At 37.2% G+C, this 106,356-nt stretch overlaps 5 protein-coding genes across 14 annotated transcripts; all 5 read left to right on the top strand.

Annotated features, from left to right (window-relative positions):
* Window positions 1-406: 406 nt before the first annotated feature.
* eeig1b (estrogen-induced osteoclastogenesis regulator 1b) lies at window positions 407-38,834 on the top strand. Of its 4 annotated transcripts, none has more exons than XM_051893305.1 (13): window positions 407-868; window positions 1,106-1,152; window positions 1,241-1,534; window positions 27,549-27,669; window positions 29,067-29,096; window positions 31,823-31,939; window positions 32,488-32,534; window positions 33,514-33,668; window positions 33,843-33,980; window positions 34,860-35,061; window positions 35,203-35,324; window positions 35,496-35,565; window positions 35,817-38,834. In XM_051893305.1, the coding sequence occupies exons 3-13, from the start codon at window positions 1,389-1,391 to the stop codon at window positions 35,860-35,862; spliced, it is 1,194 nt and encodes a 397-aa protein (XP_051749265.1). In that variant the 5' UTR covers window positions 407-868; window positions 1,106-1,152; window positions 1,241-1,388; the 3' UTR covers window positions 35,863-38,834. The 4 variants fall into 4 exon arrangements, with proteins under 4 accessions (XP_051749265.1, XP_051749264.1, XP_051749267.1 ...); XM_051893304.1 differs by having other exon boundaries at window positions 411-868; window positions 33,840-33,980; XM_051893307.1 differs by having other exon boundaries at window positions 414-868; window positions 33,843-33,947.
* Window positions 38,835-39,315: 481 nt separating this feature from the next.
* dpm2 (dolichyl-phosphate mannosyltransferase subunit 2, regulatory) lies at window positions 39,316-41,619 on the top strand. Its single transcript, XM_051893327.1, has 4 exons — window positions 39,316-39,390; window positions 40,318-40,407; window positions 40,535-40,637; window positions 40,967-41,619. Exons 1-4 carry the CDS (start codon window positions 39,388-39,390, stop codon window positions 41,020-41,022), a joined length of 252 nt encoding a protein of 83 aa, XP_051749287.1. The 5' UTR covers window positions 39,316-39,387; the 3' UTR covers window positions 41,023-41,619.
* Window positions 41,620-42,003: 384 nt separating this feature from the next.
* On the top strand, window positions 42,004-53,169 carry pip5kl1 (phosphatidylinositol-4-phosphate 5-kinase-like 1). Of its 2 annotated transcripts, XM_051893292.1 has the most exons (11): window positions 42,004-42,238; window positions 43,159-43,353; window positions 46,504-46,554; window positions 46,696-46,850; window positions 47,772-47,896; window positions 48,073-48,107; window positions 48,212-48,267; window positions 48,565-48,677; window positions 48,770-48,932; window positions 51,309-51,347; window positions 52,071-53,169. In XM_051893292.1, the coding sequence occupies exons 1-11, from the start codon at window positions 42,224-42,226 to the stop codon at window positions 52,534-52,536; spliced, it is 1,413 nt and encodes a 470-aa protein (XP_051749252.1). In that variant the 5' UTR covers window positions 42,004-42,223; the 3' UTR covers window positions 52,537-53,169. The 2 variants fall into 2 exon arrangements, with proteins under 2 accessions (XP_051749252.1, XP_051749253.1); XM_051893293.1 differs by lacking the exon at window positions 51,309-51,347 and having other exon boundaries at window positions 42,007-42,238.
* Window positions 53,170-54,030: 861 nt separating this feature from the next.
* sh3glb2b (SH3-domain GRB2-like endophilin B2b) lies at window positions 54,031-96,035 on the top strand. Of its 6 annotated transcripts, XM_051893297.1 has the most exons (12): window positions 54,034-54,212; window positions 57,724-57,865; window positions 59,569-59,697; window positions 62,018-62,151; window positions 67,392-67,484; window positions 84,367-84,429; window positions 87,525-87,548; window positions 90,404-90,493; window positions 91,066-91,166; window positions 91,407-91,421; window positions 91,616-91,862; window positions 95,176-96,035. In XM_051893297.1, exons 1-12 carry the CDS (start codon window positions 54,150-54,152, stop codon window positions 95,281-95,283), a joined length of 1,209 nt encoding a protein of 402 aa, XP_051749257.1. In that variant the 5' UTR covers window positions 54,034-54,149; the 3' UTR covers window positions 95,284-96,035. The 6 variants fall into 6 exon arrangements, with proteins under 6 accessions (XP_051749258.1, XP_051749263.1, XP_051749257.1 ...); XM_051893298.1 differs by lacking the exon at window positions 91,407-91,421 and having other exon boundaries at window positions 54,031-54,212; XM_051893300.1 differs by lacking the exon at window positions 84,367-84,429.
* A 149-nt stretch (window positions 96,036-96,184) lies between these two features.
* LOC127512421 (uncharacterized) lies at window positions 96,185-101,338 on the top strand. Its single transcript, XM_051893310.1, has one exon. It carries the CDS (start codon window positions 98,041-98,043, stop codon window positions 99,010-99,012), a length of 972 nt encoding a protein of 323 aa, XP_051749270.1. The 5' UTR covers window positions 96,185-98,040; the 3' UTR covers window positions 99,013-101,338.
* Window positions 101,339-106,356: the final 5,018 nt, after the last annotated feature.

Below are 106,356 nucleotides of genomic sequence, written 5' to 3'. Positions count from 1 at the left end.
GATGTATTAAAGAATTTTTTTTTTTTTTTATTTAAGTTTAACGAAAAGTTAAAAATACAAAAACAATACAAAAAAAAAAAAAAAAGAAATACAAAAACACATACATAGAAAACTGATTGTAAATTAGCTAACTATAAAGCTAAATAATTAATGTATACATTAGTTGTCGTTCACATTGGCCTAAATGTAACATCTAATGATTTACATGTATGTTGTATCATGTATCTCTGACATTGATATTGTATGTATCGGTCATCAAAATGACAATAGCGTTACCAAGTATGTGGCCACGAGATGGCGCTACATTCATTTTAGAACAAAACCAAAGCAAATCCTTTCTGCTTTAACGCAACAGAAGCGCAAAAAATCCTCATTATTCACTAGGATAGTGATTCTCCTTGACAACACGAACGTTTGTTTTCGTCCTCCCTACAAACTGCTGAGGGTTTTATTGATGAATTATGGTATTATTGATGAATCTACAAAGCCAGCATCATAACCTACATAATGGCAAAGCTTAACAACGCGTCTGAAATCAACATGTCATGCGTTTTGTTGGGGTTATAGTGAAGTACTGTTGCGCTCTTGTGGATGTAACGTGAGTTTCAAACGCTCTCTGTGAACTGCTGAGAAACTGGCTGTATTTAGGGAACTCCACGCGTCCATGGAGGCGGCGCTTATCGGAGTTCACTAACCAGAGCCAGAGACAGTTTCAGCCCGGAGCAGTCATTCTGCTTTTGACTCAACGCTAAACAGTTGATTTCGATACGATTTACAACTGGTTAGTAATTATATTATGGGTCGTTTTTTAAAATCGTTTCGTCCAGTGATTTTTGTCCTGGCTTCCATATGAAAACTGCTCATCGACGTAAGTATTTAACTGTCTCTATTCAAATTTTCACTTACGGCATTGAAAACAACAGGCGACTACTTTCGATTAAAGAGAAAAGATGATAGTCATTTCGCTAAATATTGTCAGTAGCTTTTAAAGAGCATTTTCCTTGATTATGTGAATGGTGCCAGTGGGGTCCCAGGGACCTTACACCTGGATATAATGGATCTCTTCAAGGTAACTAACTCTCCAGGGAATGTGTTTGCTTTTCAGCAAAGACTGTAGCCTTCCCACAGTGCTGCCCCTGTATTGGTTTTAAGGTAAGTTATGATGTAGTTTCTAATGTTTACTTGGTCTAGTGTTTGTCTGAGCAGTCTAGGTGTAATTTCCCCCTGTTTTATACCCCAGGTTCCTCTGGACAGCTTCAGTCCCCTCAGAGATGCTGAGCCAAAGCACATACATTGAGAAGGACTTCCAAGCACCAGATTAAAAGAAACACATCTCCCTGTATTCATCTACCTCTGTCTTCAAACATCCAAAGTTCAGTCTTAAAAGAATGGCTTTTTTAATAAAAAAGAAGAAGTTTAAGTTTCAGATACACTTCACCCTGGAGGAGCTCACGGCTGTGCCGTTCGTGAACGGAATGCTCTTCTGCAAAATCAGACTGTTGGATGGTGGAGACTTTTCCATTTCTTCATCTAGGTAAGATTTGGGATTGTACTGGGCCTAACACAAAAGTTGCCAGGGTCACCGTGGTTTCTGTCAAATAAAATAGTTGCTAGGGCAGTAAAACTGTGGTAACTTTTTATTAGACTCCACTGTTATAAATATATATATATTTTGGGGTAAACTGTGCTTATGATTGTTAATGAATGGTTATCTGTTGAAAAATTATCTATAGCCTTAAGATGGTTGGAAGGACATTATTGTTGTATATCATTCTAGATTCTGCTGTTGTCTTTGGTGTAAGTTTCATGAGGAACACTTGTTCAGACCTTGGGTTTTTACTCAGCCCGCGCTGCAGCTCTGAACAATTTTTGAGTCCATTTAAAATGCTCTTAGAAGACCACACAGGTTGCTTTGGGGGTCTCTTGAACAGGTCTCACATCAAAAGACATTTTTAAGGGTCAGGGTCAAAACACTATCCCATTCTTTACATTGTTTACCCAGGTAAAAGGATTTGCTCTTTTAATCATTGCACACAGACAGCCTGAATTGTGCAATCACGCCCATTTTCATGATTTCGTTTGCTCGTGACTAATTCTAAACACATTCCTGCACTTTGACTGTGGTTTAAGATGATAGCACACAGATGTCAGTGGTATGGTTTATAAATAGAGGCTTAAGCCCTTAGTAGGGTAAACTCACAGTTGAGCAGGTCTGATCAGACACAGCCTAATTAGAACAATAAAGGTGCATTAGTAAATCTGTAAACTAGTAGTAAATTAGTGAGTGAATCAGCAGTCTTATGTGTTGACCAATGGGTTATAATTCCAATATGTGAATGCCATAAAGACTCATGCATTAATCTTGCACCAGATGTGTTTAATGCATCATTTCATCACTTTAAAATGTTTTACCTTATTCTGGATTCAAAACAGTTTTGCAGCCATCTGATATAGATATGTCACAATTTGAGATAATTGATAACTATATATACACACACACATAGAGATAGATAGAAAGATATAATAATTTTTATTCAGCAAAGATGCATTAAAGAGTTAGTTCACCCAAAAATTCTGTCATTTATTACTCACCCTCATGGCGTTCCACACCCGTAAGACCTTCATTAATCTTCGGAACACAAATTAAGATATGTTTGTTGAAATCCGATGGCTCAGTGAGGCCTCCATAGCCAGCAATGACATTTCCTCTCTCAAGATCCATTAATGTACTAAAAACATATTTAAATCAGTTCATGTGAGTACAGTGGTTCAATATTAATATTATAAAGCTACAAGAATATTTTTGGTGCGCCAAAAAAACCCAAAATAACGACTTATATAGTGATGGCCGATTTCAAAACACTGCTTCAGGAAGATTTGGAGCGTTATGAATCAGTGTGTCGAATCAGCGGTTCAGAGCGCCAAAGTCACGTGATTTCAGCAGTTTGGCGGTTTGACACGCGATTCGAATCATGATTCGATACGCTGATTCATTACGCTCCGAAGCAAAAATATCTTAATTTGTGTTCCGAAGATTAATGAAGGTCTTATGGGTGTAAAACGGCACGAGGGTGAGTAATTAATGACAGAATTTTCATTTTTGGGTGAACTAACCCTTTAAGTTGATGAAAAGTGACTGTAAAGACTTTACTTTTACATTTTTATGAAATATCTTTATTTGAAAAATGCTGTTCTTGTGAACATTATATTCAAATAAATAAATAATCCTCAAAAATGTATTGCGGACCACCTTCCGCCCCCCTAGCGACGGCCCACAGAGCACGAGAAACAGTAACTCTAGAGGCCAAAAATGTGTTAGTCTGTTTGAAGTTCTCTTGTGTTGTGAAGTTGTTTTTAGTGGCATATGACTGGGGGTGGTATATTGTGTGGGCGCATTGACTTGCTAGCGGTGCCAGGCACAGTGAGTGCTCTCGTTCTAGTGCACTGAGATGCCCTCCGCATTCATTCTGCACAATGCCTTGTGTATCTGATGTAAGGAGGCAGAAGAGGGTTATGTCATGAATGTCCCAACACCATCATTCCTCAGATGGACTGATATAGAGATTAGATTGGCTAAATAGTATGAACAGAGTGTGTGGTAATCTCTAGAGAGAGAAATTGAAAAGAAAAAAAACCAAGACGGGGACAATGATAGGAAGTGGAATGCAAGATGGATAGAGGAGTAATGCACGAAGGAGAAAAAGAGGGTGAGAGAGAAAGCGAAAAACAGGACAGAGACTTCAGTGATAGTCCCAACAGAGAGCCGTTTGTCTGAGTAAGCCACGGTCCTGTTTCCCTCTGCCCTCCTCCCCTCGCTCATTCTTTTCTTTCACTCTCTCACGTTTCTTCATCCTTCTGTCCTCTTTATCAGTGTGGATTGAGTTCATAGAGAGCTTGATTGACAGGAGTAAGCTCTCAGAGTGATGACAGACCAATAGCAGTAATATCAATGTGGAAAATCTTGCCGGTTTAATCTGATCTCAGACTCGTTCATCAGCTTTTCCACTGTTCAGGTTTGCATTTGAAATGGAAGAAATCAGATCAACGTGATGATAAAAAATCCTGGGGTGGATGATGAGGATGTAGACACAGAAATCATTAGTTTCCAGAGGTGTCCTGGCTTGCTGAGCGGACAGAGGGCGGTGAAGCTTGAAGGAAGAGAGGGTGCTGATAGGGGTGCTTTTAATGGTTGGTCTGCATAGAGCCGGGCACATGCAGTTAAAGGTCTCATTTAGACATTCACAGTCATGATACGTGAACTACATCAATTTATGCAAACCATTATCACTGCCTTTGGCTGGCCATCTTTTTTTTTTTCATGCTTCCTGTTTGTGATTAGCACCTGAACCTTAAAAGAGCTTGTTGAAAGATTCTAGTCTGATTTATATCGTTCTTGTTGCTGATTTTCTTTAGGTGTATCATTATTGTGGTAGAGGTTATACAGCAGCAGTGGTTGCTAAGGAAACTGTTGTGCGAGTCTGTGTGTGTTTATGTGTGTGTGCTCTAGTCTCTCCATTGATGTGAGTTTTTGATGAAATTGCTCTGTAATTGTAATCATTACAGGGATGCTCATCTCTCTTCCTTCCTGTTCTGTTCCTCTGTCTTCCATAGACGATAAATACTCAAGCAGCCATGCACATTTGATTACTTAAAGGTTTATTTCTGCACAAGAATTAAAGGGTTAGTTCACCCAAAAATGAAAATTGTCCCATCCTTTACTCACCCCCAAGCCATCCTAGGTGTATATGTCTTTCTTCTTTCAGTCAAACACAATCGGGGTTTTATTAAAAAATATTTGGGCTCTTCCAAGCTTCATAATGGAAGTGAATAGTAACTGAGGATTTGAAGCCCAAAAAAATCATAAAAGTAATCCATACATGGGGTTAATAAAGGCCTTCTGAAGTGAAACAATGCATTTTTGCAGTATAATATATATATATATATATATATATATATATATATATATATAAACTATATAGACTATAATCACTAGCTTCTGGTAATGTCTGCCCGTGCATTCATGAGAGAGTCGAGTTTCAGCGTATGACGGAGGATGTTGGAGTAGCATAAGCTTAGGTGAAAGTAGACACCTCTCCTGATTCAAACAATTAGGGCTGGGCAACAAACTCAAGCTCCGACATTTCTCTTTAAAAAATCTAATTTTAGACATCTAATTAGAGCTTCCGCATTCGTCAATACGTCATGCATCAGGTCAAAGTTCACTCTTCTGCCAGAATCGACTCACATACGGAAGTCAGTGATTCTAGTTTAAAAAGTTATAAATATGGATATTTTCTTACAAAAACACATCACTTCAGAAGGCCGTTATTAACCCCCTGGAGCCGTATGGATTACTTTTATGATGGATCAGTGTGCTTTTTTGGGCTTCAAAATCTCGGTTACTATTCACTCCCATTATAAAGCTTGGAAGAGCCAGAATATTTTTTAATATAACTCAGATTGTGAAATTCATATACACCTAGGATGGCTTGAGGGTGAGTAAATTATGGGATGATTTTTGGATGAACTAACCCGTTAAGGCCCATTCCCACCAAAGACAATAACTATAAAGTTTTAATAATTATTTTAATTCTGTGCATCCTATAGGTCATTCAGTCAGAGCATTTTGGGATTTTTGGGCTTATTGGCAATGACCAATAGGGCTGGGTATTGACACAAATTTCACGGTTTGATTTGATTTCGATTCAAGTCCGATTTCAATAAATGCTGTTCTTTTGAACTTTCTCTTCATCGAAGAATCACGGTTTCTGCAAAAATTAGTAATGAATAAATGTTTCTTGAGCATCAAATCAGCTTTGCCGTCACAGGAATAACTTGCATTTTAAAAAGTATTAAAACAGAAAACACTGATTTTAAATTGTAATAAATGCAGCCTTGGTGAGCGCAAGAGACTTCTATAAAAAACATGTAAAAAATCTTACAGACTCTAAAACTTTTTTGTATAGCTACCTGTATATGACCTTATTGTGTTCTTACCTGACTTAAGCTCAATTTTTACATTAAATGTGAGTATTATATAATATCCAGTTTTAATGTGCCATTTGAAGTAATGCATGTTTATGCAGTTTTGTTGTTTTAGTGCATAGTGGTGGGATTTTTTTACTTATCAAAACTGTGCCATGGCAAGAAAAAGGTTGGGGAAACACTGGTCTAGATATCAGCTTTGGCCACTGTAAAATTATCATTGACCACTACTTTATAAAGATGTTTTTGTTTTATATTTAATCTTTTGGTGCTGATTGACGTTCTTAAATGAACAAAGCGAAAGCTGCAGAAAGAAAGAGGATCCAGTTTCTCTGCTCACTGTGTTATTGGGACCATGTCGGCTTTGACAAATCGAGCAGAACCTCATTCTTTAGATTCCACTGGTAGAGTTACACCCCGAAACACACACACAGAGCATGCTAATGAACAATGTGAGATTATGAAAACAAATCATTCTCTTTTTCATTATTTAGAACTCATTCATGTGCATTCGTGGCAGTTTGTGTTTTAGTATCTTAGCAACAGGGTATCAAATGAAACCTTTGAGAATGTGGCACTTTAGGTATACAGCATGCACACAAACAACACACATCCACAATGACTGCAATGCCCATGCACCTTTAAGGAGCATGTAAATTAAGATGAAAGGTAGTGAATGGTTTCCACACCTTTTTGTAAATAATCTTTTCTGGTTAAATCAAAACTAGAGCCCCAATAGTCAGAGGATTTTAGGCTGTAATTCGTTAATGGTGCTTTTATTAGTGTTTGTAACTTACAGATAAGTCTTTCTCTGGCTGTTTTTCTGGCTTTCTCATTACATTCTCAGACACATTAATGTCAGTATTATATTACTACCTTATATTATACGTCTTATCTGAGACTCCAGACGCAGTTGATTCTTACACATACAGCATAATGATAATGAGGTGCTTATCTCTATCCCACTCTATCCCAACAACAACACATTATGTCTGCAGTCTAAAGGTTCATGCTCAATTTTTTGTTGTGTCTGTTTTGAATTACAATCATGAATGGTGATTTTTTTTTTTTTTTTTTTTTTTTTTCCCCCACCTGCTTGTCCTATTTTGTCTTTTCATGGACATAAAGTGGTCCTGTATCGGGGTGTCTCAGAGTTCAGAAGTTCTTTTGGTCACTATACACACCATAAGGTTGCTAGTTCAGTTCCTGGCATGCGCCGCCAACAAGCGGGCAGAGGAACAAGGGTCTTATCCCGGACAGGCCGCCGTGTTATTGGGCTACAATGGCTCAATGAGATTAACAGCTGAGACTCAGCGGTGCACCTGCTCTCAGCGGGGACAGACTGAGGCTTCTAAACTGCCTCCTGTAAACACTTCATGAAACAGATTGCTGTGAACCAAACAGATGTAGATAAACTGTTGGGTTGTCTTAAAACTGGACTTCGCACTGTCTTCCCTCCTTTAGACATCAGCTACTGTTTTACAGAGATCCTTTAGTCAATTATTAGTGGTGATTGCTGTTATACTTCTAAACTTTGGCACGTAACTCATTCCTTATCTGCTATTAAATTATATTTGAAATTGTGTATTTTGTTTCTGTGCTATTTTCAAAGCAATTGGTCTTATAATTTTCCCTTTCAGATGATAAAGCTGGTAAAAAAGAAACTTCAACTAGCATTGAGTATGTTTACAGTACAGCAATATGCTGATAACTATCAAAAACCTGCTTATTCTAAAAATGAAAGAATACCGGCGTGATATTAAATGTACTGTACTGTAAAAGCAAAATACAATGGCAGAGATCTGCCAATCTCTAACAGAAACATCCCCACTTCTCTTTTCATGATGATAAGACGATTGCATTAGTACCACAGGGATATTTTTTGTTACAGTAGCAACACTAAACGTTTCCTGTAGCTCAAACAGTAGAGCATGAAGTTAGCAATGGCAAGACCACGAGTTTGATTTACAGCGATTGCATGTACCTGATAAAATGTATATATGCAATGCAAGTCACATTGGATAAAAATGTCAGCCAAAAGCATTAATGTAAATGTAAAAGTGCAAAAATGTATACACTACCGTTGAATGGTTTGGGGTCTGTTACACATTACAATTTAAAAGAACTGTTTTCTATTTTGAAATTCACCCAAAAATAAAAAAATCTGTCATTAATTACTCACCCTCATGTCGTTCCAAACCCATAAGACTTTCATACATCTTTGGAACACAAATGAAGATGTTTTTGATGAAATCTGAGAGATTTCTGTCCCTCCGTTGATAGATACACCACTGACACTTTGACGCTTCAAAAAGTTCATAAAGAGATCATAAAACTAATCCATATGAATGAGTGGTTTAGTCCCAATTTTTTTTAAAGAGACACGATCGCTTTGTATGATGAACAGATATAATTTAGGGTATTATCCACATATAAACATTGATCAGCGAACATAAACAGAAGCTTAAACGTACATGATTGAAGCATAAGAACAAACCTCATTGGTTCTTGCGGAAGCTCAATTGTGCTGCGTAACACACGAGAATGAACCTCATTGGTTCTCGCATGTCAGAGCTTCTGTTTCTGTTTACCACAACTGATGTGTGAGTTGATGTTGTTTATATGTGAATAAAAGCCTAAATTCAATCCGTTCATTATATAAAGTGATCGTATCTCTTCAGAAAATTTGGACTAAACTGCTTAATTCATATGGATTATTTTTACGATCGCTTTAGTAACTTTTTGAAGCGTCAAAGTGGTAGTTGGGTCAAGAACACTCTTGTGGGAAAATATGGAATAAAGGGGAAGACGGATAAAAAGTGAGCGCCATCTGGAAGTGAGTTTCACACAGAAGTAGGTTAAATGTAGTCCTGGGGGAACAGAAGGGTGGAGGGACAGAGGGAATGAGGACAAGCTTTACTTCACAAAACATGACTGGCCCTTTTGCGTCTGTTACAAGAAATAGTTTTAGATGTAGTTTGCTTGTTTTGCCACAAACCTTATTTCTCATATTGTATATATTGTTGCAGTATTATACAGATCTGTTTAAATATATGTATTTGTGTTACGCTCTCACAGCTTTTTCACAGCTGTGTCACATGCTCCCTGGTTTTGCATAGTCACAGGTTTCCAGGGTCAAAGCTCAGTTGCCGGATGTGTAGTAGGGTTTCACGGACAACAGAGCTAGGAATGTCCACTTGATTTACCTCTCTCCCCTTTACACGTTCCTCCTTTTCTCACAACACTATATGCAAACACTCCAGTGCAGACGACAGTGTTTCTTGACAGTTTTAATAAACACATCTCCTCCACCTCAAATCTTCAGTCAGCCTCTTTAAAATGTTTCTCAAAATGGTGTAGACTAAGCTGTATTATCAGCACAAGTAACAGACATTATCTCTGGCGTACGTCCACACCTGTTACAGTTACCATATTTAAATTACAAGCCTTGATATTGTGTAGCCTACTATTATGAAAATATAGCCACACCAACCTTTTTTTTTTTTTTTGTAAGCTTAGGGCAAAACATGTACAATACATACAGTCCTGAACAGGGCGAAATATGATATTGTTACCTTTCTGGTGATTCTAGTACATTCTTTGTTCATTTTCAGCGTCAGACTCTTTATATCAGTGTACTTTCATGGCCATTTTGTTGCAGTACAGTCTGGGACTAATACTGTCTGATAGATTTGGGTTATATTAAATGAACATGTGCTTTGTTATGCTTGCACCATCAAAACACAGCACTGGCATCTGGATACTTCATTACATACACCAAACCTAAGTCAAAGCTTTTGTTCAGGGAGAACCTACCACAGAAAAAAGAAAACTCCTCAGATGAATAATGACTGACATTAAGCTGGCTGTAATGTTCCACCAGTACTTTATTATTTCGGTTTCTGTTGGCATAAATTACACATTCAAACATTCAAGAGAAGGAATTACTTTGCGCCCTGCTGCCCTTACATTTTGTTCTTCATTCAAATTGTAGTCTGTTTAGACTTGTCTTTTCTCTCCCTCCAACCATGTTTTTTGTGGTTTGCCTCTGCATGTTAAGAGGCTAATCACTGTGCTTTATCTTCTGCTCACTTTTCAATCCCATTCCTGTCCACTTCAGATGTATTTGCTGTCATACACACCATCTGCACTCTGATTGCAATCTCAGAGCAGTAAATCTGTTGTGCCTCTCAGAATTTGGGCTCTCATTTAAAGACAAGCTTGGAGAGCTTGTGAGATCAAAGGTCAAATTCTTTTTAAGGCATAAAATTGGCTACTGCTCTTTAGTGGTGAATTTATCCCAGCCCCCTTCCTCAAGTTCTGCATCGGATAAAAGATATATGTGTATATATATAATATTATTTCCCCCCCATTATGACATATATCTGAGTGAAACAGTTAACAGGAGTTGAATTTGTCCTTTGGAAATTTATTGGATCATTGGGATGATGCCTTTTGCACGGGGGAGGGAAGGTTAATGTAGCACATAAATGAAAAATAAATAATCATGTGCACAAATAAATTGTTTATAATAAACTGTCAATTTTTATTTCATTGTGACTTTAATCAATTAGTGCATTAGTAGAGTATACATGGAGTATATTACAATGGCAGTATGTGGAAATGTAATTGGTCATCAACACCTTGGTTAGATATTATATATGTAATGTTACAAATCTTTAATTTCCCTAGCCTTTTTTACGTAAATGTTAAGCATATCCTTGCACATATAAGCCTAACCATGTTAGGCTGTTTAGCATTCCTCAAAACACACACAGATTTGTACATTTCTGTAATTATTGAAGCATTTAGCCCATTGGCTACATGGAGAATTTTATTTTTAGTTTAGTCTTGCCTGTTTTATGAAGAATGCCTGACATAGAAAAGACGAGCAGCTGAATAAGGAAAACACAACTGGCACTCCTCAATTCCTAGAGTTAAAACCACTTAGATCTATATTTAATGCTATACTATACATTATATGTACAGCGTATTATAATTAAATCTCTCTACAATTTAATATAATTTACAAATCATCTCTCTGAGGTCATTTTATACCACTTGACATGAGTTTACACTCTAAACAGGCTCGCATTAACAACCGGCAGAAGAATTCTTTGCTTGATCAGTAACAACAACAATGCCTTCTGACTTACAAAAAGCTCCACAATTTCCCAGAACTATGAAGGGTAGCTGGGAATAATCAACCAATGACTTAAAGTACAAATGGTTTGTATCTGTCGATCCCACAGCAGTGTTCTTCTGGAAGCTGTGTCAGACTGTCGACAGTACTGCTTCTCCAACCACAAACATGTGACAGAGAGAAGGAAAGAAGGGAAAATTGGCCTATATATGTTGATGGCAATAAAATGTGACTAACATCAGGAGACACTGTACATGCTGGTCTGCCTGGGTGCTATAAAAATCAGGAGTTGATTTCAAAGAGTTTTTTTGTCTTAAGCATTTTTTTTCCATCAGTCTTGATGACTTTGTTTTCAGTGGATCTTATATTTGTTTGTTTTTATGTGACCAGAGCTCCCACAGCAGGAGCATTTCATATTGTTTGGCTGTTCGCACAACAGTTTTTGGCAATATATCATCCTCATAAAGAGTGAGCTGGGTTTTCTCATCTGCATTGGTCTGTGTTTCTGGCTCTTCGCTGAGGGTCTGGCCCGTCCCATGTGTCCTGATCCATTCCAGTGGAATGAGAGATGATTAAATTCGGAGAGAGCCTGGAGCCTATGAGAGCAATTCTCCATGTTTGACCTCCAGACATTAGCTCACAGCTGAAAGAGCAATGCTTAATTGTTTACTTATTGATAAGTGTTTAATCATGCTTTTTAAAGCCAATTGGTGTCTCTATCTATGTCACCAAACCTCCTCCACACCAACCATTCCAATAACTGACCTTCTGAACGCTTTTAATCAGTGGTCAATTAAAATGAGGTTTTGTTGGCAAATGTAGTCCACAGGGTCCACTTACAGCATTGAAGAGGCTCTGATTTCAAAACCCAATGATTAGGGTATCTGTTCCAGAGAGATTTGAACAGTGAATCACACTGCACACGGGTGGTTACGTGTGTAAAGTGCATGTAGGACTGGTCTCCAGCCATTCCTGTGCCTTTTATGCAACAGCTAACAATGATAATGTCAAGAGGCCCCCGGCTGTTATTTGCATACCTTATCAGAGAGGAAAAGAGCCAGGTTATGATCCAGTGTTCAGTGTGTGAGTGTCTTTTTGGCTATTTCTGTGGTTGCGTGTCTATGGATTTCTGCCCCTGACTAAAGATTTTCCTAGTCGACTGTTAGTCATTCATTTAAGCCATTAGTCGATTATTTGGTGGAAAAAGTGTTTGTCCACATTGTCGGGGAGAAGTGAGCTCTGTGTCTTGCTCACAATGAAGCTGGCCTTTGAGAAGATGGACTCCGATGGCGTGGATGCGGAAGTTAAGTTAAACATGTCGAGCGGTACTAATTTAGCTTCCACACTCCGCATGAACACTTGGATATGTGTCTAATATTAGCGCACATTTATCTAGGTTTACGTTAGAGTGACGACCAAGTAAATTGGCTAACGTTAGACTACTACTTACATGTTTTAAATAATAAGCCATGTTTGAGGTTGCACGTCACCTTTTCCCACAGTTCCCACAGTACTTTAGATTTTCTGACCGACATATTGCCCGCATGGACCAGCCATGACTTCGTGAATTAATTAAAATTTAGCCAACCAAGCCTTTTCTCATCGACCAATGTTTAGTCGACTATTAGGGGGCAGCTCTAGTAGTCTGTTGATGTAGTGAAATCACTGACAGACAGCAGTGGCAACAGGCACTTCGTCACCTTTTGTCGGCTCAGTGTTACCCCTGTTGCCCTTGGTCGGTGCTTTTGCTTGTTTGTCAGGTCGTGGTACTGTATGTCTGAGAAGTGACGTACTGTAATCTGGTGATTGTCCGTGTTGGTTGGCGTCTGTCATTATAGTGTGAATTGGTTCCAAAATATGCATGCAGATATTGGTTGTTCTAAAACTTAATGCGAATATAAATCATTTTAGTCAGGTTCTAAGGAGGCATCACATCTCTCTGTCCCAGAATGCTATCCAGGATCAGATTATCCATCTTTTGTGCTGGTTTTTCAAAGCAAAATTGGATTGGATCACCCTGATCCAGATACACACTTTTTCAGATGACCAAATCTGGATTACTTGTGCTCTACGGAGCCCCTAAAAGGACATGGTGATAGAAAGAATATGAGATGGGAAAAAGAAAAAAAAAACATTTCAATGCTGTTGCATTCTCTCAGAAAAATTCCACATATAGCTTCACCCGAGAAACTTTGCATTTGCTCGCAAAGAACTTTTGACTGGTTCATCTCTTATGATTGTGGCAATGTAGTTTACAAACAATGATTAAAAAACACTTTGAATTAAATATAATAATTTTGTTAGATATTTACAGCTGTTTGAGGATTATTTTATTGCACCAAAATCTCTTTTTTACTTTACAGTAGGTTACCGAAAGGCTAAATATGTAGCCTAATGTCTACTTCTAATTTATTACTTTAAAAGTTAACTAATCAAGAGCAAAATAAAGAATATGTGTGTATTACATGATACAAATGTTGTGTTTTTTGACCAGTTTTAAAGTTTTATTACATTTTTGTTCTTGAAATCCACCCTTCTGATGGGATCAGTATAATCCAGATTTTTTGGATCAAAGGTATCCCAATCTTACTAAAAAATTTTGAACAACACAAGCTGATGATTTTATCCAGATCAAAACCAAGACTGGATTTTGTGATCTAATCTGATTTCAGAATTCTTTTTTCATTTTGAACAACCCATTTTCAAGATTTGATCCAATCTGATAGCCGAAATCCGATCAGATTACTTGTGAACAACTGGCGCATGAGGTGGTGCATGAGGTGAGAGAAATGTTGACTTAAAAAAACTTGAATCTTCAAATAAAAGTATCAATAAAAATAGTTCCATGTAACTACAAATTAATTAATTTAACCCAATATTTGTGCATCATGTTCTTTTATGTTTAATAAAGTATTGTGCTGTTAGCTTAGCAACATGCTCATTAAAGTCACCATGAAATGTAAATTGAGGGTTCTTATTTTTTATAAAATATAGCAGTGTTTTATTATAAATTAGTCATCCATGCACTTTTTTTTTATTATTATTATTATTATTTTTTATTAATGTGCCCTTGTAATCTTTAATTGTGTTGCTTTGTTTGTAGATTGTCACAAATCATTGAATTGGAAGGCAGTAGGCAGCTCACTAAGGTTTTGGACCAGAGCTTCTGTCTCCATCATCTTCTCCAAGGTTAATTTTAATGAGAGCTGTCAACAGCTTTTCAGCACGCATCCGTATTTGGAGATTTTTATTTTTTTTTTATTCACCATAATTATAGAAATCTGCATTTGAATTGGTAGTTTTTACTCTTTGTTCAGGTAAAGGGTTTAGCCACTGATTAAGTCCTATTAGTTTTGCCTTTCACATGGTTAATTAAATTCCTGAGACCCTTGATTCAGTTGAGCAGCCCTGGTAACAGTAATCCGTTAATAAATCAACGAACACACTTGTGTGTGTTTTTGAATTAGTTCTGTTATGACAGAAGGTTGATAAAGTTCAATGCAAAAGTAAGTTCAGCTGTTTGCATTAATGTATTCACATTTGCTCTCCATAAACGTCCATGAACTGCTTTCTTTTTCACCTCAATGTGAATGGATTGTTTATCAAATTCAAGATGGATTTGAGTTCCACCTACGCAGCCCCAATAAATTCTCCATTTGGCAGATCAATCTGTCAATATGATAAAATCTTTGCACCCTCAGGCAGGACGATTAATCCTTTTTTGTATGACTGAAGGCTTAGACATTAGTTAGAACTTGTTTAAGATCACTGGGCTTCTAGAAAGAGTAGATATGTTTTAGGTTGTCGCTCCTAAACCTCAAATGGTATTGAATGGCAGCATTGAGAGAGAAGTTTCTGGTAGCTGTGTGTCACTGCCTGGACCTGTGAGATGTCAACATCACAGGAATCTCTGAGAGCTGGATTGCATTACAAAACCACCATTCTCTACTTGGCCCCCATCCCCTACCGCAGTTACACCCCAATCTCAGCAATGAGAGCTTATTACATAATGCAATAAAAAAGCAGATCCCTCTGTTTGACTAAATCGGTAGATTTATTTAATCTTGTTTGTGTGTGTGGGGTCCAGGTGAACCTTACATTTTGGGTACCTAGAGCCCAAAGCTTGTGAACAGTAGTGTGCACGGAAGCCCTGTTCAGATCCAGAGATAGAACTATAGTTTTCCTGAAGGAGATTAGGTTTCAAAAACATAGTTTGTGATTTTAATCCCATCCTAATCAAAAAAAGTTTAAAATTATGGAGAAAATTACCTACTATTTTCAGTTCAACTCAAAGTGCTTCTGAGAAATCTGATCCTGTTGGGTATACAGTTTTTATTTTTCCTAAACAGTAGTGCTCCTCATTTATTTTGACCTTTGTCAAAATAAAAGCAAAAGCTTCTGAGTAAAATAACATTTGGCAGTTCAAGCACGGTTGCCATCCCATCTGACAGAGAAATCAAAATCAGTAAGATAGTCAGTACAGCAGCAGAAGCATCAGATCCTCTCTTTAATCAGTTCCTTACCTCAATTTTATACATAGTATTATAATAAATATAAAATGTTTTTTTGTTGTTTCACCGAGTTTCATGATGCATCCTACAATCACATGACCTTCCGTAACGCCCACATCCAGACAATAGACACTTCACCTAGTACAACAATTTTCTGATCCAGATGTTTGTGTGGATCTACAGGAGAATGGGGTTCAACACCAGTCCTGGAACTGTCTGTCTAAACAGATGGGCTCAGATTAATTCTTGGGTTGGAATTTAGGCTACAGTTGAGTCTGCTGAAAGGGCACAACCAATAATACACGTTATTCAGATGAATTTGAAAAGCTGTCCTTGTATTGACTTCAAAGGGAAAAGATGTAAAGACATCAGGGAGATTTCAGAACAAACTATTGGTTTAGAAAGCTAATTCTACTGCTGTCACCAAATTGGATGAGGCTAACATTGGAATGTGATCACACTCAATCAAGTGTGTTTTATTTCTTCTGCGCTAGTCTTTGTTTAAAACAAATGCAACAACATAGACAATCTTCTGGCTCAGCAGAGTGTTTGTAGAGGGAGGTGAAAAGTCACAGTGTTTGCAAGGAATGATCTTAGCATTGCAGAAGATTGATGCTCTTGCTGGAACATCTGGAATGCTGTTATTGTGTTTATGCCAAGACAATGTCATACCTCACCCTTACACACAGTTAGAGGTTTATAGTCCATAAGGGTATGAAGAAAAATGTAAAAAATAAAATAAAGATGAATAACCTGCAAAAGTCCCCTTATGAAAGACATGGTATGATATTTACATACAGTTCAAAAGTTTTTGGTCAGTAAAGTAATAGTTTTATTCAGCAAGTCTGCATTACATTGATCAAAAGGGACAGTAAAGAAATTAATAATGTTACAAAAATACTACGTCAAATAAATGGTGTTCTTCTGAACTTTCTGAAAAAATGTATCATGTTTCCAGAAATATTTATAAGCAGCTCGACTATTTTCAACATTGATAATAAGAAATGTTTCTTGAGCACCAAATCAGCATGGTAGAATGATTTCTGAAGACTATAGTAATGGCTGCTGAAAATTCAGCTTTGCCATCACAGGAATAAATTTTAAAATCTATTAGAATAGAAAGCTGTTATTTTAAAGGGGTCATGAAATGGAAATTCAATAAATACCTACTCCAAGTTTCATACCTCAAAGCTAACTCCCCAGTTTAAAATACAAATGTTTGTTTTCCACTCTTTTAAAATGCCAGGATTTAGTAGAAGTAGCTTTCTTTCACTTAAGAAGAGTTGTGCACTTTTAAGCACTTTTTATTTTAATATATCTCTTTACATAAATATTTTTTTCTTCTTAAAAACTATAATTTTGTCATCCGGGCTTTCCAATAGGTTGCACGTGAGGGTAAAAAAAGTAGCGTCCTTCCACTTAAAGAGTTAATACAATGGCGTTGGTATTGGTTGCTAAAAAGGGTACTACTTCGCCTATATGGCAATTTTTACATTAGTTATATTCTCAATTTAATTTACAGAGCAATTCCTGCAAAGATTTTAGGTTAACTATAGTCTATAGAAGAGACTAGGATTAGTGTGTGTATTTTTTTACAGTCTATGGTGTCAACTCGCAAGCGGGGCGGGGGCGGGAGCGGGGTTATCACGATGGTGTCTCTCCATCGTGATGTCGGTCAGCCATCACGATGGACGAATCATAAAATCATAAGCTAACCTCCAGAAACATAATATAAAGATCTGAAAATGCATTTCATGACCCCTTTGATTGTAATATTATTTCACAATATTACTGTTTTTATTGTATTTTTGATCAAATAAATAGTCTTGTTGAGAATAAGACTTTTTTTAAATTCTTACAGACTCCTCACATTTGATCAGTAGTGTTTAATAAAAAAAGATCTTTTTATCCAGCATTCCATTTTTTTTTTTTTTTTTTTTTCAAGGAAGAGCCTATGGTCTGTCAAAAATTAAACGACATTCCAGTAAACACAATTTTTGCTTGTTTTTTTCTGTGGTATTTTAATTTTTCAAGATTTGACTCCCTCTACGATCCATATTTGGCCCACAGGCCGTGTGTTTGACACAGCTGAACTAGATGCTCCACTAAGCTAATGAGCTCTGCAGGGTGATGAAATATAGATATCAGCCACTCCAGTGCCTCACATCGCTTTCTCTCTGAGTTTTTCAACATGATGGAGAGAACCATGAATAATTCATTAGGGTTGATAATCTTGAGTCGGTCACGTTTTAAGATACAGCACGTGTCTGTATCCCACATGCTGCTACAAAACAGACAGTTTTTGGAATGTTGCACTCAATTTTCAGCGGCAATGAACCCCAGCCACTGCTAATAAAGCAAGTAGTGGGGTCTCATCGACCTGCGGACAGACAACTTTACATAAAAACAAAAACTGACATGTCATGGGCCTGTAAAATGTTTTTCACCTCTTTAAATCTCAAGTTAGGTCCTAACCAAGTGCGTCTCGATAAAAAGACAAGTGAGAAAAGTGAAATGTTTTCCTTGTGAAATCTCATTGGTCCATATTCCAGCTCCACCACATTAAAGTCAGCATGAAACGGAGGTTATGATAGTCTTTTCTTCCCTTGTGTGACCGTATCAGGTTGTCACATTGCTCTTAGAAATAGTCTCAGTCTCATTAGAGCTCCCCCAGAGCTCTGCGCTTCCATATATGGAGAGTGTGTGAGTATATCTTCTCAATACATCTGTCTTTTGTGCTCAATATAGACCCTAGTGGTGAGCTCACCTTGCAAATTATCCCCACACATCCACGTCACATCCATTGTTCTTTTCAGGAGCCAACATTACCTCAGTTCAACTTAATAACGTGTATATTATCTTGTTTATTTTTCCTTTGCATTGTCCTCATCCCATATGCTCTGTTATTTTCTCTCCCACTCTACTATAGGTGTGTGTCTGTATTTTGTGGATGCATGTGAGCGTACATGTGCATGTGACTATTGTGTATGACTCATATTTTCATTTCTCTCTCCATCTTGATTCCCTCCTTCGTCATTCCTGTTCTCCTCGGTCCAGATGAGGAATGCATCTGCTACCTCTCTGATCTCTGTTACAGATTTTACACAGATGTGCTTAAGTATGAACGTCCTTTTACATGTAGTTAAAGGGGACATATCATGGAAAGCAGGATTCTTTTTGCTCTTTTTGTATAAAAGTGTTCAATGTATGCAAGTTTTGTGAGTGAACACAAAAGCATTGTGAAAAATATAATTTTTCCTCCCAGCTCGTTTTTTCCCCATCACCATGTCTTTCAGGGGCTTTGTAGATCGCCCATGTCGACATTTCAACATAAATATAAAGAGATTATCCAGTCTTAACAGAGTTCACTTACATATTAACATTTATGACTTAAAGTTGCAGTAGCAAAAACAGCCTGTTTAATTCTAGGGGTCAGAGAGAGGGTGGGAAGACATGATGACGGTAATAATGACGGTTTTGCTGCCAAAAACTTTCACTAACATTATAATTGGACTTCAGGGAAACACAAAATGAAGAAACTGTAGATGGATCTTTTAACCTCTCTATTATAAGAGCACAAAATCCCAGTGTTTACTGAATAATGATGCGCAAAAGTACATGGTTTCAAAACCATCTTGCCAGAATGACTAATCGACCAATCCTCCTTAAAGGAGCCTTGTATAATTTTTGGGTTTCAGGTTCACCTAACACACATCAGATGTGTGTCTTGGAGGGAGCTTTGTGTTCAAAAACAGTTAAACTAACAATGTTGCGTGTTAAAAAATGCAAAACTTGTGGCATGACACACTGTTATAGCTGTAAGCTATTATTTACGTTATGTTTACATTTATGTGCTCTTCACATGCAGATGTCTATGACTTCCTCTGTCATGTCTCGTCATGTCAACAGTCAGCCTGTTTGCACCTGTCTGCATTTGAAGTGTTTACTGAAGTTTTTACAAGTTTGAAATCCAAGAGAGGCTAAAATAAGCAGAGAGAGAGAGAGAGAGGTGTGTGTGTTTGCTCTGTTTCTGTTTGCTTTAAGTTGAATGTCTCTCATTGACATTCACACGAGTGAGCTTTAGTGTAATCAGCTATCCCTCATGAGTGGCAGATGAGTGGTTTGACAGAGGAACCAGAAGTCCAGGTTATGTAAGAATGACTCTTCCTGTAGTGACACAGCACACCTGTGGGAAGGGCCTTACATAACAGTGGAGACTAACTGTACGTTTACTGTGTGTGTGTGTGTGTGTGTGTGTGTGTGTGTGTAAGAGAGGGAGCAAATAAAGATCAATCTGAAGAGAGATACAGGGGATTTTATTAAAATGACTTTCTCTTGAAGACTTGGTTTCATTACTTTACAGCCGCATAACTCACAATTCATAGTTTTTTTTTTTTTATATTTGTGCAGAAATTTACACACCACCATTTAAAAATTTGGGCTTGGTAAGATTTTGTAATGTTTTTAAAGAGGTCTCTTAATACTCACCAAGGCTACATTTATTGGATAAAAAATACAGTAAAGTAGTAGTATTGTGAAATATTATTACAGTTTAAAATAACTTTTCTATTTTAATATATTTTAATTTAAAATGTAATTTATTCTTATGGCAAAGCTATATTTTCAGCAGTCATTACTCCAGTCTTCAGTGTCATGTGATCCTTCATAAATCATTCTAATATTTAGCTCAAAAAAAAAAAAAAAAAAAAAAAAATATATATATATATATATAAATGTTGAAAACAGGTGTGTTGCTTAATGTTTTTGTGGAAGCTGTGATACATTTTTAAGGATTCTTTGAATAATAGAAAGTTCAAAAGAACAGCATTAATTTGAAATGGAAATCATTCGTAACAACTTAAACATTTTTCATTTTTCAATTTAATGTGTCCTTGCTAAATAAAAGTATTGAATCTTACTGACCCCAAGCTCTTGAATGGTAGTGTGCACTTACTTTTGAAATGCACTAAGACAAATAAATTAGCTGTGTTCTCATTGTTTACTTTCACACATGTACATACCAAGCAATGCAATGTTATTTCCTCTCTAAAGTTCATTACACATGTCCACATGTGGGACAAAGAATATTTTGCCTGGGCATGTTCCAGATATTGCAGTTGTATTAAGTGGTTTATGAATTTTATGATGTGTTATGATCCAAAGTAGCACCCTAAAGCTAAAGGGATCAAGACTACTGATCAACAGTGTCTTCGTATTGTCTTTGCTTTCTCTTTCTTTCTGTTTACTGTCAAGGTCAGTTTAAAATTGCACAGCCCTGCTTTTTTAATACATCATCATAAACTAGGCAAGTTATGTGTTTGTCATCTGCTTAACACTTTCCCAGCCAGTTAGCTGCAGTTTGCACCTTTAGTTACACAAGCAAAAGTGGTTTAAAATAGCAAAAAGTATTACTAAAGCAGCAATCCTTTTGTATAATATGTATTTGAGGTTAACATTTTTTTTAATTTAACTCTTTTTTTTAATTTTTTGAAGAACTTGTGAGTGCTTCTTGCCTGTGCATTAGCACACATGCACATATACATTCTCAGTTACTGTTAATGTGATGCTGTGCAGTTGCTAAGATGTTCTGTGTGATTGTTCCAATTCAAAATAGCCCACACCAAATCTGTATGATATTGAAGTCTTCATAGCTTGGGGCCCTCCTTCAGTGTATATCTATGTAGCTGCATCCCAATTCAGAGGCTTCATCCTTCAAAGGCCGCATTTGAAGGCTGTCCCAATTCGAAGGCTCCTTCAAATGCGGCCTCGAAATGCAACCTTCATTTTCCGGGCAATGAAGGATACAACAAATTGATCCTTCACAACCTTTTCATTACACACTGACAGGATTTTTTTTTTTGATAGAAATTTTGTGTGTATTTATCATACATACACCTTTGGAAATTGTTAGTCTAGTTGCTTAGAAATGCAAACCTCTCCTCATCTGAACAATTAGGTATCATTCAAGCTAGGTTAGCTGGTTAGGGTTTGTTAAAATCCCTAACCCCAAGTATGAGCAATAGTAATGTTATGAATATGATTATCTGTAGTGTGCTTTAAAGTCCTCAATGTCTCTAGAAAGCCCATTAAAAAAAGAGGAGGTTGTAGAGGAACTGCAAGTGTGTGACCTAAAAGAGCATCGTCTAAAATAAAAGCCATGAAACCAGACCCTTAACACCCGATACTGATGACACTGATGATTTCACATCTTTATAACAAGAGCAACCTAATCATTGTTTTGGCATTGAGGTGTGAGTCCAGAGAGTACCCATCCTTGTTTATTAAACTCTAATGAGGTCTATGAGGGTTTACACATTAATGAGCTTGCTATCATTTGATTACAATTACGACCAAGGAGGGTCACATAATTAGATCCTATGATATTTTGGCATTTATCAATCTTGAAATAAAGTCAGTTGTTAATCATTATACCACAGTCTCACATGTCTCAGATATTGTTTATAGCAGACCTTTTATCAGCATTGATGTGTGTGTGTTTGTAATTTATGAGGACACAAATCCGTATAATGACATGGGTATTACACTGGTATTACGACGTAAACATGAAATATGAGGACATTTCATGAGTCCTCATATTTAAAATAGCTTTAAAAACATACAAAACAATGTTTTATTAAAAATGTAAAAATGCAGAATGTTTTCTGTGATGGGTAGGTTTAGGAGTAGGAGTAGTGTAGGGGGACAGAATATACAGTTTGTACAGTATAAAAACTATTACGCCTATGGAATGTCCTCACTAAGATTGCAAAACAAACCTGTGTGTGTATATATTTGGACAGTCACACTGGAGCATCCAAGGGTTTACTGCCGACCTCAAGGGCACAGCAGTAATAGCTCACAAATCTTTCTTCATGTGGTTCATACCTACCAGTTGTGATGCTTAGCCACTTTGTCACACCATCCATCCCATTATGTTTTAATACAGCAATAGTGTATCAGTAGAGTAAATTATTGAGTTACCCAGCAAGCTGAGTTGGCTGGCTAATTTCTTTCTTTTTTCAAATTTGTAAAAAGTAGTGATAAAAAGACATTGCTTCATAATGAAAAAGTACCTACTTTGTCACCTATTTGTGAAAGAATGGAAGTTTAATCAGCTTTGCTCACGTCACAGATGTCATTAAGGTAGTTGTTACAGTAAATTTAAATTTCTTCATTGTGGCACAAGTGACTTGGCAGACATTTATTGCTTGCCAGGTTACTCATACAACAGATTATGTTTCCCATCTGATATGTTGTTAGTGACAACAGCTTTGTAGTAGCTCTTTTGAGCAGGACTGTGTGTGTGTGTGTGTGTGTGTGTGTGTGTAGTTTAATGGGTCCATGTGGAACCTAAGCTCCAATCTGCATTTGTTCTGTGAATCAGGGCCGTTCTGAGTCACCCTGAGTAAATATCATCTGAGAATATCTTGGACACTTAACAGTCCTTATCTGTTTTTGTTGGTTCTTGTATGTGACAGTGAGTGAGTACTGTCATTTAATCATTTGACTCAGTGGCTGATTGTTATGTGTTTTGCCCTATGTAGATTGACGCCATGCAGAGACACATTGTTTTTTATCCATCTTCTGTTAGATGTTCACCGGGGTTATGTGCCTTTCAGAACTGAATTAAGAATGCCTTTTAAATTCTAGGCGTTAGGCTATATAAAAAGAACAAAGAAGCAAATTACAAATAGTAAATTTAAAAAAAAAATTTTAGAAAAAAAATTTTTTTTCAGATACAGTAGGTTTATTTAACATGTATAAAATGATTTAACATCTTTTGTTTTTTGATTAACATTAATGACAGACAGGTATTTAATTTGGGCTGCTGAATGCATGGACGTAATATACTGACACACATCCAGTTTTTACCCACCTGTTTACGTCCACTTAAGCCATAACCGGCTGTATTCACGCAAGATACTCCACACGATGGGCATTTTGCCATCTGTGTGTGTGTATTTGACCATTCAGGCGCAAGGAGAACTGATCGCGCTTCTGTTGTGTGTCATTCAGCATGATTCCGCCTATCCCGCCTTCACTAACAGCAAGTTAATCGATAAAGAATTGTGATTGAATTGTAATTTTATGATACGACGAGCTTGGCTACCTTTCATTTGGCTGAAGGCTGAAATTATATTCAACCCGCCAAAGTGGCTAGTGGGAGTGGCTGTCTTACCCGCCACAGCAGGTGTTAATGTCAAGCCCTGAGAGATATATATATATATATATATTATATAATATAATATGTGTATGTGTATATACTTATATTTATTTGTTTATATATATTAATTTATGTGCTTAATGAATAGGACAACCATTATAGTCCTTTCGTTTAGTAATAACCTTTATTTTATATTGTTTTCAAAGAACAGCAGTTTCAAGGTCTGACTATGTGTAATTTATGTTGTAGAACAAAATTTCAAAGTCTTTTCAGGTAATAACAACCACAGACATTCTTAGTCATACATTTTAAACTGCTTTTCTATAAACCCATTAGGAATTCCAGAGGAAGCCCATGGCCTTCCGAATTGTCCTACAACTTAATGTCATGACTGAATAATGCTAAAGTTTTGTCCAGTCATGCTTTGCCACAGTGTTTTCGTGAACTGCCAGTTGTGTGTATGACAATAGACCGAACTTGAAGGTACAGGATGTAAAATGTCAAGAAGATTGTAACATTCAGCTAATCTGTGAACTCTTCGTGATTTCATCATACCTCATTATATTGCAAAGTTAATTTTTAATCGTCCATGCTTTGTTCTTTAAATAAAATGTAATATTCTGCTGTCCTCTGATCTTCAGACCACCAGTAAAGTCTTGATGTGATCTTTGCGTCATCCTCCAGCTGTGAGCTGACAGGTGTTTGGGTGTTTCAGAGGAACTTGTGAATGTCTGATGTTGCTCAGAGAACAGGAAGGAAACACTTTCTCACTCAGCTGAACAAAGCCATAGGATGTTACTCAGACTCTGAAAGAACTTCGAGCCAGGGGCTGTAGCTCCGAACATGTGTGTCTGTCATGTGTTGTGAGTTTGGAAGTCTTGCTCAGCTTCACTGTGCAATATGAGCTAAAGAGCCTGATTAGTTTGGGTTCACAATTTGCTTTGAAATGGGACAAATTTTTTAGTCTTTTTAGTCTGGGATGCAAGTCTATCATTCTTATCAGACATATCTAGCTGAGTCAAACGTGACCTGTAGCCCATCAGCAGTTGGTGTGTGTGTGGTACTGGTGGAGGGCCGACCTGTTCAGGGTCACACTCGGGTAATGGATGTGCCGTTATCCGCTCTCATTTTCCCTTGCACGCTGGCGGATATCAGGGACAGATGCCTTGGCAACAAGCCCAGGATAAATAAAGGACTGGAGGAGGCCATCAAATCTGCCTCCAGGCACTGTACAATATGAAGGATAACAGTGTGGAAACCTTAGTCAGAGAACTTAAGACTTAATCTAAGACAGACACAACAGTGCTTGGTTTTGTGATTGCAGTCTCCATATTAGAGGCTAAATAATGTTCCTACAGAATTTAGTTGGAATAGCAGAAAATTGAAAATCATGAAAAAAGACTTCTCAGGTAAACCTACAGAAGATCTACTTTTCTCATTTTTGCAGAGTATATAAAATATAGATGAGATAAAATATATTTGATATAGTTTATACACTTTAAAATAAGGTCTCATATGTTAACTTAAATTATAGTTAATGCATTAAGTAAGATGAACTAACAATAAGCAACATGTTTTTTTTCAGTTTTTTTGTTTTTACAGAATATAACCTTTGTTAATGTTACTTAATAAAAATATTCATGTTCATGTTAGTTTACATTGTATTAACTCATGTTAATAAATACAACTTTTGATCTTAAAGATGTATTAGTAAATGTTGAGATTATCATAGTTAAGAATAATAAATGCTGTGGAAGTATTGTTCATATTAGTTCAACTAATGTAGTTAACTAATGTTAACAAATTAAACCTTACTATAAAGTGTTACTGTTTACTTGTTATGTCTGTTACATCTTTTATCTATTTGTAGTGTCTTTGTGCATGCATATTCATGTTTACCAACAAAATTCAATCCGAAAAGTGAGTTTGAGATATGGAGAACGTGATTAATATTTTTTACAAAAGTATTTTTGAGACAAATCTAACTCATGAAAAAGGCCTGCATAACATCATGTGTAAATATTTTTTGTTTAAAGGGTTAGTTCACCCAAAAATGAAAATTCTGTCATTAATTACTCACCCTCGTGCCGTTTTACACCCGTAAGACCTTCGTTGATCTTCGGAACACAAATTAAGATATTTTTGTTTAAATCCGATGGCTCCGTGAGGCCTACATAGAGAGCAATGACATTTCCTCTCTCAAGATCCATAAAGGTACTAAAAACATATTTAAATCAGTTCTTGTGAGTACAGTGGTTCAATATTAATATTATAAAGCGACGAGAATATTTTTGGTGCGCCAAAAAAAACAAAATAACGACTTATTTAGTGATGGCCGATTTCAAAACACTGCTTCAGGAAGATTCGGAGCGTAATGAATCAGCGTGTCGAACCATGATTCGGATCGCGTGTCAAACCATGATTCGGATCGCGTGTCAAACCGCCAAACTGCTGAAATCACGTGACTTTGGTGCTCCAAACTGCGGATTCAACACGCTGATTCATAATGCTCCGAAACTTCCTGAAGCAGTGTTTTGAAATCATCACTAAATAATTCGTTATTTTGGTTTTTTTGGCGCACCAAAAATATTCTCGTCGCTTTATAATATTAATATTGAACCACTGTACTCACATGAACTGATTTAAATATGTTTTTAGTACCTTTATGGATCTTGAGAGAGGAAATGTCATTGCTCCCTATGTAGGCCTCACGGAGCCATCGGATTTGAACAAAAATATCTCAATTAGCGTTCCGAAGATTAACGAAGGTCTTACCGGTCTGGAACGGCATGAGCGTGAGTAATAAATGACAGAATTTTCATTTTTGGGTGAACTAACCCTTTAATTTTTATGGATCCAAATGCAATAGGAATGCAATGCAAATACTCAGTCATGTATGCATTTTGACATTATATGTTTTGATATAATAATGGAATTTTTGATTTGTACATTTAATTCATGGGATTATTAAATAATAACTCTATGCATTATTATATTTGTTCATAAATAAGCACCAGCAACAACATACTACTTGCATCTAACTTTAACTTTTCACTTCAGAATTAACACAATATTTTGTAAAGTACAAATTTAAAAGAATATTTCCTGTTAACGAATATGGAAAACAAAACAAAAAAACTTTTTGATATGCAGCCTTTGGGGAGAGTTTATGAAAGTGGTGGGGATGTAAAAAAGTGGTGCAATGCAAACAAGCTGCAGGAATGGAGGATGATAAGGAACATAACAGAAAGTGAAGGGAGAACATACTGACCCACTTTCATCAAAGAGGTCTACAGAGATGAAAGGATGAGAATAACGTTTCCTTTGGCATTTCATACTGTACAGTCTCTTTTACAGCATCTACTGCCACAGTCTAGCTTTATTTGTGACTGAAAGCTCAGCTGGGTTCTAATCTGAATCTTTAACATTCTCGTTTCCTGTACAAAGTCCTGTTATTTCACACAGATGGGCCATTGTGGTTAAGAGTGATGAGTTCCAGTGAACAGATGTACAAAACTTTTCGCCATCAATGACCAGACTTTCACAATGATCTCTGACCCTGTGAACTTTCTGAAAAGCTCATCAAAACTGACTGTGTTGTTCATTTGTTAATCATCATAGAGTTCATTGGGTTATTTGTTTTATCTGTGGTCTTCTCCGTAATATTCCACTGGCTGGCTTATAAAGATGGACTAAGATTTATAATGATGTTGAAAACTCATTCTCTGTCTGTGTCTCTCTACAGGCAAGAGGTTCAGGAGAACTGTGTTCGCTGGCGAAAGAAGTACTCCTTTGTGTGTAAGATGAGTGCCAGTCCTGCCACGGGGGTCCTGGACCCCTGCATTTGCCGAGTGTCTGTGCGTAAGGTTAGTCTCATTCACACACACAGATCTCATCTTAGACCAGTAACACTCTCAACAATAACTCTGCAAAAATAATAATAATGGCTCATTTTAATCTGAAGTGATGGTTATTTTCAAAGCGTTTTTAAAAGTGTAGCTATAGACACTTTTGGCCCGGTGGACTATGGTGGATTTTTTTTTTTTTTTTGTAAATAAAATGGCCGACTTGTTTGTCGTGCTTAGGTTAATTTCATAGACAGCATTTTATGTATCCTAAATTCACACAGTTAAATAACATTGTCATACTTTTTGCACAATTAAAATATTCTGCTGCCTTTATTTATCAATTAATCACAACACATCACATATATGCCCTTCACTGACACTTTTGTCTTCTTGGTAACCAATTACACTAAGTTTGGATGATACTTTATTTGGGGCAAAATTGTTGATTGTTGCACATTTGAGGGACACAGGTAATTTGTGTAAAAATTGATATTAATACTTTTCCTCACAATAGATATTAAATTGGTTTGTTTATTTCAGTCTTTGGTTAGATTATCATCATTATCATAGTTTTTAAATACAATAAATATTTTTTTTATAATACACTTTTATATTTTAAGTAAAAAAATCTGTGTCTAGGACAAGGTTATAACATTACAGTTTATACATAAAAGGCATTTGAAGCAAAAATTAAAGATGAATGATTGGATAAAATGTCCAAAACAAATTCATATGAACCTTAAGTTGAAAGCGGTGATCTCGTCATTGCAACTCAATTTCTGAACACTAACGAATGCTTTCATCATAACTACCAGTGCAAACACGATGTAACTAAGAGATTCGTTGAATAAAACAGGAGTTTTGGTGCAAGTCCAGATAAACTTGCGCTGTTTGATTGACAGCTCCAGCGCTCGCTGTTTGATTGACAGCTCCAGTGATTGTAAAGGGAGCGTTCTTTGATGGCTTTGATTTCTTCTGCGGAGGCGGCGTTTCACCTGTCTACATAGATAGGGACATTCCGGGACAAGTTGTTCACTGGGCCTGGTGTCAATAAAAGCTTTTATCGGACTAACAAGGACGTTTTCAGTTCTGAAACTTACAGGATATTCTTATAGTACGATGTTCTCTTATATATCAAAAGCTCAATTAAAAGTTGATTTCTCAATTCATGACCCCTTTAATAAAAATATGTGCCCGTGACTGCAGAAACACCCTTATCTTGATTAAAGATCAGATTGTGGAGGTATTCAGTGAATTCTGATGTTTGGTTTACTCCATACAGGGTATCTGCTGTCTCATGGTTTCCTTTGCTCTCATTACCCTTCACTCCCTTTGCCTCATAGCGTCACCGCGCCAATGGCAAACATATTACACAACAAATAATCTCTTTCTCTCTTTACCTTTTTTCCTTGCAGGAACTTAAAGGTGGAAAGGCTTTTTCAAAGGTAAGAGCTTTCTTCTCATTCCTTTCTCTCTTTTTTTCTTTCTCTCCATATGATTGATTCTTCCTCATGTACTGTCTCTAAGGGAACATCACAGATTTCTTTCTCACGCTCTGTTAAACAAAAGGTCTTTTTTTTTTTTTTTTTCTTGGGATTTTATGTTTATAAACACAAAGCTCTTGTCAGTCACATGCATATACACACAAGTATGCATACTGTACTCAGAGACACTCAGGACACCACCTATACAGGAAATAGTGCATAAGCAAATATAAATGGTGTAATGCAGTGGGAGGTTAGTTTTAGGGATTCAGTGATCTGGTCTGAACCTGTCATAGACAATTGTTTCCACACCTTGAGAATCTCTAAAGCTCACAGTTATCAGGCATTGCTTGTACCACCCTACATTAATTGTACAATAAATTCAAGCAATCAGTGATAATAAACAAAAAGCTTAACACATATTTTAGTAATTACATGAAAGTCTGACACAGGCCATTTCTCTTGTGTCAGCAAACAAGGGATTTGAGACGTTCCCTAAACAAAGGCCCTTAGTGTGATTGCATATAAAAAGGTACTTAAAAAATCTTCTTAAAAAATACTGACCCCAAACTTTTGAAGAAAAAAAAAAATAATAAAAAAAGAAATGCTTCTTGAGCACCAAATCAGCATATTAGAATGATTTCTGAAGGATCATGTGACACTGAAGACTGGAGTAATGACTGTTAAAAATTCAGCTTCGCCATCACAGAAATAAATTATATTTATATTGTGAACTTTGTGTTAGCATTTTGTGTTAGTGCGAAGAAGTGTGACACTCATAGCAGTGCTGCTGGTTGTCTGGGCATGTGACATATTGTGATTGCTGGTTAAGGTCATCATGGCCAAATTACTACAGAGAAAGACGTGAATGGCACATTTGTGTTTGTAAAGAGTTACAGGAGGATGTTTTGTTTAGGAGTATGCGTCCATGTCCTTTTCTCTTCAATTACTGATCCCTTACATCCTGAACAGGAGCAGTTTGTCAAAACAGTATGCTGATGCAGCAAAAGCTAGGAATGAGGGAGGTCAAATCTATGGACTGTAACCAGGAATGAGGGAGAAACACAGGAAGGAGGGGGTGGATATGACCTTTAGGATGAAATAAATAGAACCTTTGCTATGACAGATATTTAAATGCTACAGTACATTGACAGTAATCTTTATTATTACAGCACATCATTGAACTGAAATGAATTGACATGAATTTGATCAATGAAAATGTTTGTGAATCCTGGAATCACTTGGTAATTGTCAGTCAGAAATAACACAGAAAACCAGCATTGTCTGGAATAAACCACATAAACCTTTTAAGGACAGCAATCATTTCTAGAAAGAAGAAGTGTGCCTGTCACAGAGGAAATGGTTTGTGCTAAAGGCAGCAGTGGAACAGCAAATATAGATAAGGAATGGCGCAAACACGCATGCACAGGTCTGTGAGAAGATGAGAAAATACCCTAATATCTCAGTCTCTCCTGCTTTTTAAACAGGTGTACAGTTTGCATTTATTTAAAACTGTTACATAATAGCAAGAACAATAGTCTGATCCTCTCTTTTTTGATTCAAAGGGATAGTTCACGCAAAAATGAAAATTCTTTCATCATTTACTAACCATCAAGTTGTTCCAAACCTGTATGAATTTCTTTCATATGTTTAACACAAAAGAAGATATTTTAAGAATGCTGGTAAACCGTTATTTTTATCCATACAATGTAAGTCATTGGCTATCATCAACAGTTTGGTTAAAATATCTTCTTTTGTGTTCAATGATGACAGAATTTTCATTTTTGGGTGAAATATCCTTTGAAGTAATTCAAATATACAAGCATTTTATCTTATAGAACTTCATGTGATGTATGTTATTATTTTGATTAAGCCGTTAAAACTAGTGAATTTTTTTCAGCATTTCACATAAAGGTAAATATATATTAATATTCTGTTCTTATAGGAACAGAACATATGTATTACAATCAATGCAAAATACAGTTCCATGGCCAGTAAAAAATATATTTAGAAACAAATTATGGTGGATAAATGTTCTTCTTTCACTCACTTTTGTATGTGTGATAATAAAACATATCAACCCATGTGTGTCCTTGCATTAATCCCTTTATCCCTTGCTGTGATATCACACATCAATGATTTTTAAAGGCCAGCTGTTCAAGTGCATCAGTGCTGACTGTGTAGGGTATTCATCCAATAAAGGAAATGGAAAGAATTATATCAGCTGCCGTTATATCATTAACCAAGGTTAATAGAATTTTTTGAGCAAGAACATTTTGTTGAGAACAAACGAGTGAGAGATTGAGATTCCAGAGAAATGTATGAGGCAAGTAACAAGAATGCTTCCCAGTAGTGTTGGAGAAACCTTTATCGAGTTAGAATCAGAGAGGGATTTCATGCATGACTGACTCTGCCAACTTCACAAGCCTGTAGTTATATAAGAACGCTCTTAAGAGTTAACCCTTTCCTTTCTTTCTTCCCTAAGCTAGCCTACAGCTTGACAAACTTTTATTTTCTTCTTTTTTTACTCTGAATAAACAATGAAAATAAAGAATGTCCTGACTTATTCTTACTGTCATGTTCATAAAGTTAATGATATAACTGTGGGGGGGAAACTGAAGAGTTTAGAGCTTGCTTTTTTGTTTGGTCGAAGTACTGATGATAAAATCTTTATTTTGTCTCTCCAGCTGGGCTTTGCTGACCTCAACTTGGCGGAGTTTGCTGGTTCAGGCTCCACTGTTCGCTGCTGTATACTGGAGGGCTATGACACCAAGAACACTCGGCAGGACAACTCCATACTCAAGGTGAGTGTGTCCCTGTTTGTGTAAATGCTTGTGCATATAGGCGTGGGTGCTGGTCGTCCGTTATCTCATTTCAGGCATGACAGTCAGTCAGACCAAAAGCACTACCATATACATCTTGAAAGGCCAGGAACCTCTTTCTCTGCATTATTCTTAGCACCTTCGAAGTCTATTTTAAAAGGAGACAGAACAGCAGAAGCACTGTGCTCACCACAAACACCGTCATCTAGAGCAGCTACACTGTGTGGGCGACGTGACTGGTCAAACCCTCCCATGAGTCCCTGTAATGACAGACTGACTGACTGACTCACTGTCTCTTAGACATGTCAGGAGGAAAAATGTGAAGGAAAAAACAACAGATAATGATGATTTAATCATAGATATTTTTGTAATTTTGGTATAGATTTCCATATATGTGCCATTTTCATATAGATTTCATGTGTAGGTTCCCGCAAGCAGTCTGTTTTACTATCAAAATCTGTTATGTTATGAAACAGATATGATTTTATGTTTAACTCTTTTATATTTTAATATGTTCATCTTTCTTTCAGGTTACCATTGGCATGACTCTTCTCTCTGGAGATCCCTGCTTCAAAACGTGAGTGTGTTGTATAGTGTAGTGGATTAACTTTGTGTTACTAAATACTGCATCTGTCTAGTTCAGTAGTTTTCTCTTGGTGGCCCTCAGAAAATTTCCAAGGTGGCTTAAAATGATTTCAGATAAGGGAAACCAAGATTTAAAATACACTAAAACAATTAAAAATCAAGATATTTCTTAGTTTGATAAGGTCTCATTTGTTAACATTAGTTACATGAATTAATAACAATACATTTGTTACAATATCTGTTAATCTTGAATGTTTGTTAATAAAAATCCAGCTGTTTGTTTGTTCATGTTATTTCAGTGCATTAACTAATGTTAACAAATACTTTTTATTTTGATGTATTAGTAAATATTGAAATTAACTAACTAAGAAATATAAATACTGTAGAAGTATTGTTCATTCATAGTTGATGTTAACTAAAGTAGTTAACTAATGTTAACTAATATAACCTTATTGTATAGTGTTAACCGTAGTTTAATGCACCCCATTCAACAACTGTTTTTTTCTTTTCGTTGAAGAACAAGGGTTTCCATGGTCTTTATAAGTCCTGCATGAATTTTTAAAGTGTGATTTCTAGACCTGGAAAAGTCATGTAAATGCCGCAGCATTTTTATTAAGAATATCCATTTTTCTAGTTATATCAAGCTCAAGAAATTGTGAGTAAAAAATACTGTCCTTATATTATATTATCCCTATAATATCCTTAATCCTTATATCCATAAATCATGAATGACTAAAAATGTCATGGAAGTGTGATTCCTGAAGAACATTTAGCTTTTAAAATTTTTGGAGTTCTAGAGTTTCTGTAAAGTTGAGAGACTGGTCTAGTTGAAAGTGCATTGTGCTGAGAAACTGTTGTTTTGTTACTCCATGCTCAGTATAGCACCCCTCCAATATTTTAGGCAATTTAGAGGACACATGCACTTATTGCTCCCTGATGACATCTAAAGTTGTCTTTCTCCTCTTCCTCAGGCCTGTGAGCACAGCTAAGACCATTGCCATGGCTGGGCAGGACCCCTCTCTGCAGCTGGACCGCAAGGGAGAGGGTACCGCCGACCACTCTCCAGCACCCCTCGGCGGCAGCACTCGCCGATCAGTCAAAACCAGACCCTGTGTGAACAACTCGGGTATGACCAACACATCTCTTCTGAAATTGTGGAGAACGTTAACAAGTGGATAAATGCTTTACCTTTGTAACTTAAAAATGCACAGTTTTAATATTTTATTAGGACTATCTTGAAAATGGTATATTGTTGGTGTTCTATATTTTGGACTGACCTGAAGCTGTTTGTTCTCAGTAGGCCTTCAGGAGGGGTTGGAGGAGAACCTGTCCAGTCCAGATGAAGTGTTCCACACGGGACACTCTCGCAACTCCAGCTTTGCCAGCCAACAGAGCAAAATCTCAGGTGGGACTCAGGGCACGATCAAAAGAGCATCAGGTACAGATCATAGCTGATTATAGTATAAAAAATAACTTTAAACTACACTTCTATAATTAACATTTAAATATTTAAACTTCTAATTGAATACACTTTGGAGCAATTTATAATACCCGACACAAGAGCAGTAAAAATAAACTTCTTTGAGAGAAATTTTCACTTAAGGAAAGTGAGTGTCCTTTATTATTTTTTAACGCATACACTACCATTCAAACGTTTGGAGTCTGTAAGATTTTGTTAAATGTTTTTGACAGGAGCCTCTTACTGCAAAAATACAGTAAAAACAGCAATATTGTGAAAAAGTATTACAATTTAAAATAACTGTTTTCTATTTTAATATAATTTATTTCTTTGATGGCAAAGCTGAATTTTCAGCCTCATTACTCCAGTCTTCAGTGTCACATGATTCTTTAGAAATCATTCTAATATGCAGATTTGGTGTTTAAGAATTTTTTTAAAATTATTATTATTGTTAATATCAAAGTGCTGCCATGATACATTTTTTTTCCCCTAAAGTTTCTTTGTCTGAGTGAATGAAAAAATTAAAAGAACAGTATTTATTTGAAATGGAAATCTTTTGTAGCATTATAAATGTCTTTAATGTCACTTTTGATCAATTTTAATGCATCCTTGTTGAATAAAAGTATTAATTTCTTTCAAAAAGTTTTTTGAACTATACTAGTGTACTTATTGATCAAAACTTGAGAGGCTGATACGTGAAAGTGAAAATGAAATTCTTCAGTTTATTTTCATCAGTACATTCAATTGAACCATAAAAAGATTTAGATGCATTACATTGTCTTTCACAATACTGCTATGGTCAAGAGACCTGCTTAGTTACTCATGCACTGATTTGTGGGATGTTTGTCCTCCACTCAGGCTACAGCACAGAGCACTCTCACTCCTCCAGCCTGACAGATCTGTCCCAGCACCGGCGGAACACTTCCACCAGCAGCAGCAACACATCAGGAGGCACGTCTACAACTATCGAAAGCCCTGTAGAGCCGGAGAAAGAGGTGGCAAAACCAGAGAGGCCCCCACGTCCCCCTCGCCCTGCTCTGCCCCCAAACAGACCCTCAAGGTGGGGAGTCAATGGCAACATGCACTTAACTTCAAGTTACTTTGTCTTATGTTTAACTGCACAAGCAGATATAGCTTAAACACAAAGTATAAAGTGACTGAGTTGACTTGACTGAAAAGAAGTATTTATATATCTACACAGGAGAAAGAAGGACTCTGTGGAGAGCCATCCCACGTGGGTGGACGACACACGAATCGATGCAGATGATATTGTGGAGAAGATTGTGCAGAGTCAGAACTTTGCGGATGTCAGCAACAATGAAGGTGTGTTCGAAGTAATTTGGTAGTGTTAAATGTTTAGCAGCATTAACTCATCTTTAGCCCATTTATTAAACTGATTCAATGCTGATACATACAGTATGTGTAAGGGTATTACTCACTTGTGAAGCCTTCACATCTCTGAAGCTGATCATTCTGTCACTCTTTCTCTCACAGACAGCAATTTAACACTGTTTATCAGTAGAGATGGGACCACAGCATTAAGTGGCATCCAGCTTGTCAACAGGTAAATTGGTGCTCTTTTATATGCCTTTTAATTCAGTGATATGAATGTAGAAAAGTCTAGTAAGAATTAAATTATTTGTTTATTACTTATACTACCATTCATTTTTTTAAATGTCTTTGAAAGAAGTCTCTTAGGCTCACCATGGCTGCCTTTATTTGTTCAAAAATACAGTAAAAACAGTAATATTGTGGACTATTATTACAATTTAAAATAACTGTATAACTCAATATCGTTCTTTTATTCTTTGGCAGGGTGTCTGCAGGTGTTTTTGAACCGGTGGTGATTGAGAGCCATTAGATCGCGGAGATCACTCTCTCACACAACCACATGTTTTTTTGTTTTTGTTTTTTTTTTTTAAATGATGGAGAGAGCAAGACAGGGACTGTATGTCAGAGTGGGCAACTGCCTTCACAACTTGCTCCTCTTATGGGTCTGACATATTACTTGCATATTACAGCCGTAACACCCTAATCGTGCATTACATTTGCTAAAAAAAAAAAATGGTGGTGGGTACGTTTTTGTAACATTCATGGTTCTATGATTAAGAATTAATAATCATAAATATTTTACATCAGATTCTGAGAATACAAACTACTTGAAATACCTTAAGAAGTAAGGCACGATGGGAACTTCAGTCTAACACTGTGAAATATGAGGGCAGTCCAAAGGATTTAGACAGAAATTCAGTTCTTTGTTATATTACATTTTTAATCAATTATTTAATGTTTTAAAGAGGGGTGATTTAATATCCTTTATTTTTTTGTGATGCATTTCACACCTATATTATATACAAACCACTCAAATCTGCCCTCGCATACATTGTAACAATGCAGTTTAGTCAGTAACCAACCAATTGGCCTGTGGTAAACATTGATTTATGTGCCTGAAATCATGTATGGCTGGCCATACAAATATGTCTTAGGCAGAGAAAATGGTTAGGCCAATTCCCCCATAATAACCATTTTCAGTATCTTAACACTTGTGCTTATTTGTCCGAGGTGGGCAATAGTTTGCTTGCATATGTTCCAGCTGGACTGGTAAACATGAAATACAGAAATATACTGTACTTGTCCCCCTCTCTTTCCCTTTCCGTTAAATTCCCCATTTCTAACTCAGTCTGTCAGTATTTCTCTTTCACTATTTTAATTTTTCACTTTGTTGCATGTTTCAAATATTCGTGTGACTCTGAGTTTTGGCTCTGACAGCACTGCGGTGCACCCAACACAACAGTTCAGCCAAGCCATTTGTGGCATTCTCTCACTAGGGTCTTGTCAGTGTCAAAATGTTCAAATGACTCGTATCCTAGTGAGATCCTGTATTCAGATGCAAGAGCAAATGATTTGGAGAGTCCTTGTTATAAGACACAGCTGAATAATTGCATTGTTTGTAGAGCTAGATCAGAGACAGTGACTCATAATCACACGTCTGTCTTTGGCAACAGCGTCTGTGTTTCTGACCGGCACCTGGTGTGCCCTAAGAAACAGTATACAATGGGCATGACAGTGACACAGAGAGAATGGGAAGCCCAGTTTTCTGTGTCTCTCTGTCATGTACTGCTCGTTTGTCATCTAATTAGCTATTCGTGATCTTAATCATGGACGTGAATCTTTCTCAGTTGATCTGAGAGCATTCACCACATTAAAAACTGACATTGTGAGTTTTTTTTATACTCATTTCGCACACTATTTTTGTCAGTTGAGAGAAAAGTGCAATGTGGGCCTGTTTTGTGTGAGCCCATTTTTGAGTTCGTTCAGGGAATTGGCCATTAAATATTTCACCTGTCCAGTGGCTTAAAATTACGTGCTTAAACAGAATCACTGTTCACTAGTATAAAATAGAGGTGAGGTTAAGTTACATTTGAAAGTTTTAAATTTATATTAACTTTATTATTAATGCTCATGCCATTTTAAACTAACAAATGAGTGTGTGGCATGATCCAGCTGCTTCTCTGCAGGGTTAGCAGAAATGTAAAATAACACTAACTTTGAAAGGGCAAAATATGTGGTAGTTATGTGGCCTGATAAAGCTTAGTGTTCTGGATGTTTCTGATTAGCTAGTATAAAGGGATTCTCTAAAGACACTGAAAAACATATCTTAATGTTTGTTGTTTACTCTTTGTACCTGTTGTCTACTCTTACACAAAAAAGCTATTAGCAACCAAGAACAATAACTCTATCCTGCCATTTCCGTATTTTCGAACCAGCAGGCTGGTTCATTTGAATCTTTTTTTTTTTTTTTTTTTTTCTTTTGAGGGGATTTTTTTCCCTCTCAACCTTGATGTCAAATATTTCTGTGTCTAACATTTGTGATGGCATGAAATAATGACCTGTGATTATTGTTCTTTTTCTTTCTTCTCTCTTTCTCTAACAAAGACTTATAATGTTGATGCTTTTAGTCAGAATTGACTGTAATCTGTGATCTTTCAAATGTAGAAGAGTATGTATATATATATATATATATATATATATATATATGCACACCTACTTGGTCTATTTATGATGCTGTTGCAAGGAGCTGACTGGGGTCTATATGCAAAAGTTCATGTTGGAAGCAAGACGGATAATGTCATTTATTGTTATTTGTATACATTTCAATAATCTGTATTCCTTGTTTTCTTTAAAAATGAGGTTGTTCAGTTAACATGTTCATTCATTTAAATCATTAAGTTGTATTTTTTCAGTTTAAAGAAAATAATTAAGAATAAAGACGATATATATATTACTGAGTGGCACAGGCTCCAGGATACTGAAAACCTTAGATGGTATATATATATATAATATATGTAACGTTCACTACAACAGCACTTAAATACTGAGGACTAACTAATGTCACTCACACCTTCTCCAGAATGTTGATCAGCATATTTTCCTTTGCTAATGTAAAAGATGAAAGCTATGCACTTACAGAAAGCTTTTCATGATAACATCCATATTAATAACAGGAACATTCATAAGAAAATAAATTATATTCTGGAGATTTCTTTAAAAATATATAACATATAAATTAATTTACCACTAAAGTACTATGGAAATGAATTTATTTTTCTGATTGTGACAAATATTTATATTTTAAGATCACACATAAGCAATATGGTGTTGCTCCAAAGTTTTCTTGGTCTTATGTTTGGTTTCATTCATGGAGAGGTTACTTTCTAACGATGGACCAGAATTTCTACTCTCAAATGTGAATGTTTCTTGTAACTGTCAGGTGAGGTTGTCTATATGTATTATTTTGGGGAAATAAAGATAATGTTGGATATCATAATACAGCATCTTTGTTTGTGTGACTTATTTAATAACATCCAGCTAATTATTATTTTACTTTTGAATTATTATAAAATGAATTATTTTAGAATTAGTTTACTAAACTTACTTCCTCTGACATAATTATAACAACCCGCTGACGCAGAAAATACCAATTCTGTCATTAAACATCTTTTATATATAGTCTTGAAACTTGATCCGACAGGAGGATGATGCTCTTTTATATGATTCTACTGTAGCTCATTTATAACGGCTTAACTCAGCCTGTGTTACAACAATCCCCCTCTCTGTTACAAAATATCATATTTAAAAATATATATTTCCAAAAATCTGAAATAAACACCGCCTGATAATTTGCAGGCAGCTTGAGAGACGCCCGCTTAGCACGGCTTCTAAACAGTAACTATTTGCCTTTGAGCGCCCTTTTGTGGTGAACGATAAGAAATACCACGGTGAGATTAAAAAAAAAAAAAAAACTACATTTCCTAGTAAGATTTCCGTTGTTAGCCGGAAGTAGATTTCATAAATTTTGGTTGCATGCGGAAGTGGCACGTTCATAATGGTAAGATGAACTGAAATAGGTCTAAAAGTGTTATGTCTTTGTCGTTTTCATTTATATATCCATATCACATATACAGATCCATATTACACTTTATAGGTCGCCGCATTGTTTCTAGATGTTGACTGTCTAGCTTTCTAGCAACTGGGATGAATAAAGCTACACAAGAGTTTCGCACTGTATAGTCCGTAGTATGATCACATAATTCACTAATACAAAAATAGTTCTTATTTGTTCGTTTACATTTATTTGTTCATTGCTTTATGACAGCTGCTGAATGTATAATTTGCCCTGCCATAGAGATCCAGGCATATAGTAGATACCCTTCATAAACACGACACCATAAGTGTGTGCAGGGATGACGTCAAACCCCGGAAGACTAATTCGCCACTGGTTCCCTCGAGATTTTCCTATGGGTTTTTATAATGGTGTTTTTTTTTTTTGATTATTATTATTTTTAATCTATGAGTGAAATACGGTCTGTGGTAAACATAACTTGACGTTTCTTGAGCGTTTTGCTCTACAACGTAAATTACACGTCCATATCGAAAACGCGAATTTTGAAGCTGATATGAACGTTTATTTATTTGTTTGTTTTTTATTTATTTATTTAAAATGTATTTTTCTAATAAGTAACTAAATAAGAACATTTGGTGTGTGCAGTTTACATTGTAGAGCCAAACGTTGACGTTAAAGTATCGGGTTTTGACGTCATCCCTGCACCACTTTTTTGCAAGATGAACTTGAACTTATTTCTCGCAGTGTAGAGTACTGAAAACATTTATAAAAAAAAGTCAAAATGTTAATTCCTCAAAAAAATAAATATTTTTTTTAGTTTCTTTTTATATATTAACATTTTAGATTAAATGAGACTTATTAAATGTCATTTGCACTTATATGAGACAAGCCCTAAAAACGATTTCTTTTCAGGCAACTGGAGCAGATCAAGCTGTTGGCTTTGGACTTGTTGGCTTTAGTCTGTTACTGTTCACGTATTACACTATTTGGGTCATAGTCTTGGTAAGGTTTTTTTTTTTTTTTTTTTTTTTTTGTAATAGGACACCCATAACATGCTTTGTTCATTATGCTAATGAAAAAATATAGAAGTAATCAAACATTAATGCAAACTCTTCTGCCCTTGTTCCAGCCTTTCGTAGACAGTGACCATGTGATCCACAGCTATTTTCTTCCACGAGAATATTCAGTCATACTTCCTGGAGTTGCAGCATTAATCCTCTTACTTTTTGTTGGTAAGTATAGCAAGACATATGTCATCGTAAAAAAGAGGAAAAAAAGAAGAAGAAGCATAAAAATGTTAATAATTAAATTCAACAATACAGCCATCATAATTATTCAATCCCCAATTCCATGGAAAAGGGAGCGAATGAGACTGAACCACAAAATCTTTACTAGAATGCAAGATTATGGGATGAATTTTTAAATTGTGTTGCATTTTCATGAAATCTGCATATAGATTTTATAAAAATGATGGATGTGATCATCTTGCACAGCTTCAAATTGAAATTCTTTTCCCTTCCACTGTTTACTCTAGTGATCAAATTTACCCTCATTTTTTCAGGCACCTTCATAGGGGTCATAACATGGAAGAATCGGAAGCCTAAGAAAGTTGATTAAGACTCTTCAGGCTGTTGTGATTTATCTGGTCACAAGAACGAACTGTGTTGATTTCACTCATGCACCGCTTCCTGTACACAGCCACATGAAGCTGCTTTCCTGGATTCCAGTCATGTTCAGGTGGTTGTTAAAATAAACAACAAAATAGAGTTTATTAAGTAGCCAAATCAGTACTGAACATGTAGTTACACAGTTGTATGTTTGAGCTTTGTACATCCAGTGTCCACAACCTTGACTTAAGAGTACACTTGTGAAATGTTTAGCTTTGGAGTATTCTTTCCATAGTCAGGAAGATAAAGGCAAATGAGATCATAATTTCGGCACCTAAAGCATAGGGAAGATATGTGTGTACTTTGTATCTGGATGGCATCTATATGGAATATGGGATTTTTTTTTTAAAAAAATCATGCTTTAATTTGAGGATTGTTTAAAATGTTCTCTTATGTTGTAAATAAACATTTATAAGGTAGAGTGCTTGCTTCATATAGCAGCAAAATAATCTAGGACAATAATCTAAAAAGAATGAGAAACAGAATTTTCTGCAAAACCATACACAATCCCATATTAAGATAATAAAAATATTCAAAACTTAGTAAATGTCATGTTTATTTTTCTCTTACTCATTTTATAATGTTTTATGTTTTATATGTATTATCTATCTATCTATCTATCTATCTATCATCATCATCATCACCTGTGTAACTCATTAAATGCGTGTCATGTCATACATCATAAACTAAAAGAATTGTATGAGATGGAGATAGTTACTTAGTATTTATAATATGAAAAATATTGTATAGATTATGTATATATGCACATTCAAACATATAGAACAATGTATGTTATACTTTATATATTCATATTCTATGATGTATATATATATATATATATATATATATATATATATATATATATATATATGTGTGTGTGTGTGTGTGTGTGTGTGTATGTATGTGTGTATACTGCTGGTCTGCGCGCCTTTGGCTGTTAGTAGTCCTGGTCCATGTATTCAGTAAGAGAGCAGCAGTGTGTCTGTGCTGTGGGATGGGCCGCTGCAGTCGCGCTCACTGATGAGAGACTGATCGAGCGCGAGCGGCTCATCCACACACTGGCCATGTCATGTCACGCGAGGACAGAAAGAATGCGCTGATCTCCCCATCCACGACCCACACGGACGAGGACATGTATTAGAGGCCCCATAATGAATCGCACTGAGGTATGTACACATCTTTTTTTTTAGACGGAAAGCCCTCGTTTTTTCATTTTTTATCGAAGTGAAGATAAACTCAAGTTCCTCTAACAGTTAAGAAACGATAAGCTTAGGTTCTTCCTGTTTTAAAATGGGCTGGTTTGTTAAAATGTACATCAAATAGGCTACTGGCCTTGTCCGATTCTCAATTATAAAAATATACATTATTTCTGGCTTGGCTTTCTCTTAATTCTGTCCTTCATATGACGGTCTGATGACAGAGTTCTTTTTAAGCCACAGGCAAAGGGGGGAAAACTGAAACGAGATTGGAAAATTGAATTTCTTCAGACAGAGCAGCTGATTACCATCACTGGAAACAAATAACTTCTGATTCAATATTTCTCTGGCACTCAGTGGACAGTGGTGAAAACCTCATTTACTGTAGGCACATGACAGTTGGGAGAACAAACCAAACAGGCTGAAAAGTGTGAGCCAAAATTGTCTACAGTGGTTAGCAACTATGATTTCCTTGTGTGCAAACAAAATACAGGTGTCTTAAAGGAGCAGTGCATTTATTGCAACTGATGGCATGTCAGATTTGCGCTGTGACCTGCCGCAGGGGCTCTTTTGTTCTCTCGTGATGGTGCCACATTCACTACTAATAAAGGATTTCAAATAACTTATCATTTTCCTGTCTGAGAGACCCCACATAAAGACCTTAAGACACTTGAATCGAAACAGATTTTGATTTGTTGATCTGTTGTCAGGGAGACAGACCTTTACCAGTTGATGACAAATCCCAGTCATTATAACATGAGTATAGAGTACCAAAAAAAAAAAATACTGATAAAACGTAAGGGATCTGTCAGTAAACAAATCATCTGTCTGTGTGCGGTTTCTACTGTTTGTAGGTGTACTATAATCAACTACATGTCTGTATGTTGTAGATGGAGATGTCAGGGCCAAGTGTGAGCCGACACAGTCGCTCAGTGAAGAGGAGACGGTGGGGAGGACTGAGGCAGCAATGGAAACTTCTGGGTCTGTTTGAGATCGACCAGCAGCATGAGTTCTACAGTCTCACCTGTATGATGAAGGAAGGGCTGTTTGCTGCTGTGCAGAACACCATTGACAACCCTTTACCTGTGAGTATTCCCATGTTTATGAACCTACACCTCATCCTGTCCCTATTGAATATCACTTTTTCCATCTTTAGGGAAAGATAACAGGGGAAAATGCAGTCAGATTTAGAGTTTTGACCAGTTTGTGGACTCCTCGGGGTCCATGGAGAAGATATATAAAACATATACAATTTTCTTAAAAAAAAAAAAAAAACTTTTATTTCTGCCTATTTACAAAGCTATTTTAAAGCTTTTTTTATTGGGAGAGGAAAGCCTTTTATTTAGAGGTTTTTTAGATTTTTATTTTTTTGATGTCTATTTAATAATTATTCAGAATTAACTAGTGTTAGCATATCCAGCACTCAAACTGTTATGAACTAATTTATATGAACAGAGGTCACAGATGATCATAATCAAACAGGTTTCGAATCATGACATCAAAATACAGTCACATGGCAATAAACAATTCAGGTCACATTACATTTTCAGCGCTGAAGTGCATATTGAAATAAAAGGTGAGAGAGACAAAAGCTTGGCATGATCAAACACCTCCAAGGAGACAGACATGTTCCATTTGACATTAATTAGTAAGAGGGAAACCTCCGTAGAGAGGGCCATATTTAGTCTGATCTTTCCATGGAGACTGTGTGTTTGTGGTGCTGAAGTGGCACCATATTACAACATTTTAGCTTGATTAGAGCTGTTTTTATCTTGGTAATTTGCTCAAGAGTAACAGAGCAGGGGGTGTGGAAGAGTAACCAAGTGTTTCAGTAACAAACACCATTGTACTGCATGCGTCAGGGAGGAGGGACAGAATTCAAACAATGCAATGTTTCTCACAGTGCATGGTGCTACAACAAGAGACAATGCAGATGGTTAAATGGCATAAGTAAATAATAATCATAAGTATAATATCTAAGTGTATTCAGTGTATTTTAGAGGATGTCTGAACTTGCATGGCTTTTTTCCCCAAGGCTTGACACATTTGTGATATTTCATAGATTAGTATGTTTTCTATAACGATTTTCTTATTTAGATGATATAACAGCTTGAAAGAATTACAGAGCCTCCAGAAAACCTTGTATTATTTTTGATGCGTGACTTTTCTCAGTTCAAGGGTCTGTTCAAGACAATGTTTCTGTTCTACTCTCCCAGTTGGCATCCCTGACTACATTTTCAATATTTTAAAACCTAAATAGAAAATGAAATTAGATAAGTTTTAGTCCTGGATGCTGTCAGTAAGATGTCAGTAAAATACAAAATACACATTACAAAATATAAAATACAAATTAAAGCTGCAAGCAGCGATGAAAGGGCCCTCGCACCCGTGCCACTGCCACCCGGTGGCTTTAGGAAAACAGAGCACGGTGGGCAATCTGCATTTAAGTACATACATATAGGAGTATAAAGTCAGTCATTTGTATTTGCCACAGTTCCTGCTACCATCTGGTGCCGATATGACTATAACTTCATTTTGGCATGTAGATGTCTTCAGGCCAGGACTGTTATCAAACAGTTAATCGCATACATTAGCACTCAGCCAAGTGTTGCATGATTTGACGTATTTCTAGCATGTTTGGTACTTCGTGGCATATTTAAATGTTTCAGGGAATAAATTACAGTGTAAAGCATGTTATTTCCTGTTGCCAGCAAGTGGATATTGGCAAGTAGATGTCTTTAGACCAGGACTCTTATCACACATGTGAAGTTTGCGGCAGATCGGACACTTTATGCCTGAGTTACAACAGCTTCCTCTTTCATAACATCAGATTTTGTCAGGGCGTCACGGACACACAGCGAAAACTCAAGATCTTCACAATTTAACATCACTAAGGCCTTAAGATTAGACTGACCAAATATGATGTTGATCTGGTTAAATCTCTATGAGGAATTTGTTAAAGTACAACATCTGGAAATGGCAAAAACTGCAAAAATTTTGCAGAGAAAACTCAAAATATCTGACTTCCTGTTGGGTTTTCCGATTTTGCACCCAGGGACTTTTTTGTAGGTATTGGGCTGTTACACGTGTCTACCAAATTTCATACCTGTATGTGAAATGTAGCACGAAGGGCGCTTAATTGAAATTTTGTAGGTGGCGCTATCGAGCCATTTTGCCACACCTAAATCTGAAACCCATATCAGATGTAAATTTTCACCACTTCTGATGCATGTGCAAAGTTTCATGAGTTTTCGAGCATGTTTAGGCCCTCAAAAATGCGATTCATTTCAGAGAAGAAGAATAATTGACCGAGCAATTACAATAGGGTCCTCACACCATTGGTGCTCTGGCCCTAAATATTACATGTCAGGGAACATCAATAATTAATGACATTTGTAAAATAAAATTACGCCTTTTTATGTTGTAAACTATTTTATAGAAGGAATAAGACACTCAATCCCTTGCTATATTGTAAATATAGCCATGGTTAAAGTGTTTTTAAAACCCATTAAACACATTAAAATGGTAATGTACTCAGATATAATAAACTGGATTTCATCAGAATGTGACTGAATTGTGGGAAAACTTAATGGATTGACCATTTTCTCCATTTGGAACTTGGCTTGAACTTATCGATGAGACAACCACATTACAAACTAGATTACGAACTACTCAACATGTTTTGGGTAACACTTTACAATAAGGCTTCAATTGTTAACATAAGTTAACTACATTAGTTAACATGAACTAACAATGAAAAATACTTAAAACAAAGCATTTATTTATCATAGTTAATGTTAATCTATATTTACTAATATATTTTTAAGGTCAAAGGTTGTATCTGTTAACATAAATTAATGCACTGTGAACTAACATGAATATGAACATTTGTATTAACTAAAATTATGAAAGGTTAATAAATGCAGTAAAAACATATTGTTAATTGTACCTTATGGTAAAGTGTTACCTTGTTTTGTAGTGTGGTGGCACTCATGGTCATGTGCTCGTTCGCTAACAAACACACACACATAGATGATGTTGCAGACCCCTGATTCAATTGAATCCAGTCTGCTTATGCAGCAGTATGACTCATGAATGTGCCGTTTGTTGTCCAGCAGTCAAAGCATCTCTCTCACACACTTAAACAACAAAAAGAAAAACATTGCCTGCAAAAGCATGTACAATAATATGAATACTTATCATTATTGATCATATATTTTATGTTATTTTTTTAGGATGAGCTGTGTGAGGATGACTACAATCTTGAGGTTACTCAAATCCAAAAGGTACGTTAAAGGAAAAAGCAGACACTGCTGTTTTTCCTGGACAAAATGTGACATTGGAGCTGTTGAGCATTGGCTTGTTTTGCTTGAATTATACATAAGATATTATGTGTTATAATCTGTTGTGTTTGTGACTGTGTGAAGGACTTCAGGATGGAGACGTATGCTGGGCCGGTGTTTGCCAGTCTGCGGCGCTCCCTGGGGATGACAGAGAAGGAATACCAGCAGTCCCTCTCCTCCGAAGGCAGCTACCTGCAATTCATCAGCAATTCCAAGAGCAAGGCAGACTTCTTCCTAACGTGAGTCAGCACAAATGTTTCGCTTGCAGGAGCATATGCACCAGAGAGGAGGAGACACTTTGATAGATGCATTGCCTGTTTTTTTGTACTCTATATCATGCATGCACATTAATTGAACCAGTTGTTTTAGCTTGATTTTAGCTACATTTATGATTGTTGTCTGATTTTTTTATTTATTTTTTTGTTATTTGAAATATCTTATTGAAACACAATCTTAACAAACAGTCTTTCTCCATTCATTTAGATAGGAGCTGTACTTACACTACTGTTTAAAGGTTTGGGGGTCAGTAAGATTTTTTTTTTTTTTAAAGAAATAAATACTTTTATTAAGGAAGGATGAATTAAATTGATCAAATGTGGCAGTAAAGACATTTATAATGTTACAAAAGGTTTATATTTCAAATAAATGCTGTTCTTTTGAGCTTTCTGTTCATCAAAGAATGCTGAGAAAAATGTATCATGGTTTCCACAAATACTGTGTTAAGCAGCTGTTTTAACATTGATAATAATAAGAAATGTTTTTTGAGCAGAAAACCAGCATATTAGAATGATTTCTGAAGGATCATGTGACACCGAAGACTGGAGTAACAGCTGCTGAAAATTCAGCTTTGCCATCAAAGGATTAAATTACATTTTAAAATATATTAGAATAGAAAACAGCTATTTTAAATTGTAATAAAATTTGACAAAATTACAGTTTGCACTGTATTTTTGATAAAATAAATGCAGCTTTGGTGGAACATAAGAGACTTAAAATTAAAAAACTTTCTGACCCCAAACTTTTGAACAGTAGTGTATTTTAGATATGTATCTGTAAGTAAACTTTGTAATATAATAATCAGATATCAAACAAATAATAATATATTTGTTTGATGTCAAACCAAATGTCCTTCAACTCACACTTCTTTCTCCTCTGTTCAGTAATGACAAGCGGTTCTTCTTAAAGACACAGAGTAAAAGAGAAGTGCGATTTCTCTTGTCTAACTTGAGAATCTACATAGAACATTTGGAGAAGTACCCACACTCTCTACTCGTCAAATTTTTGGGTGAGAACCTGGAAGCTGGTAAATTAACTTTAACAAAAGTTACTGGACTAATATTTGATGTATTTCATATGCATTATAAATTTAAATGTGTTATACATGATGAGACAACTTAAAACCCTAAATGCTTATCTTTATTGCATCCATTTAAGAAACTGTCATGCTTTATTCATGGACAGGTGTTCACAGAATCAAAATTGCACATCAGAGGATGGTAATTTCATTTATTTAATATCTTTAATTTCCTGTCAATATTATTAATTATTTTATGCCCTCAAAGGTACATGTTATAAAACTCTATTGGTTTTCTGTGTGCAGAAGTACTTTATTGTGATGCAAAGTGTGTTTTACCCTGATGACAGAATCACGGCAAGGTAAGACTTGCTGCATTCTCTAAATGGAAATGGTGAAGTGTTGGCGCTCTGTCCATTATTAGTCCTGTAAATATTTAATGTTTTTCATCTCTCCATCACATATGTGAGAGTACACCACAGGAACTGTCATTTTGACTTAATGTAATCCACAGCCTTGCACTTATTGGTTATTAAATTGCTTTGACTTTTAGCTGTTGCGCTAATGGTAAGAATAATGATCCATCACTCCCACCTCCTTCTCCAATAATATTACTCTTCTTCCTAGCTTTACATCATCCTTCTCTCTCAATGTTTAAGGTATGATTTAAAGGGCTGTCAGGTGAGCCGGTGGACAGACCCAGCCCCTGAAGGCAGCCAGATCATTGTTGTTTTAAAGGATCTTAATTTTGAAGGACAGTTCATTCAGTTAGGTAAGCTCAGTTCCTTGTTAGCAATGGATATTTACTGTAGACTTCATCTGCACCATTACGTTCGATCTTATAGCTCCTTGTTCATATGACAGATCAGCAGCGTCCTTGGCTACTGCGTCAAGTGGAGATCGACACAGCCTTTCTTCAGACACTCAACGTGTTAGACTACAGCCTCCTGCTGGCCCATCAGCCCCTGCACCAGGATGAACTCAGCCAGACTCTCTCTTTCGCAACACTCATCATGCGTACCAAAAAGTGAGTATACTAAAGTTTAATATACCATGTGTATAGTCATCCATTAACAACCACAGACATTTACAAAGATGTTTTTAAGGAAGGTCTGCTTGTGTATATTGTGCATTTCAAATGATCCCAGTAAATAAGATCTAAATAACCTAAATCTCATTTTTATTGTTACTATTTCAGGGAAGTTAGGGTGTTCACACTTGTCATGCTTGGTTCGATTAAAACGAACCCTGGTGCGATTGCTCTGTTAGTGCGGTTCATTTGAACATGTGTGAACGCTGCCATCCGAACCCTGGTGCGCTTAAACAAGCGGACCGAGACCGCTGGGTCTCAGTCCGCTTCCAAACGAACTCTGGTGCAGTTCGAATGATATATGAACGCAACACGGACCAAAGACATGTAAACGAACCAAAAACAGGAAGATGAGACCCTAAAAAGGACAGAATCCTCACGCATATTGGTTTTTCTCATCATAGTCGCGAGTTTGCCCATCACAGGCATCAGACACGCGTCTCCACGCAGCAGATTGTTTGTGTGTGTGACGGAGGGATTCCCGCCACTGTTTTGACAACTTTACACATTTTATAAGCTCTTCACAAGTTCCCAGCTGGCCAAAATACCATCATATGCAGGCTACGCACACACAACAAGTGCATTTACCTCAGCACACAGCATTGTTTTAGATGTTCGGTAAGTTCCTTCTCAAAATAGGCAATACGCCATAAAATTCAACCAGTCAGGTTGTGAACATATCCCTATGCCTTTAGGTTCGGTATCTTTTGGTTCAGTGATAAAATTGCCAATCTGAATGCTAATTGGACCAGGACTAAATGTTTTTTTTTTCTTTTTGGTCCAGACCAAACAAACCGAACTACAAGTGTGAACGCACTCTTAGACTATGTTCACACTGTCAGTCCAAATCCAATTATTTGTGTATCCGATTGGAATCTGATCTAAAATGATTGACGTCCACATTGTGTATCGCAACTGTTCAGATCCGATTTGTGTGTCCATGCCGCTCTTTCATTTCCAGAATATCTGCATTGGTTTCTATGGCAATGACATTGCGTTGGTAGGCATACGGCAAAAACAACAATATCAACATAGAGGGGTTTGCAATACAGACATTGTCTTATTTACAACATGACAATGTGTAGCCGCCACACTGGACTACTGCGTTATCTGAGGCAGCGACAGAAACGTAGGAGGCTGGTATGTGTGGCTTTATTCCATACTGTCGTCTCCACCAGTTTCAAAACATGTCTCAATTATATTGTCATTTTCTGTTCGTCCGGCACTTTGTAACAGCACAACCTTGTTTCTGCAGTGACTTTCAGAATGTTTCCTATAACAACGTGTGACATTTCCGTTTTACGTGGTGTGAGAAAGTCACATAAACCATGCGAAATCCAATCAGGGCAGACAGACCGAAATGGATTTCCAAAAATGCGATTTGAATAGGATTTCAAACCACACATGAATGAAGCTCAAAACGTATTTGTAAGACGGATTTTTTGCTGTTCACACTTGCACAAAAATCAGATTTGGACTGACAGTCTGAATGTAGCCTTAATTTCATTAATTAAAAAAAAAATTAAAAAAAGGTTCTCATAAAACAGCTAAAGGTGTGACCATGTTTTGAAAAGAGAAGGTTTATGTATAGTGAATGGAAACCTTCTTAAAGGAGATGCCAGTGTTATATTGTTCTATAATGTTTATTTATTTATTTTTTTGCTGTGTCTAATTTCGAAGACTGCGCTTTTTCGGCTGCATACGTCATTGAGGCTGCCTCATTTCAGAAAAGTGTCCATTACATTCCAAAGTAAGAAAGAAATTACAATAATTGATGCCTCATAAGGAATAACAGTAGGTCTTATAATAGTTACTTCTCTGAAATGAGACATCCTCAATGACGTATGCAGCCAACAAATGCAACCTCCGGAGGGCACAGCCTTCATAATGACACAGCTTTTATCGCAACACTGTAATTACTTGAAAAATTATGTTGAATAGAAAACAGTGGAGAGTGAATACTGTGTATATCTATTCACAATTGTAGTATATTTATATTTAGTGAAGCCTCAAGGTTGGTGTAGTTTGGTATTCAAATTCTATTCTTGACACAGACGGTACACAGATGCTTACGATTTGTCACTACTATCCCACATAGTCAACTGAATGAACTGCTCATGCTTTACTGAGGTGCACGCAGACAATAGTGATGAACTTTATATGATTAAGTTCAGAATACTGATGTTTGATTATGCTTCAGTTGTTCTTATGGTTCAAGAAGTTTCTTTCTGCTGCCTCGTATCTCTAGTTCAGTATATAAGGATAACAGGCTTTTCCCTGACTGTGAATGTTCATGTTCACCTCTGTTTCCAGATCCTTCTCTTTCTTCTCCAAACGGCCAATGGCAGGCAGGCATGTAGCCAAATCATATCTAGCTTCAATGTCATTAATGTCTCAAAGAAATAACAAAAACTAAATTACTAAACTAAACTATAATAGCCATGCGTCGTGTCCTTGGTACTATCATTCCATCATTTATTAAACATCTCATATACTGTATATATCCATCTTCTAAACAAATAGTTCACCCAAAAATAATGAGAAGTTTTTCATTTACTCATTCTCATGTCTTTTGAAACATTTATGACTTCTTCTCTTCCATAGAAACCAAAAGGACATATTTATAGCAGAATGTCAAAGCTGCTCTTTTCCATACAATGAAAGTGAACAGTGATCACGGGCTGTCAATCATTTCAATGAATGAATTAAATTTATGTCTGTTCCTCACACAAAGTTATCATATGACTTCAGTATGGTGCTTTTGTAGGAGCTTGACTGTTTTTGGTCCCCATCCACTTTCATTGTATGGAGAAGAACTGCGTGAACAAAGCATCTCTTTTTGTGTTCCACACACACACACACACACACAAAAAAAGAAAGTCACGCGGGTTTGGAATGACATGAGGGTGAGTAAATGATGTAATAATTGTAATTTTGGGGTGAACTATCCCTTTAATAGCATGGAAAATTCAGGTGAAATAATCTGCAACAGCCACATGTTTTGATCAAATGGTTATCATTGAGTTGGATAATGTTCTTTGTTCAATTTTGTGTTCCTCTCCGACTGATTGTTAGGTCAGTGAATGTGACATCCAGTCCTACACATGCTGCATCACCCACTGTTCCCGGGGTGGTGGCAGAGGAAGACTCCACACTCCTCTCCGCAGAATTAAATTGTGCAACAACACAGTTTCACACAACAGAAATGCACAGTGGCAATGGAGGAACGGACAATACAAGTCTTGAGGGAGAGAAAATTGAGCAATCCAGTACGGTGGGAACAGAGTCAGCTGATCTACAAGAGTTCCAGGCCCAGAACCGGAGACTGCTTCCCAACTTCAAGAACCCGCTTCATGTCATTGATGGACCAGAGGAGCGTTACTTCATCGGAATTATTGACATCTTCACTGTTTATGGTTTCAAAAAGAGGCTCGAGCACCTGTGGAAGAGACTGAGACACCCACGGCAAACATTCTCCACAGTCAGTCCTCCAGCTTACTGTCACAGGCTGTGCCAGTGGGTTCAGGACCATACCAAATAAAATAAGACCGCTTATGATGTGCCAGAGGACACACTGTTCACAAAAATGACTCAAACATACTCACCTCATTATGGAAGTACAGTGGAAAAAAGGACCTGAATGTACATTTGAGGGCAAATGTTTTACTCTTTTAAGTTGACTATTTTGAAGTATATGTTTATGAATAGCTTTGTTTAAGACGATGCTAATTAAAGTACTTGTTGAAACACTGTACTTCCTGAAAAATGCAAAAGTTAAAAGTTGTATTCATTTAAAACTGTTACGCAAGTAATGGTGCAATGACCACTGCATTATGCTGAAGATGCATGGGATGAAGATGTGAATAAGAGCAGCAGAGGGTGTAACCTTTGATTTAAGTCTGTTTTTGAAATGTTAAATTATGTAATACTGATTACATATATTGCATTCATTGTTGCCACTTAATATAACCAGCTGCTCTGACAGAAAGGCTTTTGAGAGTAAATTAAACATATCATGACTTACAGCTTATCAACAGCAGCAGGGTCCCTTCTTTTATGCTGTCTTTCATTTTAGCATCTGTTATGTGAAGCTACATAAGTGGGCATTCAAATGTTTTTTTTTTTTTTTTCTGAAATATTTATAATGCAGTATAATAAAAGAATGTTTAAGATCTGTATCTTTTCTTCTTTAATGTTTTAGTTAGATCATTCTCAGTAATTCTCATCATACTTTATGCGATTAAGGTCCATCTTGACCGGATGACTGTTTGGAAATTTTTGTTGTTGTTGTTTTTCTTCTAATTTGTCAGAAATTTTTGTTGTTGTTGTTGTTTTTCTTCTACTTTGTCAGCAAATCATGAAATCATGGATTTATATATTCCTGGAGCTTTTTGAGCATATTTTTGAGGTATTCTGTCAAACAGTAAAATACTGTAGGTAAGATATATGCTTGAACTGCTCATTTTATGGCTTTCCATAAAAGAAACATTACAGAATCATGGCATAAATGCAAATAAATTCACATTTTTGTTGCTCACCTCTTTTATTTTGTATATAAAATGAGCCGTTCAAACATATAGGCTTAGGGTTAGTAGGGGTAAATTCATAGTCTTTAGCCTACTAATAGTTTTATGATGACATATTTTAATTGAATATTGAAGGAATAATACAATTTGTGTGAGGCCTTTAGACCATTTATCTATGTACCTTTTATTAATAAGATTGAGGGAATAAACGTCAAATATTTTGGTCAGTTTGATTAATAGATTTACCAGTAAATAAATAAATAAAATTTAATGCTAACATCCCAAAAGGTTGGCTAATTGGTAAAAGGCCTTTTTTATATATATGGGTCAGATTTAACGTGCACAGACTACAGAATTTTTTTTTTTTAAATCGTTATTTTTCATGAAACCTACTTTTGAAAGAACTGAAACTAGTTACAGCATTAAAAAAAAAAAAAAAAAAAAATACGGTGTTCAAAATAATTAAAGCGACCAGGCTGAGTAGAGGATGACTGATGTAACTGATGGTAAGATCATTAAACTCCAGGTTGCGCTGTCGATTCAGCCTCGTCCTGCACAATCGATCCCGTTGCAGGGACAACCAACAAGCTGATGTTGCTGAAACGCACACAGTGAAAACGCTGACACGATGGATTTCAATGTCAAGAAACTAGCGTCGGATGCAGGTGTCTTCTTCACTCGTGCTGTTCAGGTATAAAATGACCCAGTGCTTTCTATTTACTTTACGGGAGTTGCGTTCAGCCATAAGTGACGTGCGTGAATCCAGTAGGATGGATGAACGCAGCAGCGGGCTCGAGTGAATGAATGGACGAACAGCTTCGCTCTGTTGGCCTTTATAGATTCTTATGCGAGCATTCAGAAAGGTCGCGTTCTGTATATCCTTCTTTATCTGTCATTGTTTAAGCGAACAATCCTTATGTCATTTGTCATTTTACGATGAACCGTATTTTCCTCGCCATTGTAAGCCGATAGACGCAAGCCAAGCTCGTATCCATTATTAATGGCTGTTCATGTGACAGTCACCAGCTGAATTCTCGCTTACAGCGTACTCACTAGAGAACTAATTATTTTTATTTTCAAGATGCTTGTTTAGAGATGCTTATGTAATAGTTTAAAAAATGTTCTCGACAGTAAACAGGCTGGTAATCATCGTCCAAAGTTTAAAGGTACAGTTCACACCAAATTGAAAACATTATAATTTACTCCTGTCTCACACTCATATTGTTCTGAACCTGTATGACACAAAATATGTTCTGTTACTGTTCATGCTAATATTTTTTCCCTATAGAATGAAAGTGATAACTGTTCAATGGGACAGCTCCAAAAATTATAAAAATGCCATTTTATTACACATTAATGACTTAAATTTCAGTCTGTACATCACACAAAGCTGTTTATCACTCCTTTTATGATACTTTGTGTGTTTATTATTATTATTTAAGCAGTGCAACATCACTGTAAAGAAAATTATAAAGGTTTTGGAACAGCATCAGAGAGATCATTTTCATTTTAATAGACCTTCTTGTATGCAGAGCACTTTAGGATGTCTAGCCAGCTGGTGTGTATGTGTGACTGAATGCCCATCTGTTTCCATGATGTGGGTGGTTTGCATTTAGGCATAACAAGTTTCTGTTTCTTTCTAGACTGACCCCTGAAACTGTCTGTGAATTATGACAGATGATATTTTCTGTAAAATATATTAATTATTTCTGAAGGATACATCTTTAATAGGCGTATTATGTCAAAAAAGAAAATTAAAGTCAGCATGAAATCAAAATTGACCCTTTTTACTCTGTTAGCATGCATTACTAGTCTTGTGGTAAACAATTCATCTGTGAAGTTAATCCACACACACATAAAAAAAAAAAATAGTTCATAATCATTAATCAAAATATGAAAATATACACTACCAGTCAAAAGTTTGGAAACATTACTATTTTTAATGTTTTTGAACGAAGTCTCTTATGCTCATTAAGGCTGTATTTATTTCATAATGAATACAGAAAAAACAATAATATTGTGAAATATTATTACAATTTAAAATTATGGTTTTCTATTTTAATATACTTTAAAATATAATTTATTTCTGTGATGCAAAGCTGAATTTTCAGCATCATTACTCCAGTCTTCAGTGTCACATGATCCTTCAGAAATAATTCTAATATGCTGATTTGATACTCAGTTATTATCAATGTTGAAAACAGTTGTGTTGCTTAATATTTTTTTGGAACCTGTGATACTTTTTTCAGGATTCATTGATGAATAAAAGGTTAAAAAGAACAGCATTTATTCAAAATATAAATCTTTTTTAACAATATAAATCTTTACTATCACTTTTTATCAATTTAACACATCCGTGCTGAATAAAAGTATTAATTTCTTTCAAAAAAAAGAAAGAAAAAAAAAAAAACTGACCCCAAACTTTTGAACGGTAGTGTATATTGTTACAAAAGATTTCTATTTTAAATAAATGCTGATATTTTTTAACTTTTTTTATTCATCAAAGAATCCTGAAAAAATATCACAGATTATAAAATAATATTAAGCAGCACAACTGTTTCCAACATTGATAATAAGTCAGCATATTAGAATGATTTCTGAAGGATCATGTGACACTGGAGTAATGATGCTGACAATTCAGCTTTGCATCACAGAAATAAATTATATTTTAAAGTATTACACCCATAATTTGCGCAAAGTGTCATGGGGCATCGGAATAAGGTGGATAAACAGATAAAATTAAAGTCGTCATGAAAAGGATGACATGCACTCAAAGCTGCAGATGTAGTGGGAATCCTTCATGCTGAGTCGCAGCGTGTGAATGTGATTTATATGTATTTTTTCACCTCAGGCCTGAATTTTCAGTCAGCAGGGGGTCTTTCCTGTGCGTGCGTGAAATATCAAACACCAGCAGCACTCTATATATTTTTCACCTCATCAAAGGAAGTCTTTACTGCAGGTCCACCGGGATTCCAGGAACTTCCTGTTAATCATTGAGAGTCAAAGAGCATTTGGTCAGCAACTGATCTTCAACAATAACTGAGGTTTTAGCCTGAACATAATCTGCAAAGGCCCAAAGGCCCATCTGCAAAGGAATTTTCAGTCAGCAGGGGGTCTTTCCTGTGCGTGCGTGAAATATCAAACACCAGCAGCACTCTATATATTTTTCACCTCATCAAAGGAAGTCTTTACTGCAGGTCCACCGGGATTCCAGGAACTTCCTGTTAATCATTGAGAGTCAAAGAGCATTTGGTCAGCAACTGATCTTCAACAATAACTGAGGTTTTAGCCTGAACATAATCTGCAAAGGCCCAAACAAACCTGGGCCATATCACTTGTCTGATCCTCTTCCATTTTATTATAGTTTTTTTTTAAAATCATCTTGTTTATTGTTATGTCTCCCCTGAGAAGACAGAACCGTAGACAAAATAAGAACGCAACACTGTTTTCCATCCAGGGACCAGATGGAGGGGGTGTCCCCTATCAGCCAATCACCTTAAGTGTCCCTGCTTAGCCAGTCACTACTACTGTACCTGTCAGGGATTTATTTGGGAGCAGATCATTATCACTCAAAGCCACAGTTCTCTCATGGAGTTACTGCAGTCAGACCCAGTCCACATGAGCTGTAGATTACTGCTTATACTTTAGGCCTACTCAGAGAGAACAGTATTTATCAATGTATGATCATTTTGGCCACATTTTTACACCTTTTTACCTTCAGTTACTCTTTACTCTTAAGTTGGATGTTTTTGAAAGAAGTCTCTTATGCTCACCAAGGCTGCATTTATTTGATCAGAAATACAGTAAAAAAAATATATATATTGTAAAATATGCCAACTATCATTATATCAATGCTTTTCAGCTTTTGGAATTCAAATCTGGCATGTCCTGTCATTGTCTTTTGTAAGAAAACGTATTTCATTTTGCACTCAGAAGTGGTGTTTGATTTGTAGCATGAATTGCTGCTTGATGTAGACTGTGAAACATTGTCTAAACATGTTCAAGAAACATGTTCAGTCTTTGAAGAGTACAAGAATACTGCTCATTATTTGTTAACAGATTAATATTGCACATCTTGTTTAGCATTCTGAGATAACGTGTTAGAGCGAAATTATGCATATTCTTGTTCCCTATAAAAAGATGCTGATGTGTTTGAAGTGCTGCTCTTACAGACAGTCTGAATTGTTTTGTATGTTCTTCAGTACACAGAGGAGAAGCTTGGCCAGGCAGAAAAGACTGAGCTAGATGCCCATTTGGAAAATCTGATCGCTCGGGCAGACTGCACCAAAAACTGGACCGACAAGATCTTCAGACAGACCGAGGTGCTGCTTCAACCTAACCCAAGTAAGAATCTACATGGGCATTTAATATTTAAGATCTGGGGTCATCTGCCTAAGCCCCTGTATTGCATTTTCTTAAAGAAAATACTCTTATTGGATATTGTTTGAAATGTGTGGCCTTAAAATGTGTTGGAAAATGTCTCCTGTTGTTGACATTTCCCATTAACATGATGAACAGGAACATCTGAATCAATCTACTTTAATGTTGCCATTTGCTTGATTACACCATGTATCTGCAAAAAAATACTTTTATTAGAAAAATTAAATGTCTTCTTAATTCCTGTACAGTCAGCCAGTGAAATATGATGCCTGACAACCATCTTAAAACAACAATGGTGCTCAGGTGTCACTATGTCAAGGTATCACATTATGTGAATGCATTGTCTTTGTACCCTTGATTTATATATTTTTTTCTCTTCTTGCTGCAGTAGTGTCATTAATGATAAGAGTAAGCAAATATTTCACATGGGTGCTGAGATGGACAGCAAACTGGCGTAGCGGTCAAATCTGAGCTGTTAATCGTTACTGTGCTCTTACTTCACTCCAGGTTACTGCAGCTGGACTTCCCCTGTCATAAGTGACTGTAAGGCACTTTGGATAAAACTGTCTGCTAAATTGCTTGATTCCTAACTTTAGCTTAATCACACTACTGCTCAAATGTTTTATATTAATTAATAGTTTTATTCTGCAAGGACACATTTAAATTTGTCAAATGTGACAGTAAAGACTTTTACATTATTATAAAATATTTCAATGTTTAATATTAAGTAAATGCTGTTCTTTTGAACTTCATATTCTTAAAAACATGTCAGTTTCCACAAAGATATTAGGCAGCATGACTGTTTTTAACATTGATAATAGTAAGAAATGTTTCTTGAGCACCAAATCAGCATATTAGAATGATTTCTGAAGAATCGTGTGACAATGAAGACTGGAGTAATGGCTACTGAAAATTCAGATTTGCCATCACAGGAATAAATTATATTTAAAATATATTAAAGTAAGAAAGGGTTCTTATAAATTGCAATAACATTTTACAATATTACTGTTTCACTGATAAATTAAATGGAGTCTTGAGCTCATTCAAAAACATTTAACATCTTAGCCACCCCAAACTTTTGAATGGTAGTGTATATCTCTACACGGGTCAAAAATCTGTTTTTATGTTGGCAGTAAACAACATGAAACATTTTATATTAATACTCCTTCGTTATAATTCCTGGATCATTGATAAGGCCACAGGTTTCAGATTCTTTAGAGCTCATCTTTGACTGTAGTACCTTTCATGAATTTAGGCTTTTTAAAGTTATTGCAAGAGGTTCTGATGGCCTAGTGATTGTGTACTAGTAAGAACACTAACCTGTTCTTTCTAACTCTCTCCATGCTCCAGTTGACCAAACTGGTAAGTTTTGTCTCTACTCCCCATGGCCTGTGCTTTAGGTCACCAGTTTAATTCCTTCCCCCAGTGACCGATGTTTAGTTTTAGACACAACATGTGGAGTTCTCACTATGCCTTTTTCATGGTAGTACTATCCTTTTGTGGAGTTTGTTTAAAAAAGGAGGATGAATCTTGTGGTTTTAGCCAGACACAAGCTCAAGCTTGTTCTTCAGTCTTCTGAATATCTTAACCAGACCTGGAGATCAAATCTGAATAAACTGATTGAATAAAGCATGATATCTTTCTTACTGACATGTATCTCTGTTTAGGTGCCCGTATTGAAGAGTTCTTCTATGAGAAATTAGACAGAAAGATCCCATCCAGAATCACCAATGCAGAGCTGCTGGGACAGTATATGCAGGATGCTGCAAAGGACTTTGGGCCAGGAACTCCATATGGTTCGTACAACTAACCAGAAGAGAATTCGTATAATATATTTAACCCTTTTTCAGGTTGTTTTTTTTTTTTTAAATCATTTTGCCTGTGTTAATGCCAACTGCATTCATTTTGGCACAAGTTTACTATTTCTCCCCCATTTCCTTTCATAAACCTCTTTTACACTAGGTACAAAATAGTTACACTTTGACCTTAAGGACAAAAATGACCCGAAAACTGCAATTTTTAATCACAGGGCCGTTTAACTATAAAATGATGGAGTTTTTTTATTAATAGGCTTTCATTCTGTTGGCAAGGATTCAAAATTAAATTTTTTTTACTAATTCTTTACAAGATGGCACCATTTTCTCAGGTTTGGCCTATGAAGCAAATACTCACTTTTTTTTTTTCCTGTTTTCTGCTTCTGCATATTATAGAGATAATAGGATAAATTCTACAATTATAATTGTTTGTATAATTGTTCCAACAGGAAGTGAGATATTTTGAGTTTTCTCTGCAAAATTTTTGCGGTTTTTGCCATTTCCAGACATTGTACTTTAACGAACTCCTCCTAGAGCTTTTAATCAGATCAACATCATATTTGGTCAGTCTAATCTGAAGGCTAATTGCGATGTTAAATTGTGAAGATCTTGAGTTTTCGCTGAAGGGCGTGTCCGTGACAAAGTTTGATGTTTCGCCATGAAATACGAAGCTGTTGTAACTCAGGCATAAGTGTCCGATCTGCCCTAGATTTCACATGTGTGAAAGGAGTCCTGGCCTGAAGACATCTATATGCCAATATTCAGTTAGTCATAGCGCCACCTGCTGGCAACAGGAAATGGCATGCTTTGCACTGTAACTCACTCCCAGAAACACATTTTTATATGCCATGAAGTACCAAACATGCTAGAAACATGTTAAATCATGCAACACTTGGCTTATTGCTAAAGTATGCAATTAACAGATTTTGTCCTTTAAGGACCTCAGAGTAACTTTTAGCAAAGGTTAAAAAATACCTGCACTTATAGTTACACAGTTGACCCTTCCCTTACCCCTTAACCCTAACCATACCACTTAACCTGTCCCTAAGCTTATCCATATCACATCTTAATAGCAGTAAAAGTGTTTTGCAATACAACATGAACACAATAAGAACATTGTACCTAACAATTGTTTTTGTAAGTACATTGTAAGTAGTTAAAGACACCTAATATAAAGTTTGATGTTAAAAAGTACCTTTTTTTTTTTTTTTTTTTACCTACTAGAAGCAAGTACATATTAATTTTTATTATTATTATTATTCTTTTTAAATTTACTCAATTCCTCTGGAATGCTGTGCCTCATGCATGACCTTGCCTATGATACCATGTGAGTCAGGATCGCTGCTGCCCAAGTTCTCATTTATTCTTTTTCTTGTTTTCCACTGTTTGGCTTCTGACATGACAACAAATGTATATATGATTTGTCTGAATCTTCACCAGTGACTATGCTATATAATATGTTCTACATTTTGTACTTATCTAGCAATGAAAGTTTCCAAATCAAGTCAATGTTTTGCTGCAAACCATGTGGCACTAGATGGCGCACTTGCCCTCTCTAAACAGAGGTTGAGTAAAAGGGTTTTTGGCAAACATTTCCCGTGGATACTTTTAGGTTAGAATTTCCTTATACACTTTCACTATCTTAGGTTCTGTAACTTAATATATAAAAGTTACAGAATATAAGACAGTTAGAACTATAACTATAAACTAGTTGCAGAATATATGTAGTTTTTTTTTCTTTCAATTATTATTACGAAACCATAAAATTTGCTTGTAAAATCATTTAATAATGCTGGTTAAAAAATATTAAAAATATTTAAATTAGAATATTTTTATATCATGTCACACTTCAATACAGGTCATTTATATAAAAAAACGGGATCACTACTAAAATAAATATGAATATAAACAGGAAAAACAACAACAACAACAACAACAACGAGACTGTTTCATTTACACAGAATCAAAACAGCATCAGAGCATCTCTGAGTGGTTCATTGCATGTGTAAGTGGTTTATAAGTGACTAATATTGTGAGTTTAGGACATTCATTAAGCTGGATGGTGATGCCTACATGAGTAACTAGTTGAGATGACTCAAAGATCGTTTTGTCTACATCTGATAACCATATTACACAATGCTCAATTCCCATCTGAATGAGTGATCTGAAAAAGTGTGCAAACCATTTTCTTCGAAGCAGTCAGTAATTTATGAGATCTTCTTGAAAAATAATTTGACAGGAAAATATTGAAAATGGAATTGGAATGCTCAATCATATGTTATGTTTTGTGAATGTATACCAGGCAGTACTTTGATCACTGTTGGAGAGTATCAGAAGAGGTTGGGTGGAGCAGAACGGGAATTTCTACAAACATCAGCCATCAACTTCCTCACTCCTCTGAGGAATTTTTTAGAGGGTGACTGGAAAACAATTTCTGTAAGTGAAATTCATGATCTCCTCTTTAGATGGCTCACTTCCATCTAATATGTTAGCTGATAAAATCTGTTAGTTCACACAATGGTGAGAAGTCTCTGTTAAAGTAGAAACATTAGTGGGCCTCATTCATGAAACATGAGAAGAATGAAATTGTCAACACATTTGTATGTCAATGTTTGCAATAGTTGATAAAACTATACAATAGTTGATAAAAATCTAACATATTAGATGAAAGTGAGCCATCTTATAACTGGCTTATTAGACTATATTCAGATTTGTAACTATATATTCGGGTTTACATTTATATTCAGGCTTATAACTATATTCAGATTTATATTTATATATTCAGATTTGTAACTATATATTCAGACTTAAAGTAACGTGTTAACTGTCACCCCTCGTTGTGAGCATAGATCTGAACTTAAATGGTTGTAAGTAATGAATTCTTTGGAATACAGACCTAAGTTTGGTCTCTTTTTAAAGAAGACACTCAGCAGATTAGTGCAGAAGTGAAAACACTTAAAATGAAAGTGTAACATTAAAGGGTTAGTTCTCCCAAAAATGAAAATTCTGTCATTTATTACTCACCCTCATGGCGTTCCAGACCCATAAAACCTTCGTTAATCTTTGGAACGCAAATTGAGATATTTTTGTTTAAATCCGATGGCTCCGTGAGGCCTACGCAGGGAGCAATGACATTTCCTCTCTCAAGATCCATAAAGGTACTAAAACATATTTAAATCAGTTCATGTGAGTACAGTGGTTCAATATTAATATTATAAAGCGACGAGAATATTTTTGGTGCACCAAAAAAAACAAAATAACGAATTATTTAGTGATGGCCGATTTCAAAACACTGCTTCAGGAAGCTTCGGAGCATAATGAGTCAGTTAATGGATCTTGAGAGAGGAAATGTCATTGCTCCCTATGTAGGCCTCACGGAGCCAACGGATTTAAACAAAAATATCTTAATTTGTGTTCCGAAGATCAACGAAGGTCTTCGGAACAAAAAAAAGGCAATAGAAAACACACCAAGGTCCAGATTTACTAAACGGGGCAAATTAGCGTGAGAGAGCAATTCCACAAATGCGCCGATGGGAGTGGCAAGTTTTGCGCGTGATCTGCTGTTTACGCGCAAATTAAAGAACACGGATGCAGTCAAATCATTTACATAATGACCAACGCAATCTAACAAAAGCTGCGCAAATTAGCGTTGGGATGCAAATAAGCAGAGCTGATGCTCTCATCAGGTGTGGGTCGACACAGGCGCAACTTGTTACATGTAATCTGACAAACACGTACACGTAGGCTATATAATATCGTTTGCCAAGCCATGTTGGCCTATATATATTTTGGGGATGTTTCCTCCGAGGAGCCAAGGGAGGCAGTGACTCCTCAAAAATAAACTGGATGAGAAAATAATCGATATTAAAAAGATAAAACAACGCAAATGTTACAAAATTTGACATTAAAAAGTGTAAAAATCACTCGTTTTTCTAAAGAAACACTGTCAAACAGCGACACCCGCAGGTGAAGTTACAGTGCCTCCCTTCAGCCAAAGAATATGCACTGACAAGAAGCGACACTCAATAGAACGTTCCATTGCAACACCGGCGCCCAGCAGCAGCCCTGCGTTCCCGCCATTGTGGGGTGAAAGCGACTCGGCAGTCCACTAGTTTCTATGGCAATATCAGCTGCTTTGTTAAAAAAAAAAAAGTACATTAAAGCTAAAATCCAACCTGAATGATGACAACACAGAATAAAATACTATCGCTAGTGATCATCAAATCCTTTTAACAGTTTATTTTACAGACTTTTTGTTTAAGTCTTCCACTTTTTTCACAAAACCTTTGCTCTCTAGAAACCCAGTCAGTTTGAGTTAAAATTCTTTGAAGTTCAAGTATTAGCATTATAAACACTGAATTAATACTAACATATGAAATTAAATTAAGGACATGCATCAGAAAAATTAGGAATATTGGACAATAAATATATAACAGAATATAACAGCTTGACAATAAACTGTTTTTGAAGTGTTGTCTTATATTAATGTCTGTTAAAGCAAGACTAAACAAAAAACAAAAAAAAGCAAAAAAAAAAAAAAAAAAACACAGCCACTGTCCAAAAGTGGCAATTATGGGATAACAGACACAGCAATGCATCATGTTATATAACGTCATTATGTTTGTAGTGTGATCCAGCGGATTAAAACGTATTTCAGACCGAGTAATTTACTATTACTATATTACTCCACTAGGTCTGCCTACGTTTTAATCCCCTGGATCACACTACAAACATGATTATCTTAACTTTATTAATTATTAATTTATTAATTTACTATTAATAGTAAATATGTAAAGTTGCATAACATGAAAATACTCAAAAGTAGGCTAACTACATTACCTCAGATGTGTAATGGTTGGATTCCACAACTAATCACATAAAACATATATAGGTTAAGACAATACATTTACTGTAGGTGTCATAAAATTTACTGAATTTGAGAAATTTTCTATTGCATTTCTGATTTGGCTGTGAGATTCGCCGATTTTTGGTGCATAAGATGTGATGGATTCTATTGTCCAGTTGGCATTTTCACCCCAAAATGGCTGCCGTGCTACTGAAGCGCCACCTCGTGGCTTTTACCCAAAAAGCATCAGAGTTGCGCCTCTTTGTTTAAGCTCATAGAAGATGAAGAAGAAACAAAGCAGAGCCCCCAAAGCGATAATTGGATATGATCGGTTCCGATTGGACATGATTGGTTCGTGTGATAAATCCCACCTCTTGTTTTTGTGCACGTTCTCGTCGAATCAGCCTGAATGAAGACACTGATGTTGTTAATGTGAAGACTAATTAAAAAGTAAAAAACTGTCACTTAGATATCACCGCTTTATTTCATGTCAAAATCAAACTCGAAATGGCCTTAAAAAATGATGACTGCAGGGGTTTTTAGTGAGCAATCAGTGTGGTGAAATTAAAGGTACATCTTTGTGTCTGAGTGAGTGACCAGTGTGAAGCTTGGTGACTGCTGAAAATAAATTGACTTAAAAATTTTAATAGTCAATTTATAAATAATATATATTGTTTAAATTGTTAAATTGCCTTTTAGTTATTATTTTGGAATAAATGTAAAAATGCGTAAAAACACTAACTTGATGAAATTTACACTTGGTTTTAATAAGTAGAACATTACATTTAGTGTAAAAATACAAAATAGAATTGTATTTGGTCTTTTTTTATGTAATCTTAACTTAACCAGGAAAACTGTGTAACGGGACATAAATGAGGACGTTGCGGTTAAATGAGGTTAAATTTGGTGTTATCGCTCTCACTCTCTCATACTGGTCACTGGAAGTTCAACATGGCACCTCATGGCAAAGAACTCAATGAGAATCTGAAAAAAAAGAATTGTTGCTCTACATAAAGATGGCATAGGCTATAAGAAGATTGCCAAGACCCTGAAACTGAGCTGCAGCACGGTGGCCAAGACCCTACAGCGGTTTAACAGGACAGGTTCCACTCAGAACAGGCCTCGCCATGTTCAACCAAAGAAGTTGAGTGCACGTGCTCAGCGTCATATCCAGAAGTTGTGTTTGGGAAATAGACGTATGAGTGCTGCCAGCATTGCTGCAGAGGTTGATAGGGTGGGGGGTCAGCCTGTCAGTGCTCAGACCATACGCCGCACACTGCATCAAATTGGTCTGATGTCCCAGAAGGAAGCCTCTTCTAAAGATGATGCACAAGAAAGCCCGCAAACAGTTTGCTGAAGACAAGCAGACTAAGGACATGGATTACTGGAACCATGTCCTGTGGTCTGATGAGACCAAGATAAACTTATTTGGTTCAGATGGTGTCAAGCGTGTGTGGCAGCAACCAGGTGAGGAGTACAAAGACAAGTGTGTCTTGCCTACAGTCAAGCATGGTGGTGGGAGTGTCATGGTCTGGGGTTGCATGAGTGCTGCCGGCACTGGGGAGCTACAGTTCATTGAGGGAACCATGAATGAGCAGAGCACGATCCTCTCCCTTTGGAGACTGGGCCGCAGGGCAGTATTCCAACATGATAACGACCCCAAACACGACCCCAAGACGACCACTGCCTTGCTAAAGCATGCTAAATCTTGCTAAACCCTATTGAGGATGCCCCACAGATGCTCAAACGGAAGGTGGAGGAGCGCAAGGTCTCTAACATCCACCAGCTCCGTGATGTCGTCATGGTGGAGTGGAAGAGGACTCCAGTGGCAACCTGTGAAGCTCTGGTGAACTCCATACCCAAGAGGGTTAAGGCAGTGCTGGAAAATAATGGTGGCCACACAAAATATTGACACTTTGGGCCCAATTTGGACATTTTCACTTTGGGGTGTACTCACTTTTGTGGCCAGCGGTTTAGACATTAATGGCTGTGTGTTGAGTTATTTTGAGGGGACAGCAAATTTACACTTTTAAACAAGCTGTACACTCAGTACATTGTAGCAAAGTGTCATTTCTTCAGTGTTGTCACATGAAAAGATATAATAAAATATTTACAAAAATGTGAGGGGTGTATTCACTTCTGTGATATACTGTGTGTGTGTGTATGTGTGTATATATATATATATATATATATATATAAATATGCCAACATGGCTTGGCAAACGATATGTTCGGATAATTTCTTCCTCTGGCATTCCAAAGAAATTAATACGAGTGGAAAATATTTCCTCCCTTCTACCACGCGCACTCTGTTCCCTGCAGTGTCTCCTCCTAGCAGTAACAATTGCAGCCATGTCGCAAAATGGGTTAAGACATGCTTTTTTGGGCGTTAAATATGGCGCAAATACCAGTAAATGCACAAGCGCAAAAGGAAAAAAAAAACTCCTACAAATGCATATGCAATAAGGTCAGCCACAAAAACAACTCAGTCCATGCCTTTTCAGCACTAATTTTGCACTGTGTGTCTTTAGTAAATCCTGACAGTAGTTTTTAACGTCAAAAGAGGGTTTGTGCTGGCGCAAGCTGTTAGTAAATCTGGCTCCAAGTGTTTTGCCACCGGAACACCTGACAGTTAACAGACTGTGTGTTAAGAAACAATCATGAAAGTGCACTTCCTTTTAAGTTCACTTAAGTGGACTTTTATTTCATTAATATTATCTGCATGAACAGTTTTTTTTGTTTTGTTTTTTTAAATGTACTTTTACGATGTGAAGTACAATGCAGTTAAACACACATTCTTTTTCTCAAAGGTCTGTATGTTTTGTTTTCAGAAAGAGAGAAGACTACTTGAGAACCGGCGCCTTGATTTGGATGTTTGCAAAGCTCGACTCAAGAAAGCAAAGTTAGCAGAGGCCAAGGCTGCTGTAAGGTTTATTTTCACTTATGCTATCATCACATAGCTCACCCTCATGTTTTTTTTCATCTCCCCTGCCCCCCTTTTATCATGGAGTGCTTATGAGCTGTCAATGTAGGAATTAGATCACTCAAGGGACACTTCAGGAAGTCTGCCATGAAAAAGCAAAGATACTCACTGTCTAGCCTGCAGTCCAAATACAGCTCATTATGAGGTTACCAGTGAGTTACAATCCACGTTGCGCAAGCGAATGATGTGGTGTGGCTGGCAAATCAAACACTGAAAGTTTAAAAAAAAAAAAAAATCAAACAGACTGATTCCTATTAATTTGTTAACATACTGGAAGCAGCTTACTTTCATCATTCTGGAAAATGAAAAGGATCTTTATAGAACTAAACTGCCAAACATGATGTGATAAAATATGAGGTTTGGGTAACATATATTGGTTACTGTGTATTTTAAAGCCAAACCATTATTAGTAACACTTTACAATAATGTCTAATTTGTTAACATTAGCTAATGCATTATCCAACATGAACTAACAATGAGCAATATAGTTTTTACAGCATGTATTAATTTTTAAGGTTTATAAAATGCATTCATTTTTTGTTTGTTAGTTCACAGTGCTGCTGACAGATACAGATTTTGATTTCCAAAATGTACACTATTTATTAGTAAATGCAAAAAAAAGGTTAATAATAATTAATAGTAATTGTTTACTATTGTTACTTAATGTAGTTAATGTTCACAAATGAAACCCTATTGTAAAGTGTTATTATTATTACTGTTACTCTAGGTCATTTTATTCATTAGCCCCTGGTCACCACATATTTTTATAAAGTGGCTGTGTAATTAGGGTATCCCTGTGTTAAAAGTGTTACCTCATTGAGAAAGGGTGATTTACATGGTCAAGTTTTTCAGGGACTGGTTGTAAGGTGGAAGATATTCATGAAGAAATTCTTTGATTCAGGCATATGGAAACATCATTATTGGATTATGATTTCACTTATATTTGCTTTTTCATTTCTTTGACTTTCAGTGATTTAAGAAGTGGCTCTCACTGAGTGTAACTTACTCTGAAGGATGAGTCACCTGCTTTGAGTCATGTTTTCATTGATTCCTTTCCTAACTGAGACTGTTTGATAATACACACATTTAGGAAGTGATTTTTGGTAATTTCCCTCTTGATGCATATTAAGTTAAAGTTTTGATGAGGTAATCTAAGGTTAGGACAAGACCAGACCAGACCAGACCTCTATAAATTTATATAGAAATCTCTACCTCTATAAAGGAACCTGGTTGTTTGTTCTTTTTGTGTGAGCAAGAGAATAAAATTTTATATATAAGCAGGGTTTCCCAACCAGATGTCCATGAAACCGGATTAGACTATGAATACCTTTATAAACCTTTATTTTTGTTTTTTTGTACAAGGGAGTAAAATTATGACTCAGTCATCAGGGGTTTTTTTTCCCGACTTTCCAATGGCCAAATATATTAGATTGCGTGCACTGTGTCAGATATTTACCTTTCCATGTATATACTAACACACCTCTCTGTTGTCATTTGCACAGTGTGAGGGAGATGTGAGTATCTTTGTGTGTGTGTGTGTATGTGTGTGTGTGTGTGTTTTCTCAACTGCCTTTCATCCTTGGCTGCCTCATGCAAGCAATTACTTGTACAGGCCTGATAGATAGATAGATAGATAGATAGATCGATCTGTCACCTCTGTGGTGCCATAATTATATATATATATATATATATATATATATATATATATATATATATATATATATATATATATAAAAAAAATTATAGGAATATGTAAAGCAGGGTTTCCCAACCGGTTGTCGATGAAATCCATGATGGAAAGGTCTGTGCGATACAAGAGAGAAAAAAAAACTGTATATATACAGGGCTTGACATTAACACCCACCAGTTTCAGCAGTGGTGTGTAACACAGTCATTCCCACTAGCCACTTTGGTGGGTTGATTTTTATATTTAATTAAATAAATATATGCGCTGCAAGTTTCAGAGTGAAGCACAATGTTTTAATCCTTATGCGGTGTTGAAAACCCTGTTACACCTTTGTTGTTCCCGGTTAATGTAAAAATTGCTTGTAAATCGATCATTATGCTATATTCTTACTATATATTGGATTCAATCTGTTTTCTTTAAATTAGGACAGGTTTTGTATTTCTTTTGGAACTTTAGGTTGATCATAGGCCTCACTGATCTGAGCTTATGAACCTCAGTTTTTGAGTGAAAAAAACATTATTTGTGGACTTGTCATTATTCAACAAAATATGGAGAAAATGCATTGTTTATCACACTACTGTGCTTTAATGTTTAACCAGGAAGGTTGTTTTGAAGTGCTTTTATTTCGTACAAAATGGAACAAAGTCACACTTGTGGTGTTCCTACAAACAAATAGTGTATATATCTCCTCGTTATGCTATATTATCACCAAATAGTAGATTCAATCTTTTTGTCAACTTGTTTTCTTTCAGTTGTTCACTTTGTTAATCAATCGACTGAAGTGACGACACTGAGTCGTGCAGCCCTGTGGCACGGCAACTAACGCAGTACTCGTTCCGTATCTCAGGGAACCAAGGTTACGTTCGTAACCGAGTATGTTCCCTTTCGATACTTCACTCATACTGCGTGTGGGGAATGAATTCAACCACGCCGTGCCATGGGAGGGAACGACTGACCCTATCTTGGGCACCAAGGGGGCCCAGAGGATAAGTAAGAAGGCCGAAGTTGAGCCCTTTATGTTACACTTGCTAAAGAGGGAGCTAGCTCCCTAAGTATGGTATGATGACGGGGCTCATCAGAGGCCGTCATATCATACTGAGAGGACCTGAGCATGTAAGGTCGGTATGTCCAGGTTATAAAATCTGACAAAAGTGGACGGCGAGGACCAGCCGGCCGCCTCACAGATGTCCTTGATAGAGACACCACTAGACCAGGCCCACGAGGAGGCCATACCTCTAGTGGAGTGGGCTTTTACTCCTATGGGGCAATCTAGGCCCATAGACAATAGCATAGAGCAATAGCGTGGACTATCCAATGCGAGAGTCGTTGCTTTGTGACCGGAAGCCCCTTGCTGCGGCTGCCAAAGCAGACAAAGAGCTGGTCAGACTGCCGAAATGGCTGCAACCACTCGATGTAGGTCCTCAACGCCCTAACTGGGCAGAGTAACTCCAACTCTTGCTCGTCCGTCGAGGGAGGTAGCGCTGAGAGGGAAATGACCTGTGGTCTGAATGGGGTCGAGAGCACTTTGGGGACGTAGACATGCCTGGGTTTTAGAATGACCTTCGAGTCGTTAGACCCAAACTCAAGGCACGCAGGGCTCACGGAAAGGCCTGCAGAAGAATAAGCTCTGCCAGCCAGAGCAGAGGTAGTTCCGCAGGGCTTAGTAGGAAGGGCCCGTTTATTCTTCCATCCCACAGCCCACGGCCACGAGAGGACAGAGATGAGCGGCCACAGCCTCGTCCAGGGGTGGCATTTGCTCGTATCCCTTCTCGTGAGAGCCATCCACGGTGGTGAGAGCTGCAGATGTAGTAGTGCGTAGGCGGGCCGAGTAGGGGGCGCGCCACGACTTAGTCAGCTCGTTGTGCACCTCAGGAAAAAATGGTGCAGAGCACTGGCGAGGGGCCTGGCGGCGTCCGGGCAGGAACCACTCGTCCAGTCTGCTGCGTGTCGGCTCTTCAGGGGGAGCCCACTCGAGGTTGAGTTCCTCAACAGCCTTGGAGAGGATGTGGAATAACTCGCGTATATTCCTGCCCTGGCGTCGATGTGCTCCAGAGACGGCAGGTGGGCGGGGTCTTCAGAAGCCGCCAATGCTGTCATCAAGCGGCTCGTCCTCAGAACTGCCAAATGATACGAGGTCGCTCGCTTCAGCTGAGGGACGCTGATCGGGGCGGGAGAATAGGATGGGAGAAGACTCTCTGGGCGGAGAGAGTGAGGCACGCAGGGGCTGAGCCGGCGTGAGCTCACTCGTCTCCGTGCGCTGAGCCCCTCTGTCCCGCTGTTTCTTCCTCGCAGGCTCGTGGGAGGAAGAGAATGGGAGGGCGCGAGGGGCGGGACCACTTTTAATGAAGAAAGCGCTCCGCAAGCACAGAGAGGCGAGACTCATGTTCTCACAATGAGAACATGAAGTCCCGGTGAGCGCCGCCTCTGCGTGGGGCTTGCCCAGGCAGAAAATGCACTCACCGTGTCCATCGTCCAGACGCAGAGGGGCTCTGCATGTGCCACAGTTGTGGCGCGACATTGAACAATGTCGCAGCGCTGTGAAAACGGCATTTAAAGTGCTCTTTTTAAAGTGGTGAAAACCACTGGAATAGGTCTTTTAGAGAGCAGTAATAAACCGCTGAAATATGATCTTTTTAAAGCGTTGAAGCGCTGAGAAACCGGAAGCGTGAAGCAGGCAGCTCGAGAGCGGCGCTTGAGGGCTGGCAGTCTGCGAGGGTGCCGGCGCTGCAGGCGGTCGGTGAGTCTCAGCTGGTCCGCTGCAATGCCTCTTCAACGGCAAGGACAGAGCTCGTTCCAGTAGGCGAGAGAAGGGGTTCAGTCTCGAAGTCCAGCGAAGAGAAGCGCCGTCGTTGCAGAAGGAGAAAGATCTGAAATCCTATGGCGAAGTGCCTGCTTATATAGCCAGTCACCCTGCCCATTTTGGCGGGCTTTGGCGCGCTGCTTCGCCATAGGCTCGCACAGCTCCACCGTGGAAAAAGGAGTTTATCCCACACGCAGTATGACTGAAGTATCGAAAGGGAACAGACTTTTAAAAACGATGCCGTGGCTGCCCACATTCGCTCTGCGTATCCTTGACGACCGTGTAAAATACATATATATATATATATATATATATATACATACATATATATATACATATATATATATACATACATATATATATATATATACATACATATATATATACATATATATATATATATACATATATATATATATACATACATATATATATATACATATATATATATACATACATATATATATACATATATATATATACATATATATGTATGTATATATGTGTGTATATATATGTATGTATGTGTATATATGTGTATATGTATATATATGTGTGTGTGTATATATATATATGTGTATATATAATATAATATAATATAATATAATATAATATAATATAATATTATTATTATTTATTTATTTATTTTCTCCTGCAGCTACCTACATCCGCATGAGGCAACGGTTTACACTTCTAAGCGCATGCTCAGTGTGCATGAATGGTCATGTGAAATGCATTTTTGGTCGTGTAGTGCAGACGGAGATTCAGTATAGCCAGTGTAGACGAGGCATTAGTGTAAACGGGCCTGAGAGATGGCAACCCGTGATGTTCTAACCAGAGCCCTTCAGTCAGATTTGGAATTATGTGAATCCATGTCAACAGTATCAACACCGAAATCAATCTGCAGCAGTCAGGTACAAACTCTTTAAGTTGTTTATGTTAATTATTATTATTATTGTAATATTATGTGCTTTGAGACATGAAGTAGTTTAGCGCCATCTCTTGTGATGCTTTGCAGAGAACAGCTGTGTGTGTGTGCATTCGTGTGTTTTGGAGGAGGCATGGCTTTGGCCAGAGATTTGCAGGGAGGGTGGGATTGTATGCTAGCAGGCTAACGTTAGCATTTCCTAGATCACCTACTGCATCTTTAAGATAAACGGTAATCTAACACAGCCAGCAGCGCAGACTGCTTTTCATCATGGACAGGTCGATTTTAAGTACATGGATAACAAAATAAATGTTATACAACCTATTTTATTTGTGAAATGAAACAAATTCTATATTTCAAAAGATAAGGGGCTTTTGACATTTTTCAGAAAACAGACAGACACTGCCAATCAGGAGGAGATAGAGGGCTCGAGAGGTATGATATGACCCATGACAGACCAGTAAATGAAAAGTGGGTTTATTTATCAATACGTTTTTTTAGACAGATCAAGCATCAAAGATGTGGTCATTGAGTGTCAGCATCCAGAAGGCACTCACTGCTTGCTACCCAATAGTAAATCAGTATGCTAAATAATGACATTTTACTCAAGGCTTAAACCCAAGTTATTAACTTGCAAGCATTCTTCTTAAAACAATTAGTTCAGGCATATTGGTGACTAATAATATATCACCAAACCCTCACCAAAAAATTATTGGTGTGGTTTCAAGAAAAAAAGCAAACACCAAGAAAATGATATATCTAATGTTAAAAAAGCTATTCATGTGACATGCTAAGCATCTCAAATTTGTACACCATTTGTTTACTATATGTTTACACTTTGTAGATCAAATTGTTAGGATAAGGGAAGAGTATGAGACTGCTGAAAGAAAAGGAAAGCCAGAAAAGACAAGGATGACCTAGGTGACCTTGAGACAGGCCCTAAACAATTAAAACTTGCCCATTATCCAATAAACTATTTTAAGTTTCAAATGAGACCATTCAATTCAAAATGGTAGGACAGTTTGTTCATTCAGAGAACATTAAAAAATGCTGTTCACAGTGCCATGATGGCCTCATGGCAAGGCTTTAAAGGGTTAGTTCACCCAAAAATGAAAATAATGTCATTTATTACTCACCCTTATTCCACACCCGTAAGACCTTCATTCATCTTCAAAACACAAATTAAGATATTTTTGATGAAATCCGATGGCTCAGTGAGGCCACTATTGCCCGCAATGTCACAGAACCTCTCAAGATCCAGAAAGTTGCTAAAGACATATTTAAAACAGTTCATGTGAGTACAGTGGTTCTACATTAATATTATAAAGCGACGAGAATACTTTTTGTGTGCCAAAAAAAATGCTTCGAAGCTTTACAAATCTTTTGTCTCGAATCAGTGGTTCGGAGCACCAAAGTCACATGATTTCAGTAAACGAGGCTTCGTTTTTGATGCCAAGATAATTACGCAGCTCTGATGTATGACGAACGGTGCATCTATGATGAGCAGCATATTCTGGTGGTGTGCAGGCTCTTTTCCAAGCAAATCACATGGAAGCCATTTACACACAACGCTGCTACTCACATCAAGTAAACCTCATCCTTTGTTACACATGCAGAGCGGTTCAAGAAGCAGCACATTTTTCAACTTCTCACTTCTAAACCACAAGATGCAGATTGCGGTACATAAACAACTTGGACTATGTGGCCATGAACTTGCTCAGCTTTCAAGAATTCGCTGGTCATGTCAGCTTGCATTTGTTACCGCAATGCTAGAAAACTACAGTGCTGTCTTAATGTGTCTTGAAGAAATAAGACCATCTGGCCTCAGGATAAAGTTGTGCAAAGTTGTGTTTTCTGTGGTCTACATGATGGTAATAGTTGAGTGTCTGTTGTCCATTTCCCAAACGTACGAAACAGCACAAAGCCTGTACAACAGGGCAAAGGCTATTTGTCAGGCAATTTACAGTGATGATCAGTCCATATCTCTTTGACGCAAACAAAAGCCAATAAAACAATTTGTTGTTGAATCAACTTGTGGTGCTGTTGGTGCTGATCTTGAAAGCTCTGCCAATTTGAAGAGTGGATAGGATGATTAGTGAGCTCAGTCAAGGAGATAGTATCTGAAGGGTGTACAGGCCTGTCACCCATCTTCAGTAACCTTGTCACAGGATCTGCTCAATGAAATTGCACTGCACTACAATCCCTAGTGAAAAATAAATACACTTAATTGTATTCAAAATACATTTATTTTATAAGTATACTAAAAATACATTGACATGTCTGTACTAACTGAAAATCCACTGTTGTAAGGGTGGACCTCCTACAGGGGTTCAGGCTGTAGGGTTGCTGAGCGACTAAAGAGACGTTATCAGCAAGATGGCAGAAAACTGTACATTTCTTGTCTATAACCACCCACTGCAACTTATACCAACGACGGAAATAAGCGCAGTTATAATAGCAAAATATGTGGGAGAGCGTTGCTACAGTGTGACAATATTGTATTGCAATAGGGAGCACATTAATGTTAATACTAAATCAAAACTAGTTAGCACATCATTTGTAATAGAAAGGGTTTAATGACAATATCTGATTATGGTTACACTTAAAATAATTACAAAATAGATGTATGAGATGATAAAATCATATACCATTATTCGTACCCAGCATGTATGTCAAAAGTTACCTGAGAGAGTGAAAGAGAAAGAGAGAGAGAGAGAGAGAGAGAGAGAGAGAGAGAGAGAGAGAGAGAGAATGCCCAAGAAAAGCCAAGAATCAAAAACAGAGCAACAGTTACAATCTTCTTTTATCCCTTCCTTGACCATGTGACTGAAACCAAAATATGAGACATTCAAACTGACCAATCAGGACATTAAAACTTCCCCCACTGTACTAAAGGTGTGACCATTTGTAGACCCCCGATGAATATACATTTTGGCCTACAGGCCTTGATCACCTTCAACACCTTTGTGCCTTCCAAATGGCCCTTGTAGCAAGAGAGAGCGGGTTGAAACAGTAAAGCAAATGTCTTTGTTCGTTTTAAAATATCTTTAGATATTTTCAGTCTTACAGATCCCTCCTTGGCACCGTTGGCCACACTCATGGAGTCCAAAGGTGGCACAGTCCACAAAGACATGCTTTCTGTTGTGTGTAGATGTCATCTTCAGACTTCTTGTCCAGACTTGTTGCAATAGCAGTTGGTCAGTCTTTGTTCTCCTTTCAGTCCTGTGAGAGATCTTCATCGAATGGTGTTGCACTGCTCATTGATATGCAAATCATCCATCAAACACTTCACACCTCCACAAGAATCAGGCACTGATGATGGTAGAACTCAGTTGTCCCTCCTTTGAGACAAGACACAGGATTTGAACTTGTGAAGCAGGGATCCTGTGATTTAAAAGAACATATAGCACAACAAATAGCAAAAGCATACATATGGCATTTGTCATTGGTCAGAGGTTTGATATGGTCAGATTAAATTTGTCTCTGGCAATAAGCCCTTAAAACGATGTACTTGATAAAGTGGTCAAGGTGGGAATAAAAGAAGATCTTACAAGCTCTTACACTGTTTCTGGAAACATTGAAATAAATTGCATAATAACAAAACAACAATTGTTGGTTTTAAGCCCCCCTTTATCATGAAGAGTATCAGCAAAATATTCAGTGTAACCAAATACAGAGATTCAATTGAATTAATGTTCAAAACAATCATTGTTACAAGTCAAATGGACAAAATACAAAGAAACAAATAAAATAAGCTTCAGAATTGTTTCAAAGGCATTAATGATATTACAGTTTTTGTGCTTAAGTAAGAAGGAGAAAAACATACATTTTGATATTTAATTTGGTGAGACAAATGATAATTGGTTTAGTGAATCTAAAGAAAAAACAAAATTCACAGTTATAATACAGTCTAAACTTAAAGACTTAAATAATATGCATACATTTTGTGATGCATACGTGAATGTAGATTTGACTTTGGGTGTGAAGATCAAATCTATGTGGCTGCATTTAGCTGTGGCTATGTGTAAATGCAATCATGCTCCAAACAATGGTGAGAAGGTTTTACAATTGTGATGTAAATTTGGTCCTGTTTTTGTAACAGGGAGCCAGCTTGAAGATGTGAGTATGAGGTGTGATCTGGCTCAAAATCTTTCAACACCAATGTTTTTGTTAAGGAGCATGATAAAAAGTGCAAAGTTCAGAGTTACTGAATCCTGCTGTGAGGAAAGCATTTTCATGGTTAATGCAATTGTGAATCACATTGTAGCCACATGGCAATTCTTTGCTCCTGTACATGGTTTTACTCCAGCTATATTGAAAATAGCTAAGTTTTCCACTTAGGAGACAAACAAATTCAACATAGTCACACATGCACCTAGAAATTGCAATACAATTCCAGTACTACACTTATTATTCCAATTAACACAAGATACATGGCCTAGAATGGATAACATCTACAACCTTTAACCTAAGTGTTTCATACAACACTTACAGTAAAGCAATCGTGTGTTTTAAAGAATAAACTCAGCTAGTCTATGTGTACATATAGTATCACAAACAACTTTAATGTGTGTTCTATGAGCACAATGTGTTTAGCACAATTACAAATTTGGAAATACAAACAGGATCATTGCAATTTGGATGTTTAACTATTAAACTTATTGCTATTGGGCTGCTAATCCACTAGCAAGTGAAGTCAGTAGCTGGAGGCCTTGCATGAACAATGCAGTTAACTCACTAAGAGATTTACCTGCAAATGAGCGTTGATCTTTACTCTTAGAATGTGGTTTCCTGTTTTTCTGAAAATAAGGTGGAGGTCTACCCCTATCCAGTGACCAGCATTTTTCCTCTGTATGGCCTATTTTCTGACAGGAACTGCAAAAACCTGCTCTCTTTGCCACAGGGTTGTTTGCTGTGTTCTCCTGGAGTTTGAGGATTTTCATGACTCTCTAATGCTTGCACACCATGCGTTCTGGTACATGACTCTGCGCTATTACGGTGCTGCATCACCTTAAGAACTGAAATGGGCACACTTTCTTGATTAGTGGCCTCTGAACAAAACATTCCAGATTCATTAGAGCAAGTCACCTCATCTAAGAAGTGAACATGCTTTTTAGCCCCATCGCTGTTAAGCATTTTGGGAGACTTTTTAGCATTTAGCTTAGCCATGAGATCTGCAATGGTCTCCTTGTGTGTTTTTTACACTTTTCAGTCAGGTCTAACTGCTCAGCTAGTAAATTATCTAGCTGTGTTTGAAGATCCCGAATCTTTACCTCTGACTTTTGGGCCTCTGCATTTTTAGAATGCACTTCTTTACATTTAGCATCTATACTTGAAAATAGATGTGTGGTCACATCACGCAGCCGCGCACAACTTATGAAGTTTAAAGCCTCAATTATTTCGCCACGTTTTGATTTATTTTGATGTTTGCCAATTATGTCCCACCATTTGAGCATTTCATCATCTGAACATTTAATCCCAATATATTGTTTCTTGAGTTTGCACAAAGTAGGCTCAACTTTTTTGCTCCATAAAGCAAACAATGCGTCACTCTTTTCAGAAATTTTGCCTTCCATCCCTGAGGAGATCTGAATATCATACCATTAAACAATGAAAACAGACTTACCCATTCCTTGTTGAGAACGTCAGCTTTAATCCATTCACAAGATCAACTGTGAAAAAATGTCCTCATTCTGATGACCGATCAAAGTAGATTTCAGAAAACTCACTGCAAGGGATCCCGGGTTTCGGCACCATCTGTAAGGGTGGACCTCCTACAGGGGTTCAGGCTGTAGGGTTGCCGAGCGACTAAAGAAACGTTATCAGCAAGATGGCAGAAAACTGTACATTTCTTGTCTATAACCACCCACTGCAACTTATACCAACGATGGAAATAAGCGCAGTTATAATAGCAAAATATGTGGGAGAGCGTTGCTACAGTGTGACAATATTGTATTGCAATAGGGAGCACATTAATGTTAATACTAAATCAAAACTAGTTAGCACATCATTTGTAATAGAAAGGGTTTAATGACAATATCTGATTATGGTTACACTTAAAATAATTACAAAATAGATGTATGAGATGATAAAATCATATACCATTAATCGTACCCAGCATGTATGTCAAAAGTTACCTGAGAGATAGAGAGAGAGAGTGAAAGAGAAAGAGAGAGAGAGAGAGAGAAAGAATGCCCAAGAAAAGCCAAGAATCAAAAACAGAGCAACAGTTACAATCTTCTTTTATCCCTTCCTTGACCATGTGACTGAAACCAAAATATGAGACATTCAAACTGACCAATCAGGACATTAAAACTTCCTCCACTGTACTAAAGGTGTGACCATTTGTAGACCCCCAATGTATATACATTTTGGCCTACAGGCCTTGATCACCTTCAACACCTTTGTGCCTTCCAAATGGCCCTTGTAGCAAGAGAGAGGGGGTTGAAACAGTAAAGCAAATGTCTTTGTTCGTTTTAAAATATCTTTAGATATTTTCAGTCTTACACTGTAAATGCAATTATTTCATGCTTCCATCAAGCACAAACTTAGTACACTACAAATTAATTTTGCAAAGTAGGATACCTTTTACAAATGCTATTGGGGACCGTTGAAATGTATATTAATCCTTAAAGTACACTGGCTAGGTTCTTCAATCTAGTTTGTTCCATCGCCCCTTAAAAGTGTCTGAAGTATTGTAATAATATGATTTAGCATAGGCCTATAAAGGCTACAGCAGTGGTTCTCAAACATTTTTCCCAATGGGCTGCACTATGGTCCAAGTGCAAGTCTCATGGGCCGCATATCATTTACATATGATGTCACCAATGAAAACCAATCAAGATTTAATGTTATGGTATTAGCAGATAATATTATTATAGTACCTAGATGTTGCAAACATAGAAGAGTCTGTGTTTTCTGGTGGCACATACGCTATTTTATTTCTGTCACACTCAACAAATACTATAAGAAATTCGTTTTTGTTTCACAGTGTGTTGAAATTGATATGACAAAGTCACATGAGCTAAGTGAAACTCTCTTGTTCAGTAAACTCACTTTACTTAATTCCCTGATATACAGTATGTCACAGAAAATGAGAACAGTGTATTACACCAAATAAAAACTAACTTACTGACATTAGCATTACAGTAATCAGATAATAAAACTCAATGAACATACACAAAATATATACAAGCACTTTAAGTAACTATTTAACTCTGGATGTAAATTCTCTTCAACAGCATCATAACAGTCTCCAGACAATGACAGAATGTTATATGGGCCACAAACACCGTAATAAGCAAATGTTACTCAACCCTTTTTACAAACAACATTGAGCACATTGTAATTACAATCTCTGATGATATCAAGCATTCTGTCATGTCGCAATCCCAGTATCTCCGCAGCATTAATTTTAGTAAGGTTTATCAATGTTTTCACTAGTGTTTGTAAGAGTCTTTTTTTTTCAGTAATGCGTATGAATGAATGAATGAATTTCACTAAGGTTTATCAATGTTTTCACTAGTGTTTGTAAGAGTCTTTTTTTTTTCAGTAATGCGTATGAATGAATTTCACTAAGGTTTATCAATGTTTTCACTAGTGTTTGTAAGAGGCTTTTCAGTTATGGATATGAATGAATTTCACTATGGTTGGTTGATGTTTTTTGTTTCACTAGTATGTGTAAGAGGCTTTTCAATAATTATGGCCCCCCCCCCAAACTCTCCTCACCTTACTTTCACAGGCCGTGAAATGGAATTCATCTACAATTCATCTTTTGCTGTACTTTTGCTAAACAACTGAACTCGCTAGAGTGCACACTATTGGGAATCTGTGTTGCAGATTTGGCACATTTCTCAGAAGGAAACCTTATTAGAGTCTAGAAGCTCATTGCAGCTAAAGACATTTGAAATTGAAACATCTGGTTTGTTTATGCTAACAGGTGCTGTAAGGGCAGAATTTCCAATCACAATTTGCAAGTAAAACGATTTACAGTGGGTACGGAAAGTATTCAGACCCCCTTAAATTTTTCACTCTTTGTTATATCGCAGCCATTTGCTAAAATTAAAAGATTAATATACACACAGCACCCCATATTGACAGAAAAACACAGAATTGTTGACATTTTTGCAGATTTATTAAAAAAGAAAAACTGAAATATCACATGGTCCTAAGTATTCAGACCCTTTGCTGTGACACTCATATATTTAACTCAGGTGCTGTCCATTTCTTCTGATCATCCTTGAGATGGTTCTACACCTTCATTTGAGTCCAGCTGTGTTTGATTATACTGATTGGACTTGATTAGTAAAGCCACACACCTGTCTATATAAGACCTTACAGCTCACAGTGCATGTCAGAGCAAATGAGAATCATGAGGTCAAAGGAACTGCCTGAAGAGCTCAGAGACAGAATTGTGGCAAGGCACAGATCTGGCCAAGGTTACAAAAAATTTCTGCTGCACTTAAGGTTCCTAAGAGCACAGTGGCCTCCATAATCCTTAAATGGAAGACGTTTGGGACGACCAGAACCCTTCCTAGAGCTGGCCGTCCGGCCAAACTGAGCTATCGAGGGAGAAGAGCCTTGGTGAGAGAGGTAAAGAAGAACCCAAAGATCACTGCGGCTGAGCTCCAGAGATGCAGTCGGGAGATGGGAGAAAGTTGTAGAAAGTCAACCATCACTGCAGCCCTCCACCAGTCGGGGCTTTATGGCAGAGTGGTCCGACGGAAGCCTCTCCTCAGTGCAAGACACATGAAAGCCTGCATGGAGTTTGCTAAGATGGTGAGAAATAAGATTCTCTGGTCTGATGAGACCAAGATAGAACTTTTTGGCCTTAATTCTAAGCGGTATGTGTAGAGAAAACTAGGCACTGCTCATCACCTGTCCAGTACAGTCCCAACAGTGAAGCATGGTGGTGGCAGCATCATGCTGTGGGGGTGTTTTTCTGCTGCAGGGACAGGACGACTAGTTGCAATCGAGGGAAAGATGAATGCGGCCAAGTACAGGGATATCCTGGACGAAAACCTTCTCCAGAGTGCTCAGGACCTCAGACTGGGCCGAAGGTTTACCTTCCAACAAGACAATGACCCTAAGCACACAGCTAAAATAACAAAGGAGTGGCTTCACAACAACTCCGTGACTGTTCTTGAATGGCCCAGCCAGAGCTCTGACTTAAACTCAATTGAGCATCTCTGGAGAGACCTAAAAATGGCTGTCCACCAACGTTTACCATCTAACCTGACAGAACTGGAGAGGATCTGCAAGGAGGAATGGCAGAGGATCCCCAAATCCAGGTGTGAAAAACTTGTTGCATCTTTCCCAAAAAGACTCATGGCTGTATTAGATCAAAAGGGTGCTTCTACTAAATACTGAGCAAAGGGTCTGAATACTTAGGACCATGTGATATTTCAGTTTTTCTTTTTTAATAAATCTGCAAAAATGTCAACAATTCTGTGTTTTTCTGTCAATATGGGGTGCTGTGTGTACATTAATGAGGAAAAAATAATGAACTTAAATGATTTTAGCAAATGGCTGCAATATAACAAAGAGTGAAAAATTTAAGGGGGTCTGAATACTTTCCGTACCCACTGTATATTTTATTTACGTAGGCTACTATTTATTTTTGTTGAATCCTCTGTTGACCTGTTAACTGCATGAAAAGTAACAACGTAAAAAGTATTTAAATAATTTCAATTCATACGTCACATTTAAATCCGCAGCATAATGTGAGACCGTCAAACCGCCAAATCATTCTTCCAGTTAAACAGGCTTTTTAAGTTTTATTTATTTTTTCATCACTTACATGATTTTATGGTGAAATTTGTTATTTTTCATGTTAATCAGGTCAATTTTGATCAGGAACAATGCACTGTGACTTTAATTCAGTGTATGCGGCGCAGCAAAAACAGACTCGGTGCCGAAATGATCCAATAGACCCTTCTCCAACGATCGTGGCACTGCCGCTTCCTCGATGCGCTTCCGCGCCACCTCTGCGTGCAGTGGGAATAAAGGCTGCTTTCACAGTGCATGCGTAAAGGGAGCATAAGCAGCACATATTTTTTTGGCGCCTGTGTTAACAGATTACAAAGATCACATTTTAACAGTGTTTACCTTGTAAATACAGGTTGGCTTCTTAAAGAAGGCAAATTTTGAATGCTTTCTTATGATAGGCCTACCTAATTTGTGATTGATTTCTGGAGCGTCATTTCCCAAAAATGAAAACTGCTGTCAATGAAAATGCTGAGTGGCTGGTAACTTTGGAAAACCACTTGCCACAAGTGGCTGCCTGGTGAACAAAAAAAGTTAATGTCAAACCCTGTATAAACACACACACACACACACACACACACACACACACACACACACACACACACACACACTAACCCTACCCCTAAACATACCCATCACATTTGTTTTTGTTTTTTTTTTTGTTTTTTTTTTTTAATAAAGACATTTGGTTTACGAGGACACAGGAAACCATAAACCATATTTACGTTGTAATACCCATGTCATTATACACATTTGTGTCCTCATAAACCACATATGCCAGAACACACATACACACACACACAGGCTACATATATATATATATATATATATATATATATATAATGAATGTATGAGAGAGGTCACATTACTTGAAATTTCAGAAGGTACTAAGATATAAAATGTTAGGTCATAGGATTGGGAAAGGTTGGGAACCCCTGTTATAGGAAATTACGTAGTTTAAACACTATTAGTCAGACCAGACGTATTTGTGTTTATTCTTTCTATTAATTGGTATTGGTGAGCATATGCTGTAAATGACTTTTCATAAATGTATCACTCAACAAAGTATGTAAGTAAGGGGGAGCTATGATTGTGCTCAGCATATTGGGAAACTAATAGATGATGATTCAAGCCACAGTTAGTGAGAATCTTGTTTATTATTTACAGGAGCTTATCAAGGCATGTTGAGACCAGAACATTGTGCTCTTCATGATACACAGCAGTGCAACAAAGGAAAACTGCTTTTGTTTTCAGTCTGTCACTATTATTATTTTTTTTTACAATACAAAGTGTGACAAATTACTAAGAACTTGTTAGTTTTTATTTGAAGTAATGTGATGGATACTTGAACACTGAACCACTGAAACAAAATTATGAGTAAAAAACACTGAAAAAAGATTGAGTAACAGTTACAAAATGCAAATAAATGATCATGCTTTATATTTTATTTTAAATTTGAAAAATATGCATCTGCCCTCCTAATTTGTCTGTTTTTGTGTGCGTGTGTGGCAGAGGTTACAGGCTGGTTTGTCATGTGTTTTTTTTATTTTTAACTTTCATTTGAAAATAGTGTTGTCTACTGGGTTAGTTCATGTGGACGCATGATTCTTTGTAAAACTCTGTTTTCCCCCCTCCACCTGTAGGCTGCGCCTGACTTTCAGGAGACTAGGCCACGCAATTATGTTCTGTCCGCCAGTGCATCTGCGGTAAGAAGGCTGCAGACCCTTAGCATTAGAAGTCTTCCCCCACACTCTTTCTTCTTCTTTCTCCCTCTTTCAACATGACCCTTATTTGTATATACGTAATTCCCCACTGATATTTGCACCAAACCTTTTAAATTTAGATTAGCAGGATGTCCTCCAACAGTCTGTTCTTCATGGGGGTGGTATAGCACTGTACTGTTGTTTTGATAAAAAAAAAAAATTGGCTTAAATACAAATTAAGTAATAATAAGTCTCCCTTTTTACACCTAACAACTTTATCTATAGGATCATTATATACCCTTTTGCCATTTACATGAAATCTTAGATGGTTGAAATGTGCAGGTGATAATGAGAAAAAGGCCTCACTGAAACTTTTCCATCGTTCCATCGTCTTACTTTTTCATTCCACACAGTGGGATAGTGAAGTTGGTGATTCATATCTGAGTGACAGAGAAAAGGTTGTATGAACTTGAATCTGAAGTGAAGCCTTAATTTAAACCCACTGTAGAGTAGTGTACTTAGACATGCAATATTTATTGTGTGTCTTTGTCTCATTAGCACAGCTCAGTGATGGTAGCATATCCTTTCAATACTTGTCTGAGATCTTGACCCATTGTTTAAAAACTAGTCCTGCTTTTTACTCTGTCAGTGTTGTGCGTTTACCCCAGTAACATTGTCTTATTTCTCTTCCGTCTTACAGTGTTGTGTCTATGTGCCTTACCCTGTGTGTCTGATTAATGTTTTGGCAACAGCAGATGCAATACATGTGTATTCAGTTGATTACTCCTAGTAAAACATAATAGTGGTTTGTAGTCTATGTGTGTCTTTTTAGATATGTTATATACATTACAGTTCAAAAGTTTGGACACAGCTACTCAGTCTGTACAAATATTCTTAAATGTGGGAAGTCATTAACCTGTTAACTGTCACCCCCTTTTTTGAGCATAGATCTGAACTTTAAATGGTTGTAATTCGTGAATGCTTAGACAAGGCTTGACCCTGTAAATACAAAGAAGGCAAATTTTGAGTGTTTATGCTTTCTAATGATGCCTAATTTGTGATGATTTCTAAAATATGTAATAGGGGAAAAAAGGCAATAAAAGTGTGCTAATTGTCTCTCTACCAGGAGAATGACAGTTAACAGGCTATATACAAGCTATATATATATATATATATATATATATATATATATATATATATATATATATATATATAATATGCGTGCAACTCTCTGGAATGCTCAATTCTGATTGGTCAGTTGTGGTATCTAGCAGTCTCATCCCCATCATCCATGCCAACTCTTTATCAGTCTACTCATCTGGGTAACACAGCTTTCACCATCTTGCGTTTCAGTTATCAATTGATTTTATATATATATATATATATATATATATATATTATACACACACACAGTATATCTTACTGACCCCACTGTGTATGTACATATATATAATGTGTATATATACATAAACACACTCACCAGCCAGTTTATTAGGTACACCTGTTCAACTGCTTATTAACACAAATCAGCCAATCACATGGCAGCAACTCCATGCATTTAGGCATGTAGACATGATCAAGATGATCTGCTGATGTTCAAACTGGGCATCAGAATGGGTAAGAAGGGTGGTTTAAATGACTTTGGATGTGGCATGTTGGTGCCCGACGGGCTGCTCTGAGTATTTCATAAACTGCTGATCTATAGGGATTTTCATGCACAACTATCTCCAGGGTTTACAGAGAATGGTACGAAAAATGAGAAAATATCCGGTGAGTGGCAGTTCTGTGGTTGAAAATGCCTTGTTAATGCCAAAGGTTAGAGGAGAATGGCCAGACTGGTTTGAGCTGATAGAAAGGCAACAGTAACTCAAATAAACTCTTGTCACAACTGAGATATGCAGAAGAGCGTCTCTGAACACACAACACGGTGAACATTGAAGCAGACGGGCTAAAGCAGCAGAAGACCACACCGGGTGCCAGTCCTGTCAGCTAAGAACAGGAAACTGAAGCGACAGTTTGCACAGGCTCACCAACGTTGGACAATAGAAAAATGGAAAAAACATTGGCTGGTCTGATGAGTCTCGATTTCTACTGCGATATTCAGATGGTAGGGTCAGAATTTGGCGTAAACAACATGAAAGCATGGATCCATCCTGCCTTGTATCAACAGTTCTGGCTGGTGGAGGTGCTGTAATGGTGTGAGGGATGTTGTCTTGGCACACTTTAGGGCTCTTTGAGCATCGTTTAAAGCCACAGCCTGCCTGAGTATTGTTGCTGACCATTTCCATCCCTTTATGACTACAGTGGACCCATCTTCTGATGGCTACTTCCAGCAAGATAACGTGCCATGTCACAAAGCTCAAATCATCTCATACTGGTTCTTGAACATGACAATGTGTTCACTATATTCAAATTAAAGATTTAAATGGCCTCCACACTCACCAGATCGCAATAGAGCACCCTTGGGATGTGGTGGAATCATGGATGTGCAACTGACAAATCTGCATCAACTGTGTAATGAGGAATGTTTCCAGCACCTTGTTGAATCTATGCCACAAAGAACTAAGGCAGTTTTGAAAGCAAAAGGGGGTCTAACCCAGTACTAGCAAGGTCTACCTAATAAAGTGGCTGGTGTGTGTGTGTGTGTATATATATATATATTTACAATATATATATATATATTGTTTCAGCAAATATTTAAAAAGCAATTCTTTTTCAAGTATGTCCAAACTTTTGACTGCTCCTGTAATATATCTTGCATTTGGTGCTTTGAAATCATACTGATGTCATGTTATTGCAGAAGTCAAAACAAAAAAAAATTCCCTGCGATGAAAATTTACAGTGGAAAGCAGGAGGGGAAAACCTTGCTTTTATTCTTTCACTTTTATTTAAAAATGTGTCTGATGTGTCTGATTACATTAGAATGTCTCTTCCAATCTCAAGATCATATGAAGCTTAACAGTACAACATTTTTTGATGTTACTTAAATTTAACAAATGAATTTTAGTCGATATTTATCCCCGTGGGTCTGTATATGTAAAGAAAGTGTTTCTGGTATGTTCACTGTTCTTTTCTTGTTGTTATGCTGCATGTTCCAGCTCTGGAGTGAGGAAGTTGATAAAGTGAGTATTCGGCAAGATCTGTCTGATTGTATGTTTTCAGACATGTCTTTGTTCGCTTGAGTTCTCAGGGAGCAATTAAATCACTGTGTATTCATTTCTGTAATAAATGTTCGTATACGTGTATAATGATAGTCTTCTGCTTATATTTACAACTGTACACAAATCTATACATCTGTCAGTCTTTAAGAAGAAAATCAGACTTCCTAACAATCAATACAGATTTCAGCAAATCTTAAAGGGTTAGTTCACCCAAAAATGAAAATTCTGTCATTAATTACTCACTCTCATGTCGTTCTATACCCGTAAGACCTTCGTTCATCTTCAGAACACAAATTAAGATATTTTTAATGAAATCCGATGGTTTAGTGAGGCCTCCATTGCCAGCAAGACAATTAACGCTTTCAAATGCCCAGAAAGCTACTAAAGACATATTTAAAACAGTTCATGTGACTACAGTAGTTTAACCTTAATATTATAAAGTGACAAGAATACTTTTTGTGCACCAAAAAAACTAAATAACGACTTTTCAACAATATCTAGTGATGGCCGATTTCAAAACACTGCTTCATGAAGCTTCAAAGCTTTACGAATCTTTTGTTTCGGATCAGTGGTTCGGAGCACCAAAGTCACGTGATTTCAGTAAACGAGGCTTCATTACGTCATACCTGTTTCGTAGGGGTGTAACGGTACACGTATTTGTACCGAACATTTCACGAGGTAAATTCTAAATGGAAGTGATCATCCCTATGCCCTATGTGATCATCCCTATGTGAGCAGGGCACGCGTGTGCCGTATGTAGCTGTTTGGAATGCACTTGGCAAAGGGAGCGGCATAGTTTCCTCATTATCTTCAGCTGGGATGTTCCCGTGAAGACGCAGCACAGTGTCCGTCAGCAGATGTCGCTGTTTTAACGGCAAAATTTTATATTTTAAAATATGCTATATAATAAATAAAAAAGTAATATATATAAAACTTTTAAAAATATAAATTGTATATTTATTTATGCCGGCGCTGCGTTTTCACGGGAACATCCCAGCTGAAGATAATGCGGAAATTATGCCGCTCCCTTTGCCAAGTGCATTCCAAACGGCTACATACGGCACGCGCGTGCCCTGCTCACATAGGGGTGATCACTTCCATTTGGAATTTGCCCTGTGAAACGTTTGTTACGAATACGCATACCATTACACCCCTACTGTTTCGAAATTTCAATAATTCACGTAACTTTGGCAGTTTGATATGTGATCCGAATCACTGATTTGAAACAAAAGATTCGTAAAGCTTTGAGCCATCGGATTTTATCAAAAATATCTTAATTTGTGTTCCGAAAATGAATGGTCTTACGAAGGTGCTACACATGTATCTTGCTTTGACATCATAATATCTGTCCAGATATATAAGGCAACATGATCATGATTTATAATTATGAGTGGATACATTTGTATTTGTTATACTCAGTGTTGGGGAAAATTACTTTTTAGTTCATTGCAATATTGCGTTACTTAATTTTTATGAAAAGTAACACATTACATTACTTTTGCGTTACTTTTCTCACCTGGACTGGGCTTGCTTGTTTGTTTTTTAATAACAACAAAAAAGTTCAATTTTTGACAAATATTAAGGCCCTTTCACACCAAAAGTTAAACGAATAAGCCTCAGGCTGAATTAAATGCATATTTACGCCTGTACAGTAGAGGGCGCAGCTCAAACAAACCTTTCAGCTGTGCTGCCATTCTGGATTAAAGAAGAATAGGATACTGGAGGAGAAGGAAGTTCAACATTCTTATTTCTAAATCTAATCTGAAGTAATTTTTAGTTACTTACTAGTATGGTTGAATTAGATCATAGAAGGTCAGCAGCAAAGACATTGGTTAATAATTACATGCTTGCGTAAAATTCTGAGATTGCATTTTACTGTTTTTATTCATTTTGTGGAATACTGAATGTTTTCGTGCAAGTGAGATGAGTAAATGCATGTTCACATTTAGTCTAGAACTACAATAACCTTCATGTTTACAAAGCGCACACAACACCTCTGCAATTTATTTCTCTCAATATGAGGACAGGAGAGCCATCAGTCAATAAATGTGAAAAAGTAACTTAGATATTTTGTTGTAAATTGAAAAAGTAATGTTACTTTACCAATTACTTGAAAAAGTAATCTGATTACATAACTCAAGTTACTTGTAATGTGTTACCCCCAACACGGGTTATACTATCTTTAGCCAAAAGAGACCTTTTTGTTACAGCAGCTGCAGAATTCAGACACTTTTTCCCAAGAAATGTTGCTTTCATGTCATCTTTATTGTAAATGGGATTTTACAAATGACATTACATGAAACAGAGAAATTACAGTATTTGTCTGACCATCATACTGTATGATAGATAGATAAAGCTAATTTGCTATAAACAGTTCTGGTGTTTTTCAGTGACTAGTTATACTAGTCACTAGTGTAATTTGTACTAGGTGCATGTTTCATGTTCTTTCTAATTGCATTACAATCACCAACAATTCATGAATGGTGTTAAGTGGGGGAGTGCTGAGTGGTTAGAATACATGGTGAGAGCAGATGTTGAGCCATGTGGGTCATGTGAGGGATGTGGGTTGTGGTTCAGAGGTCTGTTGTGTGCTCATTCTGTTTCCCCTCTGTCTCACCATGATTTCCTGTCCTCTTTCAACTGTCTCTTTCAAAAACTGGCAAAAAATTCATAATAAGATTAAATAATATCAAATCAAAACATTGTGTTGCTGAGTAATTTTTTCCTATAAAACAACAACAAACAACCTTTTTATGTATGTTTGTGTGTGTGTGTGTGTGTGTGTGTGTGTGTGTGTGTGTGTGTGTCTCCACCAGGCAGAGCATGAGCTGCGTGTGGCTCAGACTGAGTTTGACAGGCAGGCAGAGGTGACACGCCTCCTGTTGGAGGGCATCAGCAGCACACATGTGAGTACCTGCAGTCCTAACATTCTAACTGTTCATTTTGGACATTACGCAAACAGAATGCATTGCAGTGGCATCATTTGAAGTTAACACTATTCAAATGTTTGGGGTCTTTTTAAAAAAAAAAAAAAAAAAAAAAACTTATTCAGCATGGATGCATTTAATTGATCGAAAGTGAGAGTGAAGACAAAATGTTACTATAGATTTCAAATAAATGCTGTTCTTTTGAACTTTCTATTCATCAAAGAATACTGAAAAAATGTATTGGAGTTTCCACAAAACTATTAAGAAGCACAGATGTCATGAACATTGATAATAAATGTTTCTTGAGCACCAAATTAGCATTTTAGAATGATTTAATAAAATGTGTTTTAGTTACATTTTAAAATATATTCAAATAGTAAATAGTTATTTTACATTATAATAATATTTCACAATATTACTATATTACCTTGGTGAGCATAAGAGACTTTTTTCAAACACATCTTACCCCAAACATTTAAATGGTAGTGTATGTGTTTTTCAAATAAGGACATAAGAAAAGTCACTATTTCAAATAGATTTTTCTATTGCAGGTGAACCACTTGCGTTGTCTGCATGAATTTGTGGAGGCCCAGGCTGCCTATTACACACAGTGTCACAAGCACATGCAGGACCTTCAGAAAGAGCTGAGCAGGTGAGAACTTCAGTTAATCACTGCAAACTGCAAAAGCTGCCCATAAACAAAAATTTGGTGGTTTACTTTAGTTCACATTAGTCTATTCTTGATATAGACAGATGTGACACAACCAGTTATTAGTAACAAGGGGTTTCTCCCAGACATTCCCTTTATAGCAACAGGATTCTAGTAAAGAAAATCACAAGACTTCTTGAGATCAACTGTTTTTTTTCTCCTTTTTCTTTCCTCTGTTCTCAGCGCAAATGGAGATACGTGAGTAACTTTTTCCATCACGCTGAAAAAGGAAGAGCATTACAGACTAAATTTAAAGGGATAGTTCACCCAGAAACGCGTGACACGCATATGAGCTTCCATATTTACCATATGTGATACACTCTATGTATGTGTGTTTATATGCAAGTAAAAGCCTAAATTAAATCTGTTTAATTTTGAATCTGTGCTTCTAGGTTCCCTAATGCCTTTGCTGTGAACGCCTCCACATCAGGGGTGTCGACAGGCCCTTCTCCCCTTTCCACTGCCACTCTACCTGGGGCTTCTTCACCTAGTCGTCCCCCAAACCCCTCCAATGCCCTTGAGCCCAGCACACTGAAGATTGAGGAGGTGAAGCCTCCCGCCACTGGTACTCGCAAGGCCAAAGTGCTGTATGACTATGATGCTGCAGATACAAGTGAACTTTCCCTTCTCGCTGATGAGGTAGAGCATGATCAAAATCTGTTTTCCCTCCTTAACAGTTAGTAATATTCATTATATCAGTATGAGTGATTTTAGTAAGTTTTGTATGTACTGTAGTGAGAATTAGTGTTTTAATGGAATCTGTGTAGCTATTTTAAATAAATTAAAATATTAATAAAATTTACTCACCCCCATGTCATCCAAGATGTCCTTGTCTTTCTTTCTTCAGTCGAAAAAAAATTACGGTTTTTGATGAAAACATTCCAGGATTTTTCTCCATATAATGGACTTCAATGGACACCAAACGGTTCAAGGTCCAAATGACAGTTTCAGTGCAGCTTCAAAGGGCTTTAAGCGATACCAGACGATGAATAAGGGTCTTATCTAACGAAACGATCTGTCAAAAAAAGCTTATGCTGTATGTCCTACGCCTTCCCTATTCAACTTATGGAACGAACGCAGCGGCAGTTACATTTTTCCGTAAGTTGAATAGGGAAGGCGTAGGACATAAAGCATAAGCTTTTTGGAGAATACAGAAATGCGGTTTTGGCGGAGGCACTTAGAAGGCGAACGTTTGTTTATATAAAGCATATACAGTTGTATTTTTTTCGAAAATGACCAATCGTTTCGCTAGATAAGACCCTTATTCCTCGTCTGGTATCGTTTAAAGCCCTTTGAAGCTGCACTGAAACTGTTATTTGGACCTTGAACCGTTTGGTGTCCATTGAAGTCCATTATATGGAGAAAAATCCTGGAATGTTTTCATCAAAAACCTTAATTTTTTTTTTTCGACTGAAGAAAGAAAGACATGGACATCTTGGATGACATGGGGGTGAGTAAATTATCAGCAAAAGATTATTTAAAAGTGAATTAATCCTTTAAAAATGATCGTGATTTTTAATGGTAAGATACAAAAAATGCTACTGTAAAAACCTTTTAATTGGTTAATAGTAAGTTCCCTTTTGATACGGTTTGCTTGCATTTCGTCAGTTGCTGACACTATGGGGGAAACTCCTTTTCTCCGAAATACTGAAGCCTGATTGAATCAAGTCTGTGCACTTGCACAGACAAATGGCGTTTCAGCCCACCAAAATGGTGGCGCTGCCTCCATATATAAGTCGCACTGAATGCCATATTGTCAGAATCTTTCTCCTTCAGCGCAAAAATCATCTCCTTTCTGACTCCGAAAAAGAAACCTTCCTGTTCACCAGCAGCAGATTAACAGCGCTGACTGCAATCACAGCTAAGAATGGCGCTTCTCCTCTGCAGCTATCCGGCGAGACTGATTTCACTCTAAAAGAGCATATTTTCAGCAGCACTTGTTTCAAAATTCCGTACCATGCTGGAGCCACGCTCATCGAGACAGATTGCTCTCACTGTGAGAGCATTAGGACTCCATCCCTCGTGCTTCGCTGTTCTCGTCCTCTCAGGAGCTTAAGGAGTTAACAGCAGAGTCGCGGGGCTGAGCAGACGGAACTAATGGCCCTTTTCGACTGTGTGGTATGACTCTGCACAGCTCAGGTTGGCTCGGCTCCATGCAGTGGAAAAGCATCAAAAAAGTGAGCTGTACCAAGCTGTTGCATGCAGTGGAAAAGTGCCAAAGCGAGCCGTACTGAGCCGTACCATGCAGTGGAAAGCCAGATCCCGTGTGCATCAACTGCCCCACAGCGAGGGGATTCCCCGGTGCTCTTCTCCTGCAATGACCAGTGCCCTCTTCTGGTGCGAGTGGTTTGGTCCCTTTTCCGAGGAGGAATTTGCCAATGACACGATCCCCCACCCCAGTGTGGTGACCTGCTGCCCATTGTGCTCAAGCCCCTTGTCACCCAAAGCCGTGGGGGGCTGTTCCAGGTATGTCAAAATGGGTCTTCAAAAAACGATCAAATGAGGTTACTTGCTCCATTTCGTTCACGGACATCCCCACCCACCCCCTGTTTCAGGAACTTTGTCCAAACTTTGGTCCGGTTCATGTTCTTTGATCTGAAGTAGAGAGCTTACTAGCGAAGGGCGCCATAGAAATAGTTCTGGTGGCCCTTGACGAGTCAGGGTTTTACAGCCACTACTTCCTCGTTCCACAAAAGGATGGTGACCTCAGGCCCATCCTCAATCTGAGGCATCTGAATCGCACACTGATGAGACGGCCATTCAGTCTGTATGTCTTCCCTCTGGGAACTCTGCTTCCCCAGTTCATCAGACAAATCAGGGAGGACAGATGCTCTGTCCTGCTAGTGGCCCTGCTGTGGTAGAACCAGTCATGGTTCTCTGAGATGGTGCAGCTGCTGTCGGCAGTGCCTTGGCCAATTCCACTCAGGAGGGACCTCCTTTCCCACGCGAAAGGTACGATTTGGCACCCGCCACCCGAGATGTGGAGCCTCTATCTATGGCCTCTCGACAGGAGTCTTTGAGCCTTCCTCAGAGGGTCATGAACACCATTTTAGAGACCAGAATGCCTTCTACTAGGCGATGCCTCTATACCCTTAGGTGGTCTGTCATTTCCGACTGGTGTGCAGTCCAGAAGGTAGATCCCTTATCCTGTAACATTGCGTCAATCTTGTCCTTCCTACAAGAGTGACCTGCAGGCGCTCTCATTGAGCGCATTCTGCCATTATTTTGGGCCAAGCGACTGCAAGATCATTCTCAAGCCAATGCAAGGTTATGTACATAAGGTGCTCTCCACTCCATTCAAAGCACAGGTCATTACTTTCTTTGCTCTCCCCATTTACGAGGATGAGCAGTCTTTATACATAATCTGCCCGGTCCAGGCCCTCAGAGTATATGTTGAGCTCTCTAGCCATTTCTGGCAATCAGAGCAGCTTTTTGTGTGCTTCGGAGGCTGCACTAAGGGGTTGCTGATTACAAAGCAAAGACTATCCCATTGGATAGTGGACACGATTGGGCTGGCTTACGCCTCCTTGGGCTTGCACTGTTATATTGGAGTGTGAGCCCACTCCACCATGGGAATGGCTTCCTCCTGGGCATGGTCTAGCGGAGTGTCCATCTGTGACATCTGTGTGGTGGCCGGCTGGTCTTCGCCACCTACCTTTGCCAAGTTCTATGGTGAAAAAAACATTGATATTCCCAAAATAATATTTTTCGCAGCAAAGTTCGTTTCAACCACAGCTGCCCTTTTTTTAACATAATTTTTACAGATTTTTTTTTTTTTTTTTAAATATTTCAATTGTTCCCTCATGCAAGGCTGCCAAAAGACGCCACCTGTTAATACACGTCTGAATGCTTTTGAAGGACTGTGCCCATTGCAACACAGTCAGTCTACAGCAAAATGTCTTCTTGATTTTTCTTTCTTTCTTTCTCTCTCTTTCTTTTTGTTCTTCTGTAGCTGATTACAGTGTACACTGTGCCTGGCATGGACCCGGACTGGCTTATTGGAGAGCGAGGCAACCAGAAAGGCAAAGTGCCTGTCACATACCTGGAGCTCCTAAGCTAGACACCTCATCCTCTCCACAAATACAAAGTCACACTTAATTATGCATGAACAAATACTCAAGCACTCCTGAACACTGAATTTACCTGGTTTCTTTCTATTTAGTTTTTTTTTTTTGTAATGCCTAGATTTACCTCTAGGTCTGTCTGTTCTGATGTTACTGTGCATAAATATGTATTATTGTTTTTTAGGCCTTAGTTATGTTCTATGTGTATATTGTTTCATTTGAACACTATCCTGCATTTCTTAAAATAACTTATTTTATTTGTGACTGCTAGATTTATATTAAGTCTTTCTTACCCTCCACGTGAAGAAAACAAAATCGAAAAGCTTATGTGTTTGAGCTGGATGTGAGTTTGTGTGTGTGATCATGTTTTGAAGACACTAAACATCTAGGCTTTGCTGCTTTGCGTGTCGTCTCGCTCATCAAGCTTATATGCTTATATGGTGGTCTTGGTTTGATATCAGTGTTTTTGATTTCAAAAGAGGCATATGCGTTTTGTCAATGATTGACAAGATTGTAAAGGTATTAGGTGCGGTTTTGATGTACAGTATGTGGTTTACAATGATTTGTTCATATTCGAAAGATTGAATTTCTTTACCCTCATTAGTACTTATTCACATTCACATCTGCTAAGTCAGCACCTTCCCACCTTCGTCTCTGTGTTCTGTGCTTGTTCCAAAAAGCAATGCATATTGAATGGATACAATTTGAATAGCTAATAAAGAGAGTTTTACTGGGTCTTGATCTAGAAGTTGTCCTCTAATGGGGGTTGTTGTGTCCAATACTTAGTGGTGAGATGCTATAAACAATGTCTGTTTTTTTAATTCTCACTCTGTTAGAGTTTGCCAATAATACAGAGTTTGCACCGGGAGCCTTCATCATGCATGTAACATTACACCACTACTTTACTGACTTTACTTTAAGTTGGCCCCATGCTCCATACAATCCGAGATCTAGTATCTACTTAACCCTGGTCGTAGATTTGCAGTAACAACGGATACATCGTAATCTACTGAAGTCAATAATTTCAAAGTCAGAATTAAACCAAATGTAACAATTTATTAGTCAGGTAAATGTATCATGCCAATTACATAATCAATTCAAAGATAATCGATACAAAACATCAAATGCTCAGAAATAAATAGTAAAAGATGAATACCTGACATCAGAAAGATACATAATGCTGAGTGTCTGAAGGACACACAGCATTAAGGGCTGACCTGGCTACAGAATCGCGCCTTGAGCCTCCTGCAACATCTCTTTATATACTATTGATAGTATTGATCATTGATAGTTTTACATGCACATGGTAGACCCTCGGGTTTTAAATGGCCGTGCTATTAAAATTATTTTCACGTCTGGTGGCCACGATTACCCGTCTGAATGGATAAGTTAACAGCTGTCAGTGTCATGGATGTTTTGCAGCGCGAAATCTGACTGAACGGATATAGACCGGAAAATAAAGATAATTTGCGTTTGTTATTTTATCTACAGTCGTTAGTTTTAGAATTCTGCTGTGAAATAAAGTAGCAGGTAAGATTACATTTATTTGAATGAATTCAAGCGAGCGAGAGTGAGAGAGCGCGCGCGAGAGAGAAGCCTACCTAGTGAAGCTTCAAGATAAAGATCATTTTTAAAGGTTTTTAAACGACACACTCACTTACACATATTTGAGAATCGGAATATCAGATAGTTGATGACATCGTAAGCAAGTTTCGTGAATATTTTAAAGAAAAAAAGGAAAAACAAAATAATAGCGATCCATCTGTCATACAGTGTTATTGTGGCTGTGTTCACCATATGTGACACGCATGACGCGTCGCCATGGAAACAATAAGGGCAAACGTTCTAAAATAACGGTCGCCTTATGGTGGATTCAAAATGGTCAATATTCATATTAATGCATTTTATTCGTATTTCATGTTAATCATTTATGGCTTATGATTTATCAATATTACTTTTGATTTCATATATTTACTCCTATTCCATATATTAATCCTCATCATATTCTCAAGTATTTACTTTCTATTGTACCCTTTATGGTTATTATTCTTTTATATTTAGAGTAGCCTATGTATGCTTGCTATATTCAGTTGTTCTTCAAAGTGTTCCAATGTGACAGGTCACGTTGACACGTTTGTGGTTAGATATTGGACACCTGCCAAGTACTGCAGAAGCGATGTTTTCGGAATTAGTTGCTCATTTGAACTCGATGTACCTTTGTCCATTTCTATTTCTGCTGACATGTGATAATGTAAGATCTGCAAAATTCCCTTAAGGGGGTCAAAACATCCCCTATATCTATTTTCATCTATTTTTTTGACATCGGACCAGTCTATGACATAATGCATAAATCCATTTGACCATTTCTTATTAGACCAAAACATAAGTTTGAGTGGGATGTAAATTTCCCTATGCTTATGGTATAAAATGGACTGAGTCGTTGATAGTTTAGCTTTTCCCTTTGCTTTTCCCTTTGCTTTCCTTTGCTCTTCTGCTTCTTCTCTTCTGTCTCTCAATTCATTCTGCAAATGTCTTAATTTTGTTCCTTCTTTCTGTATATTCTGATCTTCATCTACAAACCCGATTCCAAAAAAGTTGGGACACTGTACAAATTGCGAATAAAAAAGGAATGCAATAATTTACAAATCTCATAAACTTATATTTTATTCACAATAGAATATAGATAACATATCAAATGTTGAAAGTGAGACATTTTGAAATGTCATGCCAAATATTGGCTCATTTTAGATTTCATGAGAGCTACACATTCCAAAAAAGTTGGGACAGGTAGCAATAAGAGGCCGGAAAAGTTAAATGTACATATAAGGAACAGCTGGAGGACCAATTTGCAACTTATTAGGTCAATTGGCAACATGATTGGGTATAAAAAGAGCCTCTCAGAGTGGCAGGGTCTCTCAGAAGTCAAGATGGGCAGAGGTTCACCAATTCCTCCAATGCTGTGGCGAAAAATAGTGGAGCAATTTCAGAAAGGAGTTTCTCAGAGAAAAATTGCAAAGAGTTTGAAGTTATCATCATCTACAGTGCATAATATTATCCAAAGATTCAGAGAATCTGGAACAATCTCTGTGCGTAAGGGTCAAGGCCGGAAAACCATACTGGATGCCCGTGATCTTTGGGCCCTTAGACGGCACTGCATCACATGCAGGAATGCTACTGTAATGGAAATCACAACATGGGCTCAGGAATACTTCCAGAAAACATTGTCGGTGAACACAATCCGCTTAGTTGCTTCCGGTAATGACCGCCGCTGTGTAATTTTATTTCCGGTAAAAACTATGGTGAAGTCCAGAAGCAAGTCGTTCTGTTGTGTGCCTCAGTGTAGCAATTCAAAACAAAAACAACCTTATTTAAGTTTTCATGACTTCCCATCAAATGCACATCAAAGAAAAAAGTGGGTATGTGCAATCAGAAGAGATGAAGGGCCAACGTTTGTAATTCGCAGAGCCAGCACGTTAGTCTGTAGTCAACATTTCACCACTGCAGACTACATTCAGGGAAGTTGTCGTCTGAAGGTTGGTGTAGTTCGTGTAGGTCGTTTTCAGTGGAACAATTTTTATGTACCACCTCAAAAGCAGTCTGCATACGAGAGATCTAGCGCTCGACAAGGAGTAGATGTGCGTGCCCCAAAGACTATGGATGTCCCGACTAGTTTGGAAGTTAGCATCAAGGACCATGACTACGCGGCACACACCCCCTCCCGGTAAGTATCTGAGTTTAAGTGTAGATGCAAAATATTCACACAATAGCGTAAATATTTGGGTACTTCAGGAGTCAGAACCTGCACCTGGAAAACATTGTATAATATTCAGTTATCATTATGAACTTGAAAAATATTATGCGAATTTGTATGCTAATGAAGAATAAGACAATAAAATACTTATTATATTACTTTTTAAATGTATTATATTATATAATACTATTGTGTTTTTGCAACTGTACACATTATATACACTGCTGTACACATTATATATACTGTTGGTTTTTTAGAGCTGCTTTACAACAGATTTAAAGTGTTTGCATTTCTGAATTCACTGTTTATTCTTGTAACGGTGCTTTGAAAAAAAACAGTATTTTATAAAGTGCTACATAATTAAGTTACTTGAGTAGTTTCATGTTTTTGTTTTTTTTTTCTTTTCATTTCTTTATTTAACCTTTAAATTTGTGTGTCATTTTGTAGGTGCACTGGATGAAGCCTTGGAATACATAGCAGAGCTGGAGGCTAGGCTAAAGAGAATTTCACTGGAGACACCAACTACTTTTAGTAGGTTTTGTGTGTCTGATCACACAATCCACTACTACACCAGGTTTCCCTCACAAGAAGTGTTTCAGATCTTCTGGGAGTCTGTTTGTCCATCTCCCACAAACCTTGTGTGCTGGACAAAAGCACAGAGGATGGGTCAAGAAGCTTCCCCAACACCAAGTCCTGCACGGAAAATCCAGCTCATGGATGAGCTCTTCATGTACTGCTGCCGTGTAGCTGGTGGCCTTAGGGAAAGAGTAATTGCTGACATCTTTAGTGTAAGCATGGCCACAGTAAGCAGGACAGTCATCACCTGGGCAAATTATTTGTACTTTGTTTTAGGCTCAGTACCCATTTGGATGTCAAGGAAACAAATCAGCTCTTCCATGCCTGAGAAATTCAGGTTATTCAGTCCAAATGTATGAGTAATCCTGGACTGTACAGAAATTCGCTGTGAGAGTCCCGCATCTCTGACACTCCACTCAGAGATATTCTCCAACTACAAGAGCACCACAACGTTCAAAGGACTGGTTGGAGTGGCTCCATGTGGTGCAGTGACCTTCAACTCTCGTCTGTACACAGGCTCAATCTCTGACAAAAAGATTACAAGGAAGTCTGGCATCTTGGACCTGCTTGAACCTGGAGATGAGGTAATGGCAGACAAAGGGTTTAAAATTGAGGACATGCTTACCAGTGTTGGTGCTAGGCTGGTTATTCCACCTTTCAAGCTTGACCGGCAATTCAGCAAGACAGACTGTGAAAAAACACAAACCATTGCATGACTCATAATTCTGGTGGAAAGAGTGATCCGAAGGGTTAAAGAGAACCACATTTGGGATTCTGCTGTACCACTCAGCTTGTCAGGAACAATTAATCAGATCTGGCATAACTGTTGTTTTATAGTCAATTACCAGGGACCAATGTTTCTTGAGCAGTAAATGATTTCTGATTTGTTACATTGTTTAGTTTGTTGTTGCTGTTATTATTATTACAGTTACCTGTTATTGCTATTTTACCTCACATCTACTTTTGAAGAATGATTTCTTTAGAAAATTTTAATAATTACAATATATCCTCTTCATTTTCCCTCTTTTCTCAGAGGCAAATTTGTTACTTTATAAAACAAAAATTTGCACATAGTTTACTGAAAATAATGAAGACATTTCACACATTTCATTATTGGAAATTTGTACAGTATTGTCAAATTAATCTATGATACACCATTACACCAAATTACTAAGTTCAGTGGGAGTACAATAGCAGTTTACAAATATACAGTTGTAAAACAATTTATAATTACTAACTCTATACATACTGTAGTTACAATGTTAAAGGAATAGTTCACCCAAAAATGAAAATTCTGTCATTAATTCCACATGTTGTATGTAAGTGTGTGTGTGTGCGTTTTGTTTTCTTTCTGCACAAAAAGTATTCTCGTAGCTTCATAAAATTGAACCCAATGATGTCACATAAACTATTTTAACAGTGTCTTTACAATATTTTTTGAACTTGACAGTGTCTCTTGCTGTCTATGGTAGGGTCAGAGATCTCTGGATTTCATCAAAAATATCTTAATTTGTGTTCCAATGAACGGAGGTCTTACGGGTGTGGAACGTCATGAGGGTGAGTAATTAATGACAGAAATTTCATTTTTGGGCAAACTATCCCTATAAAATGCAGCAATGTTTAAACCCTGGAAAGATACATGTCCATATATACATAATAGTAATAAATGTCCAACTTCTCCTTCATGGATGCTATAAAGACATTGTCTTGCCAGATCCTCTGGATGGTTATGTCTGATTGTGTGTCAGTCACAAAGTCACACCAGTGCAGACCGATTACTGCAAGCTGGCCTTGAACCTGCCAATAATAATTGTGTGTTTCTTTGAACTTGGCTTGACCCCTTTGGATTTTAATGAATGAAGCCTGACCTACACTTTCAGCAGAGGTGCTTTTCACTTCCACCAGACCAAATGGGAAGATTTCAGATGGGTCATATATTCTCCCATCTGGACTGGCTCCAAGATGTGGTGCATCTGGGTGAACAACAAAGCTGCAAGGTAAAATGGTAACACTCTTTGTTTCAGAATATTTTTTCAAAATATCTGGCTCAAGTTCAAGTCCACGTTTCATAGCACTTGTCTGCCTTGTGCCTTTTAGTATGTGTGCTGCCAATGACTGGCTAGCAGATTCTCCAACCACATGACAAACTTCCCTGAACCTGCTTGCGGTGACTCTTGGTTGACGTACTTGTGCCCAGGCAGCACATTTTGACTGTAGTCTAGTACCGTGCTCAATCTGACTAGATAAGATGTGGGACACTTGTATGGACTGCAAATGAAAGGACTGGCGGTGAGTGGGAACAAAATTAAGATTCGTACTAAGCTGACTACCAGGCACTGGCAGATTGGGGAAATCTACAGCAGGAAGATCAGCAGCCGGGAGTGGATAGTGGTAGGAAAGAGGACTGCCACAAGGTAAAGGACCAAACTGTGAGTGGACCAACTCCATTTTTGACATCCCTCCTAATATATGAGCCATTAAAGGTTTTGGGTGAATCTGGTTCAGTTTTGCTCCAGAAGCCAGGATGTGTGGATCTGGAAGTGGACCTGTAGAAATTAATGAGTATTAGTCTTAACCTATAAAATATGCAACAACAAGAAATAACTAAATGTTTTGTGTGTCTGTCAGTGTGTATGTATGTGTGTCTGTCTGTCTTCTGTCTGTAATGTATGCATCTATATTTATGTATGTGTGTGTCTGTCTTCTGTCTGTAATGTATGTATCTATATTTATGTATGTGTGTGTCTGTTTTCTGTCTGTATATGAAGAATATAGATAAATATGTATGTATTCATAAAGAGTTGTGTATTACCTGTGTAAGCCCTGTACAGTGTGGATTTTACTCCTGTCTTCCCTCAGAGAACTTGGTTTCTGGACTATAAGTTGACTCACTGCCTCTGGACTGATGCCCTTAGTATAAACAAAAATGAGTTAAGCAAGAATTTTTGCCAATGCAAAAAAGATTGGAAAATATTATACTTACCTGTGTCCTTGGACGATGCCATCTCTGTGGTTCACTTGTGCAAGCCACTGTTGGTGGGACAGACTTTAGATGAAGCTGCACATAGTGGGCTGTTTGATACAACAGAGCTGACAGATGGTTACACAACCCTTTGCCCGCTGCACAACTACATGCATAAGCAGTGACACAAGGCTCCCCATGTGACTCCAAAGACATCTGTAAAAAAGAACACAATATTTACTTTAAAACTTGCTACAGATACACTGCCCTGCACATTTTGTATGTCCATCTCATTTAACGAAAACTGATTCAATTCACAGGATAATTTGGTGAGCACTAGGAACTGAACTACGTTTCAGATAATAGAGTGGTGGGGCCCTATGAGTCACGAAAAAAAAAAAAAACTCCACTGAGCTACACATAAATAACATTGGAAAACTTGCAATTAGTCTGCAACTGCAGAAGCTATGTATATTCCCAGGAAGCAATAGCCGTCATTTCACCTTCTCGGTTAACTATAGACCCGATATAGTCTGGCTATGTGTAACCCACTTTTAGCCAAAATAATCTTTAATTTGGTTACATGTCGTTTTTGCCAAAATAACTTGCGAGATGTATGATATTGCATTATGTAAGCAAAGTCAACAGTGATTACAAGGTGTTTGGTTTCATATCTTTGACATGTTCTATTGCGTAGGCTGTGCGTAGCCATGATTTAGCTAGTAGTCAGACCGGCTATTTGTAGCCCACATATAGTCAATCCTGATTTATTGTAGTTTTTGGACAGGAAGTGCATGAGATGGTTGATATCCCATCATGTTCGCAATGTTAATGATTTCTACAAGATGTAGGTGGCATTTCATGACATGGTCTATGTTGTCATGATTTAGCTCTGAATTGGATAGGCTATGTGCAGTCTGCTTTTGGTCCACCCGGCGAAATCGAGGCAATCTATAGTTTAATTTTTATGGCTTGGCTATAGCCCTGATTCAGACCATGCAATGAGTGTAACCAAAATAGTGTTAAGTAATTTTCAGCCACAAAGTTTGTGGGATTCATGATATACCATCAAATGCAAGTATACATTTGAAACAGCATATTTTTGCTGTCACACAGTCCTACACATTCTACGATATTTTATATATATATATATATATATATATATATATATATATACACACACACACACATATATGACTGTCTTTAATTTTAAGTTAAATAAAAATTTACAATTACAATTCTCAACCGCTAGATGGCAACTGTGGCTCTACTGAGACATGACCACTGGCACCGCGAGACTTGAAAGTTAGCTCTCGATCACTATTGCCAGATCTCGCGATAAACATTTCCGCCATTTTACAACTGCTGGAGACGGAGAGCAAGCAACAGCAAATGTTAAAGCAAATTCTTTCCTGCTTTTGGTCTTGTAAGTATATGCACATGTACAGTATGTTTACTTGTGCCCTAAAACTCTCTAATTATCTAAACACAAGGGGGTAAGCAAGAAACCTGTGCACCCTATTATTATTTGTTACGGAAGCCTCGTATATCTTTTGATCATTATGATATGAAAATATGAGTTTTTGATTTGGCAAAGCAAGTTTATTTTGTATAGCACATTTCAAAACAGTTTTCAAAGTATTTCAAAGTGCTTTACATAAAACATGGAATTTATGGAACCGAAAATGAATCAGGTTGTTTTATAAACCAAAAAACATTGTTAACCTTTTTTATTTAACTTTTTTTTAAAAAAAAATTTTTTAACTTTCATTTTTTTTTTTTATCATTTTGTATTATCTTGAGTTATTTTTCTAAATAAAACCTTTTATATTTAATTTGTTTGGACTGATTGTCATTTATGAGAACCTGTTATATTTAAGTGAAAAGAATCCTTTAGCCATTATTTTGTTGTCTATTACATGTATAGATGTAGTCATTCATTAACTGTATATTTGATGACTAGTCTACTCTTGGGTTATGGTTAGACGTCTATTAGATTTTCACTGACAGCCCAAATTCAGCCTTGTTTTAGCCTAGACCCATATTCACCGTATATTAGACATAAATGTGTAGTCATCTAATAGCCGTCTAATTGAGGAATAGTCTATTCTTGGGTTATGGTTAGACGTCTATTAGATTTTCACTGACAGCCCAAAGTTTGCCTCGTTTTAGCCTAGGTGGCCGGGCTATGTTTTGACGGCTATTAGACGTCTATTAGACATAAAATTGCTTGCTGGGTTACATTAGAACACAAGCATTTAACAAAAAATAAAACTGCAACAGAAGTTACGTTAAGAAAATTTGAACTTGCTATCAGAACAATGATAGCTAATCTGCTGTCAGACGCCAACCGGCAGATTATGTATAACCTCCAGTGCGTGGGGTTCCTCGTTTTTCCTCATTGACCGGTAGCATCTAGCTCTGATTACCACCTTGCTGTCGACTACATTTGACACTGAGCATACATAAACCATGAAAAAAGGTCAACATATCTGTAACATATTTAGAAAAAAACGTATATACTTTATTGTATTCCTCACTTGTAAACTGCTTTGGATAAAAGCGTCTACCAAATGAATAAATGTAAATTAACAGTTGCTAGCGGTCTATGTGCTAGTGACCATAGCTAATTATAAACTTACCCTGATAGCCATGAATAAATTCTTCAACAGAGAATTTATAACCCTTCTTTAGTCTCGATTCCATCGTGGAAAAGTGTTCTGCAACAATTCGGCTTACATGGGACATGTGGTCTTCACCTCAACGGACGGTGCAAAAGAATAGGGATAGGACTCGGGAAGAAATCATGTTCATGGATGCGATTGTTAACGTTATTGTAGTATGAAGCAGAGCAGGACGAGTGTTGTGGGAGCTGAATGAGGCCGCTGGAGCGATTGCGCAACACACGCCTCACGAGCAGCGGAACTTTATTATGCCACAGTCGCCGGCGCCGCTTCCGCTTTTCCGGTCATGAGTATGAGGTAACACAGCTCTGTTTATCATATTAGATACATTTGAGAGTGTTGAAAATTATGTTATAACGTTACTCTGAGCGTTTGCTCGGTGGCTGCTGTGAGACACTTGTTTGAGACACACTGCAGTAAGCTAGATCGATTTTAGAATATCATATTAAAGTCGGCATGAAATCAAAACTGACCCTATTTACTATGTTAGTGCATATTACTAGTCTTGTGGTAAACAATTAGTCCATGCAAGTTAATATACAGAAAAAAAATTGTTTGTCGTGGTAATCTTTAATTAAAATCTGAAAAGTTACTTCGTATTGTATGATGGCGAAAATTCTGAATTACTGTTACTAAAAATAAAGCTGCATCTGATTATGCTATGTTAGCTACTTGACAAAATTGTGTTTTTCTCTGAGGCATGGTAAAGCATGGTACTCGCAAAAAATAAAAAAAATTATATTTAAACAATAAGACTAAACGTGTTGAGCTATATAACAATAATTAGTTTTCTGTCTATAAATATATCAAAACAGTTGTTCCCTTGTCTATTAAAACGTGTATTATATTAAAGCGTCTTTGGTGTTTCCATGGTTTCTACAAAATAAAAATGGAAACCGAGGGTAACGCGGGTATGACGCAATTGACAGGCGACTCCTCACACGTCCCGGAGCCTTGGTTAAAATTGCAATTTACAAATAGTTGGAAACATTTGGGATATTGTAAGTACTCAAGTGAACAAAATATATAACACTGGCCTAGTGGTTTTTGGATATTTTACTGCAAACATATTACATCCTATTTAGCTGAAAAATAT

The sequence above is a fragment of the Ctenopharyngodon idella genome, chromosome 5, assembly GCF_019924925.1.
Source record: "Ctenopharyngodon idella isolate HZGC_01 chromosome 5, HZGC01, whole genome shotgun sequence".
Lineage (NCBI taxonomy): Eukaryota > Metazoa > Chordata > Actinopteri > Cypriniformes > Xenocyprididae > Ctenopharyngodon > Ctenopharyngodon idella.
This window is presented reverse-complemented; position numbering and strand designations above follow the sequence as displayed.

Coding starts and splice junctions, on each gene's coding strand:
- dpm2 (XM_051893327.1), top strand. Junction 40,408..40,534: donor CTATTTGGGTCATAGTCTTG/GTAAGGTTTTTT, acceptor CCCTTGTTCCAG/CCTTTCGTAGACAGTGACCA. Junction 40,638..40,966: donor AATCCTCTTACTTTTTGTTG/GTAAGTATAGCA, acceptor TCATTTTTTCAG/GCACCTTCATAGGGGTCATA.
- eeig1b (XM_051893304.1), top strand. CDS start 1,389: ATGGCTTTTTTAATAAAAAAGAAGAAGTTTAAGTTTCAGATACACTTC. Junction 29,097..31,822: donor GTGGAAAGGCTTTTTCAAAG/GTAAGAGCTTTC, acceptor TTGTCTCTCCAG/CTGGGCTTTGCTGACCTCAA. Junction 33,669..33,839: donor ACCCTGTGTGAACAACTCGG/GTATGACCAACA, acceptor GTTTGTTCTCAG/TAGGCCTTCAGGAGGGGTTG.
- pip5kl1 (XM_051893292.1), top strand. Junction 46,851..47,771: donor AAGGCAGACTTCTTCCTAAC/GTGAGTCAGCAC, acceptor TCCTCTGTTCAG/TAATGACAAGCGGTTCTTCT. Junction 51,348..52,070: donor AAACGGCCAATGGCAGGCAG/GCATGTAGCCAA, acceptor ACTGATTGTTAG/GTCAGTGAATGTGACATCCA.
- LOC127512421 (XM_051893310.1), top strand. CDS start 98,041: ATGAGAGCTACACATTCCAAAAAAGTTGGGACAGGTAGCAATAAGAGG.
- sh3glb2b (XM_051893297.1), top strand. CDS start 54,150: ATGGATTTCAATGTCAAGAAACTAGCGTCGGATGCAGGTGTCTTCTTC. Junction 57,866..59,568: donor GCTGCTTCAACCTAACCCAA/GTAAGAATCTAC, acceptor ATCTCTGTTTAG/GTGCCCGTATTGAAGAGTTC. Junction 84,430..87,524: donor TGTCCGCCAGTGCATCTGCG/GTAAGAAGGCTG, acceptor TGCATGTTCCAG/CTCTGGAGTGAGGAAGTTGA.